At 45.0% G+C, this 142,592-nt stretch overlaps 4 protein-coding genes across 5 annotated transcripts in view; all 4 read left to right on the top strand.

Moving 5' to 3' along the window:
* The first annotated feature begins 23,794 nt into the window (after nt 1-23,794).
* Srgn (serglycin) lies at nt 23,795-60,559 on the top strand. The gene is made up of 4 exons (XM_038343621.2): nt 23,795-23,925; nt 46,417-46,617; nt 56,313-56,460; nt 59,866-60,559. The coding sequence occupies exons 2-4, from the start codon at nt 46,542-46,544 to the stop codon at nt 60,128-60,130; spliced, it is 489 nt and encodes a 162-aa protein (XP_038199549.1). The 5' UTR covers nt 23,795-23,925; nt 46,417-46,541; the 3' UTR covers nt 60,131-60,559.
* Nucleotides 60,560-64,826: 4,267 nt separating this feature from the next.
* On the top strand, nt 64,827-98,127 carry Vps26a (VPS26, retromer complex component A). The gene is made up of 9 exons (XM_038342813.1): nt 64,827-64,955; nt 74,622-74,771; nt 84,422-84,497; nt 85,548-85,704; nt 86,723-86,887; nt 88,937-89,043; nt 90,489-90,557; nt 93,652-93,794; nt 96,541-98,127. The coding sequence occupies exons 1-9, from the start codon at nt 64,953-64,955 to the stop codon at nt 96,652-96,654; spliced, it is 984 nt and encodes a 327-aa protein (XP_038198741.1). The 5' UTR covers nt 64,827-64,952; the 3' UTR covers nt 96,655-98,127.
* A 5,157-nt stretch (nt 98,128-103,284) lies between these two features.
* Supv3l1 (Suv3 like RNA helicase) lies at nt 103,285-125,507 on the top strand. 2 transcript variants are annotated; one of them, XM_038343588.1, is made up of 15 exons: nt 103,285-103,603; nt 105,485-105,562; nt 106,140-106,247; nt 108,659-108,773; nt 110,244-110,412; nt 112,330-112,441; nt 114,760-114,837; nt 116,361-116,452; nt 118,231-118,411; nt 118,537-118,630; nt 120,062-120,281; nt 121,700-121,780; nt 122,193-122,369; nt 123,878-124,026; nt 125,026-125,507. In XM_038343588.1, exons 1-15 carry the CDS (start codon nt 103,330-103,332, stop codon nt 125,438-125,440), a joined length of 2,343 nt encoding a protein of 780 aa, XP_038199516.1. In that variant the 5' UTR covers nt 103,285-103,329; the 3' UTR covers nt 125,441-125,507. The 2 variants fall into 2 exon arrangements, with proteins under 2 accessions (XP_038199516.1, XP_038199517.1); XM_038343589.1 differs by lacking the exon at nt 106,140-106,247.
* Nucleotides 125,508-132,851: 7,344 nt separating this feature from the next.
* The window catches only part of Hkdc1 (hexokinase domain containing 1), a 39,444-nt gene continuing 29,703 nt past the window's right edge, over nt 132,852-142,592 (top strand). Inside the window, exons 1-2 of the mRNA XM_038342703.1 lie at nt 132,852-132,916; nt 137,755-137,917. Coding sequence (XP_038198631.1) covers nt 132,854-132,916; nt 137,755-137,917 — 226 coding nt within the window. The 5' untranslated portion in view covers nt 132,852-132,853. The remainder of the gene's footprint in view (nt 132,917-137,754; nt 137,918-142,592) is intronic.

Raw genomic sequence — 142,592 nt, 5'->3', positions numbered from 1 at the left:
AGGCTACTGTAGATCTCCTTAACATCACAGGTCACTGCAAAGGCTGATGGTTGCTCTCCACCACCTTACAGTAAGGCCCTGTCGGTGAAGACACCATTTACGTCACTGAACATGGAGAAATCAAGCCAGTTCCCAAGTAGAAGCTTCATCTCTTCTGACTAGCGCTCATGGTGCTAGAATGTACTCCACATGCTGCTAGAGGAAGTCATTGCTAGTACCTCCCAACCGCAAACCCTGCAACCTGCAACAGTGACCTGCCTACTGCTGCGGTAGTGGAACAAACGGACTAACTGACCACCTTCTCATCTGAAGGGCCACCACGTGAGGTGAAATCCATGCCTGACACTGCTAATGTGACCTAGAACCTGAAACTGGATAGGCCCAGGGCCCGAGGGAAGACCTGCTGTTGTATTGTTACTCTACTAATGGAACGGCAACCAAGTGACCCATGATGACACACTCTGTACCCCTAGACCGCTGCCTCACTCAGCAGACATTGGACTAGCTTCTTTTGGCAGGAGGTGGGAACTGACCAACGACCGGTAGTTGCAGGAGATTTTTCATTGCTCCCGCGTTCATTAAACCCCTTCCCTTGAGGCTCTGAGTTATGCAGAAGAGGCAGCGGGAAGACGGTACGAGCCAGGGGTGATAGAGGACTCCTAGGAAGCAGAGCCTTCCAGACACCGCAGGGGTGATGCACATAGCCACTCTCGAGATTATGACAGCACGCAAGACCTGCACAGGTACAAACCAGACAAAACTATAGCACAGAAAAGGGAACACAAAAGTTCCCCTAGCCAAGGAGCTGTTTGCATTAATTCCTGCTGGAAAAGGAGAAACCCATTTTCTCCAGCAGAGCGTCACTGGGTATACCAACCACACGCTGGGGCAGATGCTATGCCCAGGAGTGGTCCGACAATGCGAAAAGGACTCCATAGTTTTCTGTGGACTTTTTGTTTTGTATTGTATTTTTCGTTCTATTGGTTTGTTATGTTTTTTGTTTTGCTTGGTGTGGTTTGGTTTTTCGAGACAGGATTTCTCTGTAGCTCTGGAGCTTGTCCTGGAACTAGCTCTTGTAGACCAGGCTGGCCTCAAACTCACAGAGATTCACCTGCCTCTAAGCTGGAGCTTTTTTCTTTTCTTTTCCTTTTCTTTTACAGGTTTTCTCTATGTATCCCTGAGTGTCCTGGAACTCATTCTGTAGCCTCAAACTCGCAAAAATCCTCCTGCCTCTGCTTCCCAAGTGTTGGGATTAGCTAGAGATTTCATAGACAGAGATCTGGAACCAGAAACACCGTCTGTGCTTTTGGTTCCCGAGGGAACCTGGGGCCAGGGGCAGAACAAACATCTTCAGCAGCCTCCAGTAGCCTGGCAGCTGCAGCCACCCTGAGAGACAGTCCTGAGAGGATTCCGCTGGCTGCATCACAGTCCTGGGTCTCAGACCCAAGGGAAGTATTCCCAGGTGACAAGCAGACACTCCCTAAAGACTCCTGGAGAGTATTCTAGATTGCTGCCTCAAGGGAGGCAAGGAAAAGGAAAGGGAGTTATTTAGAAACAGTTCTACTGACTTCGGGTAAAGCCAGACTGTCTCTTAGGAAGCTGACATGTTTGAAATGGAGCAGGTACTCTAGGATCGCCCATTTCATACCTAAGAAGGGCTATGTTCTGGTGAGGTCTGACCTGGAGGAACTCTCCATAGAGTAGAATGGAAACGGCGATCCCAGCGCCTTTTAGCTTGTGCAGTACCACCATCGTCCTCAGGGTGGAGCTCGAGTGACCATATCTTCTGAGCAAATGGAGAGCCGCAGTGAACACACGGAGGATGGATCTCCAAACTGCTCTCAAGAATGGAACCACCAGTGGCTGCCACTGAGACAGTTGTCAGGCTGTAGAGAACGGATCAGCATTGACCCAAGACTGATAAGGCCCACACAGGCTAGACTGTGCCAACACTTCTGGGCACCCTGTACATGAGCACACGTCTTAATCAAAGCCCAAGCCAAAGCCAGTGGGAGTCTCAGACGGCGAACCTCTGGGTCAGCCAGGTGAGGTTCTGGTGCCAGCTACTGGGGCAAATATTGTTCTGAGGCTGAGCCTGTAATTTAGTGGTAACTAGACTCTAATGCCCAAGGCACTGCCTCCTCAAAACAAAACAAAACAAAACCCAAGCATTGTACATGTTTCTGTGAAGCATCTGGGAGATAAGCAGACTTGGAGTAACACAGATTTTCAAGGTGGACCTTAGGGTACCTGCCCATAATCCCAGCAGAAGTTCCAGGTCATCCTTGACTACATTTGAATTTCAAATAAGCAAACGCGACAACGCGAAAGATCCCCTTGCAAAATGTGGTGGCCCTCATCCAGCTAAACAGTCTTAAGGCTGTGGTTCCCAGGAGGAGGAAAGCTTCTGTTCCCAGCTTGCCTTCAACACAAGACTGACATCAGCTTTTCCTAGAATTTCTGTCTTTTCCGAAGTGCTCTGCAGGTTTCAGACTCCTCAAGTCCTACCACAGCAGGGCCCATTTCCCTCAATTAAGCTGTCTGTTGTTAAAGATGCCAACGGTGGCACACACCGGCATGGTGCCATGCATTTGTAATCTCGCCCTTTGGAGGTGGAGGAAGGATCGGAAGTTCAAGAGAGTTCAAAGCTAGCATCTCTTGGATTTGAGGGGAAGTGAGTCATGTGGGAGTGGGCTTGTCGCTGTCTTAAATATAATTGAGACATCAAAAACCTGGCAATATTCTCCATTCATCTTAAATGTTTTAAACTGGGCGGTGGTGGCGCACGCCTTTATCCCAGCATTCAGTAGGTAGAGGCAGGCAGATCTGTGTGAGTGCAAGGCCAGCCTGGTCTACAAGAGCTAGTTCCAGGACAGCCAGAACTACACAGAGAAATTCTGTCTCAAAAAAAAAAAAAAAAAAAAAAACCTACAAAAAAAAAGTTAGTGTAAACTGGAATGTAGTGGCACACACCTGTGATCCCAGACCTTGGGAGACTGAGGCAGGAGGATAGTGAGAGACCAGCCTGGGCCATGTCAGGAACAAACAAACCATCAGTATTATTTTAGAGCAGGCACGTAGGAAGCACTCCCCAACCCTTTGGTCTGGGAATCCATCCACTGATATTCCCCTCTCTGTTCCCATGCAAGGACTTGTGGGTGTGGCACTGGAAGCCCAAGTTTATCACCAAGACTTGAGCCTGTATCTCAGTCTTTTCCGGTCAACAGCTGTGACCTTTTGTTCTCTCAGCCTAGTTTTATGTCAGCTTGACAAACGCTAAAGTCATCTGAGAGGAGGGAAGCTCAATTAAGAAAAAGACTCCAGCCCAGCCGTCCGTGTTGGCACACCCCTGTTGGTCCCAGCACTCGGGAGGCAGAAGCAGGCATATCTCTGTTGAGTTAGAGGCTAGCCTGGTCTACAGAACAAATTCCAGGGTGGTCAAGGCTACATAGATGAAACCCTGTCTAGAACCCCCCCCCTAAAAAAAGGAGGGGTACAGAACCGGACATCCTCAGGTAGCAGGGCTGGCTCAAAGCTTATGGTGATGCTGAGAAAGGAGAAACTGGATGGTTACCCAATTCTGCGCCGTTGTCAGTGAGGTTAAAGACAGCTAACGGTTGCGGAAGCAACCCAACTGGACAGGCCCTTCTGCGCGCCACTCTTCTCACCTTGGGATTCCCACGTTCCTGAGGCTGACGGAGGGCCAGTCCTCCTTAGAGGGCCCCTCCCTGTCGCCAGCCCAGCAAACAGGGAAGGCTTCTGACCAGAGACCTAATCCCGAAATAAGGCTAAAACTTTTAGTTTCTGAAACTAAAAGTCGTGGGCAGAGAAAAAAACAAGACACAGCACACTGCGGTTAGACTGCTTGTAGCCACGCTCGTTCCCTCCCGGTCTCAATTTCCTCTCTTGACCCAGGGCGCAGGCAGCTCCAGCTTCTGTCGGGGCCTCCAGGCAATGTCAGCTCCCACTTGGGCTCCTCCGTGCGTGCGGTTTATCCAACCCAGCGCTCAGCACAGTTTTTTCTGAGTATTTCTTTAGTGCGAGGCTCCCGTACTGAGTCCATGTCAAGGAGTTCATGCCATCAACCTCTGGGAATCCTTGGGAAGCTTGCCAACCGTGGGCTGGAGCAGCCTGGAAATTACAGGGGAGAAGTGGGACTTTCTGGACACCAAGGGATCGGGAACAGGTCGAATATGATGAGATTTAGCAGGGGTTCACACGCCAGGAGGTGCTTGCCCTGCTCGAAGCAGAGGTCCATAGGGAGAACCGGGAGTGGACTCCAGCATCCTTTGGGAGGCCCCGACAACGCTTGGTACAGGGACCTTTAGGATGTCCTTACCCTCGGCGTTCAGGGAATCTCCAAGAGTTTCCCATCTGGGACTTTCTGAAGCAGTCTATCACTTGAGAATTTATGTACTTTAAAAAAAAAAAAAAGGCTAACTTTGTAGCTCTAGTTGGCCTAGAACTCACCTTGTAGTTCAGGCTAGCCTCAAACCTCACAGAGATCCACCTGCCTCTGTCTCCTTGGTGCTAGGATCAAAGGCATGCACCATCCTGTTGGGCTAAATTTATGTACTTAAAAACATTTATTAGTTAGCATAAACAATGGGTTTTATTACAGCATTTCCATCCATGTCTGTCACAGTCCTTAGTTGACACTTGTCCTGGGAATTTATGTCTTTTTTAAAACATGTCATCAAGCTGGGGATGTAGGTCAGATGGTGGAGTGCTTGCCTAGCATGCTTGAAGCCCTGGGTTTGAGCACCAGCATGGCATAAGCCTGGTGGTATATGCCAGTAATCTCGGCACTCAGGAGGTGGAAGCTGGAGGATTAGGTATTCAGGGTCATCCAGGTTAGATGGTAAGTTTGAGGCTACCTAGGCTACAATTGGGGGCGGGGGAGAAAGGAAAGGAAGAAAAGAAAGAAAAGAGAAAGGGAGGGGGAGGAAGAATGGGAAGGAAAAAAGAAAAAGGGAAGAAAGCCATATATCTGGGTTAGGTAGAATATACTCATGACCCCAGCACTCAGAAGGCTGAGACAGGATGTTTACATGTTTGAGGTTAGCCAGGGCTACTTAGAGAAACTGGATCTCAACAGCAAGAGAAAGGATCGTCTTTTAGAGATGGTGGCAGAGAATCAACATGCCTGTTGCTTAGCAGGGGAAATCACAGAAGCCCAGTCACTGGCTTTGGAGGGGGCCCAAAGGGCCAGCATCCAGTGCTCTGTGATGTAGGTAGGACTAGATCATGAAACTTGGTTTGGGTTCATTTCAAGGTCTCCAAATTCTAACTGTGGTTCTTTGTACTTTGGAGATGTGTGTTATGATCATGTCAAATGTCCCCCAATTACTTATGTGTTGAAAGTTTGGAACCCAATATAACAGTGTTTAAAAGTGGGCCTATGGGAGCTGTTTGGATCCATATGGCTCCAACTGCATATGTAAAGTCACCCATTTATGGGGTTACAGCTTATAACGGACATTAAGGGACTGCCCCTCCCCTCTGAGCTTCTAGAGCAGCGGTTCTCAACCTTCCCAATACTGCGACCCTTTAATCCAGTTCCTCAGGCTGTGGTGACCCCCAACCCTACAATTATTTTCATTGCTACTTCATAACTATAATAGTGCTACTGTTATGAATCATAATGTAAGTATCTGGTTTACAATGGTCTTTGGAGGTTGAGAACCACAGTTCTAGAAGGTAAGCAGTTTCTAGTGCCCCCACACTTCCACAGTGATGTGCTGTCTCCACATAGCCCTCAGACAAGCAACTTGGCTAAGCAACTGTAGTCAGAACCCAAAACTGTCAATCAAAACTCTTTCCCTTATTCTTGCTTGTGTATTTTGTCTCAGTGAGAGGTAAGCCCTAAAAGTGCTGGTGTCTGACGCCTATGATTATCCTTCAAACCACTAGAACACACTGCCATATAACGTGGGGTGGCCGAGGCAGGGGGGGGAGGTCCTGGTGGATCTCTGAGAACCACACCCAACTCCTCTTACAACTGTGAATGATTTTTTGTTTTTGTTTTTCGAGACAGGGTTTCTCTGTGTAACAGCTATTCTGGAACTCACTCTGTAGACCGCACTGGCCTCGAACTCACAGAGATCCACCTGCCTCTGCCTCCCAAGTGCTGGGATTAAAGGCGTGTGCCACCACGGCCTGGCCAACTGTGACTAATTTAATTCACATCATCTCCAATATCTGTGGAAGGAAATAGATTCCAAAGGATAAAGGAAACCCTCCCCAAGGTCACAGTGCTAGAAAGTGGACTTTATCTGGCTTATCTGGCTTCACCATTGAAAGGGTGGCAAAGCCCAGCTTTCTTCCGCCAGGGACATCTCCCCTAGGAACTTCCAGACCAAAGGCCCTATGGCAGAAGCAGGAAGAGAGCTGATTCTCCTTTCCTCAGCAGTCCTTCCTTGGGTGAGGTGGGTGATTTCTCCTGTGAGCCCGGCTCCCTCCAGCTCATGCCAGTCGATGGAGGCCTTCGAGAGTAAGCATGGATAGGAAAGGGGAAGCCGCTGTGTTTCTGTGGAAACATCTCTGAAAACTGCTGGGTACAGGATGTGAGGGTGCAGGAGGCTGTGACAACTGCATCATGCTGACTTCAACGTCTTCCGGCCTCTCTGGCTGCTGATGTCATGCTGAGAATCTCAGCCTCCATGGTCCTGGGATGGGAGGGGAAGGAGCAAGTGGTCTAGTGCCATGTCACATGACCAAATCAACTTGGGGAGGGGAGGGTTTGTTTATGTGGCTTGTGCGTCCACATTCATAATCCATCATCCAAGGAAGTCAGGGCAGGAACCTGGATGCAGGAACTGATGCAGAGGCCGTGGAGGGTCCTGCTTTACTGGCTTGCTCAACTTGCTTTCCCATGGAAGCCAGGATCACCAGCCTAGGGATGGCACCACCCACCACAGGCTGGGCTCTTCCCCCATCAATCACCAATTAAGAAGATGTTCTGCAGGTTTGCCTGCAGCCCAGTCTTCCAGAGGCATTTTCTCAGTTGGAGTTTTCTCCTCAAAGGCCTCTCTTGCACAAGGAAGAGTCTCTTCAGTCCATCAATCTATAGCCTCTGCATGGGTTTTCTGGCCTTTCGGGAGGCCCAGACATCTTGGAGGACTTTATAAATAGCTGCCTACTCTTGCCTCAGGAAAAGGCAAATGCCCTAGTCTTGGTCAACGACTTCAGAGTAATTCGTGGGATTTTCCACAGCTCTCTCAGGAAGCTTTGGAGGCCCTTAGACTTATGGTAACCCCCTTGCTAGTCCTCCTGGAAGCCCCTATTTCTGAATCACCCAGTGTGGAGCTGTAGCAATGAAAAGCCCTTGAGCACTTGACGCTCCGCACTGAGAGGCGCTGTGGTCACAAAGTGGCTTTGAAGGTTTAGGGCGAAAGAATATAACTGGGGAAGCAGCTTGGTGCACAGCCCTGGGTGTAACCCCTAGTGTCAAAGAAAAAGGGAAAGTCGAGCTTGAAGTACACAGCTAGCACCCCAACACTGGGAAGCAGAAGCTGGGCTAGCACCCCAACACTGGGAGGCAGAAGCTAGAGGACTATCACAAGTTGAGGACCAGCGTGGGCTGCACAGGAAGATTTTATCTCTACCTAAACAAGATGCTTCTCTGATGGTGTGAACCGCTATGAGCAAGTTCAAGGCCAGTCTGGGCTACACAAGACTCGGACCTTAAAAGGGGGGGTGGGTAAAACAATGTCTAATTAATAATTTTTATTGATACGTAAAATAGGAGTTGACTTGCAGTTGAAATTTACTATTAAAATTTTCGAGGCATGATGGCACATACCTTTAATCCCAGCACTCAGGAGGCAGAGGCAGGTGATCTGTGTGAGGTCAAGTCCAGCCTGGTCTACAGAGTGAGTTCCAGGACAGCCAGGGGCTACACAGAGAGACTTTGTCTCAAAGACAAAACGAAACAAAAAACTTTTAAAAATTAATATGTGGCGGGAATACAGTTCAATGGTGAAGTGCTTGCCTAGTATGTACAAGGTCCTGGGTCCAACACACACAAACACTTGTTTTGTGCCAGGTGCACATATATGCAGGCAAAATGTTCACCTACATAACATAACATATGTCTAGAATAAATGTAAAACATCTAAAAAACGCCATGCACATTGCACGGCAGGCTGTGGCTGTGTTCACTGAGCAGCCGTGCCCTGTGCTGGCGCCGTGCCAGCAGAGACCTACAGCCCTCCCTCTGACTCTCTCTTTGCCCTGCACTGTCAGCTTTCACTTCCTCTTTCTGGAGTAGGAGGCTATGGGCGGGCCATGTGCATGGAGAGCATCGCAACAACCTACACTGAGTCACGTGTTTGCAGCAGGCAGCAATGTTCCCCCCCAAGCAGGATGGAATCCCATGTCCCAGGGCATGCCAGGGCTTTGGTTTCCCAGAGCTGATCCAACAAGGGACCATGGGCTAGAAAGCTTGCCACCATAAGAATTTATTCCTTCCTCATATGGAGACCAGAAGTTCAGAATCAAGGTAATGGTTGACTGTGTGCCTCTCTCTGCTCTAGGGGTTTAAGAGATGCTGCCCCTCAGGCTTTTTAACCATAGGCCTCGACATTCTTTGTCCCGCATTTTCTTCCCTTTGTATAAATTTCCCTTCCCTCTCCTCTCCTCCCTTCTTCTTTCCTCTCCCCTCCTATCCCCTCCCTTCTCTCTTTCTTTTCTAAGACAGGGTTTCTTTTATAGCCCTGGCTGTTTGGAACTCACTCTGTAGACCAGACTGGCCTCACAGAGATGTACCTGCCTCTGCCCCCTGAGTGCCGGGATTAAAGGTGTGAGTCACCACCACCTGGCCAAATTTCCCTTTCCTTGCCGAGACTAGTCAACAAAATAGGATCCAGTATCACTTCATTATCCCTTGACTACATTGTGTAAAATCCATTTCCAAATAAGGTCACATCTTGGGATCCCAGTAGCCATGGCTTTGAGAAGCATGCCGCCTCCTTTGGTACAGTTTTTAAAAAAGATTTTTTTTTTTTTTTGAGAAGCTATCTGGTGTGTGCTTGGGTAATTTCCCAGCAGCGTCTAAGCCAAAGAAAGGGAGGTGAGGTGCCCGGTGGCTGCCAGGAGCTGCGCTAGATGCTAGGGACACAGTGACATGTCACGATGAAGCATGATACAGTTCCTGCCTTTCTAGAGTCCACATTCTAGTAACAGAGGCAGACCATTAATACATGGATGGACACTGGTACCTGACATGCTAGCCTGTGGGAAATGACACAGGCTGGTAGACATGCTGGGCCGTTTTGATAGGACAGGAGGAGGGGCTCTTAAAAACAGAACGAAGAAAATGGCGGTGAGTGGAAGAAGTATCTGAGGGTGGAAATCCAGGTCAGAGGAACCAGCGAGATGGTGCAATAGATAAAGGCAACACTTGCTGTCAAGCCTGACAAGTTGGGCTCCATCCCTGAAATCTATATGGAACCTATATAGAAGAGGAGAACCCATTTCTGAATGTTCTCTGACTTCCACACACGAGCACACACACACACACACACACACACACACACACACACACACTTACACTTTCAAAAACCCCGGGAAGAGGGGCTGGAGAGATGGCTCAGAGGTTAAGAACATTGCCTGCTCTTCCAAAGGTCCTGAGTTCAATTCCCAGCAACCACATAGTGGCTCACAACCATCTGTAATGATGTCTGGTGCTTTCTACTGACCTGCAGGCATACACACAAACAGAATATTGTATACATATAAATAAATAAATAAATATTTAAAAAACAAACCCGGGAAGAAATGAGAGAACATACAATGCCTCCAAGGCAGGAGTGACCTTTCTACCAAAGGGGCCAAAGCCAAGAGGGAGGAGGGAGAGGCCTGGGCTGGGAGCTGGTCATCCAGCTGGCTCCATGGTCACTGAGTATGGCCATGATGGGTGGAATGTCACCTGCTTCCTCCAGCTCCATGTCCCCTATTGTGTGGTGGGGTGGCAGCTCCCTTGACCCTTGCTGAGCATTGGAACAGTCACACGTCATTGTCTTCCAGACCAGAGCTGTGCCTGTCTCCTCGGGGGTAGAGGCTGGCTTCAGCTTTCCTCCTAGAAGTGGTTAGCAGTCCCTGGGCTCCTATCCCTGGTGGCAGAAGGACAATTCTTTATGGACCTCCTTCCCTGGTCCTTCACTTACTTCCTACATCACCCTGATCAGCGCCCCCACCCCCGCTGCCCTCTTTATCTAAGAAGCATGCATTCCATGGCGGAATATCAATAAGCCTTTACTTTGTTCACATCCCTGTATATCCTATACAGCTTCTTGTTTCTTGGTTTGTTGAGACAGGGTCTCTTGTGACTGGCCTTGAACTTGCTAGTAGTTGAGGATGACCTTGAACTCCTGATCCTCTTGCCTCTCCCTCCCAAGTGCCAGGATTATAGGCAATCGGCATTATAGGCATCCGGGTCATGCCATGCTTGTGTTTGAACCCCAGGACTTGAAGTACTAAGTGTATGCAGTACCTGCTGAGACCAGAAGAGGGCATCAGATTCTGGAGTTCAGATAGTTGGGAGCTGCCATGCCGGTGCTGGGAATGAATCCAGAGTCCTCTGGAAATGCAGCCAATGATCTTAACCACTGAGCAGCCATCTCTCCAGTCTCCCCACAGGGGAATTTCTAAACCACAACAGATTCTGAGATTGGGATTCCAGTTGGGGGGGGGGGGGGACAGAAGTCTTCCACTGAGACAAGTTTAAAACCTAGTACTTGACCCTAACCCTAATTTGTTGCAGTTTCAGAATGTGTGTGTGCGCACGCGTGTGCATGCATGCATGCGTGCATGCGTGCGCGCGTGTATGAGTGTGGGTGCTGGGGATTGGACCTGGGGCCTCCAAGCATTCTGCCACAGCTAGAGTGACACACAATATTCAAAGGAATTCGTGAACTGTTGGGAACAAATCACATCTTCACATCCCTCAGCTTCCTCCTGAAATGGAGCCTTTTCTTCCGCTACACACACACAGTGTCAGCCAGGCCTGTGACTTTTGTCACCCACGGAGATCACAATAGCATGGACATTTTGCGAATCATTTAAGTTCATTTGCACTACAAAAATAAGGTAGTTGGGTTTGGTGGCATTGAAGGCCTGTAATCCTACATGTAATGCTACATGAAAACCTCCAAAAAGAAGAAGAGAGAGACCTAGCTCTAACACGCACGAGGCCCTGAGCTCAATCTTCGATGGTGAGGGTTAATTTTCAACTTGATATACTCTAGAACGCCGGTTCTCAATGGGTTGAGACTCCTTTGGTCAACCTCTGTCTTCCAAACATTTACATTACCATTCACAAGAGCAGCGAAATAACAGTTAAGAAGCAGGAATGGCTTTAATCCCAGCACTCGGGAGGCAGAGGCAGGCGGATCTCTGTGAGTTCGAGACCAGCCTGATCTACAAGAGCTAGTTCCAGGACAGGCTCTAAAGCCACAGAGAAACCCTGTCTCGAAAAGCCAAAAAAAAAAAAAAAAAAAAAAAAAAAAAAAAAAAAGGAGCAGGAATGGGCACGACTTTCTCTTTGGGGGTCAGCACAACATAAGGAACTGTATTGAAAGGGAGCAGCACTTCAAGCTCCTGCCACCTCGCCGTTCCTGCCTCCAGAGGCTGCACTCAAACGGACACTTTTCTCCTAATTTCATCTTGCCAGAGTGCTCGAGCTCAGCAACAGGAAAGGAAATGAAGACACATATTTCCATCCCATAGTTTTTTTTTTTTTAATTTAAACCCCAGAACAAAAAGTAAGGTAATTTCCAGACTTAGCTGCCCTTGGATTGTATGATTTAGTGTGCTCATAAAGTGATAGTATGTATTATTCTACTACCATCTTTTAAAAAGATTTATATGTATTTTCTGTGTATGAGTGTTTGTCTGCACACATGCCTGTGCACCATGTACATGCCTGGTACCTATAGAGGCCAGAAGAAGAGATCAGATGCCCTGGAATTGGCATTATGGATGATGGTAAGTGGCCATGTGGATGCTGAGAATTACACCTTGGTCCTCTGCAAAAGCAGCAAGTACTCTTAACTACTGAGCCATCTCTCCAGCCCCCTATGCTACTGTTTAAAAAGTATTAAGATTAGCTGGGCAATGGCGGTGCACGCCTTTAATCCCAGCACTCAGGAGGCAGAGGCAGGAGGATCTCTGTGAGTTCGAGGCCAGCCTGGTCTACAAGAGCTAGTTCTAGGACAGGCTCCAAAGCTACAGAGAAATCCTGTCTTGAAAAACCAAACATACACACACACATACACACACACACACAGAGACACGCACACACATTAGTAGTGTTCAATATGATTGTTTCAATTGAAATGCTATGGATTTGCTCTTTTATTTTGTTTGTTTTTCTGAGGCAGAGGCTCCCGAATTCGTGAAGTAGTTGAAGCTGGAGTACTGGCTAATTTTATGTCAACTCGACCAGCTAGAGTCATCTGGGAGGAGAAACCCCAATTGAGAAAGTGCCTCCTTGAGAGCCAGGCTATGGACCAACCTGTAGAGCATTTTTTAAATTAGTGATGGGTGGGGGAGGGTCCAGCCCCTTGTGGGTGGAGCCATCCCTATGCAGGTGGTTCTGGGTTCTATAAGAAAGCAGGCTGAGCAAGCCATGAGGAGCAAACCAGTCAGCAGCACCCCTCCATGGCCTCTGCATCAGCTCCTGCCACCCGGTTCCTGCCCCGTCTGAGCTCATTGTAAGCTGAACAAACCCTTTCCTCCCCAAGTAGCTTTGGTCATGGTGCTTCATCACAGCAATAGTAACCTTAACTAGGACAGCTGGCCTTGAACTCTCAATCCTCCTGCCTCCATCTCCCAAGTGCTAAGATTGTAGCTATGTAATGCTATGCCTGGCTAGTTTTCTTTTTTATAGAGGCAGTCTGGGTTGAAGGTGTAACTCAGTGGGTAGAGTGATTGCCTAGCGCCAGGTTCCATTCCTTTGCTGCAGGAACCTGTGGTGGCACGTGCCCGTCTGGAGGTAGAGAGGCAGGAGGGTCAGAAATTCAAGGTCATTCTCACATACGCACATCGAGCTTGAGGCCTGCCTGAGCTACATGAGACCCTGATTCAAAAACAAAAACAAGCAAAGAAACAGAGCCTGACAATACATCCCAGGCTGGTTCTGAGCCCCTGGTTCAAGCAGTTCCCCTGCCTCAGTGTGTGGGAGCACCGGCACACACTGTGCTTGCCTTTGAATCTTATCTGTATTTGAAAACAGCATCCGGGGTAAAGAATAGCTCTGTGATGCGGGATCTAGGCTAACCCCCATCACCTCTTCCTGAGAAAGATTTAGATTTGCATGTTTGTTTGTTTTTCGAGACAGGGTTTCTCTGTAGCTTTGGAGCCTGTCCTGGAACTAGCTCTTGTAGATCAGGCTGGCCTTGAACTCACAGAGATCCACCTGCCTCTGCTTCCCTAGTGCTGGGATTAAAGGCATGCGCCACTACCACCCACTCTTCTTAGGTTTTATTTTATTTTATGTGTATGAGTGGTTTTGCTCACGTGTGTGTATAGGGGGTGCACTGCTTGCCTGGTGTCTGCAGGCATCAGAAGAGAACTTTGGATGTCCTGTGACTGGAGTGCAGGCTGGCTGAGCTACCATGTAGGTGCTGGGAACAGAACCAGGGTCCTCTGCAAGAACAAGTGCTCCTAACCACTTCCCTCGAGCCTGCTAAGACTCGGTTTTAGATGGGAGGGCCGTCCCTGAGTCTTGACTTCACTGACCGATGGCTGTCTGTTGTCTCTCACCATTGCCCTTCTCTCATCGACAGGACATGGGCTGAGGAAGGAAGTGGAGGCCGCGGTCACAGTCCCCTCAGGGTGCTTTGCTGGGTAGATGAGGGACTGGGGGCTGAGTGTTGAGAATGAGAGGAGAGGACACATCACAGCCTTGTAACTGGGTCTGGGTCTGGGTCTGGGACCCGGACCGGGGCGAGTTTTGAATGGGACTGTGGCAAGGCACAAGTTGGAAGCAGGTGGGTCGCCTTCTGACATCCCCTTCCCAATCTTACATCAGGGAGAGTGTCCCGGTGGTGCCGAGACCCAAGAGACCTGGGGTCGGTGGCCTGTCTCAGGCTGCTGGCTTCTGTTGTGAAGACAGCTCTTCCGGCAAGTCTGATGCAACCGTGTCTGACCCACTTTCCCTCTAGTTTCAGAGAAGCTGGACAGATGGCACACATCACTGTGGTTTGGTTCATACTAAAACCATGACTAGGGCCAGGTTGTGGCTGAGCACCCCTTTAATCCCAGCACTCGGAAGACAGAGGCAGGTGGATCTCTGAGTTCAAGGTCAGCCTGGTTTACAAAGTGAGCTTCAGGACAGTCAGAGCTACACAGAGAAACCCTGCTTCCCTCCCTCCCCCCCCCCCAAAAAAAAACCCAAACTGACTAAGGTCTTGAATAGGAAAGAGTCTGGAGTCTTAGCGCCCAGGCTTACATGAGTTCCTTGGATCCACATTTCCCAGTCCCTGTCCCCCAAGTCTACACTAGTGATTTGGTGAGAAGCAGTAACGTTACCACAATGGAACATGACCTTTCAGGCTAGAAACTTAGCCAATGCTTTATCTTTTCATTGTTTAAACTTTTTATTATGTTTTACTTATTTGAATAATAAATGTATTTTAAAACAGTGCCCCAGAGCGAAGGATATCCCCATGTGTGTGCCTTAGAATGTGTATGCCACAGGATGCGTGTGTGTGTCACAGAATGTGTGTGTCACAGAATGTGTGTGCCACAGAATGTGTGTGTGTGTGCCACAGGATGTGTGCTACAGGGTGTGTGTGCCACAGAATGTGTATATGTGTGTGCCACAGAATGTGTGTGCCGCAGAATGTGTGTGCCACAGGATGTGTGTGCCACAGAATATGTGTGTGTGTGCCACAGAATGTGCGTGCAGATCACAGGGCAATTCATGGGATTTGATTCTTTCCTTTCATGGTGTGGGTTCTGGGGATTGAACCCAGGTCATCAAACTTAGCAGCAAGTGCCTGTACCTGCCTTGCCATCTCACTGACGCAAGGCTATAAAGAGCAAAACAGATAGTCGTGAGTCATAGAAGATGTCTGAGCTTCAAGCCTGAGGTAACAACTTACATAAAACTGTCAAACATTAGGGGGCTGGAGAGATGGCTCAGCGGTTAAGAGCACTGCCTGCTCTTCTAAAGGTCCTGAGTTCAATTCCCAGCAACCACATGGTGGCTCACAACCATCTGTAATGAGATCTGGTGCCCTCTTCTGGCCTGCAGACAGAATACTGAGAATATTGTACATATAATAAATAAATAAATCTTTTTAAAAAACTGTCAAACACTAGATCCAGGAAGTGACTGCACCAGAGAACCAGGCCCTCGGATATAAGCTTTACTTCTTTTGGGGCGGGGAGCTCTTCCAGGCCCTGAAGAAAGCTCAGGCGCCACGTGAAGGCTGTGATCTAGTGCAGACACTGCTTCCCAAAGACTGGAAACCCTGTGTGTGCAGCGGGAAAGGTGAGGCTGGAGATGTGGGATGAAGGCCCCATGGTCCACTGATGGCCGGGCTTGTGACACAGCCAGGACCCCAGGAACCTGGTTGTTGGGACCGTTTGGAGTCCTGGCCTCCAGCTGCTCTTCGCTGCTAGAGATCTTTACTTTCCTTCTGATTTGAGTTACTGAAAGCTGTGTCAAAGTTGTTTACCAGCTCTGCTTCACGAGCACGTGTTGCCTTGGCCTTGAGGATCAGAGGATAAGGTTTTCACCTGTTGGCCCACCTGACTGTTGGGTATATAAGCCTCCATGGTGCTATTGAATAAAGGGCTTCTTACCAGTGACTAGAGGTTCGTGTCTCTGTCTCTCTGTCTTTGTGTGTTTCAACCTCCAGCCCCTTGCCCGAAGCACGTGAACTGTATGGTAGCGCATAGAACGCAGACAGGCGTTGTGCGCTGCACCTGGTGGCTTGTATGTCATCTTTTTTGTTCTTCACCGTCTCCCTCACAGAGGAGGAAGTCGGATGGAGGTGGTGGGAGCCCACACTTCCAGTTCCATCACACACTAGAGAAACTAAACGGTAAGAATAAACACAGGACGCTGGGGGACAGAAGATAAAAGAGGCCTCTGGATCCTCCCCAGTTTTCCTCCTCATCCGACCTTTTGATTCTGTGCCAGACCAGCAGGTCTTCCTGTATTTAAGCTTCTCCTCCTCCTGCAGAGGAAGGCTCAGAATTGATTTTTGTTTGAGATCAAACTCAAGGGGGCTGGGAGTATAGCTCTGTTGGTAGTGCTTACCCAGAATGCACCAAGCCCTGAGTTTGATCCCCAGCACTGCATAAATTGTGTGTGGTCGCGCATACCACTCAACCCAGCAGTAAGGAACTGGAGGCCGGAGGTCAAGAGTTCAAAATCATCCTCTACTACGTAGTGAGTTGGATGGCTACATAGACTCTGTCTTTAAAAAACAAGCAACCAAAAAGCCCCAAAGCAAGTGTAGGGCCTCATATATACAAGGCAAGTATTCTATCATTTGACCTGCATCCTATACCCAACTCGGAGCTTCAGATTTTGTTTTATTTCATTTATGTATTGGTTTTATGTATAGACGTGAGTTTCTGTGGTTGTGCGCATGTGCTGTGGCATGCTTCTGTGGTCGTGTGCATGTGCCGTAGCATGCATGTGGGGGCTAGAGGACAATTTGCTGGAGCTGGTTCTTTCCTCCTACCGCATGGCTTCCAGGGATTGAGCTTAGTCGCCAGACGTTCCCCACTGTGCCATCTTGGCAACCCAGACTCAGACTTTTAACAAGAACCAAATCACAGTGACCTCAGAATATCCATCCTTGCTGAATCTAAAAGGAAAGTGGGCCAGTGGCTGGCATATGCACCAGGAAGTGGTGTCCCCTCGGAAGGACAGACACCTCCCAGGGCTTCGCTTGGCCTTTCGTAGAAGGGCTGCTGAGAACACAAGGAACCTGCTGGAAAATAGTGGATGATGTCTCAAAAGTTCCCAACTGCTTCTACCTACAAATACCTGGCGGAATCGGGGACTGGTCCTCCCCAGAGCTGGGCTAACCCACATCCCCAAAGGATTCTGGAGTGATCAGGGATGCCAGTGTTTGGCTGTACATCTAGGGCTCTGTGCCTAGAGATCCAGGGTGTTCTCTGTATCCATTTCATCTTAGCTGTCCCCCTTCAAGTACGGAGGCAGAGAACTTCATTGTTGAGGTCTGGGGCCAGGTCCTAGGGTACCTGGTATGGGCAGGACCTGGGGGAGCCCTTGCGAGTGTGGCCTGGAGAATTCTGCCTTCTCTGGGGCCTCATTGTCCTCTGTTTTTTTGTATTGCTTCTTTGCCTTTTCTTTTTATTATTCAGTTTGATTTGTTTCTCACCATCAAAGGGAAGCCAGCTCTTTCTTCCTGCCTACAAGGCAGTCTCTTGTTTTTGTTTTGTTTTTTATTGTTGTTTGCCGCGCTGGGGTAGAAGCCAGGATGTTATGCTCAGCAGCCACTGACCCACACTCCCAGGCTTTATCTGGGTTTTAATTCGATAATTTACCAGTTTAGGGCAACAGACTTGCTGGAGAGAGCGTGTTTCCTTAAGTTTCCTGACATTCTTAGGGAAACTCCCTGGATTGCTGTATAATTCATCCCCCTGTCTCAGACGTCTTCCAAACAAACGTCTGTTCCTGTCCCACCCTTGTCAGCATTAACGAGTTGGGGAACATAGTCTTGTATTCTGGTGTTCTTTGTCCATAAAACTCTCCTAGCTAATAATGCCTTCAAAACATAAGCCAGAGATGAACTTTTCAAGCCACACCCCCATCCCACGGAAGCTTAGTATCCCCCTACCTTCTTTCTTTGTTTGTTTGTTTTTAGAGACAGGGTTTCTCTGTGGAACTGCCCTAGATGTCTTGGAATTCTCTTTGTAGACCAGGCTGGCCTTGAACTCACAGAGATCCACCTATCTCTGCCTCCCCAGAATACTGGGATTAAAGGAGTACGCCACCACCGCCCTGCCCCCCTAGCTTCTTGAAACTATCATAGAAACTGAATTTGGTGGCTCATACCTGTAATCCTAACCCTTGGGAGGCTGAGGCAGGAGGATTACCACTGGTTTGAGGCCAGCCTAGAGTTCCAGATCAGTCTAGGCTACAAGGAAGACCCCATTATCAAAAAATTTAAATAAGAAAAGAAAGGAAGAAAAACAAAAAGGAAGAAAAAAAAGAGAATTCTACTTACCACTGGAAAAAAATGGAAAGCCACAAAATATTAATGTGTGGTGCTTTTTCATTTTGTTTTGAGGTAGGATCCCTGCCCCAGGCTGGCCTCAAACTCTCAATGGAGCCAAGGACTACTACTGTCTTGTGGTCCTGACTGGGTTCATTTTCTCCACTGACTAAAAATTATAAGATTGTAAGGCAGGAGAAATCTCAGATACAGCAGGTAGCAACAGGTGACAAACTGTATTACAAGTGAAGAAACATATACTCACACTCATACACACACACACACACACACACACACACACACACATATATATATATATATATATATATATATATAGAGAGAGAGAGAGAGAGAGAGAGAGAGAGAACAAAGCACCACAGAGAAAGATTCCCTGCAGAACAGAGAGGGGCCTGAAATACATTCCCCTGACAAAAGTCCAGAGGTCCTAAGTGTTCTTGGTGGCCTGGGATGAGTCCCCATCCCCTAATGTGGGTTTGATCCCCTGAGACTAAGAAAGAGGGAGCTACAGGCTCACAACATCAGGTGAGCATGTTCAGAACTGGCCTTCCTCATGTCCAAACCATCCTGGACTGATCAGCCAGAAGAGACGTGCTGGTGGGAGAATAAGCCCACCAGGCCTTTGTCTCAGGGTGGAGGCAGAGGGAGAAGCCAGAGTTCACCACTTTTATTATCTCTGTGTCCCCTGCCCCCAATCTGTCACCCTGTCAGGGATCTATCAACTTCCTTGTTCCTCAGGATGATCCGACTTCGGATCCGTTCCCACCCATCTCCTTATTTCTGGGATCACAGTCCTGCACCACCATAGCCCGTTTTATAGCAGACTTCAATTTTGTTTTTCTGTTTTTCAAGCATAGGGTGGCCTGATTTAGAACTCACCATGTAGCTGAGGCTAGCTTTGAAGTCCTAACTTTCTTAATTTTTTTTAGATTTGATTATTTTATATGTATAAATGTTCTGCCTGAATGCATGTATGTATACCATCATGTGTGTATCCTGGGAGGCCAGAAGAGGGTGTCAGGTGCCCATGGGACCAGAGTCACAAATGGTCATGAGCTATGATGTGGGTACTGGGAACTGAACCCAGGTCCTCCGCAAGAGCAGACTGTAGATGGCTGGGCCATCTCTCCAGCCCGGATTTTTAATTTTTTTAGATTCTTATTTATTTCAGTAGAAAAAATTCTGTGATCTCATTTTACACAGATAGCAAGTCATCCTTAGTGAAGCTCATGTGAGGAGACCCTTCCATTTTCCTTTTTTTTTCTTTTTTTTTTTTGGTTTTTCTAGACAGGGTTTCTCTGCAGCTTTTTTAGAGCCTGTCCTGGAACTAGCTCTTGTAGACCAGGCTGGCCTCGAACTCAAAGAGATCCGCCTGCCTCTGCCTCCCGAGTGCTGGGATTAAAGGCGTGAGCCACCACCGCCCGGCTGAAGAGACCCTTCCAAAGACACATGTGTCTGTCCTCACACACTGGAGAAAGGAAAGCACATGACGTTCACTTCGGATGCGGCCTTGGCTTCGCGAGGAAAAGATTACTCTTCGTCATAACTCACCAATAATGCATTAGAGTCAACTCTCGAGATTCTTAGGAACAGGGAACAGCTGAGGATGCTGACCCTTTCTTGGACTCGTGGGCCGATGACGCAGCGCAGCAGCCGGGGCGTTGGTTTCAGCTCCTCCGCCTTTCGGGTTCATCTTCATAAAGTTCAGCGAAAACTTTCTGTTCCTGTTCCTTCTTAATAAAAATAGCAAGAGAAGCATCCACGGAGCTAGGAGATGACAAAGCTCTGAGCAGCAACTTCCATTTCACCACAGCTTTAAGATAACGATCAGAGGACAACTCCCAAGGACCGCTTCCTTTTGGCCTTGTGTCCTTCCTGTACTCCGCTGGCCCTGCTGGGTGTGTGGTCTAGGCAGGACTCTGGCTCCTGGCAGCACTGTTCGCCGAGTGCCACCACCTCGTACAGGTCACTGCTGGCATGACTGAAGGGGGCTTGGACAGTCAGTCAGACAGCTACTGAAAGCAAAGTGTGAATTTGTCTTCTCACGTCCGTCCGTTTCCAGACCCAAAGTACCTTCAGCCTCCCACCCCGTTCTCTGCCTCCCATTAGGAGGAAAAGGACTCGGCTTCAAAGGCCTCACAGTCTCCTTAGGGAGAAAGGATGAATCACATAGAGCCACTTCTTTCTCTATGCATTGGGGACTCTAATCCGAGCATCCCACCAGATGCCCTGAACTGCAGAGATTTTGAAACCAGAGTGTCCTGGTTAACGTCAGAGCCATCAGTGTGCAGGGCAGCGTGCCGGTGAGGAGCTGGATGGACCGGCACTCATACCCCGTGTCAATATGACAATCAGCTTTGGCTGCTACTATCCAGCTGGAGTTTACTAGTGCCTGGGTTTAAGTGTTTTATAGGATTTGATACCTTTAATCCACTCTGTTACACTCAGTAGATTGTTCATTGAGACAGGGTCTCACTGTGCATCTCCAGCTGTCCTGAACTCGCTCTGTAGACCAAGGCTGGCCTCGAACTCACAGAGATCCACCTGCCTCTGCCTCTGGAGTGCTGGGATTAAAGACGTGTGACACTGCACCCAGCCCATTCGTTTATTTAAAAAATATTTTCATGTATGCCAGGCAGTGGTGGCACACATCTTTAATCCTAGCACTTGGGAGGCAGAAACAGTAGGATCTCTGCGAGTTCAGGGCCAGCCTGGGCTTCAAGTTCCAGGACAGACAGGTTCCAAAGCTGCAGAGAAACCCTGTCTTGAAAAACAAACAAAGAAAAAAAGAAGAGGAAAAGGAAGGAAAGTGCTCTGGGCAGTGGTGACCCACTCCTCTAATCCCAGCACTTGGGAGGCAGAGGCAGGAGGATTTCTGTGAGTTAAGGCTAGGCTAGTCTACAAGAGTGAGTTCCCGCATAGTTAAAGTTAGGCAGAGAAACTGTCCTGAAAAATCCATAAAGGGAAGAAAGAAAAAGAAACACAGAGTTCCTCAATGGCCCAGGAGTTCCAGTCTTGGCTAAATGCGTGAGAAAGAGATAAAAGTGGTGTATATCGAACAAAACCACGCATGACAAAGTTCATAGCAGTACCACCTGCAGCTAACATCCACCCCAGATGAGTGGAGGAAATCTGGTGCTACAGATATATGGAGCACTATTTGCCCATAGGAAAAAAAAGGAATAGGGCTGGCATAAGCTACACACCTCAAAATTAGTGCTCCAGGGCCAGCAAACTGTCTTGGCGCTGGGAAATGTGCTTCCTGGGCACACATGCCATTAACCCTGGGACCCACATGATGGCAGAAGAGAGAACCAGCCCCACACAGCTGTTGCCTGGGATCCCAGTGCTTGTGATCCCACAGGTTAAAGGGGAAATTAAGAGGATATTGCTCAGTCCAACACCTCAGGGTTCGGTGACTGGCTTTCCTCTGCCACTGTTGGTTTTTCTCCCATCTGCCTGACCTGGAACTTGCTATATGGACCAGGGAGGCCTCAGACTCACAGAAATCCCCCTGCCTCTGTTTCCTGAGTGAGTGTTGGGATTAAGGATATAACTGTTGCACCCACTTTTCTTTAACTTTTTGAGCTAAGGTCTCATGTAGCCCAGGATGATCTCAAATTCACTATACATCCAGGGTGGCCTTTAGCTCCTGAGCCTCTTGTTGCCTTGAAGATGTTATAATTTAAGGCCTGTATCCTGACGCCTGGCCTTCCTCCTCCACCTTCTACACACACCGCTATCACCTTATGTCCGAACGACTCCACCAGGCGCCATTCATTCCAGAAGTATTTGCTGGATACCCACAAACACCGGGTCACTGTTCCGGGCACTGGGGCTCAGCAGTGAGCAACCCGTCACTGAATCTGTCCCCTTCATTTGTGACTGCCTCACCTGGGAGTGGTCCATCTACCTCCCCATGACGTCAGGCACCTCCACACTCTTGTTCACACCCCCAGAGTTTGCTGCAATCATTGTTTACTGGTTGGATGTTTTCCCCTTGGCCATTGTCTGATGGAAAGGTGTGGCCTGACCATGGGGCTTGTTCCTCCATGATCAGGGCAAACTTTGATCTAGGGAAAGCTGACAGTATCTTGTGCTGGGACAAGCATTCTTTCCTCTATCTCCCCCCAGGGCCTTGCCTTGTGCCTTTTACGTGTTCACCCACCAGGACTTCTAAGATCTCTTGAGTGCCTCTTCCATCTGTGACTTCTGAGAACGGGGACATGTAGGAGAACTGTGGAATCGCCATCTTTGAGGTGGCCAGTCAAATAAATCTAGACACTTCCTGTTACAATTGGGGAAACTGAGGCCTGGACTGGGATAAAGATACATCCACAAGAATGGGCAGATTCCAGGTGAATTCCTCAACCAGGGGAGCAAACCACAAGTTCAATTGTGCCTCTGTATTATAAATGCTGTGGGTATTCCCAGCACCCTCACGGCAGCTCACGGCTATCTGTACCTCCAGCTCCAGGGTACCGGACACCCCCATACAGACATGTGTGCAGGCAAAACACCAGCGCACATAAAATAAAACAGAACAAGACAAAAAATCCAAACGATGCTGTGGATGATTTTATGGTTTGGTCAGTGTTCAGAGTATGTTTTCTTTTGCTGGTGCTGGGGATCTAACTGCCCTGGTGTTTGGCCCCGTAACACTGAGCTGCACACTAATGTCTCATGGGGGCTTCTCTGATGAGGGTTAGGGGCTTAATATCAAACTCAGTGGACAGGGTCTCTTATGATAAGATCACAACTGAACTCTTGAGGTGTCAGGTTTGTGAGAGATGCTTAAACCCCATTTATTGCTTGTGACTTGGGCCACAGAATGAAGGAAAAAGAAAATGAAGTATATGAAGGAATTAAGAATTAAATTACAGGGCTGGGTGGTGGTGGTGGTGGTGGTGGTGCATGTCTTTAATCCCAGTACGTGGGAGGCAGAGGCAGAGGCAGAGGCAGGGGGATCTCTGTAAGTTTGAGGCCAGCCCGGTCTACAAGAGCTAGTTCTGGGACAGTTAGGGCTGTTACACAGAGAAACCCTGTCTCGAAGAAACAAAAACAAAATGCATTAAATTACAGCCGGTGGTGGTGGCATGTGTCTTTAATCCCAGCACTCAGATCTCTGTGAGTTCGAGGCCGGCCAGGGCTACACAGAGAAGCCCTGTCTTGAAAAAAAACAAACAAACAAAAAAATAAAATAAAACAAAATAGCAACAACAACAAAGAATTAAATTACACCCTACTTACATTTGGTACCACTGCTTTTGTGTTTTTATTTATTTCTAGTGCCAGGATTGAACCCAGTTCCTCTCTTATGCAGGCAAATGCACCAAGCTCCACCCTGAAGCTACCAGGACTCTCTTTAAAACACTAAGTCCCAAACACAAGAAACAAATCCCGGTCCACAAAACAGTGGGACCTCGAATCTGTTGCCTGACTTTTTCCCCACGGCTACTGCCCCCCCCCCTTCTTGCTGGGTAGGCCTTGAGACGTAATCTCTGAGCCCCTCTGTTGGATCAGAGGGTCAGCTGACCGGAAGCCAGTCCTATTGTATGTAAAAGACTCTTAACTAAACTTTCTCTATTCCAACTGTGCCAAGTGGCCAGCAATTTAAGATCTCCCTAGAAAGAGACTCTCAACAGATCCCAGTCCTGCCAGAGCAGCCCAGGAAGGCCAGGCACAGGGCTCCAGACAGGTGAGTAGAAGTGTCCTGTCTTTTCAGGAAGTAACCTGGTGATTCTCCTGGGAGGTGGCTTGGCTTAGGGTAAAATTAGGCCCATTTTTCCTTATAAAGAAGACATTACTAGGTACTAGGCCTTTGTGCGTCTGATCTCAGTCGGTCTGTCTTGTGCAGTGACACCACATAGGGGAAAGAAATGCAGAATGGGAGAGTTGTATTCAAGGTCATTCAGGCTGAGGGGCTGAGGCTGGGGACATGGAGGGACTAGACGCTACCTGGGGCTTCACTCCGAGCATTGTTAGTCTGTGTTCCAGGCTGTTCTCCCCACCTCCACTGCCCCACTTCTCTCTCTGTTTTTATGAGACAGGGCTTCTCTGTGTATACCTGACTGTCCTAGAACTTGCTCTGTAGATCAGGCTGACCTTGAACCCAGAGATGCTTCTGCCTCTGCCTCCTGAGTGCTGGGAGTAAAAGTGTGTACTACCACTGCCTGGCCCAGGCTGTTCTCTTTGACTGTTACTTCTGTCTTCTGAGGAGATCTCAGCTGTGACTTTCACAGTGCCCCGAGAACATGTCTCTTTGCTGATGATAGAAAGAGTCCCTGACTTGGAGTTTGGGGGCCTGGATCCGAATCTTGGGTTGACTACTGTCAAACTAAAGAGTCCTGTCTTTGTAGACAGCTAGGCTTGGATCCTGGCTTTCCCCTGCTGATGGCATGGTCTGGGGCAAGATGTTCTCCTTGTAGAGCCTCAGCGTTCTGTTTTGACCTCTAGAGGAAGCAGGTCCATTTAAGACCCCTCGATACTTTGTGGCATACCTCGATACTTTGTGGGTGTCCCTTGATCCATTGAGTGTCTAAGAGGGAGGGTTGGATTAGGCATTTCTAGGTGGCTCTGGGTTACAAAGTAAGTTCCAGGCCAGCCTGGGTCACAGACTGAGACCCTGGGTCAAACAAAACAAAAAAAAACAGAAAGCAAAATGTGGTTGTAGGCTTGGAATCCCAGCACTTGGGAGGCAGAAGCCAGCAGATCAGGAGTTCAAGGCCAACCTCAACCTAGAATTTGAGACCAGCCTTGGTTACATGAGACATCCATCTCTAAAAACAAAAAAATGCAGCTTGTTTTGGATTGAGACAAACATTGATTGCCTTGCAGTCATAGAATTCACTCATCAGTAAGGGGTATGTAAAGGTACTCACTGAAGATGAGAGAGAGAGGGGGGGGAGGGGGGAGAGAGAGAGGGAGGGAGAGAGAGAGATTGAGATTTATTTGAGGTAGAATTGGGATGAAACCATATAAGAAACACATTTCTTTTTTTTATTTATGGTGAAAAAGTGTATATTTAGAATTAGCCGGCTGGGCTCAGTTTAGATGATTCCAATTGTGTTGGCAACATCCAGAGCATCATAATCAGGAGCCAACTGAACATACGCCTTCTTCTCTCCATTGGGCCTTATGACGTGATGACTTTGGCCACATCAATGTCATAGAGTTTCTTCACAGCCTGTTTGATCTGGTGCTTGTTGGCCATGACATCCACAGTGAACACACAAGTGTGTTGGTGTCTTCTATCTTCTTCATGGCTGACTCGGTGGTCAGGGGGAATTTGATGATGGCATAGTGGTCAAGCTTGTTCCTCCTGGGCATGCTCTTCCGGGGCTATTTAGGCTGCCTTTGTAGCGGCAGGGTCTTGGGCCACCGAAAGGTGAGCGATGTGCGGATCTTCTTTTTGTGGCTGTGGACGCCTTTCAGCACTGCCTTCTTGGCTTTCAAGGCCTTCGCTTTAGCTTCGGCTTTGGGAGGGGCAGGAGCTTCCTTCTTCGCTTTCGGCGCCATCTTGACGAAAGTGCAGAAACACATTTCTTATAGCTAACTTCATAAAAGAAAAACTTGCATCCTTTATGGTGTATGTACGTGTGTGTGTGTGTGCGCGCGTGCATATGTGTGTGTGTGCATGTACACACACACATATGTAATTCAGAAGTCAACCAGAGCGCTTACGTTGGCTTTTAGTTTAGTTTTATTTATTTGGTTGATTGGTTAGTGTTTGTTTTTGAGCCAGAGTCTCCTCATTTAGCTCCGGCTGGCCTGAAACTCACTATATAGACCAAGCTGGCCTTGAATTTATAGAGATTTACCTGCCTCTGCGACCCGAGTGCTGGGATTAAAGGCATATGCTATCACACCGGCTTATAAACCTTTTCTGCCTTGGTTTTAGAGACAGGGTTCTGTCAGTGAACCCGGAGCTGACAGAATTGACTAGGCTAGCTGGCTAGGGAGCCCCTTCCCTAGCATGGGGGCTTGCAAGCACATGCCACCATGCCCAGCTTTCTGTTTGGTTGTTTGGTAGGTTGGTTGGTTAGTTGGTTTTTCCAAGGGCTCTGGGGATGAAACTTAGGACTTTTTACTTGTATCACAAATGTATTGAGCTGAGCTAGTTCTTTGGCCCATCTTTTTTTTTTTCAATCCAATGTACTAGTGTAGTGCGAGAAGCAGCCGTGGATAATACATGCCAGTGTAGCACCATAGCCACGTACGCTCGAGATGCTCTGTGCAAGCTGGCAAGGGGACAGTTGTGGAGTAAGGAGCCAAGTGACATTGTGCGTCCTTGTTTGAGGTATAGCGTCTACAGGGGAGAAGGCTAGGTTCTGACTGGTCCAAGGAGGAGCTTTGACCCAAAATCTTAGCTGATATCAGAACCATTAGGGGAAGCCACATACGTCCTTGTCCTGAATCCCAGTCACTCAGAAGCACACAGTTCTTGTTGTTTGTTAAGAAAAGGGCTGAGGGGATAGAACTCAGTGGTACAGTCCTTCCCTAACTGCTTAGGCTCTTTATTTAGTCTCTAGCACCTAAATAAGTAAATAATCCAACCAGCCACCAGGAAGTCTGTGAGAAAGAATGCAGGAAGAAGGGCAAATTAAAGAGGTGTGACTTTATCCTGGAATCTTGTCTGTTCTGTCCCCAGAGTCCCTCCAGTGGTTCTCATGTGCAGCCAGATTTGGGGTGACTAACCTCAGGTAGTGGGCCCCAGGGGCCCTAGGACACCCTTGTCTATAAAACACCAATTCTAAACCAGGCTCAAACCTGTACTCTCATTACTTGAAAAGCTGAGGCAGGAGGATAGTCACCAGTTTGAGACCAGCTTGTTCGGGATAGTCTGGGCTAGAGTGAGACCCTGTCTCAAACAACAACAAAATTCCACCAAACAAAACTAATGAAACAAATGTATTTTGGACTCACTGTGGTTTCCGATGTCCATGGGCCTGGAGTGGTTTCTCCTTCATCCCTTATCTGATAAAGATGAGGTGGGATGAAGCTTCAGAGAGAGCTCTTTATTTACAGATTCCAGGGTTCAGTGTCCTTCCCTCAGAATGCCCTAAGGCTCAGTATACTGTCACAGTGTGCCCTATGTGAGAAATGCTTTGACAAGTCCCCAAAGTTTGAAGGATACCAAAGCCAACCTTGGAGACAAAGAATAGAGGAGTTTGATGTGTGGAAACCTCCAGGTCAAATTTGAGCACTAAACATCCCCCACCATTATGTTCACAGATAGTCCCGGGCCTTGACACAGAGGAAAGGAACACACACTCACACACACACACACACACACACACACACACACACACACACACGGTTGTTTGAGTTTCTGGTTAGTAACCTTTTGTAATGTTTGTGTAACTTTGGAGCCTGTTCTGGAACTCACTCTGTAGACCAGGCTGGCCTCAAACTCACAGAGATCCACCTGCCTCTGCCTCCTGAGTGCTGGGACTAAAGGCGTGTACCATGACCTCCTGGCAGCCTTTTTAAAATTCTACAACAGGCTTTTGTTTTGTTTTATTTTGTTTGAGACAGAGTCTTTCTATGTAGCCCTAGCTGTCCTGTAACTTACTATATAGACCATGCTAGCCTCGAACTCAGAGATCTGCCAGCTTCCCGAGTGCAGGGATTACAGGCTTACCAAGGCAGTCTTTAGTCTTTAGTAGAGTAAGCAAATGTGTATTTTTATTTTTATTTATTTTTGTTTTCTTTCCTCCACCCCTCCTTTGATACTCGACCCCCTTTAGAGACGGGGTCTTACTGTGTAGCCTAGGCCAACCTCAAACTCCCAGAGATCCACCTGCCTCTGCCTTTGAGTGCTGGAATCAAAGGCGTGTGCCACTATGCCTGGCTCCCCACTCCCTTTTAAAGATGGAACTTACTACGTTGCCCAGGCTAGTTTCAAACTTGTGATCCTCCTGCCTCAGCCTCCAGGATGCTGGGATTACAGGTAGCCCCTGCTGCACATACATACTCCTAGCTTTTATTTCTATTATCTGAGGAGACTGGAAGCCTTGTTCGACATGAAATAAGAACTACGGGTCTCCTTTCAGAAGTACCTTCCTTCTCTGTGCAAGGCACAGCCCTGGTGGGGCGTCCGGAGGCCTGGATCTCCTGGCTGGCCAGCAGGGTTAGAGAATTCACTCTGAAATAGAGGGGGGTGGTTCCCTCAGTCACCCAAAGTATCAGAGATTGCCCTTTAGAAACACCTCTTTAGGAGAGGCGGTTTCAGTTCTGCTGGTGGTTGGGACTTCCTTAAACACTTCTGTCATCTTGAAAATGTAAAAGTTCACCCGGCCTGGTGGCATACACCTTTAATCCCAGTCTCAAGAGACAGAGGTAGGCAGAGCTCTGTGAGTCTGAGGATGGCCAGCACTGTGCAGAGAGACCTTGTTTCAAATAACCCAAATAAAGGGATAAAACTGAATTTCTTTGGACCCCTCAGACTGGAGTTCTCCTAGCAGGGCCTGTCCACCAGGCCTTCGAGGTGCCCTCACATTTAACGGAAATGGCCTGCTGGCATCCCCAGTTTGAAGGTTCACTGGAATGGTGATTTCTTTGAACAACTGTGGTTGGCTGACAGATCTGGATAGAGCGAGTGGACATCTCAGCGAGAGAGAGAAAGAGAGGGAGAGAGAGAGAGAGAGAGAGAGAGAGAGAGAGAGATTCTCTAGGGGTAAGATTGCTTATCTAGTATCTTCATCCTCAATACTGCAAAAACAAAATAATAACCTCAGGGAAGCCTGCCCATGGAGAATAGTTTGTAATTTCCAGTGTATGAACCAGAATTACAGGAGCCAAGAATCTTTCATTTTGCCTTCGTGTAAGTCAATTCTTTTCAATTAAATGGATTCTGTAAAGTGGCTTTTTTTTTTTTTTTTTTTTTTTTTTTTTTTTTTTTTTTTGGTTTTTCGAGACAGGGTTTCTCTGCAGCTTTAGAGCCTATCCTGGAACTAGCTCTTGTAGACCAGGCTGGTCTCGAACTCACAGAGATCCGCCTGCCTCTGCCTCCCGAGTGCTGGGATTAAAGGCGTGCGCCACCACCGCCCGGCTAAGTGGCTTTGTTTTGAACCCCTACCCCACCCCACTGAGATTTTCTGTGTAACATCTCTGGCTGTTTTGGCATTTGCTTGTTAGACCAAGCTGGCCTTGAACTCACAGAGACCCACCTGTCTCTGCTTGTGGAGTGCTGGGATTAAAGGCAAGAGCCACCACTGCCCAGCTTGTTTTGGTTTTTAAGACAAACTCTCATGAAGCCTAGGGTGTTGTGGAAGGCCGCTTGTTCATTCCTGGTTGCCCAGACTCGAAATAACCACACAGAAACTGTATTAATTAAATCACTGCTTGGTCTATTAGCTCTACCTTCTTATTGGTTAGCTCTTACATCTTAATTTAACCCATTTATATTAATCTGTGTATCACCACATGGCTTACTGGCAAGGTTCTGGCTCGTCTGTTCCAGGCAGCGGCTCCATGACATCTCTCTCACTCTGCCTTCTTTCTCCCAGCATTCACTTTAGTTTTCCATGCCTATCTCTATTCTGCCATGCACAGGCCCAAGGCAGCTTCTTTATTAACCAATAAAAGCAACACATATACAGAAGGACTTTCCACATCACCTCCCCTTTTCTGTCTAAATAAAAAGGAAGGTTTTAACTTTAACATAGTAAAATTACATATAACAAAACAGGTATCAAGCAAGAGTTACAGTTACAATATTGTCATGAAAAGTTCTAAATTATTAAAACATCCTAGCTGGGCATGCCATTAATCCCAGCACTCAGGAGGCAGAGGCAAGTGGATCTCTGTGAGTTGGAGGCCAGCCTGGTCTACAAGAGCTAGTTCCAGGACAGGCTCCAAAGTTACAGAGAAACCATGTCTCAAAAACACAAACAGCCGGGTGGTGGTGGTGCACGCCTTTAATCCCAGCACTCGGGAGGCAGAGGCAGGCGGATCTCTGAGTTCGAGGCCAGCCTGGTCTACAAGAGCTAGTTCCAGGACAGGCTCTAGAAACTACAGGGAAACCCTGTCTCAAAAAACCAAAAAAAAAAAAAAAAAAAAAAACCCACAAACAAACAAACAAAGGAAAAAGGAGACAAGAAGACCCTTTTATGGCCAGCTCCCTGGGAGTCAATGGCCAGCCAGCCTAGCCTAGTGGGTGAACTCCAAACCATTCAATAACTCTACCTTGGTGCTGGAGAGCTGGCTCAGTGGTTGAGAGCACTGGCTATTCTGCCAGAAGACCTGAGTCTCAGTGTGGACTACTGAGCTTCGTTAATCCACGTGTGCAACTGGATGGCCACTCAACTTCCGAGATTCCCCAGAGGACAGTATATAGCACAGGATGCTGGTTTCCTATACTGTTTTATAAGCAGTGCACTAAGGCCTGTACGTGCAGTACCCCCACAGCCTCGTGAGGCTGGTGACAGGACAGAAGCAAAGTGTCAGAAGAGAGGCACAGCCAATCTAGCAACTAGCAGGTATACTAATAGGGAGAGAGCTGCCACCACTCAGTACAAACGGGCCGGGGGGGGGGGGGGGGGGTGTGCTACAACTCAGCTCTCCTAGGGGCTGGGAGGCAGCCCACCTGGTGTTTTACTGGCGTTTCCCAGGCCCTGGGTTTGAAGGCCACTGCTGCATAAATCGGTAGTCAGCGAGCGTGGCTGCAATTCCAGCACCTGGGAGGTGGAGGCTGGAGCTTTCTGGAGTGCCTGGTGGTTGGTCTCAGTGGCATAGCAACTGAGCTGGAGGCCAGCCTGGACTACATAAGAGCTCTCAAAATAGCAGGAATGGTCAACACAACCCTCCTAACGGCTGTGAGGAGGAGGGGGCTAATTGCCCTATTTTAACAGGTGTGGACACTGAGTTCAGGTAAGTTCATTAGATTCCTCGGGGCATTCATGTGACAGATGGGGACAGTTTACTCTGCCAAGCTTTGTCCTCACGCTGTCTATAGTCTTGGGCTCAGCCACACGCTGAGAACCTGCTATATGCCAGGCACATACAGTTGCCCAGGGTTCAGACAGTCCTTGTTCTGATACAGTGGTTCTCACCCTTCCTAAAGCTGTGACCCACTAATCCAGTTCCTCGTTTTGTGGCGACTCCCCCAACCATAAAATTATTTTCATTGCTACTTTGTAACTGTAATTTTGCTGCTGTTATGAACTGTAATGCAAAGAGCTGATATGCAGGAGATCTGATGTGTAACCCCAGGGAAAGGGTTGTTCGACCCCCCAAAGGGGTTGTGAATTGCTGCTCTGCTGAGTCACGTGTGCTGACATCATGGGGAGACAAGCGGGGTGGAGGAGCATGGACGTCTGTGAGATACTGGGCCAACACACGAAACCAGCCCAGCTTCAGTCACCCCTGCGTCGGGGAGGGCAAGCCGGGCTGCCCTGAGGTAATGATCACCCTGTGTGGGGAACTGATGAGCAGTCAGGTGTCTCAAAGCCCTTCTTATCTCTGGACTTGGACCTCTTCAGGGCTTCTGTCACACGCCCTCTGGAGACTTTCCTTATCTCTGTTTCAGCAAACAGGCTCAGGATAGGGGACGCCATCCCAGGGTGCTAACAGAACAGCCTATCCCCGCACCATTGTCAGGGCAGGATTAAGTGGCCTACCTGGAGATTTCTACAGATTTCTATTTAGGTTTGACTAGGTGACTCCAGTTGGGAAGGGTTTGGAGGCGACAGATAAGATATCCACCCCCTCAACACGTGGGTGTAGCGGTCAGAGGGCAACATCGGGTGTAGTTCCTCAGGCCCTCTACCTGGTTTCGGAGACAGCAAGGTGGGTCAGCCAATGAGCCCCAGGGATCTACCTGTCTCTACTTTTTCCAGTGCTGGGGTCACAAGTATGGGTGACCAAGCCCAAGTTTCTGTTTTGCTTTGATTCTTGGTCTTTTGAGACAGGGTTTTTCTGTGTAGCCTTGGCTGTCCCGGAACTCGCTCTGTAGACCAGGCTGCCTCTGTCTCCCAAGGGCTGGGATTCAAGGCATGTGCTGCTGCCACCGGCATAGGTTTTTGTTTTTAATGTGGGTTTTGGGGATCAGACTCATGTCTTCATGCTTGCAAGCAGAGTTATCGCCCCAGCTTTCTAATTAGGCTTTAGCAAGCCAGCTCTGGCTGCTGGGTGATTGACAGGTCTAGACTCTCCTTCATTCACTAAGGCTCTGAATTAGAGAGGTCCCTCTGGGCTTTATCACCATAAAGATCAAATTATACCTTCATCTTCTTTATCTGTCCCAGAGGACTGAGAGAGAGAGAGAGTTAAATGCATTCATCTGTGAAAAGCGCTGAGATAAGAGTCTGCCCTTGTTTTATGTGGGTAATTTTAATTACACCCAATCTCCAAAACAGAGCTGGGCACATCCCGACTCCCCCACCCCCACCCCTGTCAGCTAGCCTCAGCCCTGCCCCCTTCATAAGCACATGGAGATGTGTGGTCAACCTGGCGGATATGGCTCACTTTCATAAAAAAGATAATAGACAGAAAAGCCAAAACCAAAAAAAGAAGGGGCGGCAGTTGGTGCTAAGTGCACACCTTTAATTCCAGTACTTGGGAGACAGAGGCAGGGGGCGGATCTCCTTGAGTTTGAAGCCTGCCTGGTCTACAAAGTGAGTTCTAGGACAGCCAGAGCTACACAGAGAAACTCTGTTTCCAAAAACCAAAACCAACCAAACAAAAAAAAAGCAGAGAAACCAAGACAAAAGTGCCTGAGATCACAGGAAATCCATAAAGTCTCCCCAGAAGCACCAGGTCTCACGAGCATCGTTTGACTCTAACATTACAATTTACAATTTAGCGAAGGATTGAAGTCTTGGTTCTATAAATGGCAGCACTTTTCTCTGTATCTTTTCTACTCCCCATCCATTTATGTCCTCCATTCTTCTATTTTACAAACAGGATTTCATTTGGCCCTGACTACTCTCGAATTCATTATGTAGCCAAGCAGGTCCCGCCTTCATAACCCGAGCTCTGGGATTTCAGTCAGTCAGGGGTCACCATGCCTAGCCTCTAATCTCTTCTTATTGGAAGATCGGTTATCCCTGGTGTTAGAAATTCCACTCCCTCCCTCTCCCACCTCCCGTACATTCTACTGCTGGTTAATCTTCTAAATAAGGCATTGTTTTAAAACCTGATTGAATTCTCCTGTGCTCAAAAACGGCATATTTTTCTCTTGCTCCATCACCTGTGGAGAGGGAACCACTTGCTGCCTGGATGTTCCTTTCAATGGCTTTTGACAACAATCCTGGTGTGAACTGAAGTTCTTGAACTATTCTCTGGAGGCTGGGGATCCGGGCTCCTTCCCGGAGATGGTTTCCGTCTCCGTCTCAAGGCGAGCATTGGAGTTGGCCTAGTTAATCTCTCTTCCTGCTTAGGCACTGAGCAGTGGATCGCACCCAGCGGGATTATCCAGGGTTTTGAAGAAAAAAACACGGGAGTCTTTGTCCATACTTGGAATTGTATTTGAGTTGCTTTTTTTTTGTTGTTTGTTTATTTGCTTTCTTTCATTTCCTGTGAAGGTAACGGAAGGGGCCGGAAGTCCGGAGGGAACCGGAAGGCACGAAAGGACGTACTGCACCGGCAACCTTTCCTTTCTTTTCTTTATTTCTTTCACTTTTCCCTCCCTCCCTCCTTCCCTTCCTCCCTCCCTCCCTCCCTCCCTCCCTCCCTTCCTTCCTTTCTTCCTTTTCTTGATTTTTGTGAGACAGGGTATGGCCATGGTCTGACCTGGAACTTGAAGTGATCCTCTGAGACTGAGATTATAGGTGAATATTACCATGCTACACACTTTTTTTGTTTTTATATTCCAATTTTTGGAGTTGAATAAAAGGATAAAGAATTGGGGGAGGGGCTAGGGACAGAGGGCTTGCCTAGCTGCTTATGCCCTGAGACTGATATCCAGCACTACAAATAAAAAAATGTAAAGGTGTTTGGGAGGTGGGTATTAGCCAGAAGGCTCAGTGAGCAAATGTTCCCACAGCCAAGCCTAACAACTGAGTTTGAGATCAGGGGGCCCCATGTGACAGAAGAAAACCGACTCCTACAAGTTGTCTTCTGACCCCAACACGCTTGCCATGATAAGTAAATCAATATAATAAACAAATAACTAAGATGCATGGGAGTGTTGGAGAGATGGCTCTGCAGGTAAGAGCACGCGCTGCTCTCCCAGAGGACCCCAGTTCAGTTCCCAGCGTCCATGTCAAGTGACCCACAACTGCCTCTCCTTCTAGCTCCAGGGGGTTAGATGCCTCTGGCTGCTGGGTTCCTGCACACACAAACACATACCTGCACACAAACACACACATATAAACATTGCTAAAATTAAAATAAGGTGTTTGGACTCAGGATATAACTTAACTGGCACAGTACTTGCATATATTTGCCATAGGAAAGGTGGTCTCTAATCCACACTACATGGGTGCTGGACTCAAACCCCGAGCCTTAGGCGCACAAGGTTCGATTGCCCACAGTCCTCCCAACATTTTATACAGACTAGAGTTCATTGTGAACCCAAGGTACTCTGAGGTGTGTGGAAGAAACTTTCTCCTTGATCTTGCCCTGAGGTCCCTAACCATTGAATTTCTGAACTTTAAGCACAGGCTAGACCATTTCCATTTCAGTGCTTGTGAGCTGCAGACAAAGACTGTTCTAGGCTTTTGGAAACACATCAGTGAGCAACAGATTCCTTCTTCGTGTGGTAGGCATCCCACGGGTGTGGCAGATGATGGGTTAATACTATAGGGAAGGCTGAGGAGGAAAGCTAGAAGGTTGTGGCTCCCGGAAGTGAAGAATGTGTGTGTGGAGGAGTGTTCAAAGCATTAGTGAGGTCTCTGGGACCTGCACCTAACAGAAGGTTTGAAGATGGTGAGGGACTGAACTCTGTCAGGATGATGCAGATAAAGTTTTGCAAGTCTGGGGAGCAGCCAGAGTCTGCAAGAAATAAAATCCAACATAAACAGCAGGAAGGTGACCACCCAAAAGATAAGGTTTTTGAGAGAGGGCCAAAGGAACCGAGGAAGATGCTAATTGTGTTGTGGCTGCCCTGTGGGTGGGGTGATTTACCCCATCCTGGACTAGCTCTGTGCAAAACCCTGGGCTAACGGAAAGCAGACCAATGTGGCTTGTGGAAATGACTCCTATCCCATCTCTTTCACAAGTACACATGACCTTGAGCAAGCGCTTGTCTCCTGGGCCTCAGTGGTCTCAATGTAAAAGGAGATGTCCAGAACCTATAACCCCAGCATTTGAGAAGCTAGAACAGGAAGATCTAGGCTAGCCTGGGCTACACAATAGCCACACAGGCCCTGTCTCTGATCTCATGAGGCCTCTCACTGGTCTCGTGCTTGCTGACCTCAGGTGTCCTTAATAATGTTAACAGTGCCTTTAGTTTAGTTTTTGTTTTTTGAGACAGGGTTTCTCTGTAGCTTTGGAGCCTGTCCTAGAACTTGCTTTGTAGACCAGGCTAGCCTCGAACTCACAGAGATCCACCTGCCTCTGCCTCCAGAGTCATGGGATTAAAGGCATGTGCCACCGCCACCTCCCAGCAATAGTGCTATTAATAAGGCAATATGTGTGGCATCTTTTGAGAGTAATGGCTTTTAGTAATAATACATGTGTGTATGCATGCATGTGCATGTGTGTGCCTGTGTGTTTATGTGCATGTGCGTGCACACATGTGCTCATCTGTGTATGTATGTGTTTGTATGTGCTTGTGTGTGCATGTATGTGTGAATTGTATGTGTATATATGTATATGCATGTGTGTTCAGGTGTATATGTGCTTGTGTGTGCATGTATATGTGTCTGTATGTTTATGTGCGTGCATGCACATGTGTGTATGTGTGTGTGTGTGTGTACTGGAAATTAAGCAAAAGACCTGGAACTTATTAGGCATGCACCCTACCACAGGATATTCCTAGCCTTTTGTTTCTTTGAGACACCAGGTCTGCCCAAGTTGTCCAACCTAACTTGGAGCTCACTCTTGTAGCTCAGGCATGCCTTAAACTTTCAATTCTTCTACCTGAGCCTCCTGAGTAATTAGGATTACAGGACTAATGATATCACACTCAGTGTTGAAACTTTAGTTTTTTGTTTTCTTGAGATAAGGTTTCTCTATATAGCCCAGGCTAACCTCAAACTCACTATGTAGCTGAGGATGACCTGGAACTCCTGATTCTTCTACTTGTACCTCCCAAATGCTGGTGTTATAAGTATGTGATACCCTGCTCAGCCTGCTAATATTGAGACTTTAAAGTGTGTGTGTATGTGTGTGTGTGTTTTCAGAGCACAACTTGTGGGAGCTGGTTCCCTCCTTCCACCAAGTGGGTTCCAGGGACTAGCTCAGGTCATTAAACTTGGCGGCAGGGCACCTACTGAGCCATCTCACTGGCCTGTATTGAGACTTTTAACACTAAAAGCAAAGCCATCTGACTTGGTCTGAGGAGAAGACAGGCAAGACATAGTGAGAGGCAGGCCTGGAGCTCCCCAGAGAGGGCTTACATGGCATGTCCAAGGCTCTTGGTTGATCCTAAAGGGGAACTTAATAAATAAAAGGCATGAAAGTTCCCTTTCCACCACACAGTCTGAATTGTGGGAAGGTTCCTCTGCAAGCAGCTAACTGTCTGTCTGTCCGTTGGGAAGATTTAGAAAGTATTGTGCAAATGGGAGTGGGGGTGGGGGTGACAGAAAAAAAAAAACCCTAGCAAATGTCTTAAGCTTTAGACACTCAGGGAACTGGTGTGTTCTGAGCCCACTGAGCAGCCACTGGGGACACTGTAATGGCAAATGCTTTGGTCAGCTCCACTCTGAATTTCCTTGCTCATGACAGACAGGGTGTTTGGTTTTGTTCTAAGATGGGGGTCTCGCTATGTATTCCTGGCTGGCCTCGAACTCAGAGATCTGCCTGTCTCTGCCTCCTAGATGCTGGCATTAAAGGTGTGCGCCACTATGCCAGGGAAAGGTTTGGTTTTTCACTACCAGGACAGAGGTGAGATGGACTTGCTAGGAAAAAGGACCAATGAAGGAAATCCCTTCTTCCTACAAGAGAGAGCTCATGCAAGGGCCACTGAGCGGGCCCTGAGAGGTCTGGGGCTCGACTGCCAGACAGCAAATCCCAGTAGCACTGAACATCTTTGCTGCTCGGTTTCCTCATCTGCATCATAGGTATGGAGAAGATGCCGAAGGGTTGGGGATGCAGTTCAGCTGGGAGAGCATGCAGGAAACCCTGGATTCCATCTTCAGGTCTGCAGAGACTTTGTGTAGGCATACAGGCCTGTAATTCCAACCCTTGAGAGGTGGAGGCAGGAGGATCAGGGCTTCAAGGTTGTCTTTGGCCACATAGTGAGTTGGAGGCCAGCCTGGGCCTGTCTCAAAAAAAAATGTATGCAAGTCGAGTGGGGGTTCTGCACGCCTTTAATCCCATCATTCAGGAGGCAGAGGCAGCCTGGCAGTCTTTGAGAGAGCTACTTCCAGGACAGGTTCCAAAGCTACACAAAGAAACCCTGTCTCAAAAAACCAAAAAGAAAAGAAAGACAGGTAGCTCTGGCTGGCCTGGATCTTGATATGTAGACCAGGCTGGTCTCAAACTCAAGAGATCTGCCTGCCTCTGCCTCCCAAGAGGTAGAATTAAAGGTGTGTGACCCTAGGCCTACGTCTAGCATGAGGATACTTTTGTTGTGTTTTTGAGTCAGGGTTTCACTATAGGCAGGGTGATCTTGAACTCATGACAATCCTCCTGCCTCAGGTTTCAAGCGCTGGGATTACAGATGTGACCTACCCTACTAAACTCTGCCTTGAGGATTAAATTTTCAAATGATCACCCTCAGGCTTGTAATGATTCTCATTCTCTATGAAGGTGCAGATGTTGGACAAAAGTGTCAGCTGGGGAGGAATGGGTTTGAGATCTACTGTAGGGCACCGGCAATAGAGGTTAGTAACAGGCATGGGCGCTTTGTGACTTACAGGACTGTATCCATTGACCCATCACAGACTTACTACCTGTGAGTCCCCAGGCCACTGCTGAGTCTCCCGCTAACTGGGAGTCACTGCTCGCTCACTGACAGAAAATACAGGGTCACATACCCTGCCTGAAGCAAGAACAAATTCAGCGTTTGAAATACAGTTTCTTTGACGTGCATTCCATGTTCACAGTGTCATGGGGTTGAAAGGTCATGAGTGGAGTCATTGCCATTTGGCGATCAATTGGATTATCCACTTGAAGATGTAATATGTTGTGCGTGACATCTCGTGCCTGTCATTCCCAGCCCTGGGAGTCTGTGCTAAAGAGTAAGACCTTATCCCAAACATCAAGGAAAACAATTTTTTTTAAGAAAAATAAATAGATTTTTAAAAAATCTCACTTCAAAAATGTGTATGAAATAGTGTGTTACTTGGCTCAACTGAATTCTTTCACAGTGCAAACATATTCTAAAATGTCACTTTGCTAAGTATAGTCATTTTTGTCAGTGGATGAAGGAACTTCCCACCACGTCTGACTACCTGATTCAATACCTGGGACACACAGTGCAAGGAGAGAAGTGGCCACTGAAATTTGTCCTCTGACCTCCACAAGTGTGCTGTGGCATCCAAATTTGCATATGCACATGCCTGCACTCATGTGCATGCATGCATGAGCACGTGCATGCACACACACACACAAACACACACACAGAGACACATACAAACACACAAGTACACACACACATACTGCAAGTTCTGGGTCTATCTTTTCATTGACTCAGCAGGGACTAAGGGAGTGGAGTGAGGCAGGGATCATAATGGATGGGAAAGATCTTTGGGGTTCAGTGTGAAAGCTGAGAAGTAGCCCTGCTTAAAAGCCAGCATTGACAGGAAAACTACCAGAGGAGGTTCTTCAGGGCCTGAGCCTTCATGGAGCCATGTGAACTCAAGATCCTTAACTAATAGTGACCTCATTAGCTGAAGGTAAAACTGTGAGGGGGAAGAGCATGGGCCAGCATTCTGGATACACTCAGTACACATTATTCTGGGTGAGTGGCTTTATATCCCGAAACTAAACTACATGGGCACGCTTAGAAACGCCACAGCCCTGTTCTGCCTGCCCATCCCCACCACTCCAAAAGGAAAGCACGTTCACCCTCTCTCTTTAGAGAACTGCCCTTTGAGCCGCTGCAGACACAGCCCTCCTTGGCCTTCTCTGAGGTAGGATGTGCCTTGGGGAAGCCTGGCTTGATTGAGGACAGGTCCTCCCCCATTCCTCCGTCTCTCCATCTGTCATTTTAAGATGTAGTCACACATCTTCCTTGCAATCTCTTGCAAGTTTGTTGAAGTAGGTCTCCTTTTCCTAGTCCCAAGTTCTTGGGAAAAACTCAAAGTGGAAGGGACCTACCTCCCTTTCGCCCCTGTGAGCTAACGTGAGTGCTTCCGTGGATGCTCCAAAATCGAAGGACGCTTCATTTGTGACCCAGCGGGACTGTTTCACCCCCAAATTTATTTTCTCTTCAGCCTCCCGGGCTACCGTGATTCCCAGCTACACTACCTTGAGGTAAATAGTAGTAACAGTAGCTATTATTATTACTATACTGAGGGTCACTCCCAGGGTCTCAGGTTGACATGTTCTGCCACTGAGCTGTGTCCGTGGCCCTAACTATGATTCTTTTTTAGGTGGTTTTTGAGAGCTGACCTCTGACCTAACTTCCTTATTCTTGTTGGACCCTAAGGGGTTATTCAAGTCTTGCTCTCTATTAAAATATTTTAATTAATTAATTTATTTTATGTGTATGAGTGTTTGCCCCACACGCATGTGTGTGCCCCACATATGTCCCTGGTGCCTACAGAAGCCAGAGGTGGCTATCAGATCTCCTGGAACTGGAATTACAGACAGTTGTAGCCACTATATAAGTGCTGGAACTCAAACCCAATCCCTGAGCCAGTGCTTTTAACTGTTGAGACATCTCTCTAGCCCCTAAAAGAACTTTTTATTTTATCTTTTGGTTTTTTGAGACAGGGTTTCTCTGTGTAGCCCTGGCTATCTTGGAACTCACTCTGTAGACCAGGCTGGGCTTGAACTCAGAGATCTGCAAGTCTCTGCCTCCTAAGTGCTGGGGTTAAAGGTGTGCACCACCACTGCCTGGCAAGTTAACTTTTTGTACTTTATCAAAATGATTTTGGGGGAGGGTGAGGCTGGGATACTCTCTGCATGTCAACTCAAACTCTGTAACTGCAGTTCCAAGGGATTCAATGATGCCTTCTTTTGGTCTCATTGAGTACCAGGCACACAGGGTGCACATACATACATACATACATACATACGTACGTAAGTACGTACATACATACATACATTCATGTAGGTACTCACTCAAATGTATAAAAAATAAAAATAAATAATCTTTTTTTTACAAAAGCAACTTTCTGGGTCTAAGGAGATGGTTTAGTGGTTAAAGTCCTTGCTCTGGACTCTAGAACTCAGAAGACAGAGGCAGGCCAATCTCTGTGAGTGTGAGGCCAGCCTGGTCTACAGAGTGAGTTACAGGACAGCCAGGGCTACACAGAGAGAAACCCTGTCTCGAATTCTCCCCTTCCCTCAAAAAAGAGATCTGGCCTCAGTGAGTAAGCTAGAGAGCAATCAAGGAAGACTCTTGATGTCAGTGTTGAGCCTCCTCACCCTGGCGCACATGTGCATAAATACCTACATACACACATACCCACACATGTCCATGTGAGAGAATATGTCAGACGACAGCAGGGCTGGGAGTAGATTGAGTAGAACAGAGCCTGCCTAGAGCGTGTGAGACCCTAGGGTCATCCCTAGCCCTGGGGTGGGGCTGTAACCCAGGTCTTCTCAAAGCAATTGTGATAGCATGCAAAGGAAACCTTGCCTGGAAAAATGTTAGCTAACCTTTTTAGATCAGTAGCTAAAGGAGCCCGAATTATGTAACAGTCAAAACCAGGCATGAAGCTGGGTGCAGCCATACAAACTTCCAGTTCTCAGGAAGATTAGGTGTTCACCGTCAGCCTTGGCCACACAGCTAGTTCAAGGTTAGTGTTAGTTACCTGGAACCCTGTCTCATAGCAACAGCAGCCGCTCTGAAGCCAAGACTAGAACACGTGAGATTAAAATTACTCAGGCAGAGTTTGTCCGGTGTCTTGGGGGTGGGGGAGGAGGCAGAGGTATGCTAAGGCCATCTGCAAACTTAAGTGTTTGGGAGGGTCAGTAAAAATCAAAGAAGGGTCAACAAAACATACATCATTTCATTACTAATCAGAAGCAGCCGGGTTTTATATTCCTTTATTGTTTAATGGGCCTTAAGTTTTAATTTACCCTGAGCCAAACAAGGTACTGCACACCTTGAAACCTAGCACTCAGGAGGCTGGAGCTGGAACAGAGAGGCCAGCAAGTTCAAATCTGCCTTGGCTGCCATCAAAGAGACAGACCACCTCCTAGATTTTTGGTGTGTGAATTGCTGAGGGTTGAACCAAGGACCCCTTGCATGCTAGGCAGACACTATCGTTATCAGGGCTACATCTCTAGCCCCCCAAACCTTTAAATTTCCAAGTAGCCTTTCACTGAGTTCCTTTTTCATGTTTGCAATGAAGATAAAGGGGGGGGGGGGGGCTAGAGTCTAGCATGAAATAAGAACCACCAAAGTGTAGTAATTTCATTGGTCAATGCGGTCAGCCCCTGGAGATGGAAATGGAAAGGCCGTTGAAGAGCTGCTTAATGTTCTGTGGTCACACATTAAGGAGCAAGTACTTCCTTCTTCCTCCATGACTGGCAACTTTACTATAATGCCAGGTACTGTAAGCTTCATTTGGGGTTCTTTTGGGCAGAGAAGAAAGCAGGAGTGAGGCTGGATTGTGAAGTCTAGCCAGTGTTGCGTTATGGATAAAGCAGGGTATGGTTGGCACATACCAAGTCGAGGCAGGGGAACCAGGAGTTCAGGGTCATTCTCAGATACATAGTGAGTTAAAGGCCAGCCTGAGCTACCAGAGACCCTGCCTCAAAGACGGTAAAAGACAGGATGTGGTGGTGTGTGCCATTAGTCACAGCACTCACGAAGCAGAGACAGGTGGATCTCCCTGAGCTCAGCCCGCTATGTAATGAGTTGCCAGCCAGTCACTGAGTTGAGCACTTGAACATTAGTGACTTGCTTATCCCAGAGGAAGCTTAGAATCTGCAGGTAGTGCATCTGAATGAGCAACAGGACTGGCTGGCATCTGCAGCCTATCAATGGGGCCACATAGTGCCATGGAGTATGAGAAAAGGCAATAAAAACTGATGAAAATGGACCCAGTGTGCTGGGCGCTGTGGGCAGTTTTGGATTGCCAGGGGCAGGGCAGGACTTTTGTAATCTCTGGGGTAGGGGGTAACAAGGGATTTATCTTTCAAGTTCTTCCTTGAAAATCTCCAACTACTGACCTTTTCCTAGTTATCACTACCTGATTTTCAATTAGAAAAGATAATTAATGAAACACAAAAGTAATTACAGACTAGCTTGATAGTGTGTGTAGGAAAAAGATTAGGAGCTTTGAAGTCAAATAAAGGCTCTTTTGAATCAGGATCTCAGGTAATTCAGGATGACCCCAAATTCGTTTTTGCTTTTTGAAACAGGGTCTCTCTACATAGTCCTGGCTGTCCTGGAGCTGGCTGTGTAGACCAGGCTGGCCTTGAACTCACAGAGGTCCTCCTGCTATTGCCTCCCAAGTGCAGGGATCAAAGGTGTGCACCGCCACAGCTAGCTGGCTCTAAACTCTTGATTCCCCTGCCTCTATTTCCAAATGCTGGGGTTATAGCCATCGGTTACCATGCTAAACCAACTTTTAAACCCTTCCTTTCAAAGGATCTACTTCTGCTCTCTTCTGTCTGAGTGTCTCTCTGAGAGATTTGCTTCCTATATTATATTATATTATATTATATTATATTATTGATAAGTGAAAGGACTCCTAAGAGAATCATCATAACCCCCGTTCCCTCATACTCACGTCAGTGATACTAAGCACCTGACTCGAGCATGGCACTGTTTAGCCTTTTAAAGCTCAGTAACTTTAGAGTTGGTATGGATTTTTATTTGTTCCTTTGTCCTTTCTGCTTTTGAGATCAGGGTCTCAGGCAGCCCAGGCTGGCCTCGAGTTGACTGAAATCATGGTCTTCCTTGCCTCTGCCTCTTACATGCGAAACCGATATTTCAAATTCTACTAGATTCAAGGTAACAGTCATTTAAATTTTCCCATGAGTTTTTTTTTTTTCAAAAGAATTAATGGATTTAAGAGATGGGCATGGTATGCACACCTGTATCCCATCACTTGGGATGGGGAGGCAGCAGGATTGTGGAGAGTTTGAGGTCAGCCTTGGCTACGTAGTGAATCCAGTGGGTTCCAGCTTGGGCTGTGTCTGGAGACCTCATCTCAAAAACAAACATACAGCTAAAATCAGAAAGTCAGAAGGGGCTTTCCCACTAAGGCAGCCTCAAGGGAAAAGATCTTTAACAAATGTCTTTCGGAAATTCTCAGCACACACTGTCAGGGAGAACAGTGTAGTCTGCTTCAGCAATGATCAAACCAGTGCTGTGCCCAGCACTAAATAACCAGCCTCAGGTTATTGAGAGCAAATTTGTCTTTGATCATCCTGAATGGAAATGTTTAGCAGATACCGCTAAGCCATAACGGCTAGCAGGGAGACTTTCCTTTCGCACATGCACACCAGTCTTACCTCCTCTTTGCTCTTCTGTCTCTGGAGTACGGTTTCAGGTGCTTTTGTTATAGAATGGGTCTGGTCACTGACACCCGCAGTGTGAATAGAGGGGATTAGAGACTTGGGAGTCTTCCAGATTTGGGAGGTAGTGGCAGGAGGCTTGGGAGCTCAAAAAATTCCTTGGCTACATGACAAGTTCAAGGCTAGCTGGGGATACATGAGACCCTGTCTCAATAAATATATAAGTAAGGAAGGAAATAATATATTCCCATAACCCAGAGACTGGGGGCGGGGCTGTTTCCAAGTGAGTCATGCCCCAATTATTATTTTCAGGCACAATTTCTCTTTCTTCAGGTTTTATTTCTGTTGCTGGGATAAAATACCCTGATTAAAAAGTCATTTAGGCTGGGCGGTGGTGGTTCATGCCTTTAATCCCATCACTCGGGAGGCAGAGGCAAGAATCTCCGTGAGTTCAAGGCCAGACTGGTCTACAGAGTGAGTTCCAAGACAGGCTCCAAAGCTACAGAGAAACCCTGTCTTGGAAAAACAAAAACAACAGCAACAACAAAAGCCACTTAGGGAAGAAAGGGGTCATTTTAGCTCTCACTTCCAGTCCATCACTGTGAGGGTGTCAAGCAGCGTGAAGTTGAAGCAGCTAGTTGCACCACATCGGCAATCCAGAACAAGAGGAACAAATGCATGCTAGCTTTCTCTTCTCTTGACTTTCCTGGTTCCTAAGCCAGGGCATGGTGCTGCCTGCCATGGGCTGGGTCTTCCCACATCAAATAAGATCAAAATCAAGACAATCCCTCACAGGCACCCCCTTGGCCAGCCTCCCACCATGGCCAGCTTGACCTGGCAATCTCTCACTGAGACCCTTTTCCCACATGATCGTAAGTGGTATGAAATTGACTATACTAACCATCACTGCTTCTAAAGTCTCTGAGATGCTGTGGAAAACTTACTGAAGCTATTAACAGGGTCTTTTGTTATCAGAGAGTTAACTGAAGGTTAGGATGAAAAGGAACCAAAGAGAGTGTGCTGAAGTTCCACCAGATACTAATACTCCACACCAGGCATGTGCTGGGTCTGTGTGCGAGCTGGTTCCTACAGTTGAAGATTCCCTGGCTCTGAGAGGCTCCGGAGGAGAGTCAGTTATATACTATTATCTCTACTGGGGCTCCTGAGCTCTTGAGCACTGAGGCCTGTCCTTAGCAGGAAATGGTAAGGAATTGGCAGGAAACCCAGAACAAGGGAAAGGAAACTCCTCCCTCCCGTCAAGGCATGGCCAAGGGGTGGGATCATGAAATGGAAAAGCTGTCAAGAATCTGAGCAGCCTAGGAAAAGCACCCCTGAAATCGAGAGTGGTGGCCCCTTCAGAGCCAAGAGGGAGAAAGCTGCCTCAGTAACCGTATAGCATAAACCACCCTCAGAGCCGCAGCACCCCCCACTCCCCAGGCTCTGCTCTCTCTCTCTCTCTCTCTCTCTCTCTCTCTCTCTCTCTCTCTCTCTCTCTCTCTCTCTCTCTCTCGGCTAGTCCTTTATGTACAGGAGTATGTGTGGCTTGTGTTTTTACATCCATAACCCTCTAAAAGGGGAACCTGCCCTTGTTCCTCACTTTTGACCTGGAAGATATAAAAAATAATTTCAACATAAATAGAAAACAAAACATCCATAAAACAGGAGAAAAGATGAAAACATGAATGAAATCGACCGTGGGGAAGCAGGTGAGGTAAAGGGACAGAGGAATGCTAAGGTTTTGTTTTGTTTGCTTGTTTGATCTTTTATCTTGATTGATTTTTTTTATTTTGTTTTGTTTTGTTTTGTTTTGGAGACAGGGTTTCTCTGTGTAACTGCCCTGGCCATCCTGAACTCTGTAGACCAGGCTGGCCTCGAACTCACAGAGATCCATTTGCCTCTGCCTCCCAAGTGCTGGAATTAAAGGCGTGTGCCACCACAGCCTAGCTACCTTTTATTTTTAAACCCAAAGTCCTCACCTGTTTGTGAGGTAGAGGGAAAGCCAAGGATCCCGTGAAAATAGTGACTCCAACAAGAAAATGTGTGTGAACCGGGACTACTCATCGCTGGTGGGCGAGACCCCAGCGTGGAAAGTGGCCTGCCGGAGCCGGCTCCCTGAACTACTCTTCTGCTTCTCTTTGATGTGCGATGTGGGATGAGCTGGTCACACCGGAGCTCCCTTACCTAGCCAGCCTCAGTCCTTGGCTGTTTAGATCATTACCTGAAGAAAGGAAGGAAGGGGAAAAGGATGTTCTGAAGGCTGATTCAGCTTTTTTGATGGAAAAAACTTTTTGTTAAAAAAAAAGAATTAGCATACAAATGACAGACAGCATAACTCTTTGGAAAAAAAAAAAAAAACCAAAAACAAAAGCTTTGGGGAGAGTCTGATGTTTCATCATGGGTATGAGTAGTTGGTTTTTTTTTTTTTTTTTTTTTTTTTACAGTTTTCTTCTTCTTCTTTCTGGGTGTTGATGTGGATCTCTTTCTATTTGTTCAGGAAACTGTGACGTGTGTTCTTGGGCAGGGTCTGAGGTTTTGGAACCTCTTTCTAAAAGGGACGGAGAGAGCACCCTGCAGCATTTGGTGATCGAGAGGCTGGCGTGTGGGGCTGAGCTGGTCAGGATGCGGCAGGTTCCTATGGGTAGCAGGCTTCTCCTGGTTCTCTCCTTCATCCTGGTTTGGGGATCTTCTGTTCAAGGTAAGACTCAGGATCCCTCCTCCCCAATCCTCCGGCCTCTGCTGTGAAAACCTCAGCATCTGCATGAGGGGTTGTCTCCATCTGCAGGTACGGAGTGTCCTGTTGTGGGATTTGAGGAAGCTGAACTCCCTAGTGTGAGTTCACTTGAGTTTGCTCCAAAAAAATAAATACATAAAAACAGATTAAACTCTAAGGCAAGTGGTAACCTTGAAACCTAGCCCAGTAGCTGAAAAGTGCTTATTTTGGGGTGAAGATGTTGGTTTAATCATTTAAAGAACTCAAGAAAATTACCCAAATGACTGATCTTGGAATGTTTTAGAGTATCACCTATCCCTGGATTGTCTGCCTGAATTCCATCTTTGCTTCATGTTGCAGTAGGGTCTCATGTAATGTAAGATGGCTTTTAGCTTGCTATACAGCTGAAGATGACCCCGAATTCCTGATACTTTTGCCTCCACCTCCCAAGTGCATGGATAACAGGTGTGTGCTGGGCTCCGAGTTAGAAAGCATCCTGAAGGCACTGTTATTTTCAACAGTGGGCGAGGTTTGTTTCTTTGCTTCTTTAAATTGAGATAAATTCAGCTACTTTCTTTTCTTCTTTAGTTTCGTTCATCTTGAACATTCAGTTTGGGCTAGGCATTGCTAATACTAACCCAAAGATATATTTTGAGGACAGCCCAAAGAATGTTAGCGTTGGCACTCTTGTTTAGAAAACAGTCTATTTGGTCAGCCCTCCTTAAGTTTGGTTATCATGTAGGGTTGTTTAGTTCCACTGAGTTACCCTAAAACTTCTCTTGACTAAGAAGATGCAATGAAAAGTTTATAAGGGAAAAAAATCTACAAATTCTTCTCCGTTGATATATACGGAAACTTTCTAAATGAGGGGGAGGTCATAGCCTGGTAAACAGGCAGCAGCGTTTATGACTGAAAACCATAAAGTTCCCTCACTTGGTAAAGGAAATGTTGAGTCACAGCTGCGTACAGGGCCTGGGGTTGTTTCTTCGAAGTGACTCCTGGCCATCCTGTTCTTACTGCTGGCTGAGATGAAGTCTCACAGGTAACCTCAGGAATCCCTCATATAGTGGAAGTTTATAAGCTCATTTTTATCTGGGCTGTGGTAACATTGGAAGGATACAGGAAGTGGCCTTGCTGAAGTTTGTTCTATTTATGCAGCTTGGTGGTGCTAGGCCTTGAACCCAGGGCCTCACGCAATAGTAACTCCTCCACCACTGAGTTAGAGTCCCGGGTCTCTGTTTGACAGAGAACAAGTTTACTCAGATCTTTTAGGGGAAAACCTTTGGCTTGATGCGGTGAGTTTCCCAGTAACCTTGCGCTCTGGCAAGACAGAATTTGTGACACATGGGAGACCAGTTGGCCATGGGTGGCTCTCTTACCAGAGACGTGTACGTAAACCTTTCGGTTGCAGAAGTTCCCAGAAATGTCACAGTCCACGCTGACGCTGATGGTAAAGCTAAACGGAACACAAAACCTTGCATATTTCATCATTAGCAAGAAATGAAGAAGGAACTGGGTAGGTGGCCTACACAGCACTCCAGAGCCGAGGCCAGCCTAGTGCACCTAGTTCCAGAGGAGACAAAGCTTCACAGTGAGATCCTAGCTCAAAAATTAAAAGCCCGAGGAAGGTGTAGATGTGGGCAGAGCTGTCACGTATGTTTCTAGCTTGTTGATTTAGTTCTCAGCTGCACAGGGAAGCAAATAAAGGAGTAAATGAATGAACCAAAAATCTAGGGTGTTTCCAAGGTGCTCTTGGCTCAGCGCCTTACGCTCATATCTGAAGGGGAACGGAAATGGGTGCTTGGCCATGAGTTAGTGACACGCAGGGCTGCAGAACAGCCATGACATCACTTGTCATGCCTCTCTGTGGTGCCAGGTATGATTCAACAGCACTCCCTCCCTCTCTGTCTTTTCTTTTTTTTTTTTTTTAATGACACAGGGCCTGCAATCATTTAGCCCAGGCTGGCCTAAGTAGTAGCTGAATATGGTCTTCAACTTCTAATTCTCCTTTCCAAGTGCTGGACTTACATACGTGAGCTACCATGCCCAGTTTGTGGAGTGCCGGGAACCAATCCCAGGCTTCTGTGGATGCTACACCAACACTCTACCTGTGCAAGGACAGCCCAGCCTTCTCCTTATCTTTAAAAAGATATTTGAAGACCAGGGTGTCTGTAGCTTTCTGGTTTGAACGGCCAAATGCACCGTTTGATCTTTTAACTTCTTGATCTTAGGTTTTTGTCTTGTACTGGTTTTCTTAGATTGCTGAAACAAAACACCATACGCCGGCAAGCTTAAACAACAGGAATTTATTTTCCTCACAGTACCAGAGTCTTAAATCAAGTTCCCAGTGTTGGCAGTGTTGGCTTCATTCTGACACCTTTCTCTTTAACTCATCTATGGGTGCCCATGCCTCCACACACACCATTATCCTCTTCTTTGAAGGATACCAGTTATATTGGATGAGGGCCAACCTAATGATCTCATTTTAACTTCATCTGCAGTGGCCATGTTTCCAAAGATTGTCAGCATTGGAAGCACTTGTAGGTTAGGACTTCACATGAAACGAATCCTACATAAATAAGTCCTGGGACATTACTTATTTCTCCAAATTCAGTGAAACCATGGTGTAAAATACTGGGAACTTGGTGATGGGTGTGGATGATAAGAACAGATGGTTGCTGGGCTAGAGATGTGGCTTAGTGGTTAAGAGCACTGGCTGTTCTTCCAAAGGTCCTGAGTTCAATTCCCAGCAACCATAGGGTGGCTTGCAACCATCTGTAATGAGATCCAGTGCCCTCTTCTGACCTGCCGGTATATGCGCAGACAGAACACTGTATGCAAATAAATAAGTCTTTTAAAAAAGTCTTTAAAAAAAAGAACAGATGGTTGTGAGATGGTTGTGGGGCAGTGGTGGCACAAGCCTTTAGTCTCAGCACTCAGGAGGCAGAGGCAGGCATATCCCCGTGAGACTGAGGTCAGCCGGTCTAGCCCGGTTCATATCTAGGTGGTTTGCTGGTCTATAGATCAAGTTCCAGGACAGCTAATGCTATACAGAGAAACTCTGTCTTGAAAAACAAACACACAAAACAAAAAACCTGAACAACAACAAAAAACAGATGGCTAATCTATTTAATGTCGTTTCCAGGGCTTCATTAATGAAGCTGGTGACTCCTACCTTTGTTTTGTTTTGTTTTTAATGCCCATAAACACTCAGGAGGTGGAGGCAAGAGGATCAGGAGTTGAAAGGTCATCCTCAGCTACGTACCGAGCCCTGGGTTACACGAGACCCTGTCTTAAAACAGAATACTCACAGAGAGGCAAATGAAACCTGAGCAGGTGTGGCCAGGGGCTCGGGCTAGATCTCTGACACTCACAGTAACAATACTCATGTCCACTTGTGGGCACAGCTGCTGGGAAAGTGATTTCACAATCACTGCCCAATAACGACCGTCACGTCCACGTGACAGCAGAAGAATGGAGTGGACCCGACAGCGGCTGCCTCCCTTGCTCCTAACGTCAGCCCCTTGACAAAGATGTGTGAGTTTTGCCCAAGGTCTGTAACAGTGAACTCATACGTCATTCAGTTTCAAGGTTAGAATTAAGCTTCTAGACAACTCGAGGATCAGACATGTTCTTTAATTATTTTTTTTTAGTATTTTATTTATGCACAAAAGGGATTTTCTCGCATATTTGTCTGTGCACCAGGTGCATGCCTGGTGCCCAGGAAGGCCAGAAGAGAGTGTCAGGGTCCCCAAGAAATGGGCAGTTATGAGCCACTGTGTAGGTGCTGGGAATTGAACCTAGGTCCTCTGCAAGATCAGCCAGTGCTCCAAGATCAGACCTCCGAGTCTCTCCCTCATGTTCTTTATTTAAAACAAAACCTCTTCTTTCACTAAAGCTTCTGCTGTTTCCTGCAGAGGGGAGGGCGAACTGAAAGTAAACTTGGAGCTTTTTATAGCCTGTCAAACGGTGCGGGAGAGAGGGAAGCTAGCTTCTTGAGTAGTTGATAGGACGACAGGAAGTAGCTCCAGTGCAGATAATAGCAGTCGCCTAAATGCTACCGCTTTGTTTCGTTTTTTTTTTTTTTTTTTTTTTTTTTTTTTTTTTTTTTTTGAGACAGGTTTCCTATGTAACATCCTCGCTGTCCTGGAACTTGCTCTTGTAGACCAAGCTGGCCTCGAACTCACAGAGATCCGCCTGCCTCTGCCTCCCAAGTGCTGGGATCAAAGGTGTGAACCACTGCTTGACTACCATTTTTTATTTTTTGATGAATCAGAATAGTCCCTTTTTTAGACAGTTTTTTTAGACCTCCCTTTTGGACAGTTTCTGCTTAAGTTCTTCTCTTGTATCCATAGCAAGTTTTCATTAAGAATAAGAAATTACAGCCTGGCAGTGGTGGCGCACACCTTTAATCTCAGCACTCGGGAGCCAGAGGCAGGTGGATCTCTGTGAGTTCAAGGCCAACCTGGTCTACAGAGCAAGTTCCAGGACAGCTATGGCTACAGAGAGAACCCTATCTCAAAAAAAAAAAAAAAAAAAAAAAAAAAAAGACAGACAGACAGAAAAAAAAGGAAGGAAGGAAGGAAGGAAGGAAGGAAGGAAGGAAGGAAGGAAGGAAGGGAGGGAGGGAAATTAGTAAATTGTCATCTGGTGGGAGGTGTGGTAGGTAGGTTGTGAAGAGAGAGAAGGCCTGTTTGAGAGAGCTGCTGCCCTGCTTGTCTCCCCACAGGAACTATCTAGTGAGAACTATTAGCAGAGCTGGTGAGAGTTGTGTGCAGAGGGTGTGAAGGCGGCAGGAAAGAGTGTCTCCCTTAGACCTCACTGTGTGTCAACCAGCAGGTCCACTGTGAGTGGGGCCTTTGAGGAAGAAATGAAAGGCCTCCCTTTCATCTGGAGAGCTATGGTTATCACACACAATAGAGCATTCTTATAATCCCAGAACCCTGGAGGCTGAGCCAGGATTGCAAGGTCTTGGCTATCCTGGGCTATAAAGGGAGATTCTGTCTCAAAAACTAAAATGACTGGGCATGGTGGCCCACATCATTGTTCTGAGCATTTGGGGTACAGAGGTAAGTAGATCTTTATGATTTTGAGGCCAACCTGGCCTACGTAGTGAGTTCCAGGCCAGCCAAGGCTAGATAGAAAGATCATGTCAACAGAGAGAGAGAGAGAGAGAGAGAGAAAGAGAGAGAGAGACAGACAGAGAGAGAGAGGGAGGGAGGGAGGGAGGGAGGGAGAGAGGGAGAGAGGGAGGGAGAGAGGGAGAAGAGAGCGCACATGAAGTTGGGTGAGGAAGGAGGTGGAGAGGAGAAAAGAATATGATCAAAATAAGTTGTAAGAAAAAAAATTAGTAAACAAGTTTTTAAAAATGGCTGTCAAGTTGGCCCAGCGAGTAAAGACCATGGTCACCAAACCTGATGAGCTGATTTTGCTTCCTGGGCCGTGGACGCAACAGCAAACATTCGGTACAATAAAACAAAACAAAACAAATAGTGATAATCATTAGAGATTTACAGTGTCTCCAGCAAGATAAAGTCCAGATACTCTTGGAACTTCAAGAGCCAGATCCTTGTATCTTCCCAGCCTCCCACACCCTGAGCAGCTCTGTCAGGAATTCGTTATCTGTAACTGTTCTTTATTTTAATGGACCTTTAATTTCATTAGACTAAAAACTGGGTGGATTTCAGAATGGGACGATTTCTACTTTTGATTTCCTTATTTTTGTTTACTGTGTGTGTGTGTGTGTGTGTGTGTGCATATTTGTGTGAGCATGCACAGCTGCATGGAGGTCACATGAAAACTTCAGTGTCATCCTCAGGGACACTGTCCTTCTCCTTTGAGGCGGGGTCTTTCATTGGCCTGGAGCTCACCAATCAGGTTAGACCAGCTGGCCAGTGAGCCCCAGGGGTTTCCCTTTTTCTGCCTCGTTGCTGGGATTAAAAGTGTGTACAGCCAGGCTTCACCTGTAGGTTCTTAGGATAAAACCCGAGCCCTTGTGCTTACAAAGGGCGCCCTTTGGTAGCTGAGCCTCTACCCGGTCCTTTATTTGTTATGTTTGTTTTCTTGAGACAGAACCACATCACACATCCCTGGCTAACTTTGAGCCTGCTTTGTAGACCAGCCTGGCCTTGAATGTGTGGCTATCTTTCCACTGTTCCCAAGGGCTAGGATTCCAGATCTACACCACCATATCTGTTTTGTGCAGGGCTGGGGGAGGACCCCAGGGCTTAGTGCATGCTAGGCAAGCATTCTCCCAGCTGAGCTACCTTCCTTAGCCTTTCATTAGTCCTGAAGCAATTCTACACTATACAGCCCACTCCCCAACGTTCACGATGTGGTTTTTAGTGTGGCTACAGATTGTGTAACTCTCAGCGTCAGCTTTTAGAAAGCCTTCCTGATTCCCAGGTAGTCTGAATGCTGGGAGGGATCTTTCCAGTTAAGAGACTTGTTTTGCTCTTCTGCCACAGTTAGAGTTTTGTTTCCCATAACGGGAAGATGTTGACTGGGATGCCGCTCAGCGGTAGGGCACTTGCAGAGGATGCCTGACGCCCTGGGTTTGATCTCAGCCCTGAAGGGGAAGTAAAAACTTTCAGTTAGCTTTGCAGTAGAACTTCCTCAAGCTCACATTTTCTCCACTTGATAGGGGACTGCCCTGTCCCATCCAGTAGCCAGCAGCTCCTTGTGGCTTCAGAACACTTGAACTATACAGAGTCTAGATTAACACGTGAGCTCAAAATACGCAAAACATAGAAGAGTTGGTTTAAAACAGAATTAATTATCCTACTCATATCTTTTATGTTGATTCTGTTAAATGATAATATTTTAATATGTTCAACCAACATGTACTTGGTTTTTACAGTTTTTTTTAAAACTCAAAAATTATGGCTGCTAAAGAAGAAAAGAAACGTAAAAAGAGAAACGATATTTCTGAAACATTCAACCTCAGATGGAGTTGGTGCTATGTTTTTATTGGAGGTGCTAGCCTAAGGCAGCTGAGGTGGGAAGACATTGCCCTCTGCTGGACAACAGGCTGTATTTTCCTCCTCTGCAGATACAAGACACTGCTAGCTCAGAGAAAAATCAAGAGGTTCAGGAAAAAAGGATTAAAATGCATTAAACATGGGCCGCATGCAAAAGCGTGTGTCAGCTGGCTTTACAAACGTTCTTCTCGTTTGAATCAGGAACTTGTTACTGTATTGTTGTTCACATTTGAAACACAGTAAACTGGGAACCGGAGAGGTTCTAAGTGGTGACAGGTCTCCCTCCAAGCTGTCTACTCTCAGAAATGGACCGAGGCTGTGCCCTCGTCCAGGTGTCCAGCATTTGGAGAGCTGTGACCATGGTGCTGGTACCATTCCAGGAACCTATCTTTTCTTTTTAACATGATTTCCTATCTTTTTTTGAAAAGAGGTTTTAGCCTAAGTTTGCACCATGTACATTCCTGATGCCTGCGGAGGCCACAAAGGGCATCAGATCCCCTTCAACAGTAGTTAGTAGAGGTTGGGCGCAACCCTGTGGGTTTTGGAAACTGAATCTGGGTCCTCTGCAAGAGCAGCAAGGACTTAGCCCCTGAGCCATCTCTCCAGCTCTATGTTAGAGTCTTTTAAATGTTCTTTTTTTTTTTCTTTTTTGATTTTTCGAGACAGGGTTTCTCTGTGGCTTAGGAGCCTGTCCTGGAACTAGCTCTTGTAGACCAGGCTGGCCTCGAACTCACAGAGATCCTCCTGCCTCTGCCTCCCGAGTGCTGGGACTAAAGGCGTGCGCCACCACCGCCCGGCTCTTTTAAATGTTCTTTATGTCACAGAGGGATGTTGTTCATCACAGCAGTTTAGAAAATGCGGTTTGAAACTTGACAGATTCTACTAACATAATACTTTGTATGTATTTTCTTCCACTTTCCTGATATTTAGTTGTTGAGGTTGAATCGATGGTGTGGGCAAAGGCGTGTTGCACTTTCTTGTTTCTCCTTCGTCCTTTTGTTTGTTTATTTTGTTTCGTTTTTCGAGACAGGGTTTCTCTGTAGCTTTGGAGCCTGTCTTGGAACTTGCTCCATAGGCCAGGCTGGCCTCGAACTCACAGAGATCCTCCTGCCTCTGCCTCCCGAGTGCTGAAATTAAAGGTGTGTGCCACCACCGCCCAGCCCTTCATTCTTATAGTTTTAAGGGGCTACTTAAAGTTTTAAGGGACTGGAGAGATGGCTCAGAGGTTAAGAGCACTGGCTGCTTGCTCTTCCAGAGGTCCTGAGTTCAATACCCAGCACCCACATGGTGGCTCACAGCCATCTGTAGTGAGATCCTGTGCCCTCTTCTGGCCTGCAGGCAGAACACTCTGTGTGTGTGTGTGTGTGTGTGTGTGTGTGTGTGTGTGTGTGTGATATTAAAACAAATCTCTTTTTTTGGAATAAGCAGATCTTTTAAAAAAAATTTTTTGAGACCTGAGCTGGAGAGATGGCACATCAGTTAAAAGTACCTGTTGCTCTTAGAGAGGGCACACACACTCATACAATTAAAAGGAATTGGAGATACTGTGGGGAGCTGGAGAGAACTCAGAGTTTGGTGCACACTAAGCACATATTCTGAGCTATACTCCCAGCAAACTCATTCATAATTATGGGTTTCCTGTGCTGTCAATACTTTCTTCCAGAACTTCTATTACCCTTTGATCCATATCCTGTGACAAGTGGCCACCTTGCCATTTCTCTGAAATGTTTCCTCCTCTTCCATCCTGAGCTGTCAGACTACTTCCCCTCCTTGGCGAGAGTTCTAGGCACACTCCTCGTTGCTGAGTGATTGTGAGCTGGACTGGTGTGCATAGAGCCTGTCTGTGGGTGGGGAGACGATGAGCCGCTCACAGGTGGTGTGCTCCTGCACTCCAAACATTGGAGGCCAGTTGGGAGGCAGAGGCTGGAAGGTCTACACATGTTTCCTGCCATCCTGGTTTACATAGAATGTCCAGGCCAGCCCTGGCTACAGTGTGAGATGCTGTTGAAAAATACAAAACAGAACAAAAAAATCCAAAAGAGGTGGCAAGAAGCTCTGATCTCCATATAGGGACCGTCAAGATGCCACAGCGGGTAATGGCACTAAGCCTGATGACCGGAGTCAAATCCCTGAAACCCATGTGATAGAAGGAGAGAATCGGCTCCTAAAAACTGTCCTCTGACCTTCACTTGTGTGCTTTAGTACACACTTTCTCCCTCCCCCAAATCAATCAATAAAATGTAGGTTTAAACAATTTTAAATTAGGACCAGGCAGTGGTAGTGAACACCTTTAATCCCAGCACTTGGGAGGCAAAGGCAGGCAGATCTCTGTGAGGTCAAGGCCAGCCTGGTCTACAAGAGCTAGTTTCAGGACAGCTAGGGCTGTTACACAGAGAAACCTGCCTCAAAAAAAAAACCCAAAATAAATAAATAAATGAATAAATAAAAATAAAAATAATTTAAATTAGCCAGGCAGTGGTTGTGCACATTAACTTGGGAAGCAGAGGCAGGAGGATCTCTGAGTTTGAGGCCAGCCTGATTTACAGAGTGAGTTCCAGGACAGTCAGGGATATATAGAGACACACTGTTTTGAAGGAAAACAAAAAGGAAAGAACCCACTTAACTTGTTAGAGACAGAGTGTAATCATTCTAATATGAGAGATACTTACTTACCACCTTGTGGGTTCCTTGTTCGGACAGGTTATCCTGCTCGGAGAGCCAGGTACCAGTGGGTACGCTGCAATCCCGATAGCATCTCTGCAAACTGCGTGGAGGAGAAGGGGCCCCTGTTTGACCTCATCGCAGATGGACCCGACGACGTTGGCCCTCCACTGCGCAATCCTGTTCTGTAAGTGGACTTGAGTCTGATCTCTCAGAGGTGGTGGAGAGTTCCTCTTCAGGTTCCTGCTGTGATGGTGCTCTCATCTTCTACAGTTGAGGAAGAGCTTTGCTTTTGTATTTCATTTGAGTGCGCGTGTTTGCCTGCGGGAACATGCTTTGCGGAAGGTGTGGTGCTTGGAGGACATTTTACCGGAGTGAGCAATTGTCTAGGGGATTGAACTTAAGACATCCGGCTTGATGGCAGGCACTTTTATGTGATGAGCCATCTTGCTGGCTAGTGTGAGAAGATGCCAGTTGGTCCTCTCTGGTTCCTTTGCTGTCTCCTGTTGATTCCACTTCTCTACTACTCCATGTTTAAGCAGCTCCCCTTGGGTTAAATATTCAGGGTTTCCCTGTACCCTATACCCACCACCTTGTCTTAGACTTCTATTGCGCAGTTGCCTCTCTGGATCCAGCATCTTCTCCCATCAGTATGCAGACATAGTCTAGGGCTTCCTGACATCGAATGGACCACCCCGACTCTCTATCTTTACAGCTATTTTCCCACTCTGCTCTTCATTATATAAAAATTTCTTTTTGAGACAGAGTCTCATACCACTATATGGGAATGTCTGTTCTGAAACTCGCTCTATAGGCGAGGCTGGCCTTGAAATCAGCCTCTTGAAATCAACCTTGATCTACCTGCCTCTGCCTCTCAAATGCTGGGATTAAAGGTGTGCACCACCATACTTGGCACATCAGCCCTTGCTAGAATGGGTTTCTCAATACATCAATCCAGAGTATTTGGTGACTGAGACACATCTATTGATTGTGTCTCTGTGTTTAGGTTACTTGACCACTTCACTACCTTTTAAAATGATTGACTCGCCACTTCCGCTGAAAGCCCCTTTCTGTGGGCTTTTACCGGTCACCTTCTCCGAGTTGTTGGGTTTCTTTGGCTGTGTTCTCTTTTGCTTATTTTAACATGATGTGTCCTGGCTCTGTCACAGGCCTTAGTGTTTCCTCAAGGTGACCTCTGCCTGTTCCACAGCTTTCTATTCCATCTGTATGTCAGTAACTGCGATGTCTGCATCCAGCTTTCTGTGATCTGACAGGCTAAATCAGCGTCCTGGGCACATTAGAAGACTTTTGCTTCCTGTTTCTGCATTCCCTGCCATCTTCCTGATTGATGTATTCACTAGAGTGTTAAGTTCTAGATCAGAGACCTCCCCTTTCTTTTCCTGCTGTATCTCAAGCAGTGAGGACGGGTCAACAAATAATTTAATTTTTTTGGCATGCATGACTGCTATAAATCTGATCAATCTCACTTGTGATTTTCCTGGAGAAAATGACCCTCAGGCTATCATATTCAAACACACACCCTCCACTCTTGAGACAGGGTCTTGGTATGTAGACCAGGTTAGCCACAAATTTGTGGTTACCCCCTTGTCTCTTTCTCCTACTAGTTTGTGCCACTATTCTGGGCTTGAACTCAACTTTTGCCAAAGATGCTTTGCTACCAGTTTGCCAAGGATGGGTGGCACTGTTTCTCTGCTCTGGCTTTTAGGTGCTCTTTAGATTGAGTTATGTGTGTCAAACCAACCCACGTAACTCAGCCCTGGTGGCTTTCTGTTTTAGCTCAAGAGTACATATTCAAGTCTTATATTAGTAGAGAAAATCTAATGTTTATATTCTGGTAAGGTTAATACCTTCTTCCAGGTGTGGTGGCTCCCATCTTTAATCCCAGCACTCAGGAGACAGAGGCAGGTGGATCTCTATGAGTTTTAGGCCCGTCTGATCTGCATTGTGAGTTCTAGGCCAGTCTGGGATATAGAAATGAGACTCTGTCTCAAAAAAAAAAAAAACTTTTACAAAGAAATTCTCGAGCTAATTACGTAGGTACACACATGTAAGCCTGGTACCTAGGAGGCAGAGGCAAGAGAGTCAAGAGCCTGGGACCAAGGCCTTCATAATGACAGTCTACACATCTTAAGAGAACAAAGGAAGAGTGCTTTTTGTTTTAACACTTTGTGAATTTAGAAGTAATAGAAGTTTTGTCAAAAAGCTTAACTTAGGAAACAGTGTCATCTGTCTAGAATGATTTAGTGGTGTGCCCTTTCTTTAAGAAGAAGTAATTGAAAGAGTTTTTATTGTTGTAAAAAAGTAAATAGTGCAACCGGGCAGTGGTGGTGCACACCTTTAATCCCAGCACTCGGGAGGCAGAGGTAGGCGGATCTCTGTGAGTTCGAGGACAGGCTCCAAAAAAGTAAATGATGCTTAAGAAAATAAAACACACAGGATTTCTGTATTTAGTGATATGAACACTGTTCACCTGAGTCTGCTTTGGGTACATATGGAGGCAGGGGCTGCAATGAGTTAATATTATATATAATATTATATAAGCAAATGTGGAGATGGAGGACTTAGTTTATTGTTTTTCTAGTAAAAATTTATCTATTTTTAATTTTTTAATATTTATTTATTTATTATGCATACAATATTCTGTCTGTGTGTATTTCTGCAGGCCAGAAGAGGGCACCAGACCCCATTACAGATGGTTGTGAGCCACCATGTGGTTGCTGGGAATTGAACTCAGGACCTTTGGAAGAGCAGTCAATGCTCTTAACCTCTGCGCCATCTCTCCAGCCCTCAAAAATTTATCTATTTTTTTTAAAGATGTATTTATTGATTATGGATGCAGTGTTCTGCTTGCATGTATGCTTGCAGGCCAGAAGAGGGCCCCAGATCTCATTCCAGAAGTTTGTGAGCCACCACGTGGTTTCTGGGAATTGAACTCAGGACCTCTGAAGAGCAACCAGTGCTCTTAATTGCTGAGCCATCTCTCTGACCCAAGATTTTTCTATTTTTATTTAATTTTTGTGAGTGTTAGTCTGCATATATGTGTTACGTGTGGGAGTGTTTGCATGTATGTGCAGGAACCACATGCCTGCCTGGTGCTGGAGAAGGCTGTACGAAGGTGTCAGATTCTCTGAAACTGGAGTTACAAGTGGTTGTGAGCCTGAACGTGGATGCTGGGAACTGAACCCAGATCCTCTGCAAGAGCAGCCATTGCTCTGAACCTCCGAGTTGTCTCTTCAGCCCTGGCCTTTTGTTTGGAAGCGTTGAAGACAGTTTTAACTCCTTGAATTTGAACAACTGAGTGCCTAAATTGATTTCCATGTTCTGTCTCCACTCCCCACTATACTCCTTAACCCGACCCCATTTTTGTTTTTGGAAGAAGGGGTCGGACAGCCCATGCTGGCTGCAGTTCACCATGGATCCAAGGATGACTTTAAACTTCAGATCCTGCAGCCTCCACTGCCCAAAAGCTGCAATCATTTGTGTTGCTCTATGCCCAGCTTATTTCTTTCTGTTAAAATATTAAAATTGCATTATTTATAAGTATAATTTTATATTTTTCTTTGTATTTCAGGACGAGAGGATTCCCAGATAATTTCTTCCCTATTTCTGAAGATGTTTCTGGGTCGGGCTCTGGCTCCGGATCAGGCTCGGGCTCTGGTTCTGGTTCCAGCTCCGGCTCTGGTTCAGGCTCTGGCTCAGGAAGTGGCTTCCTAGGCGACATGGAATGGGAATACCAGCCAGCAGATGAAAGCGATGCTTTCTATTACAACTATAGGCCTTTAGACAGGATGCTCCACGAGCAAAACCAAGAGCAACCAGAAGATTTTATTATGTGAAAGTGTTCACTTCTGTTTCCCCACCTCCACACATAACAAGGTCTCTGTACTTGGTGTCCCACGTTTAGATGATCAGTCTTGGGATAAAGAGCTTTACAGAAAATTTAAAATACCTGGAAAAGACTCTTAAATTCTGTCACCCTTTCCTCCTGAGTGCTTAAGGAGTTATACTTTAATGCTGTTATTGCTCTAGAAAACATCTGCATTTATATGTGTATTGGATCAACATTATGAAATTAACCCACACCCCCATTATTATGCAACAACTTTTACAAGCCATGCTGTTTTTGAAAAATTCAACTTTAATAGCAAATTGATGAACAATAATATTTCATACCTAAAGTGTTAGGAACAAGACTCACATTGTGAGTTACAGAAATACTGCTTTTTATGATTTAAAATAAAATAAAACGAAAGAGTGACCTCCTACAGTGGCTATGTGACCTGGTTTCTGTTGTGCTGTGGATGTGATGGAGAAGCAGTGAATGTTGTCTATCTAAAATTGCTGTGGGTTGTGCAGTTAGAAACTTAATGCCTCCAGTACCACACAATGTGCTCTCATTGCCTCTCCATGCTTGGCCTTTGCCATAGGTGCCTGTTTAATTTCAAATGTCACTCCACTAAAGCAAAGATATAACCTAAGGGGGGGAGGAAGCTGTCTGGGGATTTCTTTTTCTCCTCCAGGAAATAATTACTTTTAAAATGATCTTTTAAAAAATGTATATCTATCTCTGTGTGTGTATATATATATTTATATGTGTATATATATATACATATATATAGAGAGAAAGAGAGACAGAGAGACAGAGACAGAGATAAAATATCATTGGGCTTGGTGGTTAAGAGCACTTTGCTCTTCCAGTGGACCCAGCTTTAGTTCCCAATACTTAGATGCTGCTCACAACATAAGAGGCGATGTCACTTTCTGGCTTCTATGGACACCAGGAATGCACAAATGTTTTTAAAAAACATACTCCCGAAACAAATTCAATATCTTTGTGTGATTCCTTGTCCTTAAGAGGCAGAATTCATGGGTCTAAGAAGGAAGAAGCAGAAATTAGAGACTCATTTGCATTTGTGCTACCCATTCCTGAACCTGACGAAGCCTAGGGCCATCTAAGAAGAAAGCTCCCATTGAGAAATCGCCCAGATCATATTGGCCTGTGGGGACTGTATTGACAATTGACACAGGAAGGTCTCGCTTACTGTGGGTGGCACCATTCTTCAGTGGGTTGTCCAGAAAGCTGGCTTGCTAAAGAATCAGCAATTCTTCAGGGTTTCTGCTTCACTCTCCAGCCTTGAGTTCCTGCCCCGATTTCTCTCAGTGATGAACTGTGACCTGGAAGTGTTAGCCCAGCAGCTCCTTTTCCTCCTCTAAGCTACTTTCAGTCAGAATCTTTTATCACAGCAACAGAAAGGAAACAGAGCAGATGCTCTGCTCCCGGGGGAACTATTTCCACTAGGGTACAGTGTGAGAGTCCCACTGAACTATAAGCATGACATTTTAATCCACGGACACCTAGGGATGAGAGCCAAAAATAGGACTTACCTTGGGAGTAATGGAGTTAATCACGGGATGGGCTGCTGCATATCTGAGAAAGGATAGAAGACACTCAGATGTCTATGGAGGCTCCTCTTGATAGTCAAGGACCAAATCATTAGGAAGATTTATGAGCATTCACAATATAGTGGTGGAAACACATAATTGTAGTACATTTTTTTATCCATGTTTTTTTTCCAAAATCGATAATAATTACAAATGTAATGCTAATACATCAGAGATGAGGGGGTGAAGCTGTTTGTTGCTGTTGTTTTATTATTATTTTTTTCAACATAGGGTTTCTCTGTGTAGCTTTGAAGCCTATCCTGGAACTCGCTCTGTAGACCAGACTAGCTTCGAACTCACAGAAATTCACCTGCCTCTGTCTCCCAAGTGCTGAGATTAAAGGCCTACGCCGCCACTGCCCAGCTTGTCTTAGTATTTCAATCACTGTTTAAAGTACTAATATATTTATATCTTTGGATATTCTGCCTTCTATGCTAAACCAGGATTTCTTATTCTTGTCATTTTTGGTGCTTTCTGAAGGATTTCTTTGTTTTCTTCTCATCTTTCTTCTTCTCTTCTGGTTGAATGGGTGACTGAACCTAAGTCTCTGCCACGAAGCTATACTCCAAAATCTCTGAACAGAACTTCTTTGTTGCAGGGGGATGTCCTGTTTATTGTGGAATGTTTTGTTTAGCTATGTCCCCAACTCCTCTCCATATTACCCAGTAATTGTTCCCATAGATGTCAGGGTAAATACTCCTGAACATTTCCAAATAATCACCCGGGAGTAGTCTTCCCCTCTTTAGAATTACTTTGTGGAATTGATGATCACTTAGTGGCTTATGTCTTATCGGTAACATTGCTATCTTTAAATTCATTACCTATTGCATGGGTCATCAGCATTTTATGGAAGCCAGGAATGGTGGCAAAGGTCTCTAATCCCTACTCTTCCTAAGGGGAGGCAGGTGAGTCAATTCTGGTCTCCATAGTGAGTTCTTGGGCAGACAGGGCTACCTGTGTAACCCTGTTTAAAAAACAAAACAAAACAAAACAGACTGGTAGTCTGTAGAAAATAAGACATTAATAGCATAACCATTCAACTCTTTGGTAAATAATTCTTTAAGAATTATTAGGTGGGGAGGTGGTGGCACACGCCTTTAATCCCAGCACTTGGGAGACAGAGGCAGGTGGATCTCTGAGTTAGAAGACAACCTGGTCTGAGTTCCAGGACAGGCAGGACTGTTTCACAGAGAAACCCTGTCTCAAACAAACAAACAAAAAGTATAGAAAGAGATCCAGCATTCTATAGTCAATTGATTAAAAAAAAACCCAAACCCTTTTATGTGTATGGTTGTTTTGCTGAATGTCTGTGCACAACATATATGATGGTAACGATGGAGATCAGCAGAGGGCATCCTATCCCCCTCGTTGGGAGCCACTATCTGGGTCCTGGGAATTAAATCTCATCCTCTGGAGGTGTAGTAAGTAAGTGCTCTTCATTTAGCAGAGCCATCTTTCCAGCCCCATTAATAGATTTTTGAACAAGTATACCACAGCAATTTAGAGGGGAAAGTTTTTGAACAAATGGTATTAGAACCATGTGAACGCAACTAACTACTCAGATCTTAGACTATGTGCAATTGTTGTTCTCTCTTATTTCTCTGTAACAGTGTCTCAACAGTAACAGGGCACAGAATGCTGGGATTACTGCTATGAACCACTCTGCCTGTCTTTTTCCTTCCCTACAGAGTGGCTGGTGCTCCTTTGTCCAAGAAATCTGATTCACTGTCCCATCCAGTGTCCACCCCCCCCCATCCTTTAAAGTTTCTCTGTGTAGCCCTGGCTGTCCTGGAATTCACTATGTAGACCAGGCTGGCCTCAAAGTCAGAAATCAGCCTGCCTCTGCCTCCCAAGTGCCTCTGAATAAAGGCATGTATCACCCACTGCTCGAGTCACAGGTCTTTAATCAAGACTGTTTGAGCTATAAACTCCTTCTCTGTCTCCATACTATTTTACCTTTTTGTAAATCTGGCCAGTGAGTGACAACACAGGCAGGTAACCCCCAGTACTGAGAAGGCTGAAGGTAGGACGGACGTGTTTCTTGACAGCCTGGGCTACACAGAGTGTTCCAGCCAGTGAAACCCTGTCTCAACAATAGATACACAAACATCCATCTGGCCCAAACTTCCTGGCATAGAAATCTTTAAATCTTGTTATTAAATAATACAGTTTCTCCCTCTAAACGTACAGGAAGCCCAGGGTTTCATTTGCAGCAGTGTATAAAACCGTTGCACATGACTGCTGCAATCCCAGCTTTGGGAAGCACTTTGGAAGTGGAGGAAGGACCAAGCAGGATTGCTCCACTGAGGTCAGCATACACTACTTAAGACACTATCTTTGGGGGGCGGGGAGGGGAAAGCGAATTTCCAGCATTTGAATTTTGTTGCTATTAGAGACCAAAATCTCATATCAACCTTTAAACATTTTAGACTTGCACTGCTTCCTACGCTGAGTTTTGCTGTGACGGGAAGACGTTCCCCCTCTCCCGAATTCGAGTACAGGTTCAGCTCGGGAGCCTTAGTGTGGTATTTCCTCCACCCTCAGCTCTTCTAGGCCCGCACGATGGGGTCACGGTTCTTTGCACTCTCCCGGAACTTTCAGGAAGGGCTGAAACGAGGGAAGAGGGCGGAACCCGTTTGTGAGCCCAGCCTCTGGTCCTTGGACAAACGGGTCGCGAGGTCTTCCTGGACTGCAGAGGACGGGCTCTAAGATTAGTTTTTCTCCCTATTGGTCTCGGGGGTGAGGCGGGAAACCACTTTAGGTGAGGGAAGGTGCGAAGGTCGGAAATGTAGCAAGCCTGCAAGAATTTCCTCTCCAACAAACCCGCGCTTCCTTCCGAGCCCCACAAACTTCCCTGGGGAGGAGGAAACGCGGGTACCGGGTAGGAGTTCCAGGGCTCACTGCTCATCACGTGACAGCTCTAGGTTTTGGGGGATTGGGAGAGACCGCGCTTCGACCCCTCCCACCTGACGTCACCCGCAGCGACCACGCCTCTCACATGAAGGGAGGAGCAAAGAAACCCCGCCTCCAAACGGCCTTTCTGAAGGGCGTGCCTTCAGTGGGCGTGGCCAGAGTGGAGGAGGGCGGAGAGGGAAAGAGTGGTCACGTGCGGCTGGTGGCCTACGGTCACGTGACGTGCGGCGGGGCGCAGGCAGCCGGGCTGGGAGTTCTCCCGAGGAAAAGCCAAGTGAAGTGGGGGACCCGGCGGCGGTGACAATGGTGAGTGCGCGGCGGTCTGTGCGGCCGTCTCCCACGGGGACTCGGTGCGCGTGGCGGGACTCCAACGGCCGGCGCGCTGCCGAGCCTGCAGGGAAGGGGCGCGGAGCGGTGAGGCCTGACGGCTGCCCGGTCCCGGCCAGGCCTGAGCACCTGCGGCCGGTCGCACTGTCCTGGCCATGTCGGAGCCTCTACCTGCCTTCTTGGACCGGCTTTGGGGGCCGTGGCTAGGCCCCCGCAGTCCGCCGAGCCGGAGCCCCGCGGCCTCGCCTTCCAAGGTAGCCGAGGACAGCCCGTGGCCAGACCCTCAGTTCCGGACTCTGGCTAGACCTGCACACCTTCCTCGTCCCGAGCTCGATAGAGTCCGCTTTTCTTTAAGCTGCATGTGGGGACTTTCTGAGATTTCATGACCCGGGTGGAGGCTTTTGCCATTTGTAGACTAGGATAGGGGAAAAGAGCAAAGGGTGTCGGAACGGGGACCCTCATTTATCTCCAAACACCGATTCAAGCGCTTGGTTTCACTTCCTTCCTACGCGGTTTCTACAACTTAGCGCTTTGGGATGTTGCAATGTCTTGGGAGCCAGGGAGGGAGGAAAATCAGAGCACTTAAGCACACTTAATGGAAAACGCCATTGGGCACGGTAGTGTTTAACTGTGCCGGCAGTTTTAGATTGGAGCTTTTGGCTCATGTTTAGCCTGTACACCCGGAGAGGCGACAGTGTGCCACCTGCTCTTTCTAAGCTCACCAGTTTTAATAATCTGCTTGATATTTTTTAGATCACGCCAGCCTGGTCTATTTTAAAAACTTTGCTTTGCTTTGATTAAATAATTTAAAAGTCAGAAATCGTGTTGCTTTTACTAGAGATGGGGAGAGGGGAAAGAGGGAAGTTTATTCTGGGAGGGTTTTCTTAAGTACTTTTGTGAACCCAGAGACAGATAAACAGTAAGACTAACCCCTGCTCCCATGCAGCTGCAGATTAAGGAGTTAAACATTTGTTCGGGTAATTAGTTAAGGTGGAAATTACAAAGACAATAAACAACTAAGAAGGAATTATTTGGGTCTTAAGGAACCCTTTTATTTCTCACAATTTGAAAAGAAAACTAAACAGCTCTCTTACGTTTTGATTATATTTGTAATTAGTCCTTTTAGTTGTGTTCAAGATATTGGCCAAACGAAATTATAAAGCTTTAAAACCTTGAAATGGCCACACATGTATGTATGAGAATTTGCTGTTTCATTGTGTGTGGGCTCTGAATACATTGTGGAAGCCTTGAGCTCCTCTGAGTTCCATTTCTTTTTTCCCTTGATGAAAAGAAAATTCACATATATTTTGATTATTTTTTCCTTCATGTTCTGTTTTTTAACTTCAACCAGTCTTAGAAATATTCATATTAGAGATAAAAAAGTTTATTACATTCTTTCTATATCCACATGTAATTTTGTTAGATGGTAATGCTCAATACTGGCATTTCATATTATAAGAAAGAATATTGGTTTTTGTGTGTGTGTGTTGTTCTTTTTATAATGTTATTTTTATTTTTTATTATTTATTTATTCATTTAAAATTTATTGATTTTTTTTTTATTGAGCTCTGCATTTTCCTCTGCTCTCCCTCTCTGCCTCTCACCTCCTCGTCAACCCTCTCCCAAGGTCCCCATGCTCCTAATTTACTCAGGAGATCTTGTCCTTTTCTACTTCTCATGTAGATTAGATCTATGTATGTCTCTCTTAAGAGTCCTCATTGTTGTCTAGGTTCTCTGGGATTGTGATTTGTAGGCTGGTTTTCTTTGCCTTATGTTTAAAAACCACTTATGAGTGAGTACATGTGATAATTAATTGTCTTTCTGGGTCTGGGTTACCTCACTCAAAGTGATGTTTTCTAGCTCCATCCATTTGCAAAATTCAAGATGTCGTTATTTTTTCTTCTTCTATGTAGTACTCCATTGTGTAAATGTACCACATTTTCCTTATCCATTCTTTGGTCGACGGGCATTTAGATTGTTTCCAGGTTCTGGCTATGACAAACAATGCTGCTATGAACATAGTTGAGCACATGTCCTTGTGGTACAATTGAGCATCCTTTGGATATATACCCCAAAGTGGTATTATTGGGTCTTGAGGAAGGTTGTTTCCTAATTTTCTGAGAAGTCGCCACACTGACATCCAAAGGGGCTGTACCAGCTTGTACTCCTACCAGCAATGAAGAAGTGTTCCCTTTTCTCCACAACCTCTCCAGCATAAGTTGTCATCAGTGTTTTTGATCTTGGCCATTCTTACGGTGTAAGATGGAATTCTCAGAGTTGTTTTGATTTGCATTTCTCTGATGACTAAGGATGTTGAGCATTTTCTTAAGTGTCTTTGTTTTGTTTTGGTTTGGTTTTTTGGTTTTTTGGTTTTTTTGAGACCGGGTTTCTCTGTAGCTTTGGAGCTTGTCCTGGAACTAGCTGTTGTAGACCAGGCTGGCCTCGAACTCACAAAGATCTGCCTGCCTCTGTCTCACTAGTGCTGGGATTAAAGGCTTGTGCCACCACCTCCTGGCTCTTAAGTGTCTTTTTGTATTGTTATTTTTTAATGCATGCTCTTTCTGTGTGGACCTTGTTGACCTCGTATTTCCTCTGAGTGTACCTCAAATAGGGCTTGAATTTGTGGCAATTCTTTTTTCTTTTTTTCAAGACTGGGTTTCTATGTGTAGCCTCACTGCCCTGGATCTTGCTGGGTAGACCAGAGTGGCCTTGAACTCAGAGAGATCTGCCAGACTCTGCTTCCCAAGTGCTGGGATTAAAGGCGTATACAGCCACCTCCTGGCAAATTTGTGGCAATTCTTTTGTTTCAACATTTCAAGTAGTGAGATGATAGGCATCAGCCCATATGCAAAGCTATGATATCTAAGTGTTTTAACTTGTATATTAATTGCCAGCATTTCCCCTGAAATGATTTTGTGTGTGTGTTACATCAAAGGTTTTGCACTAGTTAGGCAAGAGATTCACTACTGAGTTGTATCTCTAGATTCCTTGTGCTTCTTTGGCTCTTTCAAGTGAGATCCAAGAAACCAAACAAACAAACAAACCACAGCAATAACCAAACACATTATAAGAAAACAATCCCCTCCCCCTGCCCTCGCCCCCCAAAGGACAGGTGTATATGTGATGCTGGTGTCAGGAGCTGGAGGGGATGTTCAGAGATAAAGATGCTCTCACAAGAGCCCAGTTTGGTTCCTAGGACCCATGTGACAGCTCTCAGTTAGATGTGATTCTTGCTTCAGGGGGTCCAACACCCTCTTCTGGCTTCAAGGGCACTGTATGCTCATGGAGCCCATACCACTCATGCCCATAAAGCAAAACAAACCTGAAACGCTTAAAAGTTGGGGCCAGTTACCATAAGCCACATGATCTGAGTTCAGTCCCCAGAACCCAAGTAGTAGGAGGGAAACCCACTCTCTAAAGTGACCTCTGACCTCTACATGTGTGCTGTGACATGCTTGAGCCGTCCTTTCAAACGGATAAATAAAAGACAAAAAGATGAGAGGCAGCATGGTGGTGCATGCTTGAAGGCCAGGAAATAAAGGTCAGAGTTGCTCTGTAAGACCCCAGCTTGTCTGCTGCACTGCGATAGTGGTTATGTGGTTCTCCCACCTCCCAGGGTACATTGATGGGAAACGTTCCAGAGCAAGTCTTTGTGTGAAAACAAGCTCTTTTCTCAGAAGTTTATTTTTTTTACTTGTGTTGCCCACATGTTCCAGAAGATATCTATAATTGTTTGGAGGCTTTTAAAGGAATGGCAGTCTAGCTGTTAAGGTGCTGTTCATCATTTCTCCTCTGCATATGCTGTCCTAAGCTTTTCAAAGGATTTTCTGAGCCAGGAGGTGGTGGTGTAATCCTTTGATCTCAGTACTTACGAGGTAGAGACAGGCAGATCTCTGAGATCTTGATCTACAGAACAAATTTCAGAACAGCCATGCTACACAGGCAAACTCTATCCTAAAACCCCAAAAACTAAAACAAAATAAACAAAAAAACCAACAAAATCCCTTCTGATTCTTTCCAGTTATAAGTCTTTATTCTATTGAAAAATAAGAGCTAGTGACAGGAATCAGTGAATAAAATTTTTGTCACTAAGCCTGGTAACCTGTGTTCAACATGTGTGAAAGAGAGAAAAAAAACCCTAAAAGTTGTCATCTGTCCTCACCTGTACAGGGCATTCATTACACACACACCTCATACACACACACAAATATTTTAAAAAATAAATCTACTTTTTATTTTTTCTATTTCATCTTGAGATAGTTACTGTGTAGCTTTGGCTGGCCTATTTACCTGTTATGTAGACCAGGCTAGCCCCAAACTTTCTGTGAACTGCACGCCTTTGCCTCTGCCGTGGTGAGATTATAGGTATGTACTCTAGTGCTAGATGTTTATTATTATTCTTTAAAGTTTTCTGAGGTAGGGTCTCATAGAACTCAGGGTGACCACAAATGAACTATGTACCCAAGGCTTTCAGGTTTTGACTACTGTTATTTAAGAAATCAAAAAATAATTATTATGTTTAGTGTACGTATGTGTGTCACTTGTGTGCCGTGGCGTACGTGTGGAGGTCAGAGGACAGCAAGCAGAAGTTGCCTCTCTGTCCATCATGTGAGTCCTGATCAGACTTTGGCCATCCAGCTTGGTGATGAGCACCTTACCCACTGAGCCATCTCACCAGCCTCTGATTTCACTTTTAAGCCCTAGGTATGAAATATTTTCTTATAAAAATGAATATGGCATAGTTTTTTTTGTGGGGGGGAAGGGGGTTTTGAGACAGGGTTTCTCTGTAGTTTTGGAGCCTGTTCTGGAACTAGCTCTTGTAGACCAGACTGGCCTCGAACAGAGATCCTCCTGCCTCTGCCTCCTGAGTCCTGGGATTAAAGGTGAGCACCACCACTGCCCAGCTATAGCATAGTTTTGTATATATTTTTAATTCTAGTAATTTTAAAATTTATGAATAATGTCAAAATAAGACCTTTTGTTTATTGTAAAATTGCTTTTGTTAAACATTATTATTTAACGTGTATGTGTTTTGCCTGAATGTATGTCTTGGCATCACATGCTTGTTGGGTGCCTGAGAGGACTTCAAGATCCCCTGGAACTGTTGTTACACACAGTTGTGAGCTGCCATGTGGATGAACCTGGGTCCTCTGGAAGAGCAGCCAGTGCTCTTAACCGCTGAGCCATCTCTCCTGCCCTATTATTGCAAAATATTGTAGAACTGTGTCTACTTTTGTGTTTTGGCAGCCTTGTGGCAATTTAACTTTGTTAAAATAGTATTTAATTTACATCTTTAAATCTCAGATTTCAAATTGGATAGACCATCCTGCATTTTCTATAGAGTATGTATGGGAAAAGTTGGCCGCATCTTATTTTATATATAAAACAATGTTCATAGTTTCCATGTCTTAATTTTTTGCAGAGTATCCAGGAGAGGAAATTAATTTTAACTTCCTTGCCTGTGTCTTGTGACATCAGCTAATGCTGGCACTATGGGAAGGGGGTCCACCTTGATGTTTTCACTATCAGTTGCCTTTGTTTAACGGATCTGATTTAGTTTCCTTGGGTAGCTACTTGGGTATATTGTCTTTGCCCCTTCGTGTGGGGCTTTCTTCCTGCCACCACCTTCCTCCCTTGCTGCCTCAGTGAGTTGCACATAGTGGATACCTGCTAAATATCAGGTAATCAGTTTTGAGCTGAACATATACATATAATGTTTTAGGAGAAATGCATGCACTCTTTCAAAATTACTGGGAGTTTGTTTGTTTGTTTGTTTGTTTTTAAAAGAAGTTCTGACTTTCAAGACTCGGTGTATTGAGGTAACTAGGTCATAGGACATAGTGCTGAAATGTTGCTTGGGAATTGAGACAAGATAGATCTCAAGTTTAAGGCCAACCTGGGCAGCTTAGACCCAGTCTCAATCGAAGAGGATGTTAAAACACAGTGGTAGAATAGAAAGAAGCCCAGACCCTGCCTGGTTCAGTCCTCATTACCTGAAATGAAGCAAAACAAGAGCTGGTAGTGGATCATGAAGATCATCTGCCTACCATTCTATCTTTTCTGAATATTTACTCAATGACAAGTTTGCTTGTTAAAATTAGCTTTCTGGATAAATTTTGAGTTTAATTATCAGAAAGAAAATTGCTGACTGTGTCTTTGGATCATGTTAAAAGTCTAGTTTGTAGTTAGTTATTTGAAATTGTCCCTTTTGCTGGGGCTGGAGAGGTGGCTCAGCAGTTAAGAGCACTGGCCGCTCTCTTATAGGACCTGGATTTGGGTCCCAGCACTCACACAGTGGTTCTCAGCCACCTGTGACTCCTGTTCCAGAGGATCTGATGCCCTCTTTTGATCTCTACAGCGATTAAGCACACACATAGCAAACAGACATAAACACAAACAAAACCTTCATACGATAAACATAAAGATATAAGGCAGGTGATGGTGCCACAAGTCTTTAATCCCAGCACTCAGAAGGCAGAAGCAGGTTGATCTCTGAGTTCAAGGCCAGCCTGGTTTACTGAACAAGTTTCCAACAGTCAGGGCTACACAGAGAAACTCTGTCTTGAAAAACCAAAAAAAAAAAAAAAACAAAACAAATAAATAAAAAAAAGTATTTACCAAGGGATAGAGTGGGAGGGTGGGAGAGATTGTCTATTTTGTTAATATAGGAATAATGAAAACAATTTGGTCATTGTGTCACCTGTGACCTGCATAATCTTAGGAGGCACCTTAGATTGTTTACTATTATTACCTGTCCAACCAAGACAGGGCTGATGCTTAATGAGTTCCAGACTGAGACATTGCTCCTCACCTCTCCTGACTTTCTGAGGAAGGTTTTGTTTCACCAACAATTACAAATTTCAGTCCATTTTTTGTCCATAGTCACTTATTTTTTATTATTAGAATGGTTGTGTATTGAAAATTAATCCTTCACAGGTATATGAGGGCCTTGTTTAAAATAGTATAAACTGCTTTTAGGCTCTGTTTTCAGTGATGAGCAAAGGAGAAAATGTCTGGCCTCACAGAGTAAATGCACAGCTCGGAGAATCTAGTTTGCATTAGGATGTCAGGTAAAGCCCTTACAGAGATGAGTCAGTCTCCAGAGGGTGAGTGAGTCAGGTATGGTATTTTGCCTGCCTCTGGGACAAGAGAGAGAAGGACAAATTTGATGAATTTCTGCAAAAATTACTTCCATCATTTGAGGCTATTCTGTCTGGAGAGCTGATAGGTCTATCTTATCCACATCAGAGAATAAATTGTATGTATGTTTAAAATAGCATTTGAAACCACCGTTACCTATAAAAATTTTCCATATTGGGACTGGAGCAATGATTCAGCGATTAAGAGCACTGGCTATTTTCCAGAGAACCCAGGTTCAATTCCTAGCACTTACATGGTGGCTAACAACTGTCTATGTAATGTTGTTCCCAGGGAACCTGATGCCTTCTTGTGGGCTCTGCAGGCACCAGGCATGCACATGGTACACAGACTTATGGGCATGCTAAATACTCACTCATACACAATAAAATAAATGAAAAAAATTGTACAAATTGATGAACCCCACAAAGTAAACATCCAGAGCTCCAATAAAACATTATTAGCACCTGGGTTGGGTATAATGGTCACATCCCTTTAATACCAGCACTCAAGAGACAGAGGTAGGTGGGGCCCTGTGATTTTGAGGCCAGCCTGGTCTACATGGTGAGACCCTGTCTCAAAAAAATATGTATTGCATATAAGTAATATATGTATAGTATATGTATAAATATGCATAACACACACATATATTATATGTAATACATATATTAGCACCTCATCTCCTGTAGCTTTGTAGGTTCTTTGTTGTTGTTTGCTTCTGTTTTTAGACATGTTTTATTCTGTATTCTAAGCTGTCCTGGAACTCACTACATAGTCTAGGCTGCCTTGAACTTTTGGTAAGCCTTCTGCCTCAGCTTCCTAAGTGCTGAGATTATAGGCATTCACTATAGTGACCAGATGCCTAAGTACATTGTTTTATTAAAGAAATATTTGCCATCAATTTTTGTGTGTGAATGCTTGTGCATACAGATGCCACAATGCATGTGTGGAAATCAAAGGACAAATTATGGGCATTGGTTTTCACCTTTTGTCATATAAAACTCAGGTTTTGAGGCTTGGTTCCAGGCATATACAGTCAATGAGCCTTCTCTCTGGTCCCAAACTGCCCTCTAAAGTAGTTCCAGTTTATAAGATCTCCAGTAAGTTGTAATATTTTAAAAAGTTGTGTGATCAGATTGTTTTTTTATCTTATTAGAATTTCATAAGACATTTTCTTTTTATTTCTGAGTGGTGTGTGTGTGTGTTTGTGTGTGTATGCATCCACAGCGTGCTAAGGATATGGATACAAGTAGTCACAGTTTTTTTTCCCTCACATGGGTGCTGGAGATCTGAACTCAGGTCCTCTCCCCAGTTCCCATTATATTTTCATACTTAGGTATCATTATATTTTGCTTGTATTTGCACCCTTTTTAACTCTGTCATCATTCCCCTTCCTTGCTAGTCTCTTCTCCAAATAATTCCTTTCTACTTTCATGACATTTGTGTGTGTTTGTGTGTACATGTAGTTAAATATATATATCTTTTTGAGATTATTTAACTTAACGTGATCAGATGAATGCTTTTAAAAGGTCACTTTGGTTTTCTTGTGCAAAGTAGAGATGAAATGGAGGGATATAGGCCTGTGGACCTAGCTGCCTTGAAAGCTGAGGTAGGGGGACTGCTCAAGCTTTCTGGGTAGAGACCAAATCACGCAACACAGAAGGACCCCATCAAAGCACACATGAGAAAGGATATATTTTAAAGACTAGAACACTATCGTTAGTGCTACACAGCCCATGGCTGTATCTAGATGTTGGAACCATTACTAGTGTGTGCTCATTATTAGTTGCGGCATTGCCAGCTAGAGTGCTGTGTCATTGGGAAGCAGTCATCTGAAGTTACAGTGTATATATATATATATATATTTGGAAATATTTATAGGAATTTCACAGCCTCTAATGCTAGTTAGTGCCAGGATTACTCAAAAGTCTTACGTGTTGTAACACATTCTGTCCAGATGCGATAGAGCAGAGGCTTTATGGTAGTTTGGACAGTGTGTTGACACTGGAACTTGAAGGGGTAGTTTAGACTGTGCAGGTTTCTCTCTGATGGAAGAGTGACTTACAGGTCTATCCAAAAGTTGCAGCTTTTCAAACTTGATATAAGAAATTGACTTCTTATATTTTTGATAAGTTAGTATTTGATTATTATGTAGGTTACCTGTGGAAATGACTGAGTTATAGCATGTTCAAGTTCTTTTTTAATTTTGGTGGTAAAAATTAGCATGAAGTTTATGCTCCAAATTGTGCGAATTTCAGTGTTAACTGCGTGTACACTGTACTCAGTTCAGGTTGTTGCCTTGATTTGCTGGCAGTGCTGGGGATTGGGTGCATGTATATTCATTTTCATGTAGAATTTAATGTAGAATTAGTTTCATGTAGAATTTAATACTTTTTAACTCATAGATGAGTAATTTGATTGACTTTAAAATCAAGTAATTAAGTTTGAATTGCAAAGTGTAGTGACTGGCTAAGCATGATACTAACGAGCATTTTTATTTTGTTTCAGAGTTTTCTTGGAGGCTTTTTTGGTCCTATTTGTGAGATCGATGTTTCCCTTAATGATGGGGAAACCAGGAAAATGGCAGAAATGAAAACTGAAGATGGCAAAGTAGAAAAACACTATCTCTTCTATGATGGAGAATCTGTTTCAGGAAAGGTAAACTTCTGTTTGGCAAATTACCTAATTTTAGGTTATTAGAATCTGTTACTAAAATATTCTGTGCTCTACATACATTTGGATGATTGTATTAGAAACAAAGTCCTTTTTCTGAAAGTCAACTAAAATCCTTGATGTATTAATAGCAGTAATGGAAGATGCTTTTCATGGAAGGGTTCTAGGGTAGAGTCTTTGAATTTCACAGACATTGTTGGTGACTGTATCTTGAGCTTTGGAGAATTTCTGCTTTAAAATGAGTTGGAGAGATGTGGAGTAGTGGTCTGGTGTGGCATACGAAAAGTTCTTCCTGACTTTTTGTAGCTTGCTCTTCTGTGCTCTCATGTCTCATTTGCCCTTGTTCTTCATTCTGGGGGAGGCGCTTCAGCTCCTTCAGAATGTGTATAATTAGATACATTTAAGTTCCCTCCTTCTATAGACTCACACCTCTCTTGCCTTTTCATTACTCAGTAATATGTAAAATCCTTTTTTCCTTCTTGTCTCATGTAACTCAGGTGGGCCTCAAACTCCCTGTGTTAAAATTATGGGCCTTCTCCTGCCTCTATCTCTGAAATACATTTCAGACATGGACTACCATGCCTGTCTAACCCTGTATTTTTTTTAGAACCGTTTTAGATTTTCAGAAAAATTGGGTAAAATTGAAAGCTCTTTATGTTGCCTCTTCTTCACCGTGCCTTCTTATATAACATAACCATACAATATTTGCCTGTTATTATATATTGAGGTAGGATCATGTAATCCAGGATGACCTTAGACTACAGTGATTTAGTCTTCCTGCCTCAGCCTCCTGAGTTCTGGAATTGAATGCATAAACTATTATGCCCAGTTTAGTGTGGTATAGTTTTATAAATAAACGAACCTGAGCCAGCCATAGTGGTATGTGACTGTAATCCCAGTGCTTGGTGGAGACCTGAGGTATGGGTGTTAGGGTCATCTTTAGTTACATAGACAGCGCAGGCCAACCTATCTTAAAAACAAAACAACAACAAAAAAACCCAAAAAGTAAAGAATGTAAAAAACTGATGAACCAGTATTGGCAGATTAGTTTATAATTTTAGTTAAGGTCCATTTTTTTTTGTTTGTTTTTGTTTTTTAAGACAGGGTTTCTCTGTGTAGTGTTGGAACCTGTCTTGGAACTCATTCTGTAGACCAAGCTGGCCTTGAACTCACAGAGATCTACCTGCCTCTGCCTACCAAGTGCTAAGATTAATGCTGTGTGCCACCACCGCCTGGCTAGGGTTCACTCTTGATATTACATGTTTTGATAAACACAGATTGTTTTGTATCCATCATTTGAAGATCTTGAAGAATTATCCTACAATATAATGGCTTACTTATCTTACAAATTCCCCTCTGTTTCACCTGTTTATACCTCACTGGCACCTCTATCCACACCAGCCTCTAAAGCCTATGCCACTATGATTTTACCTTTTCAGGATGCCATATAGTTGGAATCATACATTATGAAGCTTTTTTAGATTACTTTCTATGTCTGTTTGATGTTTCTCAGTATCTTTTTGTGACTTGGTAGCACATTTGTTTTTAACATTAAATAATACTCTTGTGCTGGCCGTAGCTCATGTCTATACTTTTAAGCATTTGGAGTGCTGAAAAGGCTGGTAGGTGGCTTCAAGATTGTGGCTACCCTCGCCTGCTAATGTAGTAATTTCCAGACAAGCCTGAACTACAGAGTGAGGCTGTTTCAAAACATGTGCATATGTCTTTTTTATGGATACCAGCGTTTTGATTTTTTTTCTATTCACCTGCTGAAGACTGTCTTGACTGTTTCTAAGTTCTGCTCAGTTACTACCTAATTAACTCTCATACTGGTATGTAGGACTTTATATATATTTTAAAGTTTATTTTTATTTGTGTGTGTGTGTGAATGTGAGAGTGGGGGTATACAGAGAGCATGTGGTGGCCAGAGGACAACTTTTCTGGCCTCTGTTTGCTCCTTCTGCCCTGTTTTAGAGGCAGGGTTTCTTATTTTTCCCACTGGCTGCATATGTGAAGGTCCAGGTCATTTTCCCATTTCCATTTTCTATCTGGCTGTTAGAGTGCTGGGGCTAGGATTACAGATATGCACCACATCTGACTTTTTACATGGTTTCCTTTCCAACATTGGTTCTGGAGCTTGCATGACAAGAATTTTTACCTGCTGAGCCACTGGCCTCTTTTTGTATGTTTTTGGTAAGAATCTTTTATAGCTGGGTATGGTGGTACACTCCAGTAGTCCTAGCATTTGGGATTTTGAGTTTGAGCCAGTCTAGGCTACATGAGAGCCTGTCTAAAAGAGGAAAAGGGGATTTATTTGGTTGTAGCATTGTCTCCCCCCCCCCTTTTTTTGTGAGGATTTTGGCTGTCTTGAAATTCATTGTGTACACTAGGTTGGTTTGAACTCAGACATCGAACTGCCTCTGCCTCCTTTGATTGAAAGTCTGTGTCCCTCCCCCAGTAGCCTTTGCTGGACTGGAACTTAGTATATTCACCAGGCTATCCTCTTACTCAGAGATCTACCTACCTCTGCCTCTACTTCCAGACTGTTGGGATTAAAGGTGTTCAACACCATGCCCAGACTTTGTTTTTTAATTCCCTCTATTTTCTTGACTTTCCACTCACTTTTTTATTTCTGTCTTCTAATTAGCAGATGTTGATGTTTCCTTTGTTCTTTTCAGATCTAGTCTAGACATTTTTCATCTACAGTCAGGACACAAAGTTATTCTGTTTTCTTTCACTTAAGTTTTTAAATTATATGTCCTTCCCTGGTTCTTCGTTCATTTGGAATTGATTTTGCTTTATAGTAAAAGTCAAACGTGTCTATAATTAACTCAGGGCATATACTGAAGCAGCTGTCCTTCCTCTCATTGTGCTATAATGTCACCTTTGTCACAAAGCAAAGGTCATGTGGATCTATTCTGGCTTCTTTGTTCTGTTTTCTTGGCTTTTCTGTGGCACATACCTCTTTCTTTATTCCTCTTAAATATTCTTATTAAGTTGTAATTTATATACATAAACATGGCTCTAATCTAGTTCAGTTGCTACCTGCTGTATTTTGAGAATTGTGCCACTTTCACCACTGACTTGAGAACATTTATCCCTCTGAACAGAAACAGTATCCACTACCTGCAAATCTCTCATCTACAAATCTACTTTGTTTCTCTATTGAGTTGCCTGTTCTGGACATTGCATAGAAATGGAGTCACACTGTGGCTTCCAGTGTGGTTCCTTTCACTGAGCAGTCTCTCTTTTCAAGGCTCGGGTAGCAAGTGTTCTACCTCATTCTCTTAAACTGTATTTTAAATTTAAAAATATTTTAGCTCTATTCAAGAAAGATCTATTGTCCTCTTTTATAAAAGGCATTGACTTTGTTTACCAGACATATTATTTCTAGATATTCTGAAGTCCTCTATGGTCTTTAGATTAGTAACTCATTGTAAGGTTATTAATAATTTATTGATTAGTATATGTTGTGTTACTCTGATTTATCACAGGAAAATTTTTGCCTATTCAGTTTTTGTTGGTATTGTTTTATTGAAAATATAGACAACAAGGATTTAAAGGCATTTTTCATGTTAAAAAATTTTTAAACATTTATTTTATGAGGGAGTGGGCAAGGGTACATTACATAGGATGTGTATAGAGATTATAGGATAACTTGTGGAAATTGGATTTTTTTTTTCTTCCATCATGTTAGGTTCTAGGATCAAACTCAGGTCAGCAATATTGGTGGCAAGTGCCTTTACTTAGTGAATTGCCTTACCAGCCCTAATTTGTCATTTTAACCAAACAGCCTAATGGTAGTGCTTGTGTCTTTTGTTTTGTTTTATTTTGTTTTTTTTTTTTTTTCAAGGAAGGGTTTCTCTGTGTAGCTTTGGAGCCTGTTCCAGAAATCACTCTGTAGACCAGGCTATAGCTGTTTTGTATAAGTAGTTGCATAAATTTGTCCTTTAATGACTGCATTATCGAGCATGCTTTCAAGATCCACCTATGTAATAACATGTGTTAGAAATCCATTTTGTTCTGAATAATATTCCTGCTATATCGTATCCATGTGGTAAAGGACAAGTTAGTTGCCAAGTTAGTTGTGGTAGCTCACACCTGTAATCCCAGCACTTGAAAGGCTGAGGCAGGGTTATAGCTAAAAGGTCTAGACTAGCCTGAGTGTAACACAGTACAAGTACACTCTAACAGTGAATTAGAGTTAAGGCCCTGTTTTACCCTCTCCTCAGAACAAAAAATGTTTCCATGTCTTAATGTGAAGATTTCGATTTGTAGCTGTATACTTAGGAACAGAGTTGCTGGTGTGTGCCAGGAGGAGCTGACAACACTAGAGAGCAGCTGCGTCACTGTTCTCTCCAGTGAGGGAAGAAAGACTCTGTAACTTTTCGTTATTCTTGACGACACTTGTATTTCTCTTTCTTCTTCTTCTTCTTCTTCTTCTTCTTCTTCTTCTTCTTCTTCTTCTTCTTCTTCTTCTTCTTCTTCTTCTTTCTCCTCCTCCTCCTCTTCCTCCTCCTTCTCCTCCTCCTCCTTTTCCTTCTTCGTTTTCCTTTTCTTCCTTCTTCCTTCTTCTTTTTTAATATACTTTTGAGACAGTCTCTTGTAGCCCAGGCTGGCCTTCTGCTGGATGACGTGTGTGCCACCACACGCAGATCTTGTGTAGTTTCTTTATTGTGTCTGTCTTAGTGTAAAGGCCTAGCTCACATAGCCAAGGCTGGCCTTGAACTGCTGATCTTTTTGGCTCCACCTCCTAAGTGCTGTGTTTATAGGCGTGCACCACCATGCCTGGCAGCTTTGTAGTTATTATTTGTTTTTGCTTTTTGAGACAGGATTTCTCTGTGTAACAATCCTGGCTGTCCTGGCTGTTCTCAGACTTGCTTTGTAGATCAGGCTGGCCTCGAACTCAGAGATCCGCCAGCCTCTACCTCTTAAGTGTTGGGATTAAAGACGTGTGCTGCCACCACCCTGTGGCTTTCCAGTTCTTGATGGTGTCTCTGCAGCACAAAAATTTAAAATTTTGATGGAGTCCAGTTTATCTGTTTTTTAATTTTATTACTGGTAGTTTTGGGAAACCACAGCCTAAGTGAAGGTCCTGAAGTTATGTTTGTATCTTCTACTAAGAATTTGGTTGCTGGGGACTGGAGAAATGACTTAAAAGAGTACTGCTTGCTCATACCAGCAACCACACGGTGGCTCACAACCATCTGTAGTAAGATCTGGCACCTGGCACCCTCTCCTGACCTGCAGGCATACATGCAGACAGAACACTATATATATAATAAATAAATCAGAGAGAGAGAGAGAGAGAGAGAGAGAGAGAGAGAGAGAGAGAGAGAGAGAGGAATTTGGTGTTGTACTCACTTAGGCCTTTATCCATTTTGAGTAAATCTATTTGGTGTGAGATAGTCTTCCAGTGTTGTTCTTTTGAATGTTCATATCCATTTGCCCACCTGCCCTCCCCCCACCGTTTACTGAAAAGAGAATTGCTTCTCTGTTGCATTGTCTTGGTGCTCTTGTGCAAATACCTTTAAAAATTAAATCTCTTTTTTTTTTCAAAAAATTTAAGAATATTTTTGAGTTTATGCAAAAAATTCTTATTTGTGTACAGCTTAATTTCTTTTATGTTCTGTTCTGTACCTTGTATTTTAACTTTATAAAGAAGGGCAGAAAGTAAAAACTCTCTTTGAACTAAGAAGATCATTCTCCTTTATTTATGAAGTTTTCAGACAGCAGCCATAAAAGGGCATTGTTTTTACATGAAAAAACTAATACAATAATTTTTAACAGGGTCTTTATGTAGCCCTGCCTGCCCTCGAACTCCATATGTAGACAAGGCTGGTCTTGATCTCAGAGATCTGCTTGCCTCTGCTTCACAAATGCTGTATTAAGGGTGTGCACTACTATACCCAGCTTAAAAACAATTCTTGTCAAAGCAGTTAGGTGCTGCTGTCAAAATCATTGGGTCTATAAATATGAGTTCTGTATAGAAGGAGAATTTGAGACCCTGTTAGATTTCATGAAGATAAAGCAATTATTTATTTTTTTATTTATTTTTATTTTTTGGTTTTTCGAGACAGGGTTTCTCTATAGCTTTGGAGCCTGTCCTGGAGCTAGCTCTTGTAGACCAGGCAGGCCTCAAACTCACAGAGATCCGCCTGCCTCTGCCTCCCGAGTGCTGGGATTAAAGGCATGCGCCACCACCGCCTAGCTAAGATAAGCAATTATAATTAATATCATTGCAATTATTTCAAAGTGACATTAGTATAAAAGTCAATTTTTATTGTTTCAAGCTTGTTTTTTTTAAATTTATTTAATATTTTTCTGTGCTTTGGTGTGAGGGTGTCAGGTCCTCTGGACCTGGAATTATAGACAGTTGTGAGCTGCCATGTGGGTGCTGGAAATTGAACCCGGGTCCTCTGGGAGAGCAGCTGGTGCTCTTAACCACTGAGCCATCTCTCCAGCCCTCAAGCTTGTTTTTATAGGGCATTTTTACTATTTCATATTTAGACAAGGACTTGATGCTTGATGATAGCAAAATACCTTGACCTGGTGGCACCGGGCTGCCCACACTGAACAGTGCTTTTTTCCTAATGCAGCAGTAAATGCAGCAGTGCATGAAGGTGTAGGTTTAGTTTGAGTTTATGGTTTGTAGCTGAGCTACTTAGGTGAGGAATGTTTGTGTATTCATCAGTGTGGATATGGACTGTTCTTCTAGCAGAGCTTAGAAACATGATCTTAGATCATCACAGTATTGAGTAACAATATTGTACGAATGTTTTGCTGTCTTCCTGTGACACTGTAAATGATAGATGGTACATTGACACGTTTGTCTTAAACTCTCAGTCCCTCAGTACATCATGAAGATAGCATTATTTTGAGCCATGTACAGAATATCATATGCTGACACTTTGATACGGCTTTATTGATTTGAGCCAATATTGTGTAAATAGACCTGTTTTCCCTACATTCAATATTTCAAACAAATAGCCTCACCCATTTCTACACAAAATCCTTAATTAGTCATAAAGGGGAAATAGCAACTTTAAATTGGAGAAACTGGACAAATGCCATTAACTGAGTAATAAGAATTAGCAGCACTTAGGTTGAGCAAACTGGCATGTAGCTAGGGATGGCAACGTGTGAGAGCTGGAGAAGTGTAAGGTCATCCTTGGGAACATATGGTGCCCAAGACCAGCCTGGGCTTCATGAAACTTTTCTCAAACAAAGAAAAGCAGAAATATATTGCTAAACATGTATAATCCTAGTAAAATAATAGACAAAACAAGATTAAGGGACAACATTATTGACCCATATTCTTGAAAACTTTAGTTATAAGTTAGTGTAACACACCCCAGACTCCCAAACATACTTTGTTTAAAAAAATTTATTTACTTTTGAGATAGTCTGTATTTGTAGCCTGGGATGGCCTAGGACTTGTTATGTAATCCAGGATGGGCTTGAATTCTTGATCCCTTTATCTCAGCTTCTCAAATTCTGGATTTGAAAATGACTGCTATCATACCTGTCATGAGCCTAAAATTCTTGGTATATATGAAGCTGATTTAAGTACTTGTCTTTCTTAAATATTTTTCTGACTTTTCCCCCCCAGAGTGAATAAGTTATTAAGGAAAATGAGACAGGGTTTCTCTGTAGCTTTGGAGCCTGTTCTGAAACTCGCTCTTGTCAACCAGGCTGGCCTTGAACTCACAGAGATCCGCCTGCCTCTGCCTTTTGAGTGCTGAGATTAAAGGCGTGCGCCACCACCACCTGGCTAGTTTTCTGACTTTTTGACAGGATTATTTGCCTAAATAAAAAAACAAAAAAAAAAAAAACAAAAAAAAAAAACAGAGCTTGAAAACTACAAAGGAGGGTCTGGTTGTGGTTTATACTTGCTATCTAGAGGCCAAGGCAGGAGATTTTAGAGTTTGAGTTGGTATGGACTTGGAGCATCTAATCTCCACACTCCAGTGAGGTGAATGCATGAGCAGAGCAGATGTGAGCTGTGGTGGTGGCCAGCTAGGGCTACTGCCTTCCTACTTCTCCTCACGGATTTATTCAAGCCACAGTGGTGTGCCACTGTCAAGTGACTCTTCCCAGTGTGTCCTGCCGCCCCAAATCTAACTGATGCTACCATGGTAGGTGACAGTGTCCTGCAGTCAACAGCCAGGCTCCTCTCTTCTGCATTTCTCTCCTGTTATGTCTCTGCTCATTCTCTAAATCCAGTTCAGATGACTACAAGTTCAGTGTGGGAAGAAAGAGACAACTCTACATCAAATCTTTTAATTCCATGGCATATTCTCTCTCTCTCTCTCTCTCTCTCTCTCTCTCTCTCTCTCTCTCCTCCCTCTCTCCCTCTCCCTCCGTCCCTTTTTCTTTTTGAGACAAGGTTTCTCTGAAGCCGTGACTTGAGGCTGGCCTCAAGCTCACAGAAATCCACCTGTCTCTTCTTCCTGAGTGCTGGAATTAAAGGTGTTCACTACTACTGCCTGACTGGCATATTTTCTTGATACAGAAAAGGCTGAAAGTTGATAGATTGTATCCACATATTTTTTTCATATTAAATTTCTAAGTTTAAGGGGCTGAGGATGTATGTAGCTCTGTTGGTAGAGTGCTCACATGCACAAAGTGCTGGGTGCTTCAAACCATATTACCACATAAGTGGGACATGGTGGCACATGCCTGGAATCCCCGTACTTGGCAAATAGAGGCAGGAGATCATAAGTTCACAGCCATCCTCAGCTATATAGAAAACATGAGGCCAGCCTGGGTTAGATACCTTGTCTCAAAAATAAACAACAATTTATAAGTTTAGTATTTCCATTTGGCAGGTACATCAGTCTAAGAATTTTGAGGTGGTGCAATTCAAAAGTAAGACAGGGATGGAGAGTTAGCTAGTGGAAGGATACATGGTTAGCATGAACAAGGCCCAGGATTTAATTCTTAGCACTGAAATATGAATAAAAGGGTTCATGCAAGATAAACCATACCTAAAATTAATTTATATCTTAAGAAGTTTCACATTTTAGCATGAGTTATAAACTTAGGTTAATAAATGTTGTTCTAACTTTTATTTTATTTTTTTTTTTTTTTGTTTTTTGAGGCCAGGTTTTATACTGGTCTCAAACTCAGTATGTAGCCCTGGCTGGTTTTGAACTCCTGATCATCCTGTCTCAGCCTTCTAACTGCTGGATTACAGATATGGGCCACTGTGTCTGGTTTAATGAGAGTTGTTTTTTAGGCTAGAAGTTATAGCAAGTTATTGTTCATGGGTATAAAAGGACTGAAAATTATCTTTTAGGTTAATTCTTGGAATCAGTGGTTATTCCACATTAAAATATTAGTCCTAGAATTGTTTCATTATCTGACCAGACATATGGGTAGGTGGAGATTTCCTTTATCCTTGAGCCTTTTTATATTTCCCTTGTCTATGAGGGATTCCTTCTCAATAAAGTGGTACTTTCTTTGTGCAAGTAATGGCTTCCTCAGTGCCTGCTCTGGTGCTGTGAGGTCACTGCCTTTCATACCTCTTGAATGAATGCCTCAAGTACTCAGAGACTACATTCATCTGGAAGGAATCTGGTAGGCGCACTCTAAGGACTGTTAACATCTCTGACAATTTCATGTTTTGGCAGGTAAACCTAGCCTTTAAGCAGCCTGGAAAGAGGCTAGAGCATCAAGGAATTAGAATTGAATTTGTAGGTCAAATTGGTGAGTTTTAAAATAGTATTCTTTTTTCTTTTGATGACTGAAGAGGGTTGGATTTAGCAGTTAAGTAATTGAATTAGAACTTAGCTTTACAAAAAGAAGAAACTGATTATATGTAGTAAAAGAGGACCTAGTATAATAAATCATGTATCTCAATTGTATTTAATGATATGTGACTCATTCTGCGTTTGTTCTTAGACTCTACTATAAAAAATTAAAGAAATTAATGTAAACTACAGCCTTGGAAAATGATCACGTCTCCCGTCTGCCTTCGTTTTCATCAGTTTTACTCACAGTGACCACTTCACCTCCATCTTTTGTTTTCTCATTTGTCCCTGAGCCAGTGTCTACCTATAGCCAGACTCCCTCCTGGACAGAAAATCCACACACGAAGGAAAGGAGCAATCTCCTCTTCACTTAGATCGGTTGTGTACATTTCCATGTGGGTGCTTTGGAGACACTCAAGTTAGCAGAAAGCAAAACTATATATACATTTTTTGGTGTTGAAGAGTCAGGAAAGAAAGTATGTCTTACCAGGACTCTCTCCATAGCTAGGTTTAAAATCCAGCTAATTTTTATTGTACTTTTTAAAAGTACCAAAGCTGGAATGGTGGATATTTATCTATTATGGATAAAATCATACTCAGGAACAAGTTATAAAAATTAACTGATAATTGGTTTTATTCTTTTGTGCATTGTAGTTTTATCAAAGTAATATATTTGTTTAATAAAACAGAACAGAATTGTATTTAAAGGGAATATGCTCAGATGACTACTGGGTTGTGTTTGCTTCATATTAGGAAGTACAGTTACATGAAAGGAAATGAGGACTTCCCTGTCAGAAGGAGTCATTGTGTTAGACTGGAATTTATCTATGCCCAAGTGGATGTAATGAGGGAACAAAATTGAGATCATAGCTCTAGATTGTTAAAGTAGAAGCCTATTTAGCTAATTTCTTTTGGTAAAAAATTATTTGTTTAAGCAATAGAAGCTTGGGTTTATTGAATTGGATATTAAATATAATTGGTCTTTTTGCTGTTTTAAATTTCTTAGAACTTTTCAATGACAAGAGTAATACTCATGAATTTGTAAACCTAGTGAAAGAACTAGCCTTACCCGGAGAACTGACTCAGAGCAGAAGTTATGATTTTGAATTTATGCAAGTTGAAAAGCCATATGAATCATACATCGGTGCCAATGTCCGCCTGAGGTATGGATGTGTATTAGAAATTATAACAGAATCAAAACTAGAAAACCATGCTACTACCGATGTCTTTATATAAATTTGTAATTACAATCCTCGAATGAAAGGCTTAAAATTTAAAAATTGTCACGTATTACGTTTCATCTGATTTGATGATGATTTGCAGTAATCATGGCTGTTAGCATTACAGATTCAGAGATGTTTCAGCTTTACAATCCCCTTGTATGAGTTTTCGGTATTAGTTAGTTTAGATCTTTAGTTTTCTAACAAACCTCATTCAGCATATGTAAGAAGAGATAACCCAGAGTTTGAATGGTCAGGGTTACACAAGCAAAGGGCAGAACTGAAGTAGGTTTTCAGTTCTCTTGAACCTTGGTTTGTCTTTTTATTCTGTGTGTGGGTACCTGCATGCCACTGTGCACATACAGAGGTCAGAGGACAACTTACAGTTGGTTCTCTCTTTGCACCATATGGGTCCCAGGAGTCAAGCTAAGGTTGTCAGACTTGCTAGCAAATGCTTGTACCTGCTGAGCCCCCTCACTCACCCAACATTTCAATACTTGAATCTTATTGAAGCAGGTCCCAGGGCTGCCTTTTTCTGTTTCACATGGTATTATTCATTTGGGATTGTGTTTGCTGGCACAAAAGCTAATAATGCTGCCTCAACTAGAGGCTTTGCAAAAGCAAAATGGTGACATGGGGAGGCTTTTTAAACAGCTGATGGATGGTCCCCTAAGGTCATTTCAAAAGTATTTATTTGTAAAATGAATTTTGTAATTTTTCATGTTGTCAGCATTAAAAAAAAATTGAAAAGCTAGAAATATAGCATAGGTAGAGTACATGCTTAGCCTGCAAGGGCCTTGAATTCACCCCCTAGTCCCAAAGCACCCTCAAATTAGAGTTCCTTTCTGAGTAAGCAAGTGGAGTAAGTTGACACTTGGTCCCATCAAGGGCATTTGCTTACTGAAGCACCCAAATTTAATCTATCTAGGTGGTTCATTTCATCTTCTCATTAACTTCCTAGGTATTTTCTTAAGGTGACGATTGTGAGAAGGCTGACAGACTTAGTGAAAGAGTACGATCTTATTGTTCACCAGCTTGCTACCTATCCTGATGTCAACAACTCTATTAAAATGGAAGTGGGCATTGAAGATTGTCTGCACATAGAGTTTGAATATAATAAGTCAAAGTAAGTATCTGAGTGTAGTCACTTCTGCATCCCTGTGACCAAATTACCTGACAGAGTCAGCGTAGAGCAGTGAAGATTGTAGACTTTTCTGACTGCTTGAGCAATAATACATGTGCACTGTTGACAATTTAAATTATATAGAAGTGAAGGGAGGAAAATCACTAATCACATAATTTTCATCTTTACCACTAACTCACTATTAATGCCTTTCTTGTGTGTCTTCTCAGAGGTAAAAAGGGGTGGTAGACATGCCTTTTATATTGTACTTTTAGAAAATAATCTCATTTTATTTATTGTATAATGCCTTTCATTGTTGTTGGTGGTGGTTTGAGAAAGGGCCTTAACTATATAATCCTGACTGGCCTGGAACTCACTATGTGGACCAGGCCTTTGCCTCTTTTTTGGAGTGCTGGGACTAAGGGTATACACCACTACCTCTGGTCTGTGTAATCCGTTTGAGAGTTGTTATGGAAGATGTGAAAGATGTGAAGATGCCAAGGAACAGGTACATGAATGATACAGTGATCCATAGAAGTCTTCACATAGGTAGTGGCCCCCTCCAATAGTTTGTTTTGAATTTGTATTTTTGAGATGAAAAGTTTGCTATATAGTCCAGGCTGGTGTCAAACTCATGGTACTCCTGTCTCAGCTGGGATTTTTAGGCATGTAACCGCCATACTCAGACTCAGTGTCACAGTTTACTGACACGTGGTCTGATATGTTTTATCCATAAAAAGGTCTTTGTTTCCTATTATATTGAATCGAATTATATAATTCATAAAATTATATGATGTAAAAAACCTATGATACCATTATACCAAAAATATTAGTAACTCCTTAATATCACCATGTGTCTGATAGCATTCTTTTTTTTTAATATTTATTTATTTATTCATTCATTCATTCATTTATTTATTATGTATACAATATTCTCTCTGTATGTCTGCAGGCCAGAAGGGGGCACCAGGCATCATTACAGATGGTTGTGAGCCATCATGTGGTTGCTGGGAATTGAACTCAGGACCTTTGGAAGAGCAGGCAATGCTCTTAACCACTGAGCCATCTCTCCAGCCCTGATAGCATTCTTGAATTCCTACTTTTCTTCTTTTTTTTTTAAGACATGGTTTCTCTGTATAGCCTTGGCTATCCTGGAGCTCACTCTGTAGGCCAGGCTGACCTCAAACTCAGACATTCTCCTGTCACTTCCAAGTTTGCATCACTGACACTATCATATATGCCTTTGGAACTGTCCATAAAATTATGAGGCTGTTTGGAACCTAAAAAGCTGTCACTGAAGCTTCCTTCAGATCTCTGTTCATCAGTGCCCGGGTTATTACGTTGATGTCTAGTTCTGGGAGGAAGCAAAAAGTACTGAGTATTATGGGGGTTCTCAAATTTATTACTTCATGATTTCATGCCTTATTTGTTAAATACAATGCAGCAAACTTAACCCCTGAGCATAGCCCCTGAATCTCTTTGGTTAGATGATTGGTTAGCTGCTCTCTGTTCAGCCCATATCACACTAATACTACTGAGTTCTGAGTAAGGACTTTAGTGCTGAAAACATATTAATATATATATTGTTACATAAACATCAAGCATAAGAGCTTAACTTTTTATTCAGTTAAGTGCTTGAGTGCTCTGGAAACTAACTTTTTTGGTTTGGGTTTTTGAGACAGGTTTTCTCTGTGTAGCCCTGGCTATCTCTGAACTCACTCTGTAGACCAGGCTGACCTGGAACTCACAGAGATCCGCCTGCCTCTGCCTCGTGAGTGCTGGGATCAAAGGTGTGTGCCACCTCTGCCTGGCTATGAAAACTAACTTTTAAAGAGAGATATTAATTGGGCTGGCTATTGAGTTCTCCAGGTATATTTGACCATCAAGTAAAAGTTTGATTTCATATTTGCATAATGAGAAAGGACATTAAAGAATATGGATAGTCTCAATGGTATTTTGAGATAGTTATTTTCCTTGAGGTGATCTATTACCTTTTTAACTTGTCTCTTTTTTTTGAAACTGAAGTGTATGGTACATATTCTTTCCAAATAGGTATCATTTAAAGGATGTGATTGTTGGAAAAATTTACTTTTTATTAGTAAGAATAAAAATACAACACATGGAGTTACAACTGATCAAGAAAGAGATCACAGGAATTGGTAAGTCAAAGAAAAAAAAATTAAAATTCCTTGTTGAAAATTTAGAAGTCATAGAATATTAACACAAATTTGGAATCTACATTGGATATTAACTTTGCTATTCAGTATTTTGCTGTAATTCAGTGCTTTTTAAAAAACAGTTCTTGAGCTGAATATAGTGGCAAGCCCCTCTAGACTGAGGCCAGAGCATCATTTGAGTGCAGGTATTAAGACCAGCTTGATTGTTAAAATGAACTTTTTAAGATTTATTTATGCCGGGCGGTGGTGGCGCAGGCCTTTAATCCCAGCACTCGGGAGGCAGAGGCAGGCGGATCTCTGTGAGTTCGAGACCAGCCTGGTCTACAAGAGCTAGGTCCAGGACAGGCTCTAGAAACTACAGGGAAACCCTGTCTCGAAAAATCAAAAAAAAAAAAAAAAAAAAAAAAAAGATTTATTTATTTATTATGTACAGAACATTCTGCCTCCAATTATGTTCACACGCCAGAAGAGGGCGCCAGATCTCATTACAGATGGTTGTGAGTCACCCTGTAGTTGCTGGGAATTGAACTCAGGACTTCTGGAAGAGCAGCTAGTGAGTGCTCTTAACCACTGAGCCATCTCTCTAGCCCCTGTTAAAATGATTTTGTAATGGGCATTTACAAATATCTGATCTTTTCTTCTTTAAAGACGAGGTGTTGCTGCCTCTAACTTTTCTTTTCTCAGTTTCCAAGTACTGAGAGTACAAGGAGGCTGAAAAAGAAGCCAGGCTGGCTACATAGCCAGACCATGTCTCAAAACACAAAACAGCTCGCAGTGGTGGCGCACGCCTTTAACCCCAGCGCTTGGGAGGCAGAGACAGGTGGATCTCTGTGAGTTTGAGGCCAGCCTGGTCTACAGTGAGAGTTCACAACAGCCCCAGACTGTTTCACAGAGAAACCCTGTCTCAAAAGAGACATTAAAAAAACAAACAAACAAACAAAAACGAGCAGCATGCATGGCAAACGCTCTACTGCTGAACTTCACCCTTAGCTCTTAATATAGCTGTTTTTATTTTAAACTTTAAATTGTACTCATTTTTTAGATATGGGTTGAAATATCATATAGAATTAATCCCAACGTTTTGTATGCGTGTTATTTAACTATTCAGCTTGGTGTTTTCTCTATGTTAAAATTGACTCTGTGGGAGATAGTTTGAAAGTTTCAGAGAAAACCTTGATAAAATGGTAAGTTATGTCTGTCACTGCCTTCTCTTTCAGCATAGAGTAGGAAGGATGGCAGGAGCCATGTGAGGCTGACAGCTGCATCTCTGGGGAGACAAACATGCAGCTGAGTGATAAGAGTAGGACAGAACTTAGAAGGGAACGGCCAGCGGAGCATAAGGTAGAACTGCAGTAATCAGCAGAAACAGGACAGAGATTTTGCTTCTGGGAATATTCAAATCAGTGTCATTTCTACTGTCATCCTAGGACCCAGCACCACAACAGAAACAGAAACAATTGCTAAATATGAGATAATGGATGGTGCGCCAGTGAAAGGTCAGTCCGTCTCATTCATCTGCTATTTTCTATTTGACAGAAGTCCTCCTGAACATCCCTGGCTGGCCCTGTAACTTTCTCCATAGACCAGGCTGGCCTTAACTAACTGGTGGTGATCCTCGTGCCTCTGCCTCCCATGTGCTGGGGTTATAGGTGTGCACCACTGCATCTGGATTCATTTACTTCAAAATATTTTTTAATTAATTTTATTTTTTATGTGTATCGATATTTTGTCTGCATGTATGTGGGTACCATGTGCATGCCTGGTACTTGTGGAGACCAGAAGAGAGCATCGGATCCCCTGAAGCTGAAATTACAGACAGTTGTGAGCTGCTGTATAGGTGCTGGAAATCAAACCTGGTCCTCTAGAAGAGCAGCTCTTAAACTGCTGAGCTGCCTCTTCAGCCCATAAAAATCTTTTTGTACATGATTTATTCGTGTGTGGGGAGGGGTGTGTGCTTGCACTGCATGCATGTCGATGTCATAGGACAACTTGTAGATGGTTCTCTGCTTCTGTTATGTCTTCAGGCTTGGTGGCAATGCCTTTACTTCCTAGCCTTCTTGAAGCCTTTCACTTACTACTTCTGTGTATGTGGATGGCAGTGTTCACGGCAGCTGAACTTTACTTTTCATTCAATATGAAAGTATTAATTCTTAAAATTAATAATGCCTGGGCATAGTAGCACATACCTCTAATCCCAGAATTTAGAAGACAGCAGCAGATTTTGTGACTTTGAGGCCAGCCTGGTCTACATAGAGTTCTAGGATAGTCAAGGCTACATAGAAAGATCCTGTCTCAAACAAAGCAACAACAACAACAACAACAAAAAAAAAAAACCACAAAAAAGTTAAAAACAAAAAGCTTGCAATGATATTTTTTTTCTTTCAGTGTTAGAGGTTAAATCCAAGCCCCTCCTGCATGCTAGGCAAGCACTGTACCACTGGGCTGTGTGTGTGTGTGTATAAATATATATATTCTCCCATCTTTTAACTTAAAAAAACTTTCTATTTTATTATTATTATTATGTGTGTTTCAATGCAGACACTTGTGCCATGGCTATGTGTGGAGGTCAGAGGACAACTTTCAGGATTTGGTTGATTTTTCTCCTATCTCTGTGGGTTCCAGGAATGGAGTTCAGATTTCCCTGCTAAGCCATCTGGCTGACTGGCCCTTTGTTGTTGAGATAGAGTCTCCCTAAGTTGCCTAGGAAGGCATTGAATTTTATGGTCTTTTGTTTTAGACAAGGTCAAGCTGGTCAAAATTACTCTGTAGCCAAGGATGACTTTGAACTTCTGATATACAGGCATGCACACCATGGCCTGTTTATATTACTTGAGAACCTTTAGTCGGTAGGCCAATGAAACCAGTATTCTGGTTGGTTTTTGTTAACGTGATACAAGCCTTCATATATTTGGGAAGAGAGAATTACAAAAATGCCTTTGTAAGATTGGCCTGTCAGAAAGTTTTTTCTTGATTAATGATGGATGTGGGAAGGCATAGCACGCTGTGGGTGGCACTACCCCTTGGCAGGTGGTCCTGGATTGTATAAGATAGCAAAGTGGAGCACGCTATGGCAAGAGCAGGTTAGTAGCCACATTCCTCCAAGGCCTCTACTTCAGTCCTGCCTCTAGGTTTCTGCGTGGCTTCCCTCAGTAGACTGTGATTTGGGATATGTAAGCCAAATAAACCCTTTGCCTCCTAAGTTGCTTCTGGCCTTAGTCTATATTAACATTAGAAGGTAACCTAAGACATGTCCTTAGGTTTTCTTACTCTAGTAGAGATTACTTCAGAAAGGAGCTAATCTTTGTTGAGTGCCAGTTGTGAATAAGACATTATAGTTTTTAGGTGTCATCAAGTTCCTTACTATTCTTTGAACTTCTTATGTCTTTTCAGATGAAAAAAGAAAAAGTGCAAAGAATTGAAAACATTTGCTACAGCTTATAGAGTCACTGTCACTGTATAGTGGGCATTTGACCCAGGCCTTTCAGACTCCCATGCCCACACACATGCACTTTTGTTCAATGCAATATTAGTTTAAAATACCAGAACCTCAAATTTTTATGTAAAATATAGATTTTGTGTAAATGAAATCCTAGCCCTCAGGTTGCTGAGGCAGGATGATGGCTGGGATTAGAGGTTGGGTTATAGTGTGACTGCCTCAAAAACCCCTACAAACAAAGGTTAAATAATGGGGGTCAGACAAGATGGCTCATTGGGCAAAGGTGCCTTTGCGGAGGGGCTCATTAGGCCGTGCTCTTTCATCAGAACCTACAGGCAGGTAATGGGTGCTGGGGAGGAAGAGACATTTTCACTAGTAAGATGTCCACACTCGTGTAAATAATGCTTGCCTATGCTCCTGTAAGTAGCCATGATTGAACTCATTGGTGTTTCTCTCTCTCTCTCTCTCTCTCTCTCTCTCTCTCTCTCTCTCTCACACACACACACACACACACACACACAATGAAATTAGAAGAGGTGACTGGGAAGAGGGGAAATAGATTAGCAGGGGTTGGGGGTTGAAAGGCTACAGGAGAGTGTAATAAAGAGTAAACATGATAATGATCAAAACACATTATATACATGAAAGTCTCCAAATGGAAACCATTACTCATAATTTATGTATGTTACTTCAAATATTTAGATAATACTAAATATACATGGCTCAGCATAGTGTTTCCATGAATGTTAACCCCAATGTTTGGAAGGCAGAGGCAGGAAGACTTGAGAGTCAAGTCTAGTCTTTACTATTTAGGGAGACCCTGTTTCAAAGGAGGGCCAGGATAGAGAAAAAGAGGAACAAAGGGAGGATGTGGAAGATAGAAAATATGAGAATCTCAGTAACATTTTCTTCCTGGTATTGAAGATTGAACATAGAGTTATGAACATGCTAGGCAAGTGTTCTACTACTGAGCTATCTCTCCAGTCTATTATATTTTTAAATGAAGGTATGTCTTTTTTTTATGTTCATGTGTGCATGTGTGTGCTGCATCTTGGGTGGAACCAAAGCACTGGTGTCCACTTGACTTCTTAGTCCTGAGTTTTATGTGGTTATATTTAATTATTTGAGAATAATGGATATTGCTTTTCTTTCAGGAGAATCTATTCCAATAAGATTGTTCTTAGCAGGGTATGACCCAACTCCCACAATGAGAGATGTGAACAAGAAGTTTTCAGTAAGGTACTTTTTGAACCTGGTGCTTGTTGATGAAGAAGACAGACGGTACTTCAAGCAGCAGGTAGGGCTTCAATTTTGGGGTAGATCTGATAACATCTAGAGAGCCTTTCCTCCTCTGAAGCTCACTGTGCTGAGCAAGTGGGGTTCTGAGTGTGCGGGAACACTAAATGCTTACTACAGAAGTAGGTGTTGTAAGAGATCTTTTCAGCCACTCCACACCACTAGAGAGCTTCACTGTCAGCCCTTTTTTCTTCTAAGCAAGGTTTTTACCCCTGAATAAAGCCACTTATTATTTATGGTATCAGGCAAATAAGAAGAGAGGATGGTTAAAAGCCAACAGAAAGTTTACTACCACTGTGATTACTTTTTCAGATACATTTAGGTATGTTTTGTTTTTTAGTGTTTTTGTTTTTCAAGACAAGGTTTCCCAGGAGCTATGGAGCCAGTTCTGGAACTTGCTCTGTAGACCAGGCTGGCCTCGAACTCACAGAGATCTGCCTGCCTCTGTCTCCTAAGTGCTGGGGTTAAAGGTGTGCACCACCACTGCCCAGCAATTTAAGGTATGTTTTTTTTTTTTTTTTTTTTTTTTTGGTTTTTCGAGACAGGGTTTCTCTGTAGCTTTGGAGCCTGTCCTGGAACTAGCTCTTGTAGACCAGGCTGGTCTCGAACTCACAGAGATCCGCCTGCCTCTGCCTCCCGAGTGCTGGGATTAAAGGCGTGCGCCACCGCCGCCCGGCTTAAGGTATGTTTTATATCATACTTTTTCTTTTGTTTTTGTTGGTTCTGGGATGGAACCTTCGGCCTTGGGCATATTAGGTAAGCCCTATTCCCCATCTCTGCACTTTTTTTGACAGAGGTCTTACTAAGTTGCCCAGGCTAGCCTTATATTTACTCTGTATCCCAGGCAGGCCTTGACTATTTAGTTATTCTGCTTTAGCATGCACCAGCAGCAGCCCTAGCATATAAGAGTGTCTTGAATATGTTTCTACTGTCAAATGCAGATACCTTCCTAGTACCTGTCTCCATCGTGTCCTGCACCACCCCTTTCCACTGAAGCCTGGGCTCGCAAATGCTAGGCTTGCACTCTGGCTGAACTACATCCTCAGCTCTCCATTTTTTTATTTTTCTAGTTTTTTTTAGACAAGGTTTTGCAATGTAGTTCAGGGTTACCTCAAATTCTCAGTCCTCCTGCCTCACCTCTTACTGAGTTTATAGGTATGATGTATCTGTCTCCATGCCTAACTATCATTTATTCTTTCTAATGTTTGTGGTTGACAGATTTTGAGATTGTCATTTTATTTTTAATAAGTAGTTGTTATGTCCTGTGGAATACCCAGTTCTGACACTTTTCGTTAAGTGTAACATAAAACTTTTCATTGGAGAATTAAATAGCCTTTATGGCATCTTGAATAAGGCTATAATTGGAATGGTCTTCTTCAATGTGAAGTGGATTAATAAGAGTGTTTCATAGCCAAGTTAGAAATTATTCTGTGCTAGCTGGGCATGGTGGCTCATGCCTGAAATTCTAACACTTGGAGGCTGAGACAGGAAAATCACAGTTTGAGACTAACTTGGGCTACATAGTAAGAACTTGTCTCATAAGAACTAAATAAGGGGCTGGAGAAATGGCTCATCAGTTAAGAGCACTTGTCGCTCTGCAGAGAACCCAGATTTGGTTCCTAGCACCCAGACTGTGGGTCATATGGCCTTCCTAGGCACCGAATATGCACATACATACATGCAGGCCAAACACCTATACACACAAAACTAAATCTAAGCAAACAAACAAAAGGCCAGCCAGTTATGCCTTCAAACAGGAATTTAGAAGAGATTTCGGGACTGACTGGTAGACAGCACCATGGATTGGAAGGCATTAGTGGGAAGAGGTACGGCAAGCTTTGTTGGCATGCATCATACAGAACAGAGAGTAACTCAGTTTGGGAGAGACATTTAGGGAGAGGAGTTAGTAAATTAGCATAAGGTATGGAGGGCTTAATATGTTTGGAATTTTATTCTGGAGGTACTAGGAACTATTAAAGAGCAATACAAGCAATGTTTATAAAACAGATAATGTAGGGGCTGAAGAGATGGCTTAGTGGTTAAGAGCACTGACTGCTCTTCCAGAGGACCTGAGTTCAATTCCCAGCACCCACATGACAGCTCACAACTGTCTGTAACTCCAGTTCCAGAGAATCTGACACCCTCACACAGCCATACTTGCAGGCAAAATACCAATACACACAAAATTAAAAAACAAAACAACAGACAACTTGGGGTCCAGTGAATGATTCACTGGGAAAAGATGCTTGCTGCCAAGTCAGAAGACCTGAATTCATCCCCTAGAACCCACAAGGTGGAAGGAGAAAACTGACTTTGAGAAGTTCTTTAACCTGTGCATGTATGCTGTGGCACACAAGTGCATACATACACATGTGAAATGTACAAATAAAAATAATGTGGCAGTGATATGAAGGATAAATTAGAACAAGAAAAGCTGTTTCCCAGAAAGTAGGTTCCGTGTTCTAAGGCCATGACAAGGGCTTGACCTTAATGAAAGCAATGGAACCACAGCAGATTTGGGGGATTCTCTAAAGCAATAACAACTAAGACTTTTTGCTAGGGTAGATTTTTTTGGTGGTGTTGAACATGAGTGCAGGTGGGAACAGGAAAAGTCAGGACGGCTGGAGACTTCGATGGGGGGGGATTGAGATTGTTTTACAGCTTGCTGCAGTCAGTATTTTCATAGTAAAAATCTAAGCCATAACAGAGAACTCCACTTATTACTGCTATCTTATATTTTCCCCTAGGAGATCATCCTGTGGAGAAAAGCACCTGAAAAACTGAGAAAACAGAGGACGAACTTTCACCAGCGGTTTGAATCTCCAGAATCACAGGCATCTGTGGAACAGCCCGAGATGTAAGCAGAATAGGACAAAAGCAGCAAGAACAAGAACTGTAGCCAAGAGCTGACGCTCAGTGGACTAAAGATGGTAACAGCCTGGGGAAAAGTCCAACTCTGTCTGCTAGTCTTCCTTATCCTCAAGTGCTGCATTTATCTTACAGTATGATTAAAGATTCTTTGTGTATATACATTTTAAAAAGTGCTTTCTTGGAAACACTGGAGAATTCTTAAGCTGCCTTTTTTGTTTTCTTTTTTACTGCACACTGATAAGCACTCAGATGCATCAGCAAAAACATTAAGGATTTTCATGTGAGTAGGCTGGTATTTGTAATTTTGTTTTCTTTATACATAATGTTGAAAATTCTTTTCTCTTTTTTCATGCTAATGATTACCTCTGATTCTCTATGTGCAAAAAATTAAATATTTTTTTTTTTGTTCAAGTAAAATGAGAAAACCTGAGCAGTCCTTATGTCTTGCATAGTTTTAAGGCACGGCTCCTCAGTACTTTTGAGAATTGTTTTTACTTGTGTATCAGAAACCAACCTGGTGTTGCATGGTAGATGCTTCTGGATCTGCCATTTCACAGCTTCCTGAATTTTAATTCTTCGGTATTCTGAGGTGTATTAAAACTTTCCAACCAAGAGCGTACATGGCATGTGGTGTGGCCCTCTTCCCCATGTGAACCTTTTTTGCTATTTCTGTTTTACCATGTAGATTCTGCAGTGTGGAGAGCTCACACGTTGGCATTTTAGAACGCCTTAACCCTGTATCATTTTTCCATAAATACTTTGAAACATGTACATATTTTTTAATTTAAGGACTCTTCGCCATGTGTATGCATATATTCCTTTGGAGATAAGAGGACCCGTGAAGTAAATACAAGGATCCACCAGATCTGGACAATTTCTTGTTAACTGGAACATTGGTTTGTTCAAACTCAAACATCACCTAGTCCATTAAAAAACAAAACACCAAAAACACTAAATTCAGGTCATTTGTCCAGTGTCTCTGAAGAAGGTGGCTGCAGTCATCTGAGCACAGATACACTAATGTGGAACATGGGGCAAGACAAGCCTGCTGTGTGGGAGTTACTCAGTTCATTTTTCTTTCCTACCAGTATTTATTGACACACCTCAGAGCAAGTTTTGTCAGTTAGCCTTACTTTCTGAGGAAACTGAACAGCCCGAGTTACGTTTCTTTAAATCTATTTTACTATGATGGCACTTTGATAAAATGGCCAGCAACCAACCCTGGCCAAGGTTCCACATACTACGTCCTGGAGCAGCTATTGTAAATGTGGATTTCTAAGAATGGCCATGTTTCCCTTCATGTAAGTGCCTGTTCAGAGTTTCAAATTTTCAAAATGCCAAATATTTTCATGGTCACTTGCATGTAGTAATATAGGAATATTCAGAGATTTTGAAAACCAATTGTATTTAACCAGCCTCAAGTTGTGCAACTATGATATATAATAAAATAATTTGAAACAAAACCTGTGCTTGTAGTCTGAGTAAAATGACTTTATTCTCAAATCTTCTCATTGTTAGTATGTTGAACACAGGATTGCCCAGTGGTTTAGGAAGACATATCATAACAGTGAGTTTTTTGTTTTTTTGTTTTTTTTGTTTTTTGGTTTTTCGAGACAGGGTTTCTCTGCAGCTTTAGAGCCTGTCCTGGAGCTAGCTCTTGTAGACCAGGCTGGTCTCAAACTCACAGAGATCCACCTGCCCCTGCCTCCAGAGTGCTGGGATTAAAGGCGTGCGCCACCACTGCCCAGCAACAGTGAGTTTTTATAAATAGTATGTAGCTTCAGGTTTGTTAAGTTTTTTATTTTATGTGTATTGCTGTTTTGCCTGCATGTGTCTGTCCAGACATAATGGACAGTACCCAAGAAGGGCAGAAAAAGGGCATCAGATGCCTAGAACTGAAGTCACGAATGGTTATGAGCAGCCATGTGGGTGCTAGGACAGAACCCAGGTCCATTGAAAGAGTAGCCAATGCTATTAACCACTGAACTCTCTCTAGCTCCACCAGCTTCAGTTTTAACTAGTTCTATAATGCTTTTAATTAGTTTGCTAAAAAATTCATATAAAATGCTTTTTTTACTCCACTTGAGACTTTCTGGTGCATGACCAATCTGAAAATTTTTCTGATCTCTGTATTTGGGATTTCATTGGTAAATAAAAAAAAAAAATAGCAAACTAAAAGCTAAATTTGTCCACTGACATATATAGTGTCACAGTGGTTCTCAGTCTTAGTCCAATGTTGGGATTACTTCAAGAACTTTAAAAAAATGGTCATGCCTAGATTTCACCTAGACAGTAAAATCAGAATCTCATTGGGAGTAGTGATACATACCTGTAATCCCAGTATTTGAGATGCAGAGGCAGGAGGATTACCACAAGTTCAGGGGCATCTTGGTCTACATAGTTCCAAGCTAGTTAAAGCTATATAATGAGGCTCTATCTCAAAAAAAAAAAAACAAAAAAAAAAAACAAAAAACAAAAAAAAAACAAACAAAAAAAAAAACTCCATGTATTGGACATAACATAAAAACAAAATTACCTACGGTTGAAGAGACACTGAACATGTTTCTTATTTTGTTTAAGATGGTCTGATGCAGCCAGGGCTGTTCTCAAATTTACTATATAGCTGCAGATGACCTTGAAATACCTTTTAAAAACATGAAATCCCAGCAGTGACAGGTGGATCTCTGTGAGTTTGAGGCCAGCTAGTCTATAAAGAGTTCCAGGACAGCAAGGGCTGTTACAGAGAAACCCTGGGGGGGGGGGGGGGGGGGGGAAGGGGAAGTAGGGTCTTGTAGCCCAGCTAGCTTTGAATTCCTTATGTAACCAAGGTCTGATCCTTCTGTCTTCCCCTCCCCACATTGTGCAGGCATGCACCACCTTTCTCAGTCTCCTGAATGCTGCGTTTACAGACATGAAGCACCATGCCTGATTCTCTGTACTTCTACACTAAATGATGAAAGAAAGAGGAAGGCCCATGTGACCATACACCTATAAAGGTTTCCAAAACACAACTCAAAAGGAGTGGGTAGAATTCTCTGCTTATATACCTTCTTAAAAAGAACGGCATCTCTGGAAAGATGCATAGGCTTTTGTGAGGCTTAGGCATGGTGCCCACATACTGCTTGGGAATAAGTCCGTCTTCCTGGTTAGTTCCAGGAAGGGTCATCTCTTAGGTGGGGGATCAGTGGCATACCTGAACCTCTTTAGTATGGGTATGGTCCTTTCAGTTAGAGTGTATGGGAAAGTTACTTGCTGTACCACTTATATTGGTGGAATCTGTTGAGCATGTATGAATGCATCCTCCAGTGGCTTATACCTCTGCTGGAACTTTACAGATTTTAGATTTTCAGGCATATGCAAAAGGATAGTGAGGAAATACATTTATTTTTTTAAAGACGTGAATGTCCTGAAATTGTCAGAAGTTGGCTACTGATTAGCATGGTCATCCTTTACATTGCAGAACACATCTTCAGCTGTAGTGATGAGGCGAGCAGGCCTGCTTTTCATCCCGCCCGGCTCCTGCATGGCTAGCTTTATACCCGAAATAACAACACACAAACTGTATTCATTTAAACACTGCCTGGCCCATTAGATCCAGCCTCTTATTGTCTAATTCTCACATATTGATTAACCCATTTCTAATAATCTGTGTAGCACCACGAAGTGGTGTCTTATGGGGAAAGATTCAGCATGTCTGACCTGGTGGCTGGCTTCATGGCAACTGTCCCAGAGAGGAGAGGCAGGGCGATTGCCTGAGACATCTGCCTCACTTCCCTTCTTCCCAGCATTCTGTTCTGTCTACTCCACCCACGTAAGGGCTGGCCTATCAAATGGGCCAAGGAAGTTTCTTTATTAACCAATGAAATTAACTCAAACAGAAGACCTTCCCACATCTTCAGCTCTAGTCACGTCCAGTCCGTACATAATGCTCCATACATACTCTTGTTCCACCTGACCTTCTAGTAAGGCTGTCCCAGGGAACCTTGGTTTTTTGAGACAGGGTTTCAGTCGTCTTGGCTAGCCTGAAACTCTTGTGGACCAGGCAGGCCTCAAACCTGGAATTACTCTTGCCTCTCCCTCCTGAGTTCTGGGATTGATTTTGTGTGCCACTGTGCCTAGCCAAGTCTATGAATTTTCAAGTTCAGTGCTGGGGGAGGTGGACAAGGAGAGATAGGAGGAAGAGGAGGGAGGTTGAGTTAGGAAGAAATGGGAGAGCCTGGGAGTAGGGAGGGAATTCTGAGGCAGAGGAAGGGAATCTTCAAAAGTGAGTGAAGAGGTTAGGGTGAACTAACCAGAGTTTCCAAAGTGGAAACTGGACTAGGAGAGCAGGATGGTTTTGGAAGGCACAGATTTTGAGCCAAGTATAGGGATTTTGTCCAACAGTTAGCCAATAACCAATATAAGGGAACTGACTGAGGTTCAGGGGACCTGTGACCTTGAGCCAGGCAGTGGTGTGGTCCAGGGAGCTGCTGGCCAGCCCACTTTATATGAGGACCAACTGACCTCACAAAAAGCATGCAGTTTTCCTTTAGTAAGAGTAACGCAATAATTTCCCCCAAAACTGAGAGGAAAACATTTAACATGCGTTGTAGGTTTACATTTGGAATGGTTGGTCTCCATTGTGGAGAAAGGTATGTAACTCTAGGAAGCAAAGAGTCAAAGGGACCAGACTGGAGAAGGCGACAAGAAGAGAAGATCTCAAGTGAGATCTTTGAGTTGAAGACAGGGAAGAAGAGTACGCCTAGGAGTGTACTCACTCATGTAGATGGAGACCTCTTGTCCTAGGAAGAAAGGACGGAGGGTAGGTTTGCAGATCTGTGGGGTCTCCCTTTTCCCCATTGTTGGTTGAGTACCTGTCTGCAAGGACAGAGGGAGCAGAGGTGGAGTGCTTTGTGCAGTACGATGAAAATAGCTTTCCAGGAGACTGCTTCAGTGTTATAGCTCAACTTTATTTCAGAGTAAGGGGATTATATAGGATGGGAACACTAGCTGGATGAGCATCACCTAATTTGCATTTCGCAGCACGGAGCCTATCTTCTTCTTCTTTTTTTTTTCAAGACAGGATTTCTCTGTGTAACTTTGGAGCCTGCCCTGTCTGTAGACCAGGCTGGCCTCGAACTCATAGAGACCCACCTGCCTCTGCCTCTCGAGTACTGGGATTAAAGGCGTGCGCCACCACTGCCTTGAAGCACGGAGCATCCCATACAGCAGGATTTCAATAACTAATTAACATATGGGAAGCAGCAGGGGAAGAACATTTGCAAGGAACTATGTCAAAAGTCAGGCATCAAGAATCAAAGCAGCTTCCAAATAAGTTCAGGCAGAGAACAGGAAGCAGGAAGTGGGGGAAGGGAGTCCTCCATTTGGCGCCAAGCTCAGGAGAGCTGTCCAGACTTGGTGGACTGCAAACTCCCAAGCAGCAGACAATCCCCTAGGGAAGGGATTAATACTGCTCATATAACTCAGGTGAAGAGGGCAGTGAGAGCTTGGAGGACAGATCAGCTCTTAGGTACTTGAGACAGACAAAAAGGACAAGACACAACAGATACACAGAGAACAAAAATTAAGACCCTGACTCCCCTTCAAGGGCAAGCACTAGCCAGAGCAGAACTTGATTTGCTCACCAGTTGGTCCTCCATCTTGGGAAACTTTGACAATAAGTGGATAAGGAGGGAGGGAGCTTCCCAGATGCAGGGGTGAGCTGGAGGTTCCAACCGTACGTAATAAAATTTAAGGACCTCTCCTTAAATCCCTAACATTACTTTGTAAATCAAACCTGTCTCGAAAAACAAAAGAAGGAAAGGCACTTAGCAAACTAACTTTTTGACACAGAATGTTGCTTATATAACATGTTAAAGTTACAAGATCGTAATGTGGGAATCGGGAAGTATGAGGAACCTCTGACCGTTTGTTTTAAACTTATTATGTTTCAGTCTCGGGAGGAAACAGTATCCAACACAAACAAGATTGATCTTTAAGCAAGTACACAACACTTACTTTCGCTTTGTTCTGACTTAAGAGTTGTGAGGAAGAGTACAAGCTGCTTACGTTAATGTTTAAGTCCTGTAGCTCAGTGGTGAAGCAAATGTCTAGCATGCTCACGGTTCCATCATCCAGTCCTAGCACCGAGGAGCGACGCACATGCTATACAGGACTTGACTTAACCGTCGTTAAGTAAACGAAATGTCTCTGCAACCCGTCTTGATCAGTACAGGTCAAGCTTTGTCCTCTAACGTTATCGTACCAGGAAACTAAAGATAATAATGCACCAATTTTCTTGGAAATACACTTTAGCATTTAAAGCCACGTGCTGCTGGATTCTAGCTCAGCTTAATCACATGACGACGCTTGCAAGGTTCCCCTCGGCTCATCTGTGGCGTTCCTAAACATGCCTAATTATTTTCCCTACCTTGGAGAAAGATACTGCCAATTGCCGTCGAAAGAGTGAGAGAATGCGAGCTCGTTTCCTCTGTTGTACCCTACAGACGTCATTCTCTCTTGAAGCGAACGAGTTTCCGGCATTTACATCTTCTTTATAGTCAGGCGCGCTCTGGGACAGCCCTACCCCGCTCTGGGTCCTTTCGCTCTGCGGGCTCCCAACGTGCGTCACTGTTCAGCGCCCAGTCGCCGGGCTTCTCCCGGCTCGGGTTAGAGCCGCGGTCTCGATGTCCTTTCCTCGGTGTGCCCTGCTGTGGGCTCGGATCCCGGCGGGGCGCGGGGCTGGGTCTCGGGCGGCCACCTGCTCCGCCCTTCGCGCCCTCGTGGGGCCTTTCCCCGGGGCTCCAGGACGCGTCCCCTGCCTGGCCGCCTCCTCCTCCTCTACCTCTGGTGGCTCCAAAGCCCCGAACACGTCCTTGTTCGTTCCTCTGACTGTGAAGCCTCAGGGTCCCAGCGCCGACGGCGACGTGGGCGCCGAGCTTACTCGGCCTCTGGACAAGAGTGAGTTTTGGAGCCGCCGGGTGAAGCGGCAGTGATGAGGGTCGGGCCTGCACGGTGCAGTGCAAACTAGTTATTCTTACCTCCCTTTATAGGGACATTGACCCTTCCCGTCCCTTCTCTGAGTGGTTAGACTCTATCTCTTGGATTGAGAGGGCTAAGAAAAATTTAATACTTAAATGGTGCGCCGCTTGTCCTCCTCGGGTCCTTAGAGGGCGTGAAGGGATGGCAGTGAGGACTTCTAGAATTCTTTGCCATTGACTGGACGCGGATGTCTAACAATGTTAAGATGCCGTCTTGTTGCCAAGACGACGAGTCTCAGATCCCGATTTCTCAATAAAAATTTCTCCCACGGGGCTGGAGAGATGGCTCAGCGGTTAAGAGCATTGCCTCCTCTTCCAAAGGTCCTGAGTTCAATTCCCAGCAACCACATGGTGGCTCACAACCATCTGTAATGGGGTCTGGTGCCCTCTTCTGGCCTTCAGACATACATGCAGACAGAATATTGTATACATAATAAAAATTAAAAAAAAAATTCTCCCACGAGGTCGACCGGCAGGTAAATACAAGATAAAAGTTGATAAAAGTGTCCTTGCCAAAAGTAATAAATACCCCTACCGGCCCAGGCTCCAGAGATGAAGAAAAAAGACTTAGCATCACTGGGTGGCAGTGGGTTTTTTGTCCTACCAACTAGGTGTGGGTGAGTTTGACAAGCGTGTAGTTGTTTTCAGTGGAATGGGCCTTCGGATTATATGGATGGTTTTTTGCCACTGTATGATTAGGAGGGTGAAAGGTTTCCTCCAACTGAATGACATTTTTGGAGAATGAAGGAACACCACAGGTCTTCTGGGCACAAGCTATCCAGGAACGACTTTTAAGCAACTGCCTTTAATAACAAAATCGGTGTGTCCTATTATGACTTTAAAATATAGACTTCATCTTGGGAGTCTGAGACAGCGGAATGGCAAGTTCAGTGCCATCCCGGGCTACAGAGTGAGTTCCAAACCAGCTACCGCAACTTAAAGAGATCCTGTTTCGAAATTAAGTTTTGTTTTGTTTTGTTTGTTTGTTTTTAAATGAGCTCAAGGATATTGCCCTGGGATACAGCACTTGCCAAGCTCAGGCAACGCCCTTGGTTCATTTCCCAGTACTGCAATCGTGTAATCAACAAAATAGTAGTTCTCTCTCTCTCCTCTCTCTCTCTCTCTCCTCTCTCCTCTCTCTCTGTCTCTCTGCTCTCTCTCCTCTCTCTCTCTCTCTCTTTCTCTCTCTCTCTCTCTCTCTCTCATTTTTTGTTTGTTTTTACAGACAGGGTTTCTCTGTTGCTTTGGAGCCGGTCCTGGAACTTGCTCTGTATTCACAGAGACCCTCCTGCCTTTGCCTCCTGAGTGCTGGGATTAAAGGCCGGCACCACCACCTGCCCCACTAGTACTTCTCTTTTTTTTCCCCTTCCTCCCCCTCGACCCTTTCCCTCCTCAAAGAATCCCAGGCTGTTCTCAGACAGGAGACTGTTACTGATTGCTGGCATGAGCTACCATGGCTGACACTACTCCTAGCAGTGAGGTACATCTGTCTCAGACACCAGAAGGGTTCACCTCTTCTAGGAAGTGCTGGCTGCTCTGGGAGCTTTGGGCGCAGGTGGAGTTGGTTCTCTCCGTGTGTGTCCGTATTGGACACATACAGCACGGCTCTTCTGTTCTTTTTCCTGTTTTCCTTACACTCCATTGCACATGACCTCACCAGGAGGCATCAGCTCAGAGTGTCACAATCTTGTAGCATTCCTGAGGCTGCTGCCTTTCACGCTATGACTTCAAATTCCTTTTGCTTTTTGTGTATGTGTCTAAACTGGGAAACAGATGTTAAACTTTTATATCTCTCTTTTAGATGAAGTAAAGAAGGTCTTAGACAAGTTCTATAAGAGGCAAGAAATCCAAAAACTGAGTGCTGACTATGGACTTGATGGTAAGGTCAACAACATTTTTAACATTTATTTTAATCATTATCATTTTATATGTAACTTCTGCCTGCGTATATGTCTGTCTATGTACCACGTTCATGCAGTGCCCATGGAAGACAGTATTGGAAATCCTGTAATTGGAGTTAGAGATGGTTGTGAGCCACCATGTGGCTACTGAGAATGGAGCCTTGTTTCCCTGGAAGAGCAGCCAGTGTTCTTAACCACTGAGCTATCTCTGCAGGTCTGCCAATAACATCTTTATAGAGTTGTTACATTTCCTTTGTACTTTGTTATATGTAGTCAGTCATACTACATACTCGTAGTCTGAAGAAGAGACTCTCTCCTTGCTTTCTGGTGATCTGCCACCCACCTTGCAAACCAGACTGCACAGTGCAGGAGCTGCATGTTCAGCCTGCCACGGTGTTTTGCTTAGTGTTAGTTTCAGCCCAGCTTGTAGTAAAACCAGCTGTGCTAACCAAATGGTAATAGATTCTTGGAGCTTGCTGTAATGTGTATATGTTTCCGTATTGAGAGCAAAATAGAAACTGAGTCTTATATGCTTTGATTTCATGTTTTCCACAGCCCGTCTCTTCCACCAAGCTTTCATAAGCTTCAGAAATTACATTATGCAATCTCATTCTCTGGATGTGGACATTCACATTGTCTTGAATGATATCTGTTTCAGTGCAGGCAAGTGCTAAGAGAATTATTTTTTAAAAATTACTTTGTATGTGTGAGAGGAAGGAGGGAGATAGAGTTGGGGGAAGAAGAGAAGTGTGTGCGTGTCATGGCACTCATTTGGCTGGAGGTCAGAGGACAACTTTTGGGACTCTGCTCTCTTCTTCTAGCTTTAGGTTCCTGGGATTGTCTGACAATTATGTTTCCTTGGCCTATTTAGAGGGTTTTTTCCTTCTTTTTTCCTTCTTTCTTTCTTTCTTTCTTTCTTTCTTTCTTTCTTTCTTTCTTTCTTTATTACGTATACAGTGTTCTGCCTGCATGCATGCCTGTACAACCTGAAGAGTATCAGATCTCATTACAGATGGTTGTGAGCCACCATGTGCTGGGAATTGAACTCAGGATCTGTGGAAGAGCAAGCAGTGCTCTTAACGTCTGAGATATCTCTCTACCCTGGGTGTTTGTTTTTTGTTTTTGTTTTTTCTTTCTTTTCCTTTTTGTTTTTTGTTTTTTCAAGACAGGGTTTCTCTGTGTAGCTTTTGGAACCTGTCCTGGACTCGCTCTATAGAACTCAACAGAACTCCACCTACCTCTGCCTCCTGAGTGCTGGGATTAAAGGTGTGCACCACCACCACCCAGCCAGAGGCTGTTTTAAAAAAATTTAATTTTTATGTGTATGGGTGTTATGCTTGCACATATGTTTGAGAAATCACATGTATGTGGTTCCCTCAGAGGCCAGAGGAAGATATCAGATCCCCCAGAATTGGAGTTGTAGACGCTTGTCAGCTGCCATATGGATGCTGGGAATCAAACTTGGGTCCTCTGGATTAGCAACCAGTATTCTTAACCACAGAGCCATCGCTCCAGCCCACTGAGAAGAATTTTTAAATGAGTGATTGTGTGTGTGTGTGTGTGTACCTGTGTGTGTGTACCTGTGTGCTCTTTTGGGTACTCATGCAGAGACTAGAGGAAGGCAACAGGATCCAGTCTGTCACTGGCTCTTCATAAACCTAGAGCTGGGCTGGTGGTTGGCAAGCCCCAGAGATCCTCCTGTCTCCCTGCTTCTCTCCCTTCCAAAGCTGGGGTTAGAGAAGTGCTGGCAGCTTTGTCCAGCCTTCTAGGTGTGCGCAGGGATCTGTATTCAGGGTCTCATGCTTGCACAGTCAACACTTGTGTGCACCGAGCCTTCTCTTAAGCCATGAGAATTTTAAGAATATATTAAAGAGCATGCATTATAAAGTTCATGTCTTAAAAGAAAAACAAAATATTAGGTATGATGGCTCTCTTAGTCCTGTCCCTCTGGAGGCTGAGGCAGGATTTCTTTGAGATCCAGACCAGCCTGGGCCTTAAAACAAAAAGCAAATTAGGAACATTATTGTTTGATTTCCACAGGTATCTTGGGCTCTTAATTAGAGTGTTAAATGTATTTGATGCTTAGACTTTGAGCTTGTGCCAGGCACTGAGGGAGAACCTGATACATAGCCAAATGGGACACACTCTACTTTCCTCTCAGGGCCACTAAAGTGTGGTTTTCTTTGGTCTTTGAAATTAAAAAAGAAAGAAAGAAAAAAAAAGGCTGGAGAGATGGCTCAAAGGTTAAGAGCGCTGGTTGCTCTTGCAGAGGTCCCGAGTTCAATTCCCAGCAACCACATGGTGGCTTAAAGCCATCTCATAGTGAGACCTGATACCGTCTTCTGGCATGCAGGCATACATGGAGGCAGAATGTTGTATACATAATAAATAAATAAATCTATTAAAAAAATGCCTTGAACTAGGGTGGACGTATAGCTCAGGGTTTGATCACAGGCTTAGCATGTACAAAGCTCTGAGTTCAAGCCCCAATAGCCATTTTACCCAAGACATTTAAAAAAAAAAGAAAAGTACATGTCTCTCTAATGTATGTCCAGGCTCTTTATTTTCAGTTTAATCCCCACTGTGCTAACCTTTGCTTATTTATACTGGAGAGTTAGAGCGTGGAGCATGGTAGTTGGCAGCTAGTTTTTTTTTTTTGTTTTGTTTTTTTTGTTTTGAAAGAAAAGTAGTGAAATTTGGAGAAAGAGGGAATTGAAAGTGGGGTCCCAGAGAAAGATGGGGCCTCTTGCTCTGCAGCCCTGACTGTGTCCAGCTCACCTCATTCAAAAGAAATGGTTTCTGTTGGGCATGGTGTTGTATACCTTTAATGCTAGCACTCAGGAGGCAGAGGCAGGCAAATCTCTGTGAGTTCAAGGCTAACCTGGTCTACAAAGCTAGTTTTAGGACACCTACAGCTATACAGAAAAACTCTGTGTTGGGGGAAAAAAAAAAGGAAGGAAGGAAGCAATGGTTTCTGTAGCAGTGGGGTCTGAACTGGGAGGACTGCAAGTTTGAGGTTCAGTTTTGAGTGTTCATGCAGAGCAAGCATGCTAATGCGCTGTGCTCTTTTACAGCCCACGTGGACGATTTATTTCCATTTTTCTTGAGACATGCCAAACAGATATTTCCTGTACTGGAATGCAAGGAAGATCTCCGTAAAATCAGTGACTTGAGGCTACCACCCAACTGGTTAGTTCTTGTACTTACTGATACAGGATTTCCTCATTTGGGGAAACTAATGATGGTGCTTTTGTTTTATAATAACTTATAGAGTCTACATTTTTTTTTCCTGAAAGCAAAATAAAATCACAAAGGAATTAATTCTGTCAGACATTTTGTTGGTGTGTGCCTTTCATTCTGATAGAGCTTGAGTTATGGTTTTCTTAGGATGGATTTCAGATCAAGTTTTTTTTTTTTTTTTTTTTTTTTTTTTTGCAAAATTGCTCTATGTTGTAGTCCAGATGTCTTGGCCGACTGCCTGGATGTTGGAGCTGCAGCATCTCAGCACTCCCACGCCTTTGAGATGCTCCAGAGGCTCAAATCCTGTGGGCTGCTCTTTAAAACCTGCCAGTTCTCACCTTCCATAGTTCTAGCTCAGCCCTTGGCCAGAACCCCACAGACCTTCTCTTCCCACTGCACACGGTGACTTTGGGGCTCCCACTCTCTTTATCTTTTCTGCCCTCTGCCATTCAAATTCCAGCTGCTAAAATCCATTTTGGAGATTTTGCTTAATTGATAGATCATTTGTCTAGGTGGGACAAAGCTCTAGACTTGATTCCCAGCACTGCATAAAGCCAGGCATGGCGGTATATGCCTGCAATCTCGGCATTTGGGAGCTAGAGCAGAGGGTTAAGAATTCAAACTTGCTGTCGTGGTATTGCACACCTTTAGTCCCAACACTCGGGAAATAAAGGAAGGAGGATCTCTGATTTTGAGACCAGCCTGGTCTACATAGAGAGTTCCAGGATAGCCAGGACTACATAGATAGATCCTGTCCCCGCCTCCCCCCAAAAAAAAGGAAGGAGAAAAAAGAAAGAAAGGAAAATCAGTCATTCTTGACTAAATACCAAGTTGGAGGCCAACCTAGGCTACATAAAACTGTGTCTTTTAAAAAAAAAAAAAATCCAGCTACCGAAGTCTGATCTCTAGCTTGTTCAGGGCAACTGTTGTCATTTGCTTGGGTTCAGTCTCTGTGTCCTGGTGGGGTGTAAGGAGATTGTCTCCAGTGCTCCCTTGCATCAGGGGTGTAGTCCTCACTGCCAGTTTTCTCTGCCCCAAAGAGTTGCTGCAGTATTTTGCCCAGTTTTGTTTTTTCATGTGGTGGAAGCACATATCTCCTCGCCAGTCAGTCCACGTGGCAGAAGCAGAGACCCAGTTGCCATAGTCATAAATACTGAAATTGAAGGACTGGGGAGATCTGCTTTGGGGTCTGATCTTCAGAGTTGTGGGAATGATGTAAGCATATCTATGGAACCAATTTTAAATCATTTTCAGATTTTTGAGGTCTCCAAAACATTGACTTACGTTTGGAGATTTTGTCCTCCATAAATGCCATTCCTGATGTGGTTATACATCCCCTCATTGAGTTTTTCAAAGACTGTCTGCTAGAATGGATTATGAGGTTGATAGAATTAAGCTCTTTGTCTGCTCATGTTTTAGGTACCCAGAAGCCAGAGCCATACAACGGAAGATAATATTCCACTCAGGCCCCACCAACAGTGGAAAGACTTACCATGCAATCCAGAGGTACTTGTCTGCGAGATCCGGAGTGTACTGCGGCCCTCTGAAACTGCTGGCCCACGAGATCTTTGAGAAGAGTAACTCTGCTGTTAGTATACTACCAACACTCATTTCCTTGATAGTTTTCTGCTGTGGGGTGGAGGTGGAGGTGGGGAAGAGCACACAGTAATTCACTGCTACAGAAGCGTCTGTGTCACGTACTGAGAAGCCATCAGCTGTAAGAGGTGGCGGTGCCCCACACAGCTGTGGGAGGAAGAGCTGCTGGATTCTGACATGCCACCAGCATGCTGTGTGCTTAGTTCAGAAAAAATGCCACGCAAGGCCTGTGGTCCCAGCGCTTGGAATGTGGAGGCAGGAGGCAAGCCCGGGCTACGTAGGGAGCCCCTATCCCAGAAAAGACCATCAAAGAACACCTACCACATAGAGCATGATTAAGTATTACTGGATATTTTATCTAGAGAAACTTGCAGTCCATGACAAGGAGCCCACATCCAACTCTTAGGTGTTTCATCTCCCCCTTTTTTTTTCTTTTAGCATTTTTTGCTTTTTCAAGAAAGAAACCATTAGGTAGTTGAGCCTCCCTCCGAAGTGCTCCTTGGCTTCTCACAGTGCTCCCCAGTGTTTTGGATCAGACTTGGATGCTGTGAGCTGATCAGGACTAGAGCCACAGTTTCAAAACTTGACCAAAGCCCTTTGGTCTGAGCATTGTGTCACTAAATGGGCTACTTTTCATTCTCTTACTATGGCATGACATGATGGTTATCCAGTTTTGTTTAGATAATTTTTATCCTGCATTTTTAAAAAGAGATTGCTTTTACTTTTTTTGTATACATAATTATACATACATTTTAGGTATTTTTCTTTGGAACAAAGACTTGGTTAGTATTTTGTTTTTGTTTTTTCATTAACGTAACTATAGAATATTTATCTGAAAGAATAGACTACTATTATTTAATATTTAATCCACATTCAAATTCAAGTTTTGTTGGTCTGAAGAAATGGCTTTACTGGTTAAGAGTGTTTGCTGTTCTTTCAGAGGTCCATGTAGGGTAGCTCACAGAAGGTGCCTATATCTCCAACTCCAAGGGATCTAACACCTTCCCTGCTCTACAGGTACCACACACATATGCATAAGAAAAATATAAAATATCTTAAATCTTTTTCTGTGTCAGTTCTCAAGTAACAATCGACCTGGTCCTTCCTAAGATCCCATCTAAGCCCTCACACAGTGTGGCCATTTTTCCAGTTGACATTAATTTCAGAATTCCTTATTCTGTCTTTGTCTCCTGGAGCCTTTTTATTTTTTAAATACTGTAGGTTACTTGTAAACTAGACCTTCTCAGAGTGAGTACAAAGCGTTCTTTCTGCTGGAGGAGCCTGCAGTCCTGCCTCGAATGGCTGAGAATCCAGTGCACCATATGCTGATGTTTCTTCTTGGGTGTTAGACTGAGAGGCCCTTTGTTCTCAAGCTTCACTCATAGTGATGTCCTGGATGTAGAAACAATTCGTGATCATTGAATTAACTCCGTCAGTGCTGAAATGTGCAGAGCAAGTGAAAGGTGACGCCCAGTAGTGGAACACCTGCCTGCCGGAGCAAAGCCCTGGCACCTACTACTGTGAAAGGAGACAAGCAGCAGAGCCAGAACTGTTTGCTGGGAGCCTTGGCGCATGTCTGCAATCCCAGTATGTAGGAAGTGGAGGCAGGAGGGGCAGGAGTTCGAATCATATGTGGCTGCATAGTGAGTTTGAGGCCAGCCTGGCCTACTTACTAGAGACTGTGTCTCAAGAAACGGGGACCACTATAGTTTCTCTGCTTAGGGTTCTTCTGATTGAATGTTTCTCCAGATTTACCTGAGTTGTACAGCAAAGTAGGAGTGTGTGTGTGTAAATAAAATCATTGGGAATATCTTATCCAGCTCTTTGAATAAGTTTGATAGTAGAGGACTGAAACACTTTAAACACCATTTTCAAGTCAGAGATGAGTCTGGGTTTCTTCTCATTCCAGGGTGTGCCGTGTGACTTGGTGACGGGTGAAGAGCGGCAGACGGTTGACCCTGAGGGGAAGCAAGCCGCCCACGTCTCTTGTACTGTGGAGATGTGCAGTGTTACAACTCCTTGTATGTATATGCTCTTCGGGAAATAGGATTCGGAGGGCTTCAGTGTAGTTAAACCTAGAACATACAGCCTTAGGATGAAAACGTTACAAATGTAGAGGAAAATGGTACACTAAATGCTTAGCACTTTACAGGAAACTTTGTCATGCTTGCTTCTGAATGCTTGTTGTCCTTTGTCTTGGATGAAATCTAATCCCAGCACTTTAATCCTAGCACTTGAGCAGAGGTACAGCCTGATCTACATAATGAGTTCCAAATAGCCAGTGCTACATAATGAGACCTTGTTTTCCCAAAAAAAAAAAAAAAAAAAGTCAGACTATGTCTTTTATGGCAAAGATTCTGCATTATCCCTATTTTTTTTTTTTTTTTGTTTTTGTTTTTGTTTTTCGAGACAGAGTTTCTCTGTGGCTTTGGAGCCTGTCCTGGAACTAGCTCTTGTAGACCAGGCTGGCCTCGAACTCACAGAGATCCGTCTGCCTCTGCCTCCCGAGTGCTGGGATTAAAGGCGTGCGCCACCACCGCCCGGCTGCATTATCCCTATTAAGGAATATTTTGGTTGATTAAATTTTGCCATGGATCTGAAATGTAGTTCAGTGGTAGAGCACTTGCCCTAGGTTCCGCAGGTGTGAAAAAAGTCTGTATTGTATACAATGCATTAATGAACTTCTGGCTTCATTTTTTAAGATACTAAAGTATATGTAATGTTTTAATCCCACCTGTCCCCAAACAGTGACTTTTAATTAACCCGTGGTGTGTATATTCTTGAGTCTCTGCTAGTCTTCAGATTTTGTTAGTCGTTACTGTAGAGTATGCCTCAGGTAACTAACTATGTTAAATATAGTAAGGATCTATCGTAGGGTTTTTACTAACAGCTTGCTTTTCTTTTCAAAATCAGCGCTTGATTAGTTTACATTTTTCCGTGTGTTGTAAAAGTCATACACTTTAAGTGCAAGTTGCACACACAAGTCATAGGTTCTCTGTTTTCTAAATTTTTAGCCTGTTTGTATGTCTTGATGTGATGAGTAATTTTTAATCTGGTTTTCAGTATAAATTAGCCTTTGATGTTCTCAATTCCTTGGTATTTTGGAAGGGAAATGAAACACAGAACTGGTGTGGCATGGTTAGAAGTGTTAGGGCATGAGGAAAGACACCAGGTACTGCTTTGCTTTCCATGATGGGCTTAAAACCCTTGAGCATGAGCCAAGTCCACTGGCCTGAGGGGTCCCTCCATCCCGCTCTTGACGCTCTTGAGAGCTGTCTCTCAGGGAAAGCTTGAGTTACTGAAAGGCTCTCCACTCCTCACTCCTGGGAGCATAGGTGCCTGTCTTCTCCTCTGCCACCGTGTAGATGTGGTCGTTTGTTTGTTTTGAGACTGTTGTCTTAACTGGCCTGAACTTGCTGTATGGACCTGGTTTCTCTCAATCTCATAGAGGTCTGCCTGCCTCTTTTTCTCTACTGCTGGATCAAAGACATGTCCTACCCATGCTGTGCTAAGATTTATTTTTAAGTGTGTGTGTGTGTGTGTGTGTGTGTGTGTGTGTGTGTGTGTGTGTGTGTGTGTGCGTGCGCGCGCGCGCGCGCGCGCGCACACACATGCCCTTAGAGTTCAGAAGAGGGCATCAGACCCAGATCCTCTAAAAGTGCCAGCTGTCTGCAGTCTGATGCGGTCATTTGTATTAGACAGATAGCAGGGTGTGTCTGGGGTTGCAGAGAGGGGACAGATGAAGACAGTGGAGGAGAGTGGCTCCCGAGTTGGTGTTGAGAATGAAGTGGCTTGGATTTGAGTCTCATCCCTACACATACTATGTAACTTCTCTGGACCTCCGTGTACTTTCCTGTCAGATGGAGATAACCTCTTAAGTGTCTTTTTCTTTTCTTTTCTTTTCTTTTCTTAACTATCTTTTATCATTTTACATACCCATCCCAGTTCCCACTCCCTCCCCTTCTCCCATTTCCTCTATCCCTCCCCCACTCCACCCAATCTACTCTTCAGAGAGGGTAAGGCTTCCCATGGGGAGTCAACAAAGTCTGGCACATTTTGAGGCAGAACCAAGGTCCTCCCCTTATATCTAGACTGAGCAAGGTATCCCTCCAAAGAGAATGGGCTTCAAAAAGCCAGTTCAAGCACTAGGAATAGGTCCTGGTCCCACCCTCATAAGTTTCTTAAGAAGGACAAACCCTTTTGAGGAACAAAAGGTTTAGAGTCACAAAGCCTTCTGGAAAAGATGCACCCAGTAAGCCATGGTAATGGCGCTGGTGAGGGGGACTGGTGTTACAGTTTAAGTGGCTTTATTGCTCATGGTGACTTTTTTTGTTTTAAGATGAAGTGGCTGTGATCGATGAGATTCAGATGATTAGAGACTCAGGCAGAGGATGGGCCTGGACCAGAGCACTACTAGGTGAGTGTTCTTACTGCTCCAGCCAGCTGTGTCTCTCCTTCTGAGAAAAGTTAGTCAGAAAGTCATGGGTATAAGCTTTTATATTATTTAAATATTACTCTAAGAATGAAAAAATCCTGTTTGTGAGTTATAAAATTAACACAACCAAATAACTCAAATAGAAATTTTTGAATCTCTGAGGATATAACCCAGTGGTAGAGCACTATCCTAGCATGGGAGGGCCCTGAGTTTAATCCTTGGCATCAAAAAAAGTGAAAGTTTGAGTTTGGGGATGTAGTTCATTTATAGAGGACCCGCATCAGGCCATGCATGGCGCCCTGGGTCTGATTCCCAGAATTACATAAACTGGGTATGATTGAACATTCTAGTTATCCTAGCAGTTGGGAGGAGGAGGGGATCATCGTGAACTACACGGCAAGTTCAGGGCCAGCCTGGGCCACCTTAAGGAAAAGGAAAGAAAGTTTGTCTTGCCGTATTTACAGTCACTGTTAATGTCCTGGTATGGTTCGTGTCAGTTTTTTAACACATGTGGTGTTTGAAGGACTCAGAACTTTGCTTTGCTTTTTTCTGGTTCTCTTGTTCATAATCTACAAATGAATGTGTCTGGGTATTGTCTGCTGAAAAGTGGTACTGCGTTTATTTCATGATGCTAAGCATTTTCCTCATCACCAACGGTGCTGTAGTAGGGTTATTGATGATGTAGCTTTCTACCTTTGATTTATTTTTGTTTTATAGGATGGGGGACTAGAAGTAGAATTCTTTAGATTCACAGGCTACAAATGTGTATTGCCTGATTTTTTTTGTTGTTGTTTTTTTGTTTTTGGTTCTGTTTTTTGGGACAGGGTTTCTCTGTGTAGCCCTGGCTGTCTTGTAGACTCACTCTGTAGATCAGATTAACCTCAAACTCACAGAGCTCTACCTGCCTCTGCCTCCCAGCTGCTGGGATTAAAGGTGTGCACCACCGTGCCTGGTGTATTGCCTGATTTCTGAAGTGAATTTTCTTCCTCTTTTCAAACAGGGTCTCACTCTGTAGCCCAGGCTGATTTTGAGCTCCTCCTGCCCCCAGCCTGTAGTGTTGGGATTATAGCCTAGCCCACCACGCTTGGCGAGAACTGAGTTTTGACCTAACATGCTGTAGGGTAGGCGTTTTCAGATTGTTGGAAAACAAAGAGCTGGAGTTTGCCTGTGGAGCAGTGGGTGACAGTAGGACAGGTGGAGCTGAGGAGCGTGGAGCTGTGTCTGCTCACTGGCCCTCATACCACCCCTTGAGGCACCTCAGTTTCCGTGGAGTTCTGACTTGAAGAAGACAGGCCTAGGACTAACACCCATCATTAAGTGTCAGAGTCCCAGCCTCCAGTCCTGCTTGGCCTCACCCTGTCAGCCTTATTTGGAGCAATTCAAAGGCCTATAAATTTATAAAACTGAGCGGGGCGGTGGTGGTGCATACCTTTAATTACAGCACTCGCAATTACAAGGGCGTTAGAAAGAGACAGAGCAGTGTAACTCCGTGTGTGCTTTTACAGGACTCTGTGCTGAGGAAGTCCATTTGTGCGGAGAATCTGCTGCTATTGACCTGGTCACTGAGCTTCTGTACACAACTGGTGAGGAGGTAGAGGTAAGAGACTGTGAGCTGCTCTCCCATGGGCTGTGCCCAAGAGTCCAGGGCACTTGTCCATTGGCTCCTATAAGCACTAGGCTTGCAAAGTCAGAATTTAACTACATATTGAGCACACCGTGAGCAAGTACCACAATGTGTGTGAGGTTGGCATAAGGAGACCCCTTATTTTTATGCAGTCTAAAAAGTATTTTTTAAAGAAAGATTGAAAACAGCTGGGCTGTGGTGGCGCAGGCCTTTAATCCCAGCACTCAGGAAGCAGAGGCAGGCCTCTGTGAGTTCGAGGCCAATCATATCTACAAGAGCTAGTTTCAGGACTGGCTCCAAAGCAACACAGAGAAACTTTGTCTTAAAAAAAAAAAAACAAACAAAGAAAAGAAAAGAAAGAAAGATTAAAAACAGCTTAGGTAAAAGTAAATCTTTATTTTCCTATAACTGACCAGCTCACATACATACGTATCTATGTATGTATGAGATTAACCTTCATAATGTGAGGTTCTGGTGGTGGAGCCTTGGCCCTGTGTCTTCCAACAGTGTGGGTGGGAGATTCTTTGGGGGCAAGGCCAGGCTGTTTTGTTGTTGTTGTTGTTGTTGTTTTGGCCTTAAATGCATGGCAATCTTCTGCTTTAGCCCCCTGAGTACTGTGATTATAGGCATTGCCTCCACACTCAGCTTTTAATTTCCATGAAGTCTTTGGAGGACTGAGCCAGAAATGTTTGTTTGTTTACTTTCTTGTGGTGCTAGGAGTAGGTCCAAGGGCTTTATGCATGCTCTACTGCAGAGCTTCATCCACAGCTCAGAACTTTAAGTCTCTCTAGAGCTAAGTGAGCCAGACTCTTGAACTTGGGCTCAGCCTAAGCCTGCAGTGTTCTCAGTCCTCTGTATCTCACGTCGGAGCCTTTGTTATTTATGTAATTGCCACATCTAGTTTGTGCCCATTTTGCAGATGTGGAGTAGGGAGATACTAGTTTCCTTTAGAAACTGCCCAGAATTCAGAATTTCTTAATAAGACTGTAAGGTTGTATCTGTTACTTTTCTCATTGCTGTGGCAAATCGATGAAGTAGTTGCAGGAAGGAAGGACGGACAGAAGAAAGGAAGGGCTTCTTTTGTTCTCACAGTTGCAGGGTCAGAAGCAGAGAGCCAGACACAGGTGCTCAGCCAGCTTTGCTTTTTATCCTCTCCAAACCCCAGCCATGGGATGGTGTTACTCACATTTAAGGTGGGTCTTTCCTGCTGTTACACCCTTTGGCAAACACTGTCATAAGGCACACCCAGAGATATGTTTCTGTGGTGACAGTGAAGATTAGCTTTTACAGAGATGTAGAAATGCTTTAAGTTGACCGGTAACAATTTCATGCTGTCTTTGAGGGAGATAGAGTAGAATGCAGCAGGGGAAATTCTGGATTCAAATCCTGCACTTGGCTGCACTATGTCCTGTCTGCAGCTGACCACAGAAGGCAGAAAAAGATCTATCTCGTCTTTTATTGGACTGTTTTACTCTATCACAAAATGGAAGTATCAGCCCATAATCTTTCTGAAGCTGCCATTGTCCTGAAAATCAGTGTACGTTAGAGTTCTTTAAGGCTGTCGACACGATAACATTGATTTAGCAATGTAAGAATTGAAGGCAGCACAGCATCCAAATGAATGCTTCTGTGATTTGCTCCTGAAAGTTGATTCTTAACCCACCTTTAGTTCAGTTGACTGCCTTGCAAGCTTTCCAGTGACCTGGCACTGACTTGACTGTGTTCCTTTTCTGTGTATGTCTTTATTGCAGGTTCACAAATATGAAAGGCTCACCCCCATTTCCGTGCTGGATCATGCACTAGAGTCTTTAGATAACCTTCAGCCTGGGGACTGCATTGTCTGTTTTAGCAAGAATGATATTTATTCTGTGAGCCGACAGGTTGAAATTCGGGGACTGGAATCCGCTGTCATATATGGCAGCCTCCCGCCTGGTAATAATTGGCCTTTGCTATGACTGGGTGTAGAATATCTTACATCTTCTATTTAGGTTGAGATATGTTTAGAAAGCATAGTAAGAAAATAGTAAGATGGAATTAACATGAACTATTCCTTCTAGGGACCAAACTTGCTCAAGCAAGAAAATTTAATGATCCCAGTGATCCTTGCAAAATCCTGGTAGCTACAGATGCAATTGGCATGGGACTTAATTTGTAAGTAATTTGTTTATAATAAACAGTGAGTTAGATGGCAGGTTTTTTGTTGTTGCTGTTTGACTGGGTTATTTTTTTTCAAGTTTTCTAATCGATTAGAATTAATAATGTAGATTTAAGCTTTATCTTTTTATACCTGTTTGGGAAATAAAAGAGAATTATCACAGAACACTGGGGTTTGTTGCGCCCCCCCCCCCCCAACTAGGGCAATTCAGTTGTTCCCTTGCTTTATTTTATGTTTCTTAGTCATACAGTATCCGAGTCCTCCAGTGTGGGGCACTTACTATCTTTAGGTAGTGAAAGTGGCCAGACTATTAAGACTAAAGCTCTTGGCGTCTACCTGCGTGTGTTTTGGATAGTCTTACCAGGTCGCCCAGGCCACACTGACCTTGAGCTCTTGGCTACCACTCAGTTTGTCTTTTTTGTTTGTTTTGACTTTTAAAAAGGATTTGAATATTTTTGTCTTATCTACGAGTGTTTTACTTGCATGTATGTATGTGCATCACATGTGTGTAGTACTGAAGAGGCCAGAACCTCTGGAGCTGGGGCGATAGACACTGTGAGCTACCATGTAGGTATGGTAGGTATAGAAATGGAGCTCAAGTCCTCTGCAAGAGCAGCCAGCGCTCCTAAACTGAACTGTCCCTTCGGTTGGTGTCACGACACTGCCTGGGCTGGCCTCAGACTCCTGTGCTCGGGCAGTCTCTCTGCCTCAGCTTCAGTGCCTGGGTCTGGAGGGCTGTGCCACTGTTCCCAGCACGGCTGACCTGTAGCAGTATGAGAGCACTTTATTTGGTGTCATTTTCTTTAGCTTAATGATCTGAATATCATATAGTTAGCCCTCTCAAAGGGTGACTGTAAGTAAATGCACACAGTTATTCAGACATCTTGCTTTGAGAGTTGGCCATGGTAGTGCATACTTATAACTCTAGACAGGAAGATCCCAAATTCTAGAGGGCTACATACTGAGGTGCAAGCCCTCAGTACTGAGGGCTACAAATGAGACTGTCTTTGTTGTTCTGTGTAACAGCCCTTGCTGTCCTGGAACTCATTGGTCAATATGTAGACCAGCCTAGTCTACGTAGTAAGTTCCCGGAAAGTCAAAGACTGTGTAGAGAGGGAATTTTTTTTTTTTAATTTTATGTGTATGGGTATTTGCCTAATGTATTTCTACACAACACTCTTGTGTGCGTGGTACCATTGGAGGTGTCATATCCCCCAGGACTCAAGTTGCAGATGATTGTGAGGCACCATGGGGATGCTGGGAATAGAACTCCAGGGTCTTCTGGAGGAGCAGCCAGTACTCTTAACTGCTGAGCTGTCTATCCAGCCCCATTTTGACTTACACGAGAGTTGGGCTGAGCACATCTGTGATGACCCAAGTGACAGGGCTGTGTGTAGTCTATGGGGTCACTTTTATTTCTATTTCAGGAGCATAAGGAGAATTATTTTTTACTCCCTTATAAAGCCCACCATCAATGAAAAGGGAGAGAAAGAACTAGAGCCAATCACCACCTCCCAAGCTCTGCAGATTGCTGGCAGAGCCGGCCGGTTCAGCTCACACTTTAAAGAGGGAGAGGTCACAACAATGCACCGAGAGGACTTGGCTTTATTGAAGGAGATTTTGAATAGACCTGTGGAGCCTATACAGGTAAGACTTAACATGTAACTGCTCCTGCTGCATGCAGGACAGCCGCTCCTTCCCTAGTCTCTTGCCTCAAATGCAGGGAAACAGAAGGGCAGCTTGAGCTGGGGAAACCATGGCAAGAAAGCTCTCCTTGGTGCTGGAGAGAGTATATACTCAGCAGTCGAGAGTGTATACTGTTCTTGCAGAGCACCTGAGAGTGATTCCCAGCACCCATGCCAGGTAACTCATAACTGCCTGTAACTCCAGCTTCAGGGATCTTTTACACACACACACACACACACACACACACACAGAGAGACACACTGCTTTCCTCTAGTATTTTAGAGAGGCATCCATACCTCTTAGAGAACTGTGTACAAGCGAAAGATCCAGATTCAACAGGTTTTGTTGGCCTGACTGTTCCTGCTGTGGTGCACATGGAGTCATAAGGTAGAGAACTAGCTGAAGCTTGACTAGAGAAGAAACTTAGCCCTGAGTTACACAGTTGCAGGCGAGTAAGGGCTGAGTTCAATATGTGGTTATGGGATTATATTTTAAAGCAAGCTAACTTAATAATTTTACATTTCTAGAAATTCACGTTAGTGGCTTGCTTGTCAGTAAGATAATATAAAGGGAACTGTATGGGAGGTGATGGGGTGAAGGCAGGTGGCCTGACTTCTGCTCCTCAGTGGGTGGCTCCTGGGCACTTTATACTCAGCCCCTCTCCTTCCTGTGTACCTCATTTCTGGGCTTCATGTGACATTTGGAGCTTGCATCTTTTGATTTCTTCTTCCTCACCTCTCTCCCTCGTGCTCACACTCACTGTGGGCATTGCTTATCAAATACTTCAGTATATAAGAAGCCAGCTGATCTCCAGTGCAGATGTTTCTCATGTTCTGTTGCCCTTGGTGACGTAGCTGGGGTCTCCTTCTTCTTTTTTATTCCCTAGAGAGAACTCGAATTAGGAAAATTGTTTCATCCTCGAAGGCATTTTTTTTTTTTTTTGGTTTTTCGAGACAGGGTTTCTCTGTAGCTTTGGAGCCTGTCCTGGAACTAGCTCTTGTAGACCAGGCTGGTCTCGAACTCACAGAGATCCCGCCTGCCTCTGCCTCCCGAGTGCTGGGATTAAAGGCGTGCGCCACCGCCGCCCGGCTCGAAGGCATTTTTGTATTCTATTAAATACATATTCTAGTACTCTGACTTAAACATAGCAGATGGCTGCATATCTGCCATTTTCATTAAATAATCCTATTAGCTTTTCTACTTAACAGTAAATATAAAATGGTCATGTCTTTTTCTCTGTATTACTGAAATTCTTGGCATGGGACTCATTTGGTAAGAAATTAGCCTAATGTAGGACATTGTTTCAAAAGAAGAAATTGCCATTCAAAAGATGAAGGGGGGGAAACTCAGTTTACGATTATCTTGTCTTACTTCTACAGGCAGCGGGTCTTCACCCAACTGCTGAGCAGATCGAAATGTTTGCCTACCATCTCCCTGAGACCACATTGTCCAACCTCATAGTAGGTGGAAGCTTTTTTAAATTTTTCTTCTAAAATTGTTGACAGCCATGTCGGTACTGGCTCACGACATGGACAGGAGTGGGTAGTCTGCTTTTATGCAGTTGCTGTCTATGAAATTTTTATTGCTGGTGAAAACCTCCAAAGTCTGGGAGTGCTGAGAGTGTCAGTGCACACTTGTAAACCCAGTACTCGGGCCCAGGGGACCATAGTGAGCCTCTGTCTCAAAAAGAAATGCAGGTTAGGAAGACCATGGGAGAAACATCCTAACTTCAGAGAGCAGTATGAAGCACGTGTCTCCTGAGGTCACTGGGGATTAAAGAGGTTGTCTTTTGTGGACCTGAGTTCTTTATTCACATTCAGGGGGAAATTCACATTCAGACAGTCCAGTAATTTCATATATATCTTCCCCCAGGATATTTTTGTAGACTTTTCACAAGTTGATGGGCAGTATTTTGTCTGCAATATGGATGATTTTAAGTTCTCTGCAGAGTTGATCCAGCATATTCCACTAAGTCTACGGGTGAGGTATGTGTTCTGCACAGCCCCCATCAACAAGAAACAGCCTTTTGTCTGCTCGTCCCTGCTACAGGTACGCCTTTAGCTCTATGCTGTTAGGTTGTTTCTGGTTGACCCATTTCCCTCCAAACCGTACTTTGTCCACTTGGGAGAGTACCCCAAATATAGGAAACTTGGCGAAAATTGAAATATAAGTGACTTGGTAATTTTGAAGGATAACCTTGCCTTGTATTTGGGCCTGGATGGTGGCCCCTGTGAAGAAGCTGACACACAGTTAAATAAGCACTTGGAGGGGCTAGGGTTTGGTGTAGCAGTGGTGCTCACTTCCTTAACTGTAAGGGCTGCGCCTCTCCTCATCCATTGCACTGGGCTGTGGAGTGACTTGTGAGGAGCACGGGATTCTAGGAACTGAACTGCCTGCTGCTCTGTCCTGAGTGCTCACCTCATGCCACTAAGTCCAGGGCTCTTCTCCAGACTTCTTACCATCTCTACCATAGGCCTTAGCATTTGGTTTAGCAGCTCTATTTCAATTAAATCTATTTCCGAGTTACTTTGTAAGTTACTGTAAAATTATGTAAATAATACACAGATACTTGTTATACTAAATTAACACATTATGGAAAGGTTAACACTGTCTGCCACCCCCAATCTCGACTCTGGAACACTTGCTGTTAGAGTTTATTTCACATGGTAGGTATCTGTCTTCGTGCACGTGCACGTACCTGTAGGAATTCCAGTTCTGTTTTGTGGGTGTTTTCCCAAAAAATGTTATAATGAATTATTTTGCAATTCGCTTTTTCCTTTTCTCTTAACAGTGTGCCTTAGAGGTGTCTGTTTAGGTACTTTCCCAGAAGTATGTCATTGGTGGGAGAAGTGGAATAATGGGGAGGTTGTGGGTGATCTTCAGCTACTTGTATGGTCACATGACTGGAGCTGCTTCCTATAGCCTTGGTCCCGTTTACACCACTCATCAGACAGCAATTCCAACAAAGCAGGAGCCTCTGCCAGGGAGGAAAGACCCTGAGGAATGCAAGTCAGCATTGCTTAGACCTTGTTGGGAGCTGGGAATCTGCTCTGTTACCTCATCCCATCCTGAACTCTAAGGAGCTCAGGCTGCTGGTGGCCTTGAGTGTCACTTAGCATGGTGGGCTTGAGAAATTAGTTCTCTTATCGTGTGGATTCTGGGGTCTGAACTCAGGCCACGAGGCTTAGCACCAAGTGCTCTTACCCAAGGAGTCAGTCTTGTGGGCCCATTTTTATTTTAAATAAATATTTTAAGCTGAACATGGTGGCACAGTCCCATAACCACAGTGTCCAGGTGGAGGTAAGAGAACCAAGAATTCAAAGCCTCTAGGTTCGGTAGCAATTTTGAGGCCAGCCTGGCTTGGAAAAGACCTTGTCTGAACTAAATAAACCCTTATAAAGTAGTAAATGTTTTTTAAAATGTAGGAAATTATCAAGCATGAAGGAAACCAGCTTGTCTTTAGAAACAGCCACAGTTAACAGGCTGTACCTCCTTTTTCTTTCTAATTAGACCTAAGAGGATTCTGGTTGTTACTAAACTTTGTTCTTTCCTCTCAGTTTGCCAGGCAGTTCAGCAGGAATGAGCCCCTGACCTTTGCATGGTTACGCCGGTATATCAAGTGGCCTTTGCTTCCGCCTAAGAATATTAAAGACCTCATGGATCTTGAAGCTGTCCATGATGTTTTTGATCTCTACCTGTGGCTAAGGTACTATGCTCTTAATTTTCTAACTCATGGGGCAAATGAAAGGTTTTGTGAGTGCGTTTTTGCTCTTTTAAGGTAGAGGTAATTGGTGGGTACTCTCTATTATTTTTTTTTATGAAGGTGCTTGAGTTTGGTTTATACTTATTTCTGAAAAGACTTCAGGAACACTTAAGATAACCCAGTGAGGATGTTGACTAGACCCTTGCTAATGAAAGAGTACGATCCCTTGGGAGCTGTTCAGAAGTAAAGAACCTCTGCTTTTTATTTTTTAGTAAATTATCAAAAAAATATTAGTTCTCTAAGCCGGGCAGTGGTGGCGCACGCCTTTAGTCCCAGCACTCAGGAGGCAGAGGCAGGCGGATCTCCGTGAGTTTGAGGCCAGCCTGGGCTACAAGAGCTGATTCCAGGACAGGTTCCAAAGCTACAAAGAAACCCTGTCTCAGAAAACCAAAACCAAAACAAAACTAAACTAAACAAATCAGTAAAATGGGGGCTGGAGAGATGGCTCAGTGGTTAAGAGCATTGCCTACTGCTCTTACAAAGGTCCTGAGTTCAATTCCCAACAACCACATGGTGGCTCACAACCATCTGTAATGAGGTCTGATGCCCTCTTCTGGCCAGCAGTCATACACGCAGACAGACTATTGTATACATAATAAATAAAAATTACTGCTCTGTGTGTGTGTGTGTGTGTGTGTGTGTGTGTGTGTACACGTACATGTTTGTATGATGGGGGTAGGTGGGAAATGCACATGCCAGAGTGCATTTTGTTTCAGAGGCCAACTTTATGGAGTTGATTTTCTACTTCCATGTTTTATGTAGGCCCTGTGACTCTAACTCAGGTCACCATGTTTGTGAAGCAATCACCTTCCCTTCTGAGTCATCTCTGCAGCCCAGATCATGCATTGTGAATTAATGCTGAGAAGCTGTGCTATAGAATGTGCGTAGGTTGTTGCTGCTGGCTCAGAGCTGTTGCTCTAATGTTCTTTGTTCTTTTCCCAGCTACCGATTCATGGATATGTTTCCAGACTCCAGCCTTGTTCGAAATCTCCAGAAAGAACTGGATGCCATTATCCAAGATGGTGTACACAACATCACCAAACTGATTAAACTTTCTGAGTCACGCAAGCTTTTGAATTTGGAGAGCTCACAGTCAGGGAACCAGTCACGGTTGTCAGGAGCCTTAAAGAGCACAGCAAAAAGGACACGTGGCACCAAAAGTGCAGGGGGTAAAGCTGCAGAGCCACTCAGCCCCGGTGCCAGCGAGCTGCCCCTTGCTTCCAGGCTGGTGCAGCAAGGACTCCTCACTGCAGACATGCTGAAGCAGCTCCAGAAAGAGTGGCTGACACAACAGCCGGAACATGGCAGAGAAAAGGCGGGAACAAGAAGGAAGAAGAAGGACCCCAACGCTGATTAGGCTTTTTAATTTTGCAAATAAAAATCAATTTTAAATCCTATCACTGCCTGTGATAGGATTGTGGGCATCTTGTACTATTTTTTTTTTTTTCACAGAACAGTAAATTCCTAAAGCCATCTAAAGTACTTATTCCAGCCTTTAAAACAGAGTGTCTTCAAGGTTTTTCCTAAGTGTTCATAATGGCCTTTCGTAGAGCAACCCTGAGACACTGCTGTTTCAGAAATCCTGGACACATCAGTTTGGGGGATTGTTAGGCCTGTTACTGAGGATGTCACAGGTGGAATTCTGTGGCACACAGTGTTGTCTGTTACACCCACTACCAGAGATTGTTCTAGAAGCCGAAAAGATGGAGTACAGCTCAGCAGGGCAAGGACACTGTGTCTCTAGTGCACTGCTGTAGCCACAGAGTGCGGGCTAGCGTGGAAGCAGTGTGACTCTGAAATGAGTGCACACACGTGTAGACATAAGTGATGGGGAGGTCAGCTCCCTCAGGACGGGGCACTGTCAGACCACCCATGTTTAAAGGCCGGTGTGCCGCACAGCGGACTCCATCCGCCCTGGTTAAAAACGTAGCTAGAAGTTTAAAGACCTTAGCTCAGGCGTTGGACAGACCCGGTCCTGCCTTGTTCAGCACGGCGCGTGTGAAGGCGTGGGCAGTCGTGTTCAGAGCTGCTGGATGGTAAGTGATGGTAGGCTGCTCAGTCCCAACCTGCCCACCGCAAGTATTTCCCAGAGGAGCCTGAAGGTTTGGGCCATTCTGCCCGAGTGAACTCACAGGTCATTTTGAGACTTAAACCAGTTTCCTGAGTGTGTGCTAATCAAAGCTGACTCCAGAGCAGAGGCTCGAGGAACAGCCAGATACGCTGTGGCAGTCACGTGTCGCAGCTTTTCTTCAGGGTGCTGAGGAGTCGGGGTGACATTATCTAGAAGGCAGTCTTCATCTCAGACCTCTGTCTTCATGGGAGCAAAGACTGAGAAGTGCTGTCCTTCCTTGTAGGGAGAGGAGTGAAGTGGCCAGGAGAACGCGTGGGTGTCCTGTGCTGGACAACGCCAGGTCCCAGAATCAACTTCCTCTGTGACTTAGAATGATTCCTGTCCACGTGGGCTCTCGAAATCCCCACGGATTTTACAAAGGGCGGGGGCTCTCAGGAAGAGCTGCGTGAGTGCTTAGCTGAAGAAGGTTCTTCAACTGTGAGAGTTTGCTCTTGCCCTTGCCTTCCCTTCTCAGGAACAGGAGGCCATGTGGTTTAGCAGAAGAGACAAGATGTCACCAAAGGAACACAAACGGGAACTGATTGGAGTGGTGCCGAGCTGATCGCAGGAGAGCAGCTTGGTCTTGTTGAAGTTTGACCTTTAGTTTTTTTGTGGGCTTATGGTAATTCCCACGTGTACATTTGATTTTAATCATGATTGCATTTTTCTAAAAATATAGCTGTTTTCATTTCCCCTGGCAGTATTCTAATGTGCTTTGAAACACGTGCTGAGAGCCGTTTGTTTGATATTATTGATTCTTCTGAACAGTAACATGAGGTGTGGACTGAGGTTCAGATACTGACCTCAGCTCTAGATTGGAGGGGCTTAAAGAAATGTGGTTAGGACGTATCTGGCTGCCATTAACCACCAGTGACTTAACTTAATACTTTGCATATTATATCTGTGGGTGGGGTCACATCTATAGCTTGACACTGGGTCTTTTTTTGTCTCTATGAGTGCTCTATCTATGCATGCCTGCAGGCCAGAAGAAGACATCAGATCCCATTACAGATGGCTGTGAGCCACCATGTGGTTCCTGGGAATTGAACTCTGAACCTCTGGAAGAGCAGCCAGTGCTCTTAACCTGTGAGCCATCTCTCCAGCCTGACCCTAGATCTTTTGAAAGATAACTTCCTTTGAATTGTAGATAGACAGAACTGTCAACACAAATCATCAGTCTTATGCCCAAAGCCATCTTAGTGCCATCTTTCTGTATCTGGATCAGACAAATAAACTTAGAGCTGATCATGTTGGTGCACATCTTTATTCCCAGCATTCAGGAGGCAGAAACAATTGAATTGAGGCCAGCTTGGTCCACGTACCAATTGCAGAGTAGCTAGGGCTACACAGTGAGACTGTAACTCAAAAACAAGCAAACATAACGTAGTATGTTTGGTGCACACACGTATGTAATGGCAAAACTTGCTGAGAGACAAGCATGCCAAGAGTTTCCTCTTTGAAAGCTTTAGACTATGGAAACCTGAGTGTACATTTTTATTTTCTCTCTCTCTCTCTCTCTCTCTCTCTCTCTCTCTCTCTCTCTCTCTCTCTCTCTCTCTCTCTCTCTCTCTCTCTCTCTCTCGTCTTTTGAGGGCTTGCCACCCAGCTCCCAAATAAATCACACACAGGGAGGCCTATTATTACGTATAGATGCCTGCCTTAGCTTGGCTATTACCAGCTTTTCTAAAATTGACTCTGCTAACTTTTGCCTCTGGGCTCTTTCCTTCTCTTCTGTATAGCTCACTTTCACTCTTACTCTGTGACTGGCTGGGTGGCTGATCCCTGCCCCCTCTTCCAGATTTCTCCAGTTTATTCTCTGCCTGCCAACCCCGCCTAGCCTTTCTCCTGCCTTACTGTTAGCAGCAAGTCAGCTCTTTATTAGCCCTCAGGTGTTTTAGACAGGCAGCGAATCACAGCTTCACAGAGTTAAACAAATACAGCATAAACAAAAGAAACTCATCTTTACATTGTTAAACAAATGCTCCAGGGGTCTGGAGAGATGGCTCAGAGGTTAAGAGCACTGCTTTTCCAGAGGTCCTAAGTACAAGTCCCAGCAACCACGTGGTGGCTCACAACCATCTATAATGAGATCTGGTGCCCTCTTCTGGCCTTCAGGTGTACATTCAGGCAGAACGCCATATACATAAAATCTTTAAAAAAAAATAAATCTTCCAGAGCATAAACGTAATGCAATTCAGATATTCTACAAGTGTAATTAATGTTCACAAAGGTATATTTTTTATTTTCCTTTTTATATTATGCATACGGGTGTTTGGCTGCATATACTGCATGTGTATCACATGCGTGTCTGGTACTGCAAGAGTTCAGAGAGGCCAAGGGATGCTCAGGAACTGGAGTTACAGACAACTGTGAGCTGCCATGTGTTAGAGATTGAACCTGGGTCCTCTGGAATAACAGTCAGTGTTCTTAACTGCTGAGCCATCTCCAGCCCCGACACAAAACTGTCTTTAAACTTTGTAAAATTACATTCATTTCTTTTGCCTTCTAAATGAGTTGGCTGAGTTGAGGGCGCTACAGAATCCATAGTACAGCGAAGATGAGCCAGCGAGCTCTGGCAGGACCCCAGAGCCGGTTCGCTTTAAATTCACAACGAAGGTAGGAGTAGCTGAGTGGAAACTGGAGACAATGTTTTGTTTTTTTAAAGATTAATATAGTGTACAGAAACTCCAGGACAGCACTTTATTATCACTATACATGGCAAAAACTGGCCGGAAACTTGGATATTTAAATAGCAACAGAAGAGGGTCACCTCTTCTCAGGCACAGGGAACAGCCTTTTGCCAGATTTCAGGTCTGCTTGCGGCCAGCGGGCCCTTCCCTGTGGCTTTGGCTCTTAGTGCCTGGAGTTTTCTTCTGTTTTTCTTGTTTTTTGTCAGTTTGTTATTGTTTGTTCTTTTATTTTGGTTTAGTTTTTAAGTTTTTGCTTATGTGTATGAATATTCTGCTTGCATGTATGTCTATGTATAATGTGCATGTCTGCTGTCCCCAGAGGAGGCCGGAAGAGGATGTCAGATCCACTGGGACTAGAGTTACAGACAATTGTGAGATGCCCTGTGGGTGCTGGGAATTGAACACGGGTCCTCTGGAAGAGCACAGGGCTCTTCAACCCTGAGCCACCTCTCCAGCCCTGTGCTCTTTCTTGGGTTTATGCCATGTCTAACCAGGAGTCTGATTTGCTTTTACAGGTTGGTTGTCTTCTGTCCTATGAATTGCATTTCTTTGAGTGGTTTGTCTTTCATGTTTTACAGATGTGCAGTTACGCCAGAAAGGGGTTGGGCATTAGCTTGTTCCTGAGCATCCCTTCTCTCCTAGGTGAGAAGCAGGGATGGTGGGCCGTCGGTAGGAAGCTTCCAGCATTAGCTTGTTCCCGAGCACCCCTTCTCTCCTAGGCGAGAAGCAGGAATGGTGGGCCCTCGGTAGGAAGCTGCCAGCATTAGCTTGTTCCAGAGCATCCCTTCTCTCCTAGGTGAGAAGCAGGGGTGGTGGGCCGTCCGTAGGAAGCTGCTGAGCATTTGCTTCACTGTGCTCACTCCCGTGTAGATACAGGGGGCACTGTCCTGGTGGCGGAGTCTGGGGTTTCCGCATTGGTGTCCTTGTGTGGACATTCGCTCCCACACAGTCCTGTGCAGCTAGCTGAATGTCAGTTGGTCACACTGATCTGTGCTGTGAACCATTTAATTTTGAACTTAGAAAGAAATAAGGTGTAGCAGTCACAGTTTATTTATTTATTTTAAATAACAGGAACACTATTTGACACTATTGGTCTCTATGTGGCCCAGCTAGCTGGAATTGACTGTGTAGACCAATCTGCTCTCAACTCATAGATGTCCACCTGCCTCTGCCTGTTGAATGCCAGGACTAAAGTCATGTTCTACCACCCTGATCCAGCAGCAAAATCTTGACACATTCCTGGCTGCCTCTGCTCCTGTAAATGGAACTGGTACCTTCTCATGGCTTATGGTTGTGCTTTACTGAATGGATGGGAAAGGCTACACACATTTTCCTTTCCTTGGGGATGATGGTATGAGATGAAATAGGGGTTTTAGGAGGGGTCCCCAGCCTTGAGAAGACCAGTCAGGCGATGAGTTTGGTGTGCCCAGTGTAAGCTACCTCTCCTTTCCTGTGATCGCCAATTTGCTTCCGTTGTCAGAGTGACCACCAAGGTGGCTGTGGAGATATGGCCTTGATCTTTCACCTTGAGGGAAGGGAGAGCCAGAGTGAGCACCCAGGGCCTGTGCACTTGCCACTGCTCTCTGTTTCCAGACAAGTCTCTAGATGTCCCTGTCCCCTGGTGCCAGATTGCCTGTGCTTGAATTTCTCTTTCACCAAATACCAGTGGGACTCTTGGACTCTACTCCTCCATCTGTAAAATGGAGAATGTGCTCATTGCTATAGGAATTAATACTGCAAAGCACCTTGTAAACTCCACATTTCCTAAATAGGAAGGTTTGTTTGTCAGGCTTAGTACCTAAGGGGGAGCCGACGTCACTTTGGGCTTAGACGAGGCTGTGTAGAAATGGATGTGTGTATAGAGAACTTCACTTCCTGTGCTGAGGTGCTGGGTCAAACGGACAGTAGGTATTAGCTGTTACAACAGTGATGGCACTCATATGCCCTTAAGCGAAGTCCACAAGCAGATGCCCAGACCAGCTGTACTGAGCTTGTATAGGGGTGAAACATACCAAGGGATAGCCCATGAGAGAATGGCGAGCCAACCGGACTATTTCATGTTGGTACTATAAGATGAAGGGTCTGTTCTGATGACTCTGGATACACATGGTCTTTAACCATCATTAAACCTCTTTGGTTACTGGGCTAACTCACACCAGTGTGCTTAGGTGAGAGGCGGTGTGTCATTTAACAGGGACAGCCGAGTGTCCTTTGCCTCAGTGAGATTGCACAGGCTGCCTACCTCCCTGCCTCACAGACAGCCGGAGACTGCAGAGCCTTCTGCTAGAGTGGATGTCCTTCTGCCCACTGCCGGTCCTAATCTCATATCCCAGCCTGCAGTGGATGCCCTCAGCTAGTGCCACAGGCACTTGAGAGGGAATTAACTTAACAGTGTCCTTCCTGGACAGCCATCCTGCCCAAGATGATGTCCGCGACCATTTCTGAATCCCAGCAGTGAGCACTTTGGGGGCTGAGTGGCAACTGAAGGTTAACCTTTTGTTTGCTTACGCGATAAGCAAAGGAGATAAAAGTCATGGTTTGGGGGTAAACAGACTGAAAGGGCCGAGGTTTCTCCACCGGGGAGGCGGTTATGTCGGTCTGTGGAAAGTATGTGATTTTTTAATCACCTAGACCAGGCTTCCGGGGGGTTCTGAAGAGGCAGCGTTGTTTTGATTGGTAAGATTGTGCAGAAGAAAAGCAGAGAAAGCTAAGGCTGTAAGCTAACCAGGGTGACACAGCTTATTCAGAAGCCACCTGGACAGTGGGAGACAAGACCCTAGGGGTGTCCCAGCCACCTAGTCAGCTGTTAGCTTTACAGCACATTTTCTTAGTGTTTGGGAGAGAAGAGTTGGGGATTTTTCAGGGAACCCCTTTCCCTACCGGGAAGGGTCTGTTGAAGCGCTGCCCTGTATTCAGGTTTCAGGCTAAGACTCAACCCACCAGAACCTTAGTTACCAGATACGTACTGGGTCGAGGAAGAGGAGCTTGTGTCCGTCATGAGCCTGGCTCTGGAATCAGGCTTCTGGGGTAGGTCCCTGGCTGACGCATTTCGAGTAAGTCACTTAGCTCAGTGCCACCTTTCTCATCTGTAGATGGGACTAATGAAGCCCGCTGTGCCTGGCAGCGCTGTTAATGCTGGTCCTGCTGAGCTCACTAGCCAGCCAGTGACTGGGAGGAGTGTGGTGTTTCCACGAATCCGATCCTCCTCACATCATGTGTGATGAGGGAGGTGGACAGTGGAGCCAGGTGTCTCTGCAGCAGCACCTCCAGTGAGGCCTGCTGGCTTCCATTCTCTTAACACCCCCCCCCCACACACACACACACAGCCCCAAGTTACTCTCTGTGAAATAAAGGCTTACCGCTGTCGAGTATTGACTGTTTTTCCTTAACTAAGCTAAGGGCTTATGTTCCATGGTAGAGGAATTAATTGTCTCAGTATTTCAGAATCTACTCAGTCTCAGTTAAGACGGTGCCTCAGAGGAACTGGGAGTCTGCAGTTCTGTTGCCTTGCTGAGGAAAAGAGAGGAGCCCTAGGATTGGAGTTTACCTACAGAACAGGTCCACTGCTTAAAGTTGGCTTTGTTTTGCTCCCCAGCTCCTCACAAGGTTTCCCTTGGCTGAGTGGGCTTGAAGCGTGGGCTTGAAGCATTGGCGTGAGAGTGTTGCTTGGCAACAAGATTTTGTCATGCCCGTTTCTCAAATAGTCAACCCATCAGTCCCCAGCCTCCCCCTCCCCCTCGGCTGACCCGCAGCTCCCACCAGAGCCTCCTGTGAGATAACCAAGTGTGGCAGAGGGAGGGACCAGAGACGGGCAAAGTTTAATCATTGAACCGAGCAGCTGGGAGTATTTAGTTCTAGCACCCCAGCTCCCAGCCTGAACGAGAGGTGTGCGGCACTCCGCAGAGGGACAGCAGCGATCGTACGGAAATCTCTGTTGTTCCTGTCTCAGGAACAACCAAACTCGGGAAACATGTTTGCCGTACACTTGATGGCGTTTTACTTCACCAAGCTGAAGGAAGATCAGATCAAGAAGGTAAGGACTGCAGTGCCTGGCTGTCTGCACTGACAAACTCAGCTGATGCCCTCGCAACACCAAAAGGGGTTAAGGTGCTGGGGGTCGGGTAGCTTTAGTGGTTGGGTGCTTGCCTGGCTTGCATGAGGTCCCAGGTTCAAGCCCCAGTGTGGAAAGAAAAAAGGATTTAAAAGACCTTATTAGAAAAGATACTGGGAGCCAATAGCAGCGACAGTCCCAGAAGGGAAGAGGTGGCAAGTCTCTCACATTCCTTACTGTCCCAAGTCCTGGCTTTCAGTCAAGCCTCTTGGCAAATATGGGATATGGAAGTCTTTAGAAAGCTCAAAGAGCTTTATGCCCAATTCAGGGCCATTTAGGGGCGAGGCCACAATGGAGGGGAGTCATTTGTAAAGAATCAGAGCTTTGTAAACTGCACCTGATTGGTGATTCATTTGTTTGAATCACATAAAATCAGGGCACCAAGAGGAATGTGGGTTTTATTTGATTATTTTGAGATAGGGTCTCCTTATATAGCCCACAGTAGTCTCAGACTACTGCCTCAGCCTCCAAGAAGGTCATGCCATTTGGCACGGCTGGGATGTATATTTTAATACAGCTGTAGTTTGGGTTTTTTTTTTTTAAAGCATGTGCTATTGTCCAGCCGTGTCCTATTAATGGTGTGGACTTTTGGCTACTTTGCCCTACTCTACAAAATCAAGGTGGGCTACAGTTGACTGATGAAGTCAGGACTCTCTCCAGTTGGCTAAAGTGACCCAGGCTGTTGCACTGGTCACACTCAGTGACTGCCGACAAAGTAGTATCCGAGCCGTCCCCTGGGCAGCCAGACTCTGTCAAGGGCACCCAGGCATTAAAAGTGAAGTGAGGATCAAGCTGAGATTAGCTGATCTCTCTTGTAGCCTTCAAAGTGCTTTTTGAAATGTGAGCAAGAGAGTGTGGTCCCTGTAGCCCTCCCGTGCTGGGGAGCCAACTCCCTCTGACTGCGTTCCCGGGAGAACCAGCGGCAAGCTTTAACAATTAATTACTTTCATTCTGTCATTGTTGGCTAGATTCGCAGAGCCCTCTGCTGACTGCTTGAGGGACACAAAGTCCTCTGCAGCCCTGCTTCAGAACTTGCTCTTTGCGCCTCCCTGCTTGACAGAGATGCCACCCCTAAGGGGAATCTGTGAAACTTTGGAACCCTTAGTTTGCAAAATCTTTTCATTTCCTTGGCTCCTTATAGTGACTCACCTTTTGGTCTGACCTGGGATAAGTCTGGAGCATAGCCTCCATGGATATACACCAGCTCCTTCTGAAGGAAGGGCCAGCCTTTGTCAGTTCCTGGGTTGAGTTCCTTCCCTCACCATAGAAAGCAAGGGAGTCAGGAATCCCTGGAAACCACCGGAAGCAAGGACCCAGCAGGTCCCTTGGCTTGTGGGAAGGCTGGTTTGTAGTTGGCCTGAGTCACATCTTGGAGGAAGTGACTCCACAGGTCAAAAACAGCTTGTCACAAGGCAAAAGGTGTGTGTTGTCAGAGTGTAATTCTCTGATTCTGCTTCCTGCTTGGCGTTGTCAAGGTCCTGGGACATGCTTGCCCGCAAAGATTACTCATCAGACCCTTGAACCATATTTGGAAATCTCAGAATGACATGAAAGCATGAAGCTCACTGTCTGGCATCCATTTCCAGCTCAATATATTGACATATTTGACCTATTGATAATGTTGGGTTGAACCTGGTCACTGACCTACAGATGGTTCATTCATAAGAACAGGACAGACTGGGCTTTCAGTGGTGTGTGTGTGTGTGTTTACAGTTTAGTAAGTCAACATTGCAGAAATGTGGAGGTGTTAACTTGAATCTCATCTTTAGTTTCCCTGAAGTCCCAAGCCTTCCCGTGTGCTCTGCGGGCGGCTTTGCACTCTGTCCACAGTGTGTGCTTTACAGTTAAGTGGGCCCGTATGCCGCATCAGCTCTGATTGCCTCCTGTCCACAGTTCATGGTCACCTTTCGGGGTCTTCCTCATAGGCCACTGAGTAGATGTGCCCTGCATTTCCCTTTTCCCTCTTGTTGGTTACTTGGGAACTGTCAAAAACATTCCACAATTAAACTATTACTATAGTAAAAAAGAATATTTGGATTTTCCCTTGAAACTGCTTCCTGATTTAACACAATATACAAACCAAGTCCCCCCAATGAGAAAAAAATATCACTACAATGAATGGTGGCATATATTCATTCTACTTATTTGGATTAAATTCCTGAGAATAAATTTTCAGTAGGTCAAAGTATGGAACCTGTGTATGATTCAATCCATAGTATGAGACCTTTGGACGGAGTGATCTTGCCAGTCCCTTCAGGCCTCTTCCTTCCATAACCGAGTAAGCCTGGGCTTCGAGGTTTCTCTTCTGCTCTCTCTAAAGCTGGGCAGCTCTCCTCATTCCCTTTTGCTTGGAAGTCTCTGAGGAAGAGGCTTGGGCTCCTGCCACTCATGTCCGTGTGCCTTCGTACGTGCATCCCACTAACACGGCCCCCAGATCACCTGGGTTGGAGATGGTGCTTGCTCCTTAGCGTCACATCATATGTCTTCCTTGCTACTGTTTTAGGAAGAGACAAAGACAAGACAGGAACCCACTAAGTTGCCATACTTCCTCCCGTGACTGACTCACACTCACTGAAAGAGCGGCAGTGACTTGAGGAGGTGCTTATGACCATTAGACGGCAGCTCGCCCGTCTGCCCCCATGTCTAACAAGAGACAGCAGATTACCCATGTGCCCTCCCCATGTCTTACATGAGACGGCAGCCTGTGGACATCTGGAGAAGCTCTTGGTGCTCAGGCTGAGCACAGGTCCAGGACTCTGTCTGAGGGTTCTGGCAGGACAGTAAAGGACAAAGTTGAGTTCCCACATAGGGCATTCCATCCTTCCTCTGCCCCAATCACTTGGGTCATGTTCTTTCTACCCAGTTTTCTCCATTTGTGCGAGTTTGTGCCAACCAATTAGTCATCAAGAGCTGAGCAGGAAGCCCTAACGAAGCATGACCTGGTTACGTCCTATCTTCTCAAATATGCTGAAAGCTTAATTGTCCCCTTTCGTGGTGGCCTCTGATAGGTTTTTGGCCTCTCTGCTCCCCTCTCCTCCCTCAGGCCCCAGAGTCACAGGGTCATTTCACCATCTTGGGCCTCTTGATTGGGTCCTTCTGTCCTGAGGCCTAGCTGAAGAGGACTGGTACTTGTGCCAGCAAAGGTGATGTAAGGCCTGCACTTTTGGGGGCAGTTCCTCTGTGGGACTTGTAGGAGTACTGGAGGGCAGTATTCCAGTTCTCTGCGCTCACCTCTCAGCTAGGGACTGACATTTGGCCTTGTCTAGACATCTTAAAGTGCTGTGGAGGTCTCATGCAGTGGCGTGTACACCACTCTGAAGAATGCAGCTTTATATTCTCTGACTCGGATAGGGTTCTAGGAGTGTGCCTGGAATCAGGCGTCCTGGGGACCTGGATGGGAGGAGATGGTGTCCAGTATTTCCTCCTGCCTATCTGCAACCCCAGGCTATTTCCTGCCTATCTATAATCCATTCTCAAGAGGCTGAGAATCCCCACTGTCATCAGCAGTTGACTAAGACACTCCTCTGCCATTCCTAATGTGGCACGCCACCGTCAAGGTGACTGAACACACCACAGCAATTTTTTATTAACTTCCTGCATTTGGGGCAGTGGACCTCTGCCTCAATCCTGGGTACTTAAACGACATCTCATTTCCAGTAACAAGTTGGCATGACTCGTTTCGAGGCCGGCATAGCTCAGGCTGACCTTGAAGTCCCTATGTAGCCCAGGCCGACCTTGAAGTCCCTGTGTAGCCCAGGCTGACCTTAAGCTCCAGATTCTCCTCCTCTTCCTCCTGTGTGCTAGAATTACAGACGTGTGCCACCATGCCAAGCTTTGATGTGGATGCCTTCAAAAATTAGACTTCTAATTAGTGAGCCTATATCTCAAAAAAACAAAACAAAACTTCATTTGCATTAGGGCAACGTCACTACCTCACATAAATAGAAATTTAGAGGAAGATTGCACTTGGATATCAAGCCTAGTTCTAAGCTTCCTCTCAGCCAATAAGCAAAGAGAAACATGTTTGGATTTATCGGTTGCATGGAAGAAAGCTCCCATGATAAGCCAAGCATGGTGACACATAGCTGCAATCCCACTCAAGAGGCAGTCAGGAGGATCACTAGTTTGAGGCCAGCCTGGGCAACCTGGCAAATTCTAGGCTACCCTGGTTTACATGGCTGCGTAGTGAGAGCCTGTCTCAAAACAGACAAACAAATGAAAAACTACAATGAAAGAAAGAGAAACATGTACGAACCAGAGATTTGAGGTATAGCTAATCTTCCCAGTGGAGGGACAGTGGTTCGTGGTGAGAGCCCTGAATTGGAGATTAACACTCAAGCGCCCCCCTCAACTGTAACAGAAAACCACTTCTTCCTCAGCTTGCCCTTCAGAGGAATCAGTCTGTCCTGTCCTTTGTTTTTCGAGACAGTTTCTGTGTGTAACCACCCTGGTTTTCCTGGAACTCGCTTTGTAGACCAGGCTGGCCTCGAACTCACAGAGATCTGCCTGCCTCTGCCTCCTGAGTCCTGGGATTAACGCTGTGTGCCACCACCGCCCAGCCAATCTGCCCTGTCTCAGTCTCCCATTCCATTCTCTCACCTCCCTGCCTCGTCCCCAACTGATGAAATACAGATAAGGAACCTCAGGAGTGCACACGACAAAGCTGTCCCCAAAGTCAGGAGTTCTGGGTAGAACTGGAAGTTGACAGCCTCAGCTGGGAGGGCAGGCACCCCCAGGAGCCAACCCGGTGTCTGTTCCAGGTGGACCGGTTCCTGTACCACATGCGGCTCTCAGATGAGACCCTGGTGGACATCATGACCCGGTTCCAAGCTGAGATGGAGAAAGGCCTGGGGAAGGACACGAACCCCACCGCGTCAGTGAAGATGCTGCCCACGTTTGTCAGGGCCATTCCAGATGGCTCAGGTGAGTGGGGTTCAGGGTGACCAGGGCCCCTTCCCGCTCATCCCACCCTAGCTCCTCAGCTGATGGATAACCTGTTGCTTGCCCCTGGCCTTTTTCAACCTCCCCTCTTCTCTCTGCCTCAGTCCTGCTGACTGAACCCTTTGGGGGTCCACAGGCAGAGGCTCTTGGAGTGCCCTCTGCCCACGGTGACCTCACTCATTCTATCTGCTCCCCGACACAGAGTCCCCCATTCTTACTCCCATGAGTGCCATCTTAATTTTCCCTAGATCAATCAGTCCTTGCCTCTCTCTAGGAAGTGTCCCCACCCTGGGATAGGGGCTTGTCAGAACCCTTGTCACAGTTGTGGGTGACAATCTCCAGAAGTCAGGGCTTCATTACCACATTGTTCTGAGCTCTTCCCTGCCCCTGGAACATGAGTTGAATGACTGGTACGTGGCTTCCTCTCTTAGACCTCTACATTCCAGGCTAGGAATAGGAAGTATGGAAAGGAAGTGGGTGGTGATGTAATACGAAGTCTCCATCCAAGGACCTGGGCCCGGGGCACAGCTCTGTCACATCTTAGTGACTTCAATCAGCACTTAGCCTTGTTTCTTCTTCTGTCCACTGAGAGAACTGGCCTAACCAAATGCTGGCCTGGATATCAATCCTAGGGCCTTGGCCATGCTGGGCAGGTCTTTATCACTGAGCCACATTCTCCATTCCTATGAATTGGGTCTCCGTGGCTGTTCTGTTCTTGGGGATGAGCCTAGGAACTCTGATGTAATCTACCCAGACCCAGAAGGTGGTCCCAGCAGTCTCTGCTAGGACCTGGTTCCATGTTCGCCTGAGCATGGGATCTGCCCACCTGTAGCAGCTCCAAAACACGGATCCCCAAAGACTCTGGTAACATTCCTACAGATGTTGTGGATTAACACAATCCACATTCTGCCGTAGTTTACCAAGTCAAATGTTTGAGATGGGTCTCACTGGGCTAAATGCAAGTTGTCAGCAGGGCTATGTTCCTCTTGGAGATGCTGGGGGGATAGTTAAGGCAAAACTCTGTTTCCTGGCCTTTTCCAGCTTCTAGAAGCACCCACATCCCTTGCCCTTTCCATCCTCAAAGCCAACAGTGTGTCTTCTGATCTTTCTCTGATGTCCCTCTGCCTCCTCTTCCACATCTGAAGGTCCTGTGATCACATCAGGCCTGCTGTGATAACCCAGGCTAATCTCTCAATGTAAAGGAAGCAGATGACAATTTTCATTCTGCCCGCAACCTGCAGCCTTTGTTTCCTTCTGCCGTGCACCCTAACGTAGGCCTATGACTGAGGGAATAGGAAGTGGATTTGCGGGGGGGGAGGGAGCCTTAGTTTCTGACCACCAAAGCCGAGCCTACCTAGTGCTCCCTGGAGGATCTATGAGCTCCCGTCCAGCTTTTCAGTCATAGGAGAAAAACATCAGTGCTGTATACAGTGCCATTGCGGAACGCTAGGGTCTCTCTGGCATATGATCCTTCTAGGACATCATGGGGTGACTGCTGTTGCTAGGGTCTGACTGAGAAGAAGAGGCTTCCCTAGTTTCAGGGTGTCAGTTCTCAGAGTCTTAGAGCTATGGGGGGAGCATTCTTAGGGCAACTTTTGTGGGATTAACAGGACTCTGGAGGCAATGCTTAGGTCAAAGTAGTTTGGCTTGCTAGGTGAGAGGCCGAAGAGACAGCAATGGAGGAGGCATTGCATCCTTTCCTGCAGGTGGCTGCTACCTAGTCCAGTGGTTCTCAAGCTTCCTGATGCTACGACCCTTTAATACAGTTCCTCATGTTGTGGTGACCCCCCAGCCATAAAATTATTTTCATTGCTACTTCATAACTGTAGTTTTCCTACTGTTAGGGACCACAATGTAAATATCTGTGTTTCTGATGGTCGTAGGTGACCCCTGTGAAAAGGTCATTCGACCCTCAAAGGGGCTGTGGCCCACAGGTTGAGAACCACTGCCCTAGCAGGCCCTATGATTTGAGGAGCCATGACCCTACTTTGAAGTCTGGGCCCTGCCTCTGACACTAGGGGACAGCGCTGCAGGGACTGTGATCCTTGCCAGGTCACCCAAGGTCGTCTGACACCTGAGTCATGGGGTGTGTGTGGGTGGTGAGGTGCACCAGGGCTAAGTCCTCCTAACCTGGCCCGGGTGTGGCCGCAGAGCAGGGGAAGGTGGCCTTGGGCTGGCTGGTGGCTGGGGGGCTGCTTCAGACGGTTAGGAGATGAGGCTCAACTTCTACCTACAGCTTTCTCTTCTTCCACTCTTCGCACACCTCGTACCACTGTCCGCTGGTGACTGACTCCTCATTACGCGATACAATGCCTTGCCATTCCGTGTCGCTCGGGTCCCGGGACCCAGAGTCCCTCATATATCAGATGCCCTTATGCTCGAACTACTATCCTGTGGTCTACCCCAGCAGGGCATAGTTAGAGCAGGGCACCAAGTTGTAAGTTGTCGGGGGAAGAGCCCAGGGACTGTCTGCTTCCCCGTGAGAACTGAGTCTTTATGTTTATTGAATTGAAGGACAACAGACAGCGCTGCAGAAGAAAGCTTGTCATTTCATCAAAGCGTCCACGTGCACAGAAGCCATTCGCAGCACAGAACTCAAAGGAGAGCCCACTGGCTGTGACTTAAACACCCTCCTTGGAGGGGAGAGGGAAGGTGGGGGTTCCTAGGCAGTGTCAGGGGCAGTAAATGATTTGGTGGGCATGAAAGATGACGAAGGGCCGAAACGAGAGTGGGATGAAGTGTGTTTTGGTTAGATGCTGGTGTTTGGTTTTCAGTCTCTAACACTGTGGTTTGAGTTTAGTCTTCCTTGGTTGACGGCATCTCAGCAGGGGGAAGTAAGCCAGTATGTGCCCCCTTGGCGGATCTGAATGAGAGAGGTAGATGAGGGCCACCTCAGGTGAAGTCCGTCCTGCAATTGCTTCTCCCTTCAGGCTCTCAGGGTCTTGTGTTTTAAGTTGCAACATTGAGATCGATGAGATCATGTAAATGGAGGGTGTACATGTGTATACATTCGTATGTTTGTGACAGGGTCTTGCTATGTAGTCCTGACTGGCCTAAAACCCAATTATAGATCAGGCTGACGGATCAGCACTTGGGTAGGTTGGGGCGTTTTAAAAGTCTCTCAAATGGCGTTGGGGAGATGGCTCAGTTGGTAAAGCACTTGCTGCCAAAGTTGAGTTTGGATTCCCTAGAAGCCACATAAGGCCTGATCCAGTAGTGTACAGTACAGTTTCAACATTCTGGCAGAAAGGTGGGAGAGTTACTGGAAATGCTTAGGCCAAGCTAGTCTGTGTACACAGCAGCCAACAAGAAGCCTTGCCCCAGACACAGTGGAAGGAGGGACCAACACTGGAGGTTGTCCTCTGACCCCTCTACACATGTTCTGTGGCATGCATGCATTGGTGTGTGCGTGAGCACGCCCACACACACACACAAACACACAAGCTAAAAAAAATTATTTAAATGTTGTCCCCAGTTCTCCGTAGTTCTGTGAACTGGTTTTGTAATTCCACAATTACTAACAGAGCTAAACAAATAAACCTTTCCTAATCCTTGTGGCTTCTGTCTCAGAAATATATTCTGTGTCCTGTAAGCCTCCTAGGCCTACCTGTTCTCTGTAGTTCTCCTTGCTCTGAAGCTGCCCGAGGAGTGACCCACTGAGCCTCACTGGCCTCCCAGCCTCTTAGGACCAAACGCCCTAAGAGTGAGTGCTTTGTGGCCCTGCTCCCTCGCCAGTCACCCAGGCAGTGCAGGGGACACACCCGCTTGAGGACTGTAAAGGTGTGATCCTTTGATCCCACGAAGCAGGCTCTCTCCTTGGCCTCTGCCTCCACCCTTTGTTGGGGTTCAGGGTGAGTCTTAAAGCCCTGATGTGCTCACTCAGACCAGGTTGACGGGCTGTGGGGCTGCAGGACCTCGGTTTCATAGTTGCCAAGGAATAAGACTCTTATGCAACCGAGCAGTTACAAGATATGGTTCCCAAGCCTTCTCTGGGGAATATGGGTCTCCAGAAATCTATGTATTCGGCCACTGGGTGCTCTTAGGAGACACTGTATGGGAAATGGGAAAGGAGCTGAGTCACAGGCCCTGGCAGTGACATTGGGAGGGAACCCCATTTCTAAGGACCTCCCTGTCTTGGGAGGTTATTTTCTTTCATGCATGTTTGTGGTATAGGTGCACACTTGTGTCAGTACAGGTGTGTGTGTGTGTGTGTGTGTGTGTGTGTGTGTGTGTGCATTCTCCTGCTCTGCCTGAGATGGGCCTCCCTCCCCCAGGGACCAGGAAATCATTCCTCTGGGGTTAGAGTCACACCACGTGGAAGGGATCATGCCACATGGTTTCCCTGAAATGACATCTTGAGTCACTGGGAGCAAGGTGTTTGCACAGTGATAAGGGTGTAATGTAGGGCAGAGGGAGGAACCACAACTAGCAGGTTCTCAGCTTACCACCTCCCATCTTTGCAGCAGGGCAACTCCACTCTGACTGGAGGCCTTTCCCCCAAATTCTCAGTCAGGTTTGGCCCTCCCTTCTTTAAACTCTCTCTGTCACTCACTGCCCCCACAGGCCCCCATCCCTCTCCCACATCTCCCTTGACCTGTCCTTTTACCCCCTTACATCTCCCCCCCACCCCTGTTGCTAGGACCATGCTCCTCCATGC

The sequence above is a fragment of the Arvicola amphibius genome, chromosome 9 (genome assembly GCF_903992535.2).
Source record: "Arvicola amphibius chromosome 9, mArvAmp1.2, whole genome shotgun sequence".
Classification (NCBI taxonomy): domain Eukaryota; kingdom Metazoa; phylum Chordata; class Mammalia; order Rodentia; family Cricetidae; genus Arvicola; species Arvicola amphibius.
The sequence above is the reverse complement of the archived record's forward strand: the minus strand, read 5'-3'. Positions and strand labels throughout refer to the sequence as shown.

Excerpts from the sequence above, each read along its gene's own strand:
- Srgn (XM_038343621.2), top strand. The coding sequence starts at position 46,542 with ATGCGGCAGGTTCCTATGGGTAGCAGGCTTCTCCTGGTTCTCTCCTTC. Across the intron at positions 46,618-56,312 it reads TTGGGGATCTTCTGTTCAAG|GTTATCCTGCTCGGAGAGCC; the intron begins GTAAGACTCAGG and ends TTGTTCGGACAG. Across the intron at positions 56,461-59,865 it reads CCACTGCGCAATCCTGTTCT|GACGAGAGGATTCCCAGATA; the intron begins GTAAGTGGACTT and ends TTTGTATTTCAG.
- Vps26a (XM_038342813.1), top strand. Across the intron at positions 85,705-86,722 it reads GGTGCCAATGTCCGCCTGAG|GTATTTTCTTAAGGTGACGA; the intron begins GTATGGATGTGT and ends TTAACTTCCTAG. Across the intron at positions 93,795-96,540 it reads GACGGTACTTCAAGCAGCAG|GAGATCATCCTGTGGAGAAA; the intron begins GTAGGGCTTCAA and ends ATTTTCCCCTAG.
- Supv3l1 (XM_038343588.1), top strand. The coding sequence starts at position 103,330 with ATGTCCTTTCCTCGGTGTGCCCTGCTGTGGGCTCGGATCCCGGCGGGG. Across the intron at positions 105,563-106,139 it reads TGCTGACTATGGACTTGATG|CCCGTCTCTTCCACCAAGCT; the intron begins GTAAGGTCAACA and ends TGTTTTCCACAG. Across the intron at positions 106,248-108,658 it reads TGATATCTGTTTCAGTGCAG|CCCACGTGGACGATTTATTT; the intron begins GCAAGTGCTAAG and ends GCTCTTTTACAG.